At 38.2% G+C, this 144179-nt stretch overlaps 2 protein-coding genes across 3 annotated transcripts in view; one reads left to right on the top strand and one right to left on the bottom strand.

The window, feature by feature from the left end:
• LOC130928518 (uncharacterized) overlaps positions 1-21750 on the top strand; it is a 407312-nt gene extending 385562 nt beyond the window's left edge. The window contains exon 7 of the mRNA XM_057855193.1: positions 21478-21750. Within this exon, the coding sequence (XP_057711176.1) occupies positions 21478-21545 (68 nt within the window). The 3' untranslated portion in view covers positions 21546-21750. The remainder of the gene's footprint in view (positions 1-21477) is intronic.
• Positions 21751-27291: 5541 nt separating this feature from the next.
• LOC130928738 (dachshund homolog 2-like) lies at positions 27292-141832 on the bottom strand. Of its 2 annotated transcripts, none has more exons than XM_057855468.1 (12): positions 141138-141832; positions 83166-83275; positions 62316-62426; positions 61593-61760; positions 58920-59083; positions 58753-58858; positions 57239-57313; positions 52260-52351; positions 52001-52148; positions 49998-50144; positions 45702-45764; positions 27292-28331 (listed from the first exon to the last, which is right to left on the bottom strand). In XM_057855468.1, the coding sequence occupies exons 1-12, from the start codon at positions 141719-141721 to the stop codon at positions 28294-28296; spliced, it is 1806 nt and encodes a 601-aa protein (XP_057711451.1). In that variant the 5' UTR covers positions 141722-141832; the 3' UTR covers positions 27292-28293. The 2 variants fall into 2 exon arrangements, with proteins under 2 accessions (XP_057711451.1, XP_057711452.1); XM_057855469.1 differs by lacking the exon at positions 141138-141832 and adding an exon at positions 112882-113124 and having other exon boundaries at positions 27293-28331.
• Positions 141833-144179: the final 2347 nt, after the last annotated feature.

Below are 144179 nucleotides of genomic sequence, written 5' to 3'. Positions count from 1 at the left end.
CATAGTCGTTTTTGTAAAGAAAACAAAGTCTTACTATACATGGTCGTTTTTGTAAAGAAAAAAAAGCCTTACTATACATGGTCGTTTTTTTTATTAGAAAAAAGCCTTACTACACATGGTCGTTTTTGTAAAGAAAAAAAAGCCTTACTATACATTGTCGTTTTTGTAAAGAAAAAAAAAGCCTTACTATACATGGTCGTTTTTGTAAAGAAAAATAGCCTTACTATACATGGTCGTTTTTGTAAAGAAAAAAAAAGCCTTACTATACATGGTCGTTTTTTTTTTTTTTTAGAAAAAAGCCTTACTATACATGGTCGTTTTTGTAAAGAAAAATAGCCTTACTATACATGGTCGTTTTTGTAAAGAAAAAAAAGCCTTACTACACATGGTCGGTTTTGTAAAGAAAAAAAAGCCTTACTATACATTGTCGTTTTTGTAAAGAAAAAAAAGCCTTACTATACATGGTCGTTTTTTTTTTTAAGAAAAAAGCCATACTATACATGGTCGTTTTTTTTTTAAGAAAAAAGCCTTACTATACATGGTCGTTTTTGTAAAGAAAAAAAAAGCCTTACTATACATGGTTGTTTTTGTAAAGAAAAAAAGCCTTACTATACATGGTCGTTTTTGTAAAGAAAAAAAAAGCCTTAATATACATGGTCGTTTTTGGAATGAAAAAAAAGCCTTACTATACATGGTCGTTTTTGTAAAGAAAAAAAAGCCTTACTATACATGGTCGTTTTTGTAAAGAAAAAAAAGCCTTACTATACATGGTCGTTTTTGTAAAGATAAAAAAAGCCTTACTATACATGGTCGTTTTTGTAAAGAAAAATAGCCTTACTATACATGGTCGTTTTTGTAAAGAAAACAAAGTCTTACTATACATGGTCGTTTTTGTAAAGAAAAAAAAGCCTTACTATACATGGTCGTTTTTGTAAAGAAAAAAAAAAGCCTTACTATACATGGTCGTTTTTGTAAAGAAAAAAAGCCTTACTATACATGGTCGGTTTTTTTTTTTTTTTAAGAAAATCGTTTTTTTTTTTTTTTTTTTAAGAAAATAGCCTTACTATACATAGTCGTTTTTGTAAAGAAAACAAAGTCTTACTATACATGGTCGTTTTTGTAAAGAAAAAAAAGCCTTACTATACATGGTCGTTTTTTTTATTAGAAAAAAGCCTTACTACACATGGTCGTTTTTGTAAAGAAAAAAAAGCCTTACTATACATTGTCGTTTTTGTAAAGAAAAAAAAAGCCTTACTATACATGGTCGTTTTTGTAAAGAAAAATAGCCTTACTATACATGGTCGTTTTTGTAAAGAAAAAGTCTTACGATACATGGTCGTTTTTGTAAAGAAAAAAAAGCCTTACTATACATGGTCGTTTTTTTTTTTAAGAAAAAAGCCTTACTATACATGGTCGTTTTTGTAAAGAAAAAAAAGCCTTACTATACATGGTCGTTTTTGTAAAGAAAAATAGCCTTACTATACATGGTCGTTTTTGTAAGGAAAACAAAGTCTTACTATACATGGTCGTTTTTGTAAAGAAAAAAAAGCCTTATTATACATGGTCGTTTTTGTAAAGAAAAAAAAAGCCTTACTATACATGGTCGTTTTTGTAAAGAAAAAAAAAGCCTTACTATACATGGTCGTTTTTGTAAAGAAAAAAATGCCTTACTATACATGGTCGTTTTTGTAAATAAAAAAAAAGCCTTACTATTCATGGTCGTTTTTTTTTTTTTTTTTTAAGAAAAAAGCCTTACTATACATGGTCGTTTTTTTTTTTAAGAAAAAAGCCTTACTATACATGGTCGTTTTTGTAAAGAAAAAAAAAGCCTTACTATACATGGTCGTTTTTGTAAAGAAAAAAAAAGCCTTACTATACATGGTCGTTTTTGTAAAGAAAAAAGCCTTACTATACATGGTCGTTTTTGTAAATAAAAAAAAAAGCCTTACTATACATGGTCGTTTTTGTAAAGAAAAAAAAAGCCTTACTATACATGGTCGTTTTTGTAAAGAAAAAAAAAGCCTTACTATACATGGTCGTTTTTGTAAAGAAAAAAAAGCCTTACTATACATGGTCGTTTTTGTAAAGAAAAATAGCCTTACTATACATGGTCGTTTTTGTAAAGAAAACAAAGTCTTACTATACATGGTCGTTTTTGTAAAGAAAAAAAAGCCTTACTATACATGGTCGTTTTTGTAAAGAAAAAAAAGCCTTACTATACATGGTCGTTTTTGGAATGAAAAAAAAGCCTTACTATACATGGTCGTTTTTGTAAAGAAAAAAAAGCCTTACTATACATGGTCGTTTTTGTAAAGAAAAATAGCCTTACTATACATGGTCGTTTTTGTAAAGAAAAAGTCTTACGATACATGGTCGTTTTTGTAAAGAAAAAAAAAGCCTTACTATACATTGTCGTTTTTGTAAAGAAAAAAAAAGCCTTACTATACATGGTCGTTTTTGTAAAGAAAAAAAAAGCCTTACTATACATGGTCGTTTTTGTAAAGAAAAAAAAAGCCTTACTATACATGGTCGTTTTTTTTTTTTAAGAAAAAAGCCTTACTATACATGGTCGTTTTTGTAAAGAAAAAAAAGCCTTACTATTCATGGTCGTTTTTTTTTTTTTTTTTAAGAAAAAAGCCTTACTATACATGGTCGTTTTTGTAAAGAAAAAAAGCCTTACTATTCATGGTCGTTTTTTTTTTTTTTAAGAAAAAAGCCTTACTATACATGGTCGTTTTTGTAAAGAAAAAAAAGCCTTACTATACATGGTCGTTTTTGTAAAGAAAAAAAAAGCCTTACCATACATGGTCGTTTTTGTAAAGAAAAATAGCCTTACTATACATGGTCGTTTTTGTAAAGAAAACAAAGTCTTACTATACATGGTCGTTTTTGTAAAGAAAAAAAAGCCTTACTATACCTGGTCGTTTTTTTTATTAGAAAAAAGCCTTACTACACATGGTCGTTTTTGTAAAGAAAAAAAAGCCTTACTATACATTGTCGTTTTTGTAAAGAAAAAAAAAGCCTTACTATACATGGTCGTTTTTGTAAAGAAAAATAGCCTTACTATACATGGTCGTTTTTGTAAAGAAAAAAAAAAGCCTTACTATACATGGTCTTTTTGTAAAGAAAAAAAGCCTTACTATACATGGTCGGTTTTTTTTTTTTTTTAAGAAAATCGGTTTTTTTTTTTTTTTTTTAAGAAAATAGCCTTACTATACATAGTCGTTTTTGTAAAGAAAACAAAGTCTTACTATACATGGTCGTTTTTGTAAAGAAAAAAAAGCCTTACTATACATGGTCGTTTTTTTTATTAGAAAAAAGCCTTACTACACATGGTCGTTTTTGTAAAGAAAAAAAAGCCTTACTATACATTGTCGTTTTTGTAAAGAAAAAAAAAGCCTTACTATACATGGTCGTTTTTGTAAAGAAAAATAGCCTTACTATACATGGTCGTTTTTGTAAAGAAAAAGTCTTACGATACATGGTCGTTTTTGTAAAGAAAAAAAAGCCTTACTATACATGGTCGTTTTTTTTTTTAAGAAAAAAGCCTTACTATACATGGTCGTTTTTGTAAAGAAAAAAAAGCCTTACTATACATGGTCGTTTTTGTAAAGAAAAATAGCCTTACTATACATGGTCGTTTTTGTAAGGAAAACAAAGTCTTACTATACATGGTCGTTTTTGTAAAGAAAAAAAAGCCTTATTATACATGGTCGTTTTTGTAAAGAAAAAAAAGCCTTACTATACATGGTCGTTTTTGTAAAGAAAAAAAAAGCCTTACTATACATGGTCGTTTTTGTAAAGAAAAAAATGCCTTACTATACATGGTCGTTTTTGTAAATAAAAAAAAAGCCTTACTATTCATGGTCTTTTTTTTTTTTTTTTTTTAAGAAAAAAGCCTTACTATACATGGTCGTTTTTTTTTAAGAAAAAAGCCTTACTATACATGGTCGTTTTTGTAAAGAAAAAAAAAGCCTTACTATACATGGTCGTTTTTGTAAAGAAAAAAAAAGCCTTACTATACATGGTCGTTTTTGTAAAGAAAAAAGCCTTACTATACATGGTCGTTTTTGTAAATAAAAAAAAAAGCCTTACTATACATGGTATTTTTTGTAAAGAAAAAAAAAGCCTTACTATACATGGTCGTTTTTGTAAAGAAAAAAAAAGCCTTACTATACATGGTCGTTTTTGTAAAGAAAAAAAAGCCTTACTATACATGGTCGTTTTTGTAAAGAAAAATAGCCTTACTATACATGGTCGTTTTTGTAAAGAAAACAAAGTCTTACTATACATGGTCGTTTTTGTAAAGAAAAAAAAGCCTTACTATACATGGTCGTTTTTGTAAAGAAAAAAAAGCCTTACTATACATGGTCGTTTTTGGAATGAAAAAAAAGCCTTACTATACATGGTCGTTTTTGTAAAGAAAAAAAAGCCTTACTATACATGGTCGTTTTTGTAAAGAAAAATAGCCTTACTATACATGGTCGTTTTTGTAAAGAAAAAGTCTTACGATACATGGTCGTTTTTGTAAAGAAAAAAAAAGCCTTACTATACATTGTCGTTTTTGTAAAGAAAAAAAAAGCCTTACTATACATGGTCGTTTTTGTAAAGAAAAAAAAAGCCTTACTATACATGGTCGTTTTTGTAAAGAAAAAAAAAGCCTTACTATACATGGTCGTTTTTTTTTTTTAAGAAAAAAGCCTTACTATACATGGTCGTTTTTGTAAAGAAAAAAAAGCCTTACTATTCATGGTCGTTTTTTTTTTTTTTTTAAGAAAAAAGCCTTACTATACATGGTCGTTTTTGTAAAGAAAAAAAGCCTTACTATTCATGGTCGTTTTTTTTTTTTTAAGAAAAAAGCCTTACTATACATGGTCGTTTTTGTAAAGAAAAAAAAGCCTTACTATACATGGTCGTTTTTGTAAAGAAAAAAAAAGCCTTACCATACATGGTCGTTTTTGTAAAGAAAAATAGCCTTACTATACATGGTCGTTTTTGTAAAGAAAACAAAGTCTTACTATACATGGTCGTTTTTGTAAAGAAAAAAAAGCCTTACTATACCTGGTCGTTTTTTTTATTAGAAAAAAGCCTTACTACACATGGTCGTTTTTGTAAAGAAAAAAAAGCCTTACTATACATTGTCGTTTTTGTAAAGAAAAAAAAAGCCTTACTATACATGGTCGTTTTTGTAAAGAAAAATAGCCTTAGTATACATGGTCGTTTTTGTAAAGAAAAAAAAGCCTTACTATACATGGTCGTTTTTGGAATGAAAAAAAAGCCTTACTATACATGGTCGTTTTTGGAATGAAAAAAAAGCCTTACTATACATGGTCGTTTTTGTAAAGAAAAAAAAGCCTTACTATACTTGGTCGTTTTTGTAAAGAAAAAAAAAGCCTTACTATACATGGTCGTTTTTGTAAAGAAAAATAGCCTTACTATACATGGTCGTTTTTGTAAAGAAAACAAAGTCTTACTATACATGGTCGTTTTTGTAAAGAAAAAAAAGCCTTACTATACATGGTCGTTTTTTTTATTAGAAAAAAGCCTTACTACACATGGTCGTTTTTGTAAAGAAAAAAAGCCTTACTATACATTGTCGTTTTTGTAAAGAAAAAAAAAGCCTTACTATACATGGTCGTTTTTGTAAAGAAAAATAGCCTTACTATACATGGTCGTTTTTGTAAAGAAAAAAAAGCCTTACTATACATGGTCGTTTTTGGAATGAAAAAAAAGCCTTACTATACATGGTCGTTTTTGGAATGAAAAAAAAGCCTTACTATACATGGTCGTTTTTGTAAAGAAAAAAAAGCCTTACTATACATGGTCGTTTTTGTAAAGAAAAAAAAAGCCTTACTATACATGGTCGTTTTTGTAAAGAAAAAAAGCCTTACTATACATGGTCGTTTTTTTTTTTTTTTTTAAGAAAATCGTTTTTTTTTTTTTTTAAGAAAATAGCCTTACTATACATAGTCGTTTTTGTAAAGAAAACAAAGTCTTACTATACATGGTCGTTTTTGTAAAGAAAAAAAAGCCTTACTATACATGGTCGTTTTTTTTATTAGAAAAAAGCCTTACTACACATGGTCGTTTTTGTAAAGAAAAAAAAGCCTTACTATACATTGTCGTTTTTGTAAAGAAAAAAAAAGCCTTACTATACATGGTCGTTTTTGTAAAGAAAAAAGCCTTACTATACATGGTCGTTTTTGTAAATAAAAAAAAAAGCCTTACTATACATGGTATTTTTTGTAAAGAAAAAAAAAGCCTTACTATACATGGTCGTTTTTTTTTTTAAGAAAAAAGCCTTACTATACATGGTCGTTTTTGTAAAGAAAAAAAAAGCCTTACTATACATGGTCGTTTTTGTAAAGAAAAAAAAAGCCTTACTATACATGGTCGTTTTTGTAAAGAAAAAAGCCTTACTATACATGGTCGTTTTTGTAAATTAAAAAAAAAGCCTTACTATACATGGTATTTTTTGTAAAGAAAAAAAAAGCCTTACTATACATGGTCGTTTTTGTAAAGAAAAAAAAAGCCTTACTATACATGGTCGTTTTTGTAAAGAAAAAAAAGCCTTACTATACATGGTCGTTTTTGTAAAGAAAAATAGCCTTACTATACATGGTCGTTTTTGTAAAGAAAACAAAGTCTTACTATACATGGTCGTTTTTGTAAAGAAAAAAAAGCCTTACTATACATGGTCGTTTTTGTAAAGAAAAAAAAGCCTTACTATACATGGTCGTTTTTGGAATGAAAAAAAAGCCTTACTATACATGGTCGTTTTTGTAAAGAAAAAAAAGCCTTACTATACATGGTCGTTTTTGTAAAGAAAAATAGCCTTACTATACATGGTCGTTTTTGTAAAGAAAAAGTCTTACGATACATGGTCGTTTTTGTAAAGAAAAAAAAAGCCTTACTATACATTGTCGTTTTTGTAAAGAAAAAAAAAGCCTTACTATACATGGTCGTTTTTGTAAAGAAAAAAAAAGCCTTACTATACATGGTCGTTTTTGTAAAGAAAAAAAAAGCCTTACTATACATGGTCGTTTTTTTTTTTTAAGAAAAAAGCCTTACTATACATGGTCGTTTTTGTAAAGAAAAAAAAGCCTTACTATTCATGGTCGTTTTTTTTTTTTTTTAAAGAAAAAAGCCTTACTATACATGGTCGTTTTTGTAAAGAAAAAAAGCCTTACTATTCATGGTCGTTTTTTTTTTTTTAAGAAAAAAGCCTTACTATACATGGTCGTTTTTGTAAAGAAAAAAAAGCCTTACTATACATGGTCGTTTTTGTAAAGAAAAAAAAAGCCTTACCATACATGGTCGTTTTTGTAAAGAAAAATAGCCTTACTATACATGGTCGTTTTTGTAAAGAAAACAAAGTCTTACTATACATGGTCGTTTTTGTAAAGAAAAAAAAGCCTTACTATACCTGGTCGTTTTTTTTATTAGAAAAAAGCCTTACTACACATGGTCGTTTTTGTAAAGAAAAAAAAGCCTTACTATACATTGTCGTTTTTGTAAAGAAAAAAAAAGCCTTACTATACATGGTCGTTTTTGTAAAGAAAAATAGCCTTAGTATACATGGTCGTTTTTGTAAAGAAAAAAAAGCCTTACTATACATGGTCGTTTTTGGAATGAAAAAAAAGCCTTACTATACATGGTCGTTTTTGGAATGAAAAAAAAGCCTTACTATACATGGTCGTTTTTGTAAAGAAAAAAAAGCCTTACTAGGTCGTTTTTGTAAAGAAAAAAAAAGCCTTACTATACATGGTCGTTTTTGTAAAGAAAAATAGCCTTACTATACATGGTCGTTTTTGTAAAGAAAACAAAGTCTTACTATACATGGTCGTTTTTGTAAAGAAAAAAAAGCCTTACTATACATGGTCGTTTTTTTTATTAGAAAAAAGCCTTACTACACATGGTCGTTTTTGTAAAGAAAAAAAGCCTTACTATACATTGTCGTTTTTGTAAAGAAAAAAAAAGCCTTACTATACATGGTCGTTTTTGTAAAGAAAAATAGCCTTACTATACATGGTCGTTTTTGTAAAGAAAAAAAAGCCTTACTATACATGGTCGTTTTTGGAATGAAAAAAAAGCCTTACTATACATGGTCGTTTTTGGAATGAAAAAAAAGCCTTACTATACATGGTCGTTTTTGTAAAGAAAAAAAAGCCTTACTATACATGGTCGTTTTTGTAAAGAAAAAAAAAGCCTTACTATACATGGTCGTTTTTGTAAAGAAAAAAAGCCTTACTATACATGGTCGTTTTTTTTTTTTTTTTTAAGAAAATCGTTTTTTTTTTTTTTTAAGAAAATAGCCTTACTATACATAGTCGTTTTTGTAAAGAAAACAAAGTCTTACTATACATGGTCGTTTTTGTAAAGAAAAAAAAGCCTTACTATACATGGTCGTTTTTTTTATTAGAAAAAAGCCTTACTACACATGGTCGTTTTTGTAAAGAAAAAAAAGCCTTACTATACATTGTCGTTTTTGTAAAGAAAAAAAAAGCCTTACTATACATGGTCGTTTTTGTAAAGAAAAATAGCCTTACTATACATGGTCGTTTTTGTAAAGAAAAAAAAAGCCTTACTATACATGGTCGTTTTTTTTTTTTTTTAGAAAAAAGCCTTACTATACATGGTCGTTTTTGTAAAGAAAAATAGCCTTACTATACATGGTCGTTTTTGTAAAGAAAAAAAAGCCTTACTACACATGGTCGTTTTTGTAAAGAAAAAAAAGCCTTACTATACATTGTCGTTTTTGTAAAGAAAAAAAAGCCTTACTATACATGGTCGTTTTTTTTTTTAAGAAAAAAGCCATACTATACATGGTCGTTTTTTTTTTAAGAAAAAAGCCTTACTATACACGGTCGTTTTTGTAAAGAAAAAAAAAGCCTTACTATACATGGTTGTTTTTGTAAAGAAAAAAAAAGCCTTACTATACATGGTCGTTTTTGTAAAGAAAAAAAAAGCCTTAATATACATGGTCGTTTTTGGAATGAAAAAAAAGCCTTACTATACATGGTCGTTTTTGTAAAGAAAAAAAAGCCTTACTATACATGGTCGTTTTTGTAAAGAAAAAAAAGCCTTACTATACATGGTCGTTATTGTAAAGATAAAAAAAGCCTTACTATACATGGTCGTTTTTGTAAAGAAAAATAGCCTTACTATACATGGTCGTTTTTGTAAAGAAAACAAAGTCTTACTATACATGGTCGTTTTTGTAAAGAAAAAAAAGCCTTACTATACATGGTCGTTTTTGTAAAGAAAAAAAAAAGCCTTACTATACATGGTCGTTTTTGTAAAGAAAAAAAGCCTTACTATACATGGTCGTTTTTTTTTTTTTTTTAAGAAAATCGTTTTTTTTTTTTTTTTTTTAAGAAAATAGCCTTACTATACATAGTCGTTTTTGTAAAGAAAACAAAGTCTTACTATACATGGTCGTTTTTGTAAAGAAAAAAAAGCCTTACTATACATGTTCGTTTTTTTTATTAGAAAAAAGCCTTACTACACATGGTCGTTTTTGTAAAGAAAAAAAAGCCTTACTATACATTGTCGTTTTTGTAAAGAAAAAAAAAGCCTTACTATACATGGTCGTTTTTGTAAAGAAAAATAGCCTTACTATACATGGTCGTTTTTGTAAAGAAAAAGTCTTACGATACATGGTCGTTTTTGTAAAGAAAAAAAAGCCTTACTATACATGGTCGTTTTTTTTTTTAAGAAAAAAGCCTTACTATACATGGTCGTTTTTGTAAAGAAAAAAAAGCCTTACTATACATGGTCGTTTTTGTAAAGAAAAATAGCCTTACTATACATGGTCGTTTTTGTAAGGAAAACAAAGTCTTACTATACATGGTCGTTTTTGTAAAGAAAAAAAAGCCTTATTATACATGGTCGTTTTTGTAAAGAAAAAAAAAGCCTTACTATACATGGTCGTTTTTGTAAAGAAAAAAAAAGCCTTACTATACATGGTCGTTTTTGTAAAGAAAAAAATGCCTTACTATACATGGTCGTTTTTGTAAATAAAAAAAAAGCCTTACTATTCATGGTCGTTTTTTTTTTTTTTTTTTAAGAAAAAAGCCTTACTATACATGGTCGTTTTTTTTTTTAAGAAAAAAGCCTTACTATACATGGTCGTTTTTGTAAAGAAAAAAAAAGCCTTACTATACATGGTCGTTTTTGTAAAGAAAAAAAAAGCCTTACTATACATGGTCGTTTTTGTAAAGAAAAAAGCCTTACTATACATGGTCGTTTTTGTAAATAAAAAAAAAAGCCTTACTATACATGGTCGTTTTTGTAAAGAAAAAAAAAGCCTTACTATACATGGTCGTTTTTGTAAAGAAAAAAAAGCCTTACTATACATGGTCGTTTTTGTAAAGAAAAAAAAGCCTTACTATACATGGTCGTTTTTGTAAAGAAAAATAGCCTTACTATACATGGTCGTTTTTGTAAAGAAAACAAAGTCTTACTATACATGGTCGTTTTTGTAAAGAAAAAAAAGCCTTACTATACATGGTCGTTTTTGTAAAGAAAAAAAAGCCTTACTATACATGGTCGTTTTTGGAATGAAAAAAAAGCCTTACTATACATGGTCGTTTTTGTAAAGAAAAAAAAGCCTTACTATACATGGTCGTTTTTGTAAAGAAAAATAGCCTTACTATACATGGTCGTTTTTGTAAAGAAAAAGTCTTACGATACATGGTCGTTTTTGTAAAGAAAAAAAAAGCCTTACTATACATTGTCGTTTTTGTAAAGAAAAAAAAAGCCTTACTATACATGGTCGTTTTTGTAAAGAAAAATAGCCTTACTATACATGGTCGTTTTTGTAAAGAAAAAAAAAGCCTTACTATACATGGTCGTTTTTTTTTTTTTTTTAGAAAAAAGCCTTACTATACATGGTCGTTTTTGTAAAGAAAAATAGCCTTACTATACATGGTCGTTTTTGTAAAGAAAAAAAAGCCTTACTACACATGGTCGTTTTTGTAAAGAAAAAAAAGCCTTACTATACATTGTCGTTTTTGTAAAGAAAAAAAAGCCTTACTATACATGGTCGTTTTTGTAAAGAAAAATAGCCTTACTATACATGGTCGTTTTTGTAAAGAAAACAAAGTCTTACTATACATGGTCGTTTTTGTAAAGAAAAAAAAGCCTTACTATACATGGTCGTTTTTGTAAAGAAAAAAAAGCCTTACTATACATGGTCGTTTTTGGAATGAAAAAAAAACCTTACTATACATGGTCGTTTTTGTAAAGAAAAAAAAGCCTTACTATACATGGTCGTTTTTGTAAAGAAAAATAGCCTTACTATACATGGTCGTTTTTGTAAAGAAAAAGTCTTACGATACATGGTCGTTTTTGTAAAGAAAAAAAAAGCCTTACTATACATTGTCGTTTTTGTAAAGAAAAAAAAAGCCTTACTATACATGGTCGTTTTTGTAAAGAAAAAAAAAGCCTTACTATACATGGTCGTTTTTGTAAAGAAAAAAAAAGCCTTACTATACATGGTCGTTTTTTTTTTTTAAGAAAAAAGCCTTACTATACATGGTCGTTTTTGTAAAGAAAAAAAAGCCTTACTATACATGGTCGTTTTTTTTTTTAAGAAAAAAGCCATACTATACATGGTCGTTTTTTTTTTAAGAAAAAAGCCTTACTATACATGGTCGTTTTTGTAAAGAAAAAAAAAGCCTTACTATACATGGTTGTTTTTGTAAAGAAAAAAAAAGCCTTACTATACATGGTCGTTTTTGTAAAGAAAAAAAAAGCCTTAATATACATGGTCGTTTTTGGAATGAAAAAAAAGCCTTACTATACATGGTCGTTTTTGTAAAGAAAAAAAAGCCTTACTATACATGGTCGTTTTTGTAAAGAAAAAAAAGCCTTACTATACATGGTCGTTATTGTAAAGATAAAAAAAGCCTTACTATACATGGTCGTTTTTGTAAAGAAAAATAGCCTTACTATACATGGTCGTTTTTGTAAAGAAAACAAAGTCTTACTATACATGGTCGTTTTTGTAAAGAAAAAAAAGCCTTACTATACATGGTCGTTTTTGTAAAGAAAAAAAAAAGCCTTACTATACATGGTCGTTTTTGTAAAGAAAAAAAGCCTTACTATACATGGTCGTTTTTTTTTTTTTTTTAAGAAAATCGTTTTTTTTTTTTTTTTTTTAAGAAAATAGCCTTACTATACATAGTCGTTTTTGTAAAGAAAACAAAGTCTTACTATACATGGTCGTTTTTGTAAAGAAAAAAAAGCCTTACTATACATGGTCGTTTTTTTTATTAGAAAAAAGCCTTACTACACATGGTCGTTTTTGTAAAGAAAAAAAAGCCTTACTATACATTGTCGTTTTTGTAAAGAAAAAAAAAGCCTTACTATACATGGTCGTTTTTGTAAAGAAAAATAGCCTTACTATACATGGTCGTTTTTGTAAAGAAAAAGTCTTACGATACATGGTCGTTTTTGTAAAGAAAAAAAAGCCTTACTATACATGGTCGTTTTTTTTTTTAAGAAAAAAGCCTTACTATACATGGTCGTTTTTGTAAAGAAAAAAAAGCCTTACTATACATGGTCGTTTTTGTAAAGAAAAATAGCCTTACTATACATGGTCGTTTTTGTAAGGAAAACAAAGTCTTACTATACATGGTCGTTTTTGTAAAGAAAAAAAAGCCTTATTATACATGGTCGTTTTTGTAAAGAAAAAAAAAGCCTTACTATACATGGTCGTTTTTGTAAAGAAAAAAAAAGCCTTACTATACATGGTCGTTTTTGTAAAGAAAAAAATGCCTTACTATACATGGTCGTTTTTGTAAATAAAAAAAAAGCCTTACTATTCATGGTCGTTTTTTTTTTTTTTTTTTAAGAAAAAAGCCTTACTATACATGGTCGTTTTTTTTTTTAAGAAAAAAGCCTTACTATACATGGTCGTTTTTGTAAAGAAAAAAAAAGCCTTACTATACATGGTCGTTTTTGTAAAGAAAAAAAAAGCCTTACTATACATGGTCGTTTTTGTAAAGAAAAAAGCCTTACTATACATGGTCGTTTTTTTTATTAGAAAAAAGCCTTACTACACATGGTCGTTTTTGTAAAGAAAAAAAAGCCTTACTATACATTGTCGTTTTTGTAAAGAAAAAAAAAGCCTTACTATACATGGTCGTTTTTGTAAAGAAAAATAGCCTTACTATACATGGTCGTTTTTGTAAAGAAAAAGTCTTACGATACATGGTCGTTTTTGTAAAGAAAAAAAAGCCTTACTATACATGGTCGTTTTTTTTTTTTAAGAAAAAAGCCTTACTATACATGGTCGTTTTTGTAAAGAAAAAAAAGCCTTACTATACATGGTCGTTTTTGTAAGGAAAACAAAGTCTTACTATACATGGTCGTTTTTGTAAGAAAAAAAAGCCTTATTATACATGGTCGTTTTTGTAAAGAAAAAAAAAGCCTTACTATACATGGTCGTTTTTGTAAAGAAAAAAAAAGCCTTACTATACATGGTCGTTTTTGTAAAGAAAAAAGCCTTACTATACATGGTCGTTTTTGTAAATAAAAAAAAAAGCCTTACTATACATGGTCGTTTTTGTAAAGAAAAAAAAAGCCTTACTATACATGGTCGTTTTTGTAAAGAAAAAAAAAGCCTTACTATACATGGTCGTTTTTGTAAAGAAAAAAAAGCCTTACTATACATGGTCGTTTTTGTAAAGAAAAATAGCCTTACTATACATGGTCGTTTTTGTAAAGAAAACAAAGTCTTACTATACATGGTCGTTTTTGTAAAGAAAAAAAAGCCTTACTATACATGGTCGTTTTTGTAAAGAAAAAAAAGCCTTACTATACATGGTCGTTTTTGGAATGAAAAAAAAGCCTTACTATACATGGTCGTTTTTGTAAAGAAAAAAAAGCCTTACTATACATGGTCGTTTTTGTAAAGAAAAATAGCCTTACTATACATGGTCGTTTTTGTAAAGAAAAAGTCTTACGATACATGGTCGTTTTTGTAAAGAAAAAAAAAGCCTTACTATACATTGTCGTTTTTGTAAAGAAAAAAAAAGCCTTACTATACATGGTCGTTTTTGTAAAGAAAAAAAAAGCCTTACTATACATGGTCGTTTTTGTAAAGAAAAAAAAAGCCTTACTATACATGGTCGTTTTTTTTTTTTAAGAAAAAAGCCTTACTATACATGGTCGTTTTTGTAAAGAAAAAAAAGCCTTACTATTCATGGTCGTTTTTTTTTTTTTTTTAAGAAAAAAGCCTTACTATACATGGTCGTTTTTGTAAAGAAAAAAAGCCTTACTATTCATGGTCGTTTTTTTTTTTTTAAGAAAAAAGCCTTACTATACATGGTCGTTTTTGTAAAGAAAAAAAAGCCTTACTATACATGGTCGTTTTTGTAAAGAAAAAAAAAGCCTTACCATACATGGTCGTTTTTGTAAAGAAAAATAGCCTTACTATACATGGTCGTTTTTGTAAAGAAAACAAAGTCTTACTATACATGGTCGTTTTTGTAAAGAAAAAAAAGCCTTACTATACCTGGTCGTTTTTTTTATTAGAAAAAAGCCTTACTACACATGGTCGTTTTTGTAAAGAAAAAAAAGCCTTACTATACATTGTCGTTTTTGTAAAGAAAAAAAAAGCCTTACTATACATGGTCGTTTTTGTAAAGAAAACAAAGTCTTACTATACATGGTCGTTTTTGTAAAGAAAAAAAAGCCTTACTATACATGGTCGTTTTTTTTATTAGAAAAAAGCCTTACTACACATGGTCGTTTTTGTAAAGAAAAAAAAGCCTTACTATACATTGTCGTTTTTGTAAAGAAAAAAAAAGCCTTACTATACATGGTCGTTTTTGTAAAGAAAAATAGCCTTACTATACATGGTCGTTTTTGTAAAGAAAAAAAAAGCCTTACTATACATGGTCGTTTTTTTTTTTTTTAAGAAAAAAGCCTTACTATACATGGTCGTTTTTGTAAAGAAAAATAGCCTTACTATACATGGTCGTTTTTGTAAAGAAAAAAAAGCCTTACTACACATGGTCGTTTTTGTAAAGAAAAAAAAGCCTTACTATACATTGTCGTTTTTGTAAAGAAAAAAAAGCCTTACTATACATGGTCGTTTTTTTTTTTTTAAGAAAAAAGCCATACTATACATGGTCGTTTTTGTAAAGAAAAAAAAAGCCTTACTGTACATGGTTGTTTTTGTAATGAAAAAAAAAGCCTTACTATACATGGTCGTTTTTGTAAAGAAAAAAAAAGCCTTAATATACATGGTCGTTTTTGGAATGAAAAAAAAGCCTTACTATACATGGTCGTTTTTGTAAAGAAAAAAAAGCCTTACTATACATGGTCGTTTTTGTAAAGAAAAAAAAGCCTTACTATACATGGTCGTTTTTGTAAAGATAAAAAAAGCCTTACTATACATGGTCGTTTTTGTAAAGAAAAATAGCCTTACTATACATGGTCGTTTTTGTAAAGAAAACAAAGTCTTACTATACATGGTCGTTTTTGTAAAGAAAAAAAAGCCTTACTATACATGGTCGTTTTTGTAAAGAAAAATAGCCTTACTATACATGGTCGTTTTTGTAAAGAAAACAAAGTCTTACTATACATGGTCGTTTTTGTAAAGAAAAAAAAGCCTTACTATACATGGTCGGTTTTTTTTTTAAGAAAAAAGCCTTACTATACATGGTCGTTTTTGTAAAGAAAAAAAAGCCTTACTATACATGGTCGTTTTTGGAATGAAAAAAAAGCCTTACTATACATGGTCGTTTTTGTAAAGAAAAAAAAGCCTTACTATACATTGTCGTTTTTGTAAAGAAAAAAAAAGCCTTACTATACATGGTCGTTTTTGTAAAGAAAAATAGCCTTACTATACATGGTCGTTTTTGTAAAGAAAAAAAAGCCTTACTATACATGGTCGTTTTTGGAATGAAAAAAAAGCCTTACTATACATGGTCGTTTTTGGAATGAAAAAAAAGCCTTACTATACATGGTCGTTTTTGTAAAGAAAAAAAAGCCTTACTATACTTGGTCGTTTTTGTAAAGAAAAAAAAAGCCTTACTATACATGGTCGTTTTTGTAAAGAAAAATAGCCTTACTATACATGGTCGTTTTTGTAAAGAAAACAAAGTCTTACTATACATGGTCGTTTTTGTAAAGAAAAAAAAGCCTTACTATACATGGTCGTTTTTTTTATTAGAAAAAAGCCTTACTACACATGGTCGTTTTTGTAAAGAAAAAAAGCCTTACTATACATTGTCGTTTTTGTAAAGAAAAAAAAAGCCTTACTATACATGGTCGTTTTTGTAAAGAAAAATAGCCTTACTATACATGGTCGTTTTTGTAAAGAAAAAAAAGCCTTACTATACATGGTCGTTTTTGGAATGAAAAAAAAGCCTTACTATACATGGTCGTTTTTGGAATGAAAAAAAAGCCTTACTATACATGGTCGTTTTTGTAAAGAAAAAAAAGCCTTACTATACATGGTCGTTTTTGTAAAGAAAAAAAAGCCTTACTATACATGGTCGTTTTTGTAAAGAAAAAAAGCCTTACTATACATGGTCGGTTTTTTTTTTTTTTTTAAGAAAATCGTTTTTTTTTTTTTTTTAAGAAAATAGCCTTACTATACATAGTCGTTTTTGTAAAGAAAACAAAGTCTTACTATACATGGTCGTTTTTGTAAAGAAAAAAAAGCCTTACTATACATGGTCGTTTTTTTTATTAGAAAAAAGCCTTACTACACATGGTCGTTTTTGTAAAGAAAAAAAAGCCTTACTATACATTGTCTTTTTTGTAAAGAAAAAAAAAGCCTTACTATACATGGTCGTTTTTGTAAAGAAAAATAGCCTTACTATACATGGTCGTTTTTGTAAAGAAAAAAAAAGCCTTACTATACATGGTCGTTTTTTTTTTTTTTAAGAAAAAAGCCTTACTATACATGGTCGTTTTTGTAAAGAAAAATAGCCTTACTATACATGGTCGTTTTTGTAAAGAAAAAAAAGCCTTACTACACATGGTCGTTTTTGTAAAGAAAAAAAAGCCTTACTATACATTGTCGTTTTTGTAAAGAAAAAAAAGCCTTACTATACATGGTCGTTTTTTTTTTTAAGAAAAAAGCCATACTATACATGGTCGTTTTTTTTTTAAGAAAAAAGCCTTACTATACATGGTCGTTTTTGTAAAGAAAAAAAAAGCCTTACTATACATGGTTGTTTTTGTAAAGAAAAAAAAAGCCTTACTATACATGGTCGTTTTTGTAAAGAAAAAAAAAGCCTTAATATACATGGTCGTTTTTGGAATGAAAAAAAAGCCTTACTATACATGGTCGTTTTTGTAAAGAAAAAAAAGCCTTACTATACATGGTCGTTTTTGTAAAGAAAAAAAAGCCTTACTATACATGGTCGTTTTTGTAAAGATAAAAAAAGCCTTACTATACATGGTCGTTTTTGTAAAGAAAAATAGCCTTACTATACATGGTCGTTTTTGTAAAGAAAACAAAGTCTTACTATACATGGTCGTTTTTGTAAAGAAAAAAAAGCCTTACTATACATGGTCGTTTTTGTAAAGAAAAATAGCCTTACTATACATGGTCGTTTTTGTAAAGAAAACAAAGTCTTACTATACATGGTCGTTTTTGTAAAGAAAAAAAAGCCTTACTATACATGGTCGGTTTTTTTTTTAAGAAAAAAGCCTTACTATACATGGTCGTTTTTGTAAAGAAAAAAAAGCCTTACTATACATGGTCGTTTTTGGAATGAAAAAAAAGCCTTACTATACATGGTCGTTTTTGTAAAGAAAAAAAAGCCTTACTATACATGGTCGTTTTTGTAAAGAAAAAAAAGCCTTACTATACATGGTCGTTTTTGTAAAGAAAAAAAAAAGCCTTACTATACATGGTTGTTTTTGTAAAGAAAAAAAAAGCCTTACTATACATGGTCGTTTTTTTTATTAGAAAAAAGCCTTACTACACATGGTCGTTTTTGTAAAGAAAAAAAAGCCTTACTATACATGGTCGTTTTTGGAATGAAAAAAAAGCCTTACTATACATGGTCGTTTTTGGAATGAAAAAAAAGCCTTACTATACATGGTCGTTTTTGTAAAGAAAAAAAAGCCTTACTATACTTGGTCGTTTTTGTAAAGAAAAAAAAAGCCTTACTATACATGGTCGTTTTTGTAAAGAAAAATAGCCTTACTATACATGGTCGTTTTTGTAAAGAAAACAAAGTCTTACTATACATGGTCGTTTTTGTAAAGAAAAAAAAGCCTTACTATACATGGTCGGTTTTTTTTTATTAGAAAAAAGCCTTACTACACATGGTCGTTTTTGTAAAGAAAAAAAAGCCTTACTATACATTGTCGTTTTTGTAAAGAAAAAAAAAAGCCTTACTATACATGGTCGTTTTTGTAAAGAAAAATAGCCTTACTATACATGGTCGTTTTTGTAAAGAAAAAAAAGCCTTACTATACATGGTCGTTTTTGGAATGAAAAAAAAGCCTTACTATACATGGTCGTTTTTGGAATGAAAAAAAAGCCTTACTATACATGGTCGTTTTTGTAAAGAAAAAAAAAGCCTTACTATACATGGTCGTTTTTGTAAAGAAAAAAAGCCTTACTATACATGGTCGTTTTTTTTTTTTTTTTTAAGAAAATCGGTTTTTTTTTTTTTTTAAGAAAATAGCCTTACTATACATAGTCGTTTTTGTAAAGAAAAAAAAGCCTTACTATACATGGTCGTTTTTTTTATTAGAAAAAAGCCTTACTACACATGGTCGTTTTTGTAAAGAAAAAAAAAGCCTTACTATACATGGTCGTTTTTGTAAAGAAAAATAGCCTTACTATACATGGTCGTTTTTGTAAAGAAAAAGTCTTACGATACATGGTCGTTTTTGTAAAGAAAAAAAAGCCTTACTATACATGGTCGTTTTTTTTTTTTTTTAAGAAAAAAGCCTTACTATACATGGTCGTTTTTGTAAAGAAAAATAGCCTTACTACACATGGTCGTTTTTGTAAAGAAAAAAAAGCCTTACTATACATTGTCGTTTTTGTAAAGAAAAAAAAAGCCTTACTATACATGGTCGTTTTTTTTTTTTAAGAAAAAAGCCTTACTATACATGGTCGTTTTTTTTTTTTTAAGAAAAAAGCCTTACTATACATGGTCGTTTTTGTAAAGAAAAAAAAGCCTTACTATACATGGTCGTTTTTGTAAAGACAAAAAAGCCTTACTATACATTGTCGTTTTTGTAAAGAAAAAAAAGCCTTACTATACATGGTCGTTTTTTTTTTTTAAGAAAAAAGCCTTACTATACATGGTCGTTTTTTTTTTTTAAGAAAAAAGCCTTACTATACATGGTCGTTTTTGTAAAGAAAAAAAAAGCCTTAATATACATGGTCGTTTTTGGAATGAAAAAAAAGCCTTACTATACATGGTCGTTTTTGTAAAGAAAAAAAAGCCTTACTATACATGGTCGTTTTTGTAAAGAAAAAAAAAGCCTTACTATACATGGTCGTTTTTGTAAAGAAAAATAGCCTTACTATACATGGTCGTTTTTGTAAAGAAAACAAAGTCTTACTATACATGGTCGTTTTTGTAAAGAAAAAAAAGCCTTACTATACATGGTCGTTTTTGTAAAGAAAAATAGCCTTACTATACATGGTCGTTTTTGTAAAGAAAACAAAGTCTTACTATACATGGTCGTTTTTGTAAAGAAAAAAAAGCCTTACTATACATGGTCGGTTTTTTTTTTAAGAAAAAAGCCTTACTATACATGGTCGTTTTTGTAAAGAAAAAAAAGCCTTACTATACATGGTCGTTTTTGGAATGAAAAAAAAAAGCCTTACTATACATGGTCGTTTTTGTAAAGAAAAAAAAGCCTTACTATACATGGTCGTTTTTGTAAAGAAAAAAAAGCCTTACTATACATGGTCGTTTTTGTAAAGAAAAAAAAAGCCTTACTATACATGGTCGTTTTTGTAAAGAAAAAAAAAGCCTTACTATACATGGTCGTTTTTTTTTAAAGAAAAAAGCCTTACTATACATGGTCGTTTTTGTAAAGAAAAAAAAGCCTTACTATTCATGGTCGTTTTTTTTTTTTTTTTAAGAAAAAAGCCTTACTATACATGGTCGTTTTTGTAAAGAAAAAAAAGCCTTACTATACATGGTCGGTTTTTTTTTTTAAAGAAAAAAGCCTGACTATACATGGTCGTTTTTGTAAATAAAAAAAAAGCCTTACTATACATGGTCGTTTTTTTTTTTTAAGAAAAAAGCCTTACATAAAAACATCCAAAAAAAAAAATCATAAAAACAAAAGACATGCATACATACATGCATACTGTATATAGATACATACATATCTACATACATACATACATACACACATACTGTATATATACATACATACATACATACATACATACATACTGTATATATACATACATACATACATACATACATACATGCTTACATATATGCATAAAACCAAAAGACATGCATACATACATGCATACTGTATATAGCTACATTCATACATACATACATACATACATACATACATACATACATACATACTGTATACATACATACATGCATACTGTATATATACATTCATACATACGTACTGTATATATACATTCATACATACATACATACATACATACTGTATACATACATACATGCATACTGTATATATACATACATACATACATACATACATGCAAACAAAAAAACATACATACAGGCATTCATGCATGCTTGCATTCATGCATAAAAACAGAAGACATGCATACATACATGCATACTGTATATAGATACATACATACATACACACATACTGTATACATACATACATACATACATGCAAACAAAAAACAAACATACATACAATACAATACATACAATAAAAACAAAAGACATTCATTCATACATACATACATATATACATACTTACATACATGCAAACAAAAAACATACATACTGTACAGGCATTCATGCATGCTTGCATGCATAAAAACAAAACACATGCATACATACAGTACATAGATACATACACACATACATGCATACATGCATGCATACATTTAGACAAAAAACTTACATACATACACGCACACATACATATATACACACACGCATACATGCATGCATTCATATACGCATTCATGCATACATACGTACACGCATACATACACGTATACATACAGGCTACATACATACACATGCACACACACACACTGACGAGGTAGGCCTGGCCAGGAAGGAGCTCGGGACGTCAAGGTTTCCAACCAAACAACTTCTTTATTCAGAAAAAACAGCAAGCAACAGATAAGGCTGAAATGCGGCACAACAAGTAACAAAATAAACCACAATCTAAATGTCTCAAAAACAGCAACTTAGGTCTGTTCTCATCAATCAAAATATCTTCCAGGTCTTTTCTTCAATCTCCAATCTCCTCTTCTCTCTCCATCTGATCGCCTTTTATATACTCCTCCAGGCCGGCTGCAATCAAGTGGCTTCAGCAGCCACACCTGGACGACTTGTACGGCATGCTGGGAAGTGTAGTGTTTGGGCTGGCGGCTATTTTGACTGGATTCTTCATCTCTGGCCAAAGAATGTAATGGCCCCCGCATGATGTCACAATACATACATTGAGTGTTAAAAGTGATTGTGTTTATTGAATGACAAAAGCAAACTTGCTTTATTTTGTGTCCCCCTTGAAGTTTATCAATGTGAATTATCTTGCATTATTCATCTTGTGCTTTCATCAGTTAAAGTGACAAACTACACAGCGTCTTGATCACTTGTTCATTGATGTTGAGCTGTGGCTCAATAGACATGTTTAGTAAGTGTGAAGTCATGCGACTACATTTACTGGACATATTCTGTAATACTAGACATATTAAAGTGCTGCCGTGTAGTGGTGCGGTGCAGGTGACCCGGGTTCGATTGCCTCTCGCGGCTGCATTTATGACCATAAATGCCAGTATGGTAAAAGAGTTCATCAACGCACGCACAAGGGAGAAACGAACACGGTTCAAGCAGTGTCTTAAACCATTCGACCACTGACGTCTTTTCCATGCAATGTTTGTAGGTTGTATTCATCATCTACACCAGGGGTCCCCAAACTACGGCCCGCCTCCACATTTGGTCCGGCCCCCTGAACAATTTTTTTATTTTTCAATAGTGTTATTTATTTCCTGGCTTTTTCTGTGAAGAACCCAGAGAGGGTTATTTGTTTATTATCTATTTAATTAATAGTGTTATTAATTATATTATATTATACTTTGGGCTGTCAAACGATTACATTTTTTAATCGAGTTAATCACAGCTTAAAAATTAATTAATCGCAATTCAAACCATCTATAAAAAATGCCATATTTTTCTGTCAATTATTGTTGGAATGGAAAGATGGATATATACATTCAACATTCTGTACATAAGTACTGTTTTTGTTTATCATAACAATAAATCAACGAGATGGCATTAACATGATTAACATTCTGGTAAAGCAATCCATGGATAGAAAGACTTCTTATCCTTATTCTTAAAAGATAAATGTTAGTACAAGTTATAGAAATTTTATATTAAAACCCCTCTTAATGTTTTCGTTTTAATACATTTTGTAAAATTTTCAAACAAAAAATAAACTAGCAGCTCGTCATTGTTGATGTCAATAATTACACAATGCTCATGGTGCTGAAACCCATAAAATCAGTTGCACCCAAGCACCAGCAGAGGGTGACAAAACACCAAAAAACACAAGTAACAAATGGACATGACACTGTGCTGTCATTTTAATCTGTTTGAGCGGGGCATGTGCGTTAAATGCGTCAAATATTATAACGTGATTAATTTTAAAAAATTAATTACCACCTGTTAACCCGACAATTTTGACAGCCCTATATAATATAATATGATATATTATATTATATTATGATATATTTAGGGCTGTCAAACGATTAAAATTTTTAATCGAGTTAATTACAGCTTAAAATTTAATTAATCGCAATTAATCGCAATTCAAACCATCTATAAAATATGCCATATTTTTCTGTAAATTATATATATATATTCTGTAAAATAAATTGTTGGAATGGAAAGATAAGACACAAGATGGATATATACATTCAACATACGGTACATAAAAAGTGTAGTGGGCATTTCACTCTACTGTCATTTAAATCTGTCTATGCTGTCCTCACTCCGAAGCGTGTACTTTTTCCAAAGCTAGACAGCTAGTGAACGATGCCTTAATAATTAGACTTCTTCCTTTTTCATCTGATTTATTAATAAAATGGCCTCAAACCATTGTCCTATTTAGACCGTCGTAGAACTACAAAAAGCACACAAGCATTGCATTAGCAACAACGTTAGCCTAGCACGCTATACACGTTCACTAAACATAAACAAAAAGCGTGTCATACAAAAAATATAACATTTCGCTTACTAACATAATATGTACATTCTTTACAACAACCATACTTACGGACAAATCTTGTCCAAGGATCATATAAGCACAACATTATCAGCCCAAGACGTCGTGCAGCCATAATGAACTGGCAAGAAAACAATAAACCATGTCGCAAAGCGACCACAAGAGTTCGCTGTTGGACAGCACAAAAATCCTTGCTGTAGAACTTACCAAAAGGCAGAATACTTTCTGAGCGGGACATGTGCGTTAATTGCGTCAAATATTTTAACGTGATTAATTTAAAGAATTTATTACCGCGCGTTAACGCGATAATTTTGACAGCCCTAGTTATATTATATAATTATTTTTATTTTATGTCCTTTTGTTCAGTGACGAATTCAGAAAGAGTTATTTGATTATGGCTTTCTGAAAAACAATACGTTTTTACATTTAGGCACTCCTGCAATCGTCAACACTTTTTCTGTTAAAAACTGACCTGGCCCCTCATCAGAAAGGGAAAAAGTTATGTGGCCCTCACAGGAAAAAGTTTGGAGACCCCTGATCTCCACAGACACGGTCGGGGTCTGCAGGAATAATGCAATAATGTGAGAAATTTACCAAGCAGTTCATGTTCACAAGTATGGAGGTATATTTGTGTCTTTATTATACAATTAAAAAAAATTTTTTTTAAAGTTGCTTCAATCAAAAAAAAAAAGTCGCTTCAATCAAAATATATATTTTCAATTAAAAAAAAGTCACTTCAATAAAAAAAATGTGTTTGAATGCAAAACTACATTTGAAAACCTCCAAAACATTTAAACATTTTTTTATGATTGATTTTTCTTTTGAAAATATGCATTTTTTTGTTTTGAAGCAACTTAGTTTTTGATTAAATAATAAAGACACGAATGTCCTAGCCAAAATGTGGCCCAAATGCAAAACTACATTACTTCAATCAAAAAAGCTGTTTCAATTAAAAAAAAAGACTTCAATCTTTTGATATAAGCAACTTTTTTTTTAATGAATAATAAAGACAAAAATCTACCTCCATACCATGTTTGTTACCTCATCAACAAATCCACGACGAGTCGAAGTCGATACGTCCCCACAACCACTTGCAGCGAGTGCACCTGCAATTACGCGGTTCCGCCACACGATGGCGCACTTACCTCAATTTAACCGGATTTTATAAAAGCCTTTTTAACTGTTACAGACTGTATCCACACATATACACAGTACATATACTGGACTGTCTCAGAAAATTAGAATACACAATATTCTAATTTTTTGAGACAGTCCTGTGTATATATACAGGACTGTCTCAGGAAATTAGAATACACAATATTCTAATTTCCTGACTGTCTCAGGAAATGGTGCTATTGAACGTGTTAGAGAACACAAGGTATTAGGTATAATACTTGATGATTCATTAACATGGAATGCACATATAAGACAACTGAAAAATAAATTAGCTAGGAGCGTCTCCATTCTTTACAGAGCTCAAAATGTACTAGATCACAGGGCCCTTCAAATAATTTATAGTGCACTGTTTTTGCCCTATTTGACATACTGCGCCGAAATTTGGGGAAACGCCTACAAATCTCGATTACACCCTCTGTTGGTCATCCAAAAAAAAGCAATACGGATTATTCATAAGGCAAAATACACAGCACACACACACGAGTTATTCATCAAATCTTAGTTATTGAAGTTGTATGATTTAATACATTTCAAAACGGGACAGATGATGTCCAAAGCCTCAACTTATAGCCTTCCGTATAACTTGCAAAGTCGTTTCCAGGCTTTGTAACGACATGGGACTGGTCGATTGGCCACTGTCCTGCCAGAACCTGGACAACGCGCCTGCCTGGAAAACATTTTAACGTCTGGATATTGTGGAGGATAGCTGGGGTAGATGGCGGCTGCTGTGTCTGACCACACTTGAAGTGGAACGATATCGAGGATGTTTCCTTTAGTGCGCTGATGGCAGCTTCTGATTGTGCCAGGTGGGACAGTGATCGCTGGGACGGTCTGAAGGACCTAGCAACGCCAGTCCCCCAGGCCATGAGTCCACAACTGGAACGGCGATGCAACCTACTACGAAGCTGCGCAACCTTGAGATGAATGTTCGTCGGGAGTCAGCAAGGAACGAAAACTGCGATGAGGATTAAGTCGACAAAAGGAGGGTGGCGGACACGGCCTACCATCGGTCCTCAGCTATTCCCTATCTTCTGGATCGAATCAACTGAATAAACTAATTACTGAACTATGAAATAATCTACTGGATCTAATCAACATAACGATTGCACATTGCCACGATCGACAATGGACTATTGGGAAAATGAACAATCAGAGGGGATGGTTATTATAAAAATGACCAGGACACCCCCCCAAATATCCCCAAATGACCTGATATTACCAGGACACGCCCCCCAAATGGCCCCAAATGACCTGATATGACCAGGACACCCCCCCAAATGTCCCCAAATGACCTGATATTACCAGGACAGGCCCCCTAAATGTCCCTAAATGACCTGATATGACCAGGACACGCCCCCCAAATGTCCCCAAATGACCTGATATTACCAGGACACTCCCCTTAAATGTCCCCAATTGACCTGATATGACCAGGACACGCCCCCCAAATGTCCCCAAATGACCTGATATTACCAGGACACGCCCCCCAAATGTCCCCAATTGACCTGATATGACCAGGACACGCCCCCCAAATGTCCCCAATTGACCTGATATGACCAGGACACCCTCCCAAATATCCCCAAATGACCTGATATTACCAGGACACGCCCCCCAAATGTCCCCAAATGACCTGATATTACCAGGACATGCCCCCCAAATGTCCCCAATTGACCTGATATGACCAGGACAACCCCTCAAATATCCCCAAATGACCTGATATGACCAGGACACGCACCCCAAATGTTCCCAAATGACCTGATATTACCAGGACACGCCCCCCAAATGACCTGCTATGACCAGGACACGCCCCCCAAATGTCCCCAATTGACCTGATATGACCAGGACACCCCCCCAAATGACCTGATATTACCAGGACACGCCCCCAAATGTTCCCAAATGACCTGATATGACCAGGACACGCCCCCCAAATATCCCCAAATGACCTGATATTACCAGGACACGCCCCCCAAATGTCCCCAAATGACCTGATATTACCAGGACATGCCCCCCAAATGTCCCCAATTGACCTGATATGACCAGGACAACCCCCCAAATATCCCCAAATGACCTGATATGACCAGGACACGCACCCCAAATGTTCCCAAATGACCTGATATGACCAGGACACGCCCCCCAAATGACCTGCTATGACCAGGACACGCCCCCCAAATGTCCCCAAATGACCTGATATGACCAGGACACGCCCCCCAAATGGCCCCAAATGACCTGATATGACCAGGACACGCCCCCCAAATGTCTCCAATTGACCTGATATGACCAGGACACCCCCCCAAATAACCTGATATTACCAGGACACGCCCCCCAAATGTCCCCAAATCAACAGGAAGTCACCTTATATTGTCCCCAAAATGTCCCCAAACAGATCTGTATCTCCACACAGCACAGACGCAGAGTAATTTCTCCAGAAATTGCATTTTCTAGTTTTTAAATGCATTTATTGCTCCTGTGTTGAAAGTGCAATTCTGCATCGTTTGAAAAAAAAAAAAAAACTTGGGAATTTTATTTTCTATTAGCATTTTTGATTTACATCCCCTAAAATTGATTCTGCAGCGCATTAAACATTCCTAATTTGATTGCTCGAATATTCGAACTAATTGATTAATCAATTATTTAAATAGTCGATAGCTGCAACCCTAAACTTTCTTTTTTCCCCTTTAAGATTTTACGCTGCACGCAGTTCAAATGTGGTCAATTCCCTCTTCTGTTTCTTTTTCAGTCTCTCATTTAGCCCACTGCTACTCTAAAGCTGTTTGCTTCTCCTTCATTTTCTCCCGCGTAGCTACTCACATCCTTCACGCCGTCACCTCTTCATCCTTCCTCATTCCTTCCATCATCCCTCGTCCATCGCTCCTCATCCCCGGGATGCGCCGTCCATCGCTCAGCTCTCGAGGCTTCCATTATGGGGAAATGGAAAAAGTGACATCAACTATTTGGTAAAAGGGATGGAGACGAAGCGCGAGAGGAAGTAAGAGGAAAGACTTTGCAAACAAAAAAGAGCACCAAGTACGTCATTGTAATCATGTATATTTGCGCTCAGTCACACAAAACGAAAAAAGTTCCAACGAGCCAGTGTCACGTCTATCTACACACGTGAATCGTTCCTGTACATTTTCAGTTCACAAAGAACAGACAAGAGTTCACGCAAAAAGCGCGGCTGGCAAAGTTCCAAAGTGGAGCCGATTTGAAGAAGAAGAAAAAAAGTGCTACTCAACTCACTCATCATACAACTACTTCTTGGTCAGCTTGAGGATATAATAGTCTAAAAATCACTTTGTTGTCATAAAAAAAAGGTTTTTTTGTCTAAGATGTCCTTCAAAGTGATAGAAAACACTTTAGTTCAAGACGAGAAGGTGGAGGAGTAGTTGCAATTTGGGTAAAAAGATTCGTCATGAAACGAGACAGAAGCCCCCGCCTCATATTCCGGAAAATTCTTTTTTCACAGTGTCTCATTTCAGCGCCCATGAGTTGATTTCCTTCCAATTCGAGTGGGCCAGCCAATGAGGTGGACTCAAGTTCTGCCAAAGAGCCTTGACGTCCGTCCATTCCAGCATGCTTTGCGGAAGGGGGGAAAAATACCGGAAGGAAGTCACATGAATTTTTCTTCAAATTAATTTTTTTAATAATGCGATGGTGGGGGGCATCATCCCGTCTGAGGAGGACGAGGTAGTGGACTCCACACTGCTAGAACATGATGGTGGTCTTCAGGAAAGCTCGAGATTCTGATGAGAGAGAAAAAAAAACAATCCATAAAACCAGTGGCGGAACAAATGTGCAATGAGAATAAATGGGACCCCTCACCCTGTGTAAGCCTGTCACGATACGCAATGAGTCAATTAATCGCACGGTAAATAAAAATAAGGTCAGTAATTTTTAGGGTTGTTCCGATCATGTTTTTTTGCTCCCGATTCAATTCCAATCATTCCCGATAATTTTCCCCGATCATATACATTTTGGCAATGCATTAAGAAAAAAATGAATAAAACTCGGACGAATATATACATTCAACATACAGTACATAAGTACTGTATTTGTTTATTATGACAATAAATCCTCAAGATGGCATTTACATTATTAACATTCTTTCTTTGAGAGGGATACACGGATAGAAAGACTTGTAATTCTTAAAGGATAAATGTGACTTTGTAAATTGTGACTAAATATTGCCATCTAGTGTATCTGTTGAGCTTTCAGTAAATGATACTGTAGCCAGTTAACTGTTCTGCCCAAATGCATGATGGGCAGTGCAACCATGACTGTGCGTAGAGGCACCAATTGATATATCTTCTCTGCGTTGGGAAGTAACATAGGGTGTTAAAGAAAAGATCAACCACTACCGTTCTTCCCCATATTGCTTCCCACGATATGCGTTGGGAAGTAACATAGGGTGTTAAGGAAAAGATCAACCACTACCGTTCTTCCCCATATTGCTTCCCACGATATTTCTGTTTGTTGAGAGAGGGATTTTAAGGCTTTAGCCAATTAAAAAGAGGCTCCAAAGACTGCCAAAATTCTCTCTACTCATTTTACGCTGCCTGTTAGCTCTCTATATATGTAAAACGGCACCATTATAGATTGAACGCGACAATACGTGAGTGGGTCGTGCAGCGCATGCGTTAATTGCATTAAATATTTTAACGTGATTAATTTTTTAAAAAATTAATTACCGCCGTTACGCGATAAATTTGATAGCCCTACTTTAAGCCAAAACTAAAGACTCTGGATGAATGTAAGACATTTTGTCTGTAACGTTAAATACAATTAGAAAACGATTTAATTTAAATATATATATGGCGGAAAACACAGAAGAGACTGAAAAAGCAGTTTCTGCTCTTGCACTCCTCTTTAAAAGAAACTGCTGTATTTTAAGCCAAAACAACTGTTGTGTTTGATAGAACAATATGTCCATATGCTGCCACAGCAGATTCATGGCACATTAAGCTCCCGAACTATTTTTAATTTGCCCGTTTTACCCTGAAAACCCCCGTTTACAGACGTCGCACAACCGTTTTTGTTTCAACCCACCCATGAAAACAAGTTAGGTAATCATATTTATTATCCAAAATGTCTGTCATTTTTAGCTTAGAATCATTAATTGATGTCTAATATTTCGTTTAAAAAAAAAAAAAAAGACTTAAAAAAAATTATTCACTCGCATATTTTAAACTTACAAAAATTACGTCACATCGAAAAAATTGGTGTCTGTAAAAAAAGTCACGGATATCTTCCTCATAACTATCGCTTAATTGTATTTTTATTGTTACTATCGCATTTTCTCCGATATGTTAGATGATAAATAATCGATCCAAACCAAGAAAAATTGAAAAACAACATTTAAAAGGGTAAATATATGAAAAAGAACATCTCAACTACTCCTTGATGTCTGCGATTTCTGCATCGCAACCCTTGTTGTATTACCATGTTTCACACATAAAATCCCAAAAAAATCCAGCTTTGGCCATTCACAGCTGTGTCTTGACACTCAGTGATACATGCTACGTGGAGTTTTCAGATCAAAACAAGATAAGTACGCGATAATATCTCGTTAAGGTCATGGCGTCTGTAATTCTGCTCTCGCGTGTTCTCACCACCAGATAGGGTTTTGCTGTTTAAAAAATGTTTTTTTTAAAAAAATGCCCTCCTGTTCAAATTTTTTCTTCCCCAAGAAAATTGAGATTTTAAGCTTTCCAATGATGTATCACACGTGCATATTGGACAATTTTGAATTCTGGTCAAATTGGGGGTCTCAGAGCGGAACTTCAAGTCACCTGAGTGTTTTCCGCCATATATATATATATATGTATATTAAAAAAAGGCATGTCCGATATTTTTTTGCCGATTCCGATATAAATTCCTATATTCCTATATAAATTAGGAATCAGAGAAAAAATAGCTTTCACATGCCATTTTTTGAGTTTTTTCGAGTTTCAAATATATTTTTGCATTCAAACACATTTTTTTTGATTGAAGCGACTTTTTTTTTGGTTGAAAATATATATTTTGATTGAAGCAACTTTTTTTGGATTGAATAATAAAGACACAAATCTACCTCCATGTGGCTCCGCCCAGGGGATACAATTTTTGACTGGGGTAAGTACATTAGCATGACACCGGTGGGCGTACCAATTTCAGTGGATGACGATCTTGGCGAAAAGTATTGCCTAGGCAGCCTGATTAAGAATTCCTCTCAAGAATGATGGGAAACTAAAAATGACGTGATCGGACCCGAACGATCGACATCCCGATCGATCGGGACATCTTTAGTAATTTTCCTGGGTGCGATTTACTCGGCACACATGCGTGTTGATTGCATACGACACTCTAATTCCTTTCACATATGTTTACTGGTCATCAACACAGTGTAGAATTAAAGTTCAGACATACAAAATAAGCAAACACAGCTACATTAAACATTGTAAAATGTTAGCCATAGACTTCATAATTTACTTGACATGTCACTTCTCACTGATCCTGCGCAATGCCTGACGGTAAGGGGCAAACAACAGTTCTCGTGTTTGGAGGAGAAAGAATACTGAATTGCATCCGTAGAACACCATACCCACTGTGAAGCATGGGGGTGGAAACATCATGCTTTGGGGCTGTTTTTCTGCAAAGGGACCAATATGACTGATCTGTGTAAAGCAGTACTTCTCAAATAGTCGGCCGTGCGCCCCTGGTGTACTTGCACATCCACTCAGTGGGTGGCAGTGGCGCTCTCATTTTCAGAGTGCGCGCAGTATTTTTGAACTAAGGAAGAGCACTCAGCACACACAGAAAACAGATATAAAGAGCAGTGTGCCGCCGTTGTTTTCGAAAGCCGTTTTCCGACCGGACTCACTCACGCAGCGACCCACTGTCTTGTCCGGTTCTCACGTCGCCGCCCGAGAAGTGCCATTTTCGGCTTGGGATCGTCACGACGACCGCCCTCACCTACGGTTCTACCTCGGCCGCCGAGAATGCGCTTTTTTCGTGCCGTTTGCCTTTTAGCTTTGACTTTTAATACAGTGGGTGATGAGGAAAGACACTGTTTACTGTGTCTAAAAATAATTATAGCGGCCAGGCAGAAGCCAAATCAATTAAGACGCATCTTAAAGACATTAGACCCCAATCTCATTGATAAGCCGCTTGACTGTTTTTCAGCGAAAACGTGCCGAATATTGCCAACAACAGTCCTGCTTTGTCAGTGTTATATCAGTAAACCAGTGAGCATTGTTAGCATGCTCATTGCAAAATAACTCCACACCATTGCAAAGGAGGTAATACTGTGAGCAGCAAAAATAAAAACTGTCCCTCTGTCCAAGGACACTCTTTTTTTCTTTTATTCAGTTTGTCCTCATGAGTGAATGTTACTAATCAATTTTAATTTGTTATTATTTACTGAATTTATTACATTTTATTTTTCTGTATCAAATGGTCAAAAATGTACCTTGAGTGTATTTTTTACAGTTTGGATGTGACTTTTTTTTTTAATTCAGTCAAATTGATGCACGTCAAGTCTTCTCTGTTACAAACAAAACAATGTTAATAAAGCTATACTTTATTATAAGTTGATCTATGTTACTTTTTTTCTTTATTAGAAGAAAAGGACACAATGTTAGGCAGATGCGTATTTATAATAGTAATTTTATAGACAAATGATACTATTTACAGTGGCGGCAGAGAGTTTGGTGGGGGCGCGAAACATTTACGTCTTCCTTGGGGGGGCGTAACAGAAAATAATTGAGAAGCACTGGTGTAAACGAAAGAATGAATGGCGCCATGTATCGAGAGATTTTGAGTGAAAACCTCCTTCCATCAGCAAGGGCATTGAAGGCTGGGTCTTTCAGCATGACAATGATCCCAAACACACAGCCACGGCAACAAAGGAGTGGCTTCGTAAAAAGCATTTCAAGGTCCTGGAGTGGCCTAGCCAGTCTCCAGATCCAAACCCCATAGAAAATCTGTGGAGGGAGTTGAAAGTCCGTGTTGCCCAACGATAGCCCCAAAACATCACTGCTCTAGAGGAGATCAGCATGAAGGAATGGGCCAAAATACCAGCAACAGTGTGTGAAAAGCTTGTGAAGAGCGAAGACGAAAACGTTTGGCCTCTGTTATTGCTAACAAAGGGTACATAACAAAGTATTGAGATGAACTTTTGGTATTGACCAAATACTTATTTTACACCATGATTTGCAAATAAATTATTTAAAAATCAAACAATGTGATTTTGTTGTTTTTTTTTCCCACATTCTGTCTCTCATGGTTGAGGTTTACCCAAGTTGACAATTACAGGCCTCGCTAATATTTTCAAGTGGGAGAACTTGTACATTTAGTGGCTGACTAAATACTTATTTGCCCCACTGTAAGTATTTCATACATCACAAAAATCGAACTTAATATTTGGTACAGAAACCTTTGTTTGCTACTACAGATACTAAACGTTTCCTGTAGTCCTTGACAAGATTTGCACACACTGCAGCAGGGATTTTGGCCCACTCCTCCATGCAGATCTTCTCCAGAGCCTCCAGGTTTCGGGGCTGCTGCCGGGCAACACGGACTTTCAGCTCCCTCCATAGGTTTTCTATCGGGTTCAGATCTGGTGACTGGCTAGGTCACTCCAGTACCTTAAAATGCTTCTTACGGAGCCACTCTTTAGTTGCCTTGGCTGTGTGCTTTGGGTCGTTGTCATGCTAGAAGACCCAGCCACGACCTATCTTCAGGGCTCTCACTGAAGGAAGGAGGCTGTCAGCCAAGATCTGGCGATACATAGCCCCATTCATCCTTCCCTCAATACGGTGCAGTCGTCCTGTACCCTTGGCAGAGAAGCAGCCCCAAAAAATGATTTTTCCTCCTCCATGTTTCACAACGAGCCGAGTTTGGACCAAAAAGTTCAATTTTGGTCTCATCCATCCACACGACCTTCTCCCATTGCTCCTCTGGATCATCCAGATGGTCAGTGGCAAACTTCAGACGTGTCTGGACATGCACTGGCTTCAGCAGCGGGACCTTGCGTGCGCTGTAGGATTTTAATCCATGACGGCATAATGTGTTTCCGATGGTTTTCTTCGAGACTGTGGTTCCAGCTCTCTTCAGGTCATTGACCAGGTCCTGCCGTGTAGTTCTGGGCTGATCCCTCACCTTCCTCATGATCAGTGATGAGGTGAGATCTTGCATGGAGCCCCAGAATGAGGCAGATTGACCGTCAACTTGAACTTCTAGTATTTTCTAATAATCGCTCCAACAGTTGTTACCTTCTCACCAAGCTGCTTGCTTATTTTCCTGTAGCCCATCCCAGCCTTGTGCAGGTCTATTATTTTATCCCTGATGTCCTTACACAGCTCTTTGGTCTTGGTCATTGTGGAGAGGTTGGAGTTTGTTTGTTTGAGCATGTGAACAGGTGTCTTTTATACAGATAACAAGTTCAAACAGGTGCAGTTACTTCCGGTAATGAGTGGAGAACAGGGAGGGGTTCTTAAAAAAGAACTAAGAGCCGAAATATTTACTAGTTGGTAATGTATCAAATACTTATTTCATGCAGTTAAATATAAATTTATTATTTAAAAATTATACAATGTGATTTTCTGGATTGTTGTATTAGATTCCGTCCCTCACAGTTGTAGAGAACTCATGATACAAATTATAGACCTCTACATGGCTTGCAAAATCGGCAGTGTATCAAATGCTTGTTCTCCCCACTGTATATGTTAAAAATTGCTATTGATCCTGAAAATATAGGTGACGAAGTTTTGTTATATAAAAAAAATAATTAATCGGGTTTTTATAAGGGAACGACTTTGAATTTTTTGATGCCGCTGCTCATGGAGACTCATATATGGCTAAGATAGGTGCCTGTTTTGGTTTTAGGTCAGTAGCAGCTTTGGTTTTGAAAATATTTGAAGTTTTTGAAAATAGGACCCCGACAGATCAGCCCCGTTTCCCATGTAATGTCAAGTATTATGAAGTCTATGGTTAAAAATAGGGGGTTACACTACTTTGTGGTTTTACACCTGATGCGGCCGGTTCCGATCCCTATTAATAGCGGTAAGTGAGGGATGACAGTAATGGGAAAACAGTTGACACATTCAATACTTATTTTCTCCATTGTATATATATTATATTAGTATATATTATATATACTGTCTCTCTATATGGCAGAAAATATAAAACGGGTTACTGCATGTTGCTGCTGCCTCCTCTGCCTTAATGGCCGCGATCTCAGATCTCCTTTCTGCCTCACACGCGCACACACACACGTGCACGCCTCCTCTTTCCCCCTGCGGTGTCATTGTTTTCTGCCAACGTTGCAAACTGTTTATATTTTCTGCATAACGGCCGCCATAATGCCTTCCCGCTCGCTCCCTCTAGCAGATATGACATCCGTTAGCCAAAGAACTTCTTGACAATGCTAACGTGTTGTTTCCTACTCATCTGCTGCACTTTGCTATTTTTAACCCCCCCTCCGTCTGTTTGCCATGCAGCGCCCCTCCCATTCTTCACCTCTCGTCCTCTATCTGTTCCGCTCAGATTATTTTTATCCCGACGTCTTCTGTAAAAGGTGTTTGGACATGACGTAACAAATTTTGACCAAATCTCGTGAGTTTTACGCAGGGGCGTAATTTAAGGAGGCGCGACCGGGCTATAGCCTGACGTGCGCCTCCCAAAAATTCTGAAAAAGCATGTTTATTTCATAATACACGCGTTATTTTATGCTCCTGAATGAAATGGACCGCTTGGATGTGTGTGGAACACACACATCCGCTCTAAGAATGCAGGTAGTTCCCAGGGTTTCTAAAGTACTGTCGGAGCTAAAGCCTTTAGCCACCAAGCCCGTTTCATGGAATCAGCTTTCAGCTAATATCAAAGAAGCAGAAACAGTCTGCACATTAAAGATTAGATTAAAAACGTTCCTATTTGACAAAGCTTATGGTCAGGCTAGTTGAAGTCGGAGTAGACTCACAGTTTAGTCTAAACTGCACTAGAAGCGATAATGCTGGGAAAGTACAGCCACTGAGTTCTATCTCCTTTTTCTCACTCTACCTACCACTTGTCTTACTTTATTTCTATTTTCCAATGTTAATAGCTAGTTGTCTAGTCTCTTCATCACTAGTCACCCGGTGTCCCCTCTCCTTCAGCCTCCTGACTGTCCGGACCCCTGGCTGGATGGACGTCCTCGTTGCTACCCCTGTCTCATCTGGCTAGATGGACCTGTTCTTGTTCCTTTACTCCACTGCATCTTTACGGACTGTAACTTCGCCTGCTAATTCCCATTAGCAGTCCTGGGGCTTCCTGTCTATCCAGGAGTGGATCTCTCCTGACTGTGGTACTCCCCAAGGTTTCTCATTTTCTCCCAAAGACTCTGGAGTTTTTGGAGTTTTTCCTTGCCGACGTGTAGGGTCTAAGGATGGGGGATACCCAGGACTTGAACTTTATTCATTCATCTTTGTTGCTTCATTTGCTGTTTCTGATTGTGTATCATATTGCCTCTCCAAAGCCCTTTGAGACAACTTTGTTGTGATTCTGGGCTATACAAATAAAATTGAATTGAACTGAATTGGAAGCGATCGCTATATTTATTTAGTTTTTTGAATCTCACACCATGAAAATGAGTGACTTCCGGCAACAGTCTCGAGTTGAGAATGAGGGCGCGGTGATGTGTATGGTAGAAGGAGTCCTCTTCACTATACAGCCGTACTGTTGTATGAGAAGGACTAAGGATTCAGCTGATTTTGCGGATTAATACGTTTAGAGAAAATCTTGCTGCAAGAAGAATAGGCGTGTGCGCCTTTTTGAGGTTTCAAAAGGTTCCCATTCACCGGTGGATGTTGGCCAAAACAAGCCCTACTACTGTGGGACCATTGGACTTACCAGGAAGTAAGTAAACATCGTGTTTTGTCAAATACTGGGATCATTTTAATATGTGGCAGTAAAGCAGTAATTTCATAACATGCCAAATAGGGTCACAATTAAAGTAATTAAACATTGTCCAACAAATAAAGCATGAAAAAAAATTTTTATATGTTGTATATTTGACAAAATAATCGCGTTTCCGAAGTTCGAGCCTGAAAGGGGACGAACCCGGAAGTGATACGTCACACCGAGAACAGCGTTGGCAGCGCTCCATACGGCCGCCATACAAAGCCCTTCAAACAATGATTCAAACAGTGATATAAGCAATAGATCGAGCGCAAGGGAGGAGATCCAAGTTTTTGAAGAGTTGGAGGAAGAAGAGGAGCTTGGAATTTTATGTTGGACCTAACATGTATTAGCCAGACGCTAATCAGGATGCAAACAATGTGCCTAGACTACCTGACGTGGAATGGAGACAAGAACCATTGAGATTACAAGATTGGTAAAATATAGGCTATTATTTTCATGATTTGAAGATGCAGGCATTTGCACATAATTTTATGTTTTTGTCTATCTGATGACATTGTTTAAAAAAATAATAATCAGACTGCATGTTCATTTTGGCAGATCCTGCAGCTCTCGTGCATATAGAATAATAATATAAAAACGTTGGGGGGAAAGAAGGAAATGAGTCGTTGATGGCTTTCTCCACTTTATTGTGGCAACAATAAGAAAACAAAATAATAGCGGACTGCCGCCACATTCGACCGCGAAGTTTTGCTTCTCGCTCATCTCCGCCTCGCCTCGTACTACCAGCTACTACTACTTCCAGTCCCAGCGTCTCTTAAACGGATCGTGCATAGTGTCTTGTTATGAGCTTTTTGTTGACAAAGGTATCGAACACACGACGTGTTAACAACTTTGTTTCTTAACACATGGAGCTAACATTAGCTGGGGCTATCGGCAGGAAGTGGCGTCTAATGGCGTGAGGAAATGTAGTTTTTTCACACAAGCGAACAGATTACAAAGCACCACTTCAGTGTTGTCCCGAGACATTTCCCATGATTCACTGCGGGTGTTCAGCCGCAGTGAATCGTGCCAACGCCGCTGTCAACGCTCACATTTGACAGCATTCTGCCGCGGTCCTCCTTGCCAGCTGTTTGCTCGCCATTCACGCTCGTTTGCATTTGATCGCTAGTCTGATACACTCCCGCTTTTTCCGTGAGGTCTTTTGTGTTTATTCGTTATTGGATCGTTTTTGTTCACCACTGTAAATAAGAGCACTGAAGCAAGAAGGGGTAAGTTGCCATTTCTGTTCAACCCGTTTTCTCCTGTTTTTTTTAGCGTAAGAAGCTAGGTTAGTGGCTGTCTTTTCTTCGTTCTTTTTCATGATCAGGGTTTAGTTAGCGGGTGGGGTTCAAGTGTAGATTCCTTTTGTTTGTTGTTTTGAACTGGGCTTACCCTGAAGTCGCGCTTCATCTACATTTTGTACATATTCATTGCGAGTTTGATTGTTGTGTAAATTTTGTGCCACTTGTGAAATTGTGTGGCTCGTTTTATGTTACGCCCTTGGCGAGCCGTCCTTGGGACGTAACACTAGCGAACACAACAACAACTATGCCACGACTATTGCCACGAGTTAACTTTCGGCTAACGTCGCTAGCTTCTACTGTACATTCCACAACAGTTGGCAGCTCTGCTTTGACAAAGTCATCAATCATCTACCCAAAAATCACACTTACTTTTTGGCAAATCCTTGATCATAAGCAGACCGGTTAAGGAAGCAGGCATCTTCGAAGTGTTTGCAGCAGAGAACACTACTCGATGATGGCGTGAAATTCATTCGCTTCGTGCGAACGAAAGATGTCCATTTACGTGCCCTGCTATCCTTTGGCCACTCATACAACTTTTCGTTTGAGTGAGAACAAAACATCGCCACACAACGCCGTGGCATCTTACCGAGAAGCAATGCAACAAACAATACTGTTCTATGCCGGACTTCCCTCGCACTTCCCGGTGACGTAATTTCCAAAGATTTCCGAAGATTGCCGAAGAAAAGCATTTTCGTTGTGGGTTGCGAAGGTTTGCGTTAAAAAAAATAACGAAAATATGCTTATAAATGTTTTGCCATTGATATTATTCAAAAACATGGTTGGCCAACCTTACTTCACATTACAGCTTTAAATTTTGTGGCTGACATGCTCCTTGCCCCCTCTGCGGCTTGTCGCACATCCCCCCTGCCGGGAGAGAACTATACTCGGCGCCCAGTGTTCTGTCAAATTTTCCGACCGATCAGAAATTGCAACTTTGAGATAAAAAAAGCCGCGAATACAGCGATTACAAAGTAAACACGACAAACTTTCTTTAAAGGACTACTTACGTTTGATCATGGATAGGCATGTAAGAAGACTCCCCATGAACATTAGCTGCACGTTAGCTGCATAACAACCGCAGCCGCCCTCCTCCGTGGAACGAGCTGTAAATTGCCCTCCGCCGGGCGGTTTGCCGATTGGCAACAGTGGCGCCTCCAGAAATTTTTCATAGGGGTGGCCAGATGGGGCCCACTTAAAATCTTGGGGTGGCCAAAACTAAAGGCCATAATTTCAGGTTTTCATTATATTATTGCAGTAAAAAGGTCAGGGGAAAACTATCAGAAAGACTTAAGGACACGGCTACTGATATACTTTGGTGTATTGTGTAATATTTGATGTTACTAATGATTTCATGTGCATAGTCCATAACTGTCCAGTCAACATTTTGAGTTCCACAACAATTCTGTTTTATTGTGTTATGTATACAGTATATTAGGCATAAGGTGTACATTTCAAACGATTAAAATTTTTAATCGAGTTAATCACAGCTTAGAAATTAATTAATCGTAATTAATCGCAATTCAAACCATCTCTAAAATATGCTATATTTTTCTGTAAATTATTGTTGGAATGGAAAGATAAGACGGACATATACATTCAACATACTGTACATAAGTACTGTATTTGTTTATTATAACAATAAATCCACAAGATGGCATTAACATTATTAACATTCTTTCTGTGAAACAGATCCACGGATAGAAAGACTTGTAATCCTTAAAGGATAAATGAGAGTTTGTATATTGTAACTAAATATTGCCATGTAGTGTATTTATTGAGCTTTCAGTAAATGATACTGTAGCGACTTAACTGTTCTGCCCAAATGCATGATGGGAAGTGGTGCAACCATGACTGCGTGTGGTGGCTGCAAATGCTATATCTTCTCTGCGTTGGGTACACTACAGGGTGTTAAGAAGGAGATCAACTCCTGTCATTCTTCCCCACGTCGCTTCCCACAATATTTATAGTTGCTGTGGGAGAGATGACAAAGCTTTTGCCAATGAATGCTTGTATCTACTCCACTCACTTGACACTGCCTCTTATCTCAGTATATAAGTAAAATAGCGAAACTGTAGGCTGTTCGCGGCAATGCGTGAATGAGTCGTACCACAAGTGCGTCAATTGCGATAAATATTTTCACGTGATTAATTTTAAAAAATTAATTACCGCCCGTTAACGCGATAAATTTGACAGCCCTACATTTAACAAATCAAAATAAATGCATTCATTTGGGATGAAATCCATAACTGATGCTACAACAATCTAACGATATACTGGCAAGCGGGGTGGCCAGTGGGGTGGCCAACCAATTTATACCCCCTGGTGGCGCCACTGATCGGCGAAGACAATCGACAACCCAGTCGTCATGTCAAATGATCCGGGCTAGTTATGTGTGATTTTCCGCTTCGAGGACTTTGAAACATCACTCGGTTCGAGTTAGCATGTCGGCTAGCTGTCACGCCTCTGAGTTTGTTTACATTCTCCGAAGCCGGGGAAGCGAAATGACATAGGTGTCATAAAATATCGTTCGGGAGGTGCGACAGTAAAGGTGAAGTCGACAGTTTTGCCCATTTGGAGTAATTTTGCCATATCGTCCTGAATAAATGCATTTTTATTATTTCATATTCCATTTAGCACAAGACGGTTATTTGTCATGACCATGCCATTTAATTAGAAATTGGGGATAAATACATGGATAAAAAGAATATCCTGTAAAAAAATATTGGAGTAGAGAGACTGAAACAATGACATTTTGCGGCTCTCTTTGTCGCGTTTTCCTCGTTGTGAATAATTCCCCCTCAATGGCCTGAACAGTAAAACCGATGCTCCCATTCTCCCACTGACGTCATCCACCTGTTGGGGACGCTAGAGCCCAATAATGGTAGGCGTGGCTAACAGGCAGATTAAAAGACTAATTTCTCGCATCTGCGCTTTGCTAAATTGTTGTATATAGTCGAATCGTCTCAAAATATGATTCTAATTCACATAATAATCCTATTTAAGACTTTTTTTCTCGTGTCGTATGCACTTTAAGACTGATTGGTACACACAAAACATCATTTTCATTTTATTTTCATCAACAAGTGTAGTACATCCATCCGTTTTCTGATTCAGCTTGTTCAGTGGTCGGACAGACCACCTCCGCAAATGAGTTTAGACATGGCGCTTACCCCCAAGAGCGGGGGTTAGCAACCCACAGCTCTAGAGTCGCATGCGGCTCTTTAGCGCTGCCCTAGTGACTCCCTGGAGATTTTTCAAAAATGTTTGAAAATGGAAAAAGACGGGGGAGGGAAATATATTTTTAGTTGACACAAACATTCTTCTAATTCATTAATATTGTAGTGAAGTTGAACTTGAGGCAGCATCGTACAACAGAGAAGTCATGTGGTGCATTATCCTCTATAGGAGTCACTGCAGAGAAAATAAAAATTTAACTGTATTTTCCGCATTATAACGCGCATTGGAGTATAAAGTGCACCTTCAATGAATGGCCTATTTTAAATCTGTTTTCATGTATAGAGCACACTGCATTATAAGGCGCAGTAGTAGTAGTTGTACTAGTGGATGGCGTTGCGTTATGCATCCACAAGATGGAGCTGAGCTTAACAGAATGTTGTGGCATGATTAACGAATATTGAGCCATATACTGTATAAGGCACATTGGAGTATAAGGCGCACCTTCAATGAATGGCCTATTTTAAATCTGTTTTCATGTATAGAGCGCACCGCATTATAAAGCGTAGTAGGAGTAGTAGTTAGAGATGTTCCGATCGATCGGCATCCCGATCGATCGGGTCCGATCATGTCATTTTCAAAGTATCGGAATCAGCAAAAAAATATCGGCCATGCCTTTTTTAATATATATATATTTTTTTTTAATTAAATCGTTTTCTAATTGTATTTAACGTTACTGACAGGATATGTTACACTCATCCAGAGTCTTTAGTTTAGGCTTAAGGTAGGGTTATCAAATTTATCCCGGTAACGGCGGCAATTAATTTATTAAAAAATGTATAATGTTAAAATATTTACGCAATTAATGCATGCGCCGCTCGACCCACTCACGCATTGCCGCGCTGAATCTGTAATGGCGCTGTTTTACCTATACAGAGAGATAAAAGGCAACGTAAAATGAGAAGAGTGAATTATGGCAGTTTGAAGCCTTTTTTTAATTGGCTAAAGCCTTATAATCCCTCTCCCCACGATTAGAAATATCATGGGAAGCAATGTGGGGAAGCAAGGTAGCAACTGATCTTTGTCTTAACACCTTATTTTCTTTCCCAACGCAGAGAAGATATATCAATTGGTGATTGACACTATGCACAGTCATGGTTGCACTTCCCATCATGCATTTGGGCAGAAGTTAAATGGCTACAGTATCATTTACTGAAAGCTCAACAAATACACTAGATGGCAATACTTAGTCACAATATACAAAGTCACAAGTCTGTCTATCCTTGGATCCCTCTCACAGAAAAAATAATGTAAATGCCATCTTGAGGATTTATTGTCATAATAAACAAATACAGTACTTATGTACTGTATGTTGAATGTATATATTCGTCCGAGTTTTATTCATTTTTTTCTTAATGCATTGCCAAAATGTATATGATCGGGAAAAATGATCGGGAATGATTGGAATTGAATCGGGAGCAAAAAAAAAGCAATCGGATCGGGAAATATCGGGATCGGCAGATACACAAACTAAAACGATCGGGATCGGATCGGGAGCAAAAAAATATGATCGGAACAACCCTAGTAGTAGTAGTAGTAGTAAGAGTGGTTGCTGTTGCGTTACGCATCCACCAGATGGAGCAGAGCTAAACGAACTGTTGTGCCATGATTAATTAATATTGATCCATATATAAGGCACATTGGAGTATAAGGCGCACCTTCAATGAATGGCCTATTTTAAATTTGTTTTCATGTATTGGCACACTGCATTACAAGGCACAGTAGTAGTTGTAGTACTAGTGGATGGCGTTGCATTATGCATCCATAAGCTGGAGCTGAGCTTCACGGAATGTTGTGCCATGATTAACGAATATTGAGCCATACATAAGGCGCATTGGAGTATAAGGCGCACCTTCAATGAATGGATAGAGCACACTGCATTACAAGGCACAATAGTTGTTGTAGTGGTTGGTCTTGAGTTATGCATCCACAAGATGGAGCTGAACTAAATGGAATGTCATGCCATGATTAAGTAATAATAATCCATATATAAGAGACATCGGATTTTAAAGGCGCACTGTCGACTTTTGAGAAAATTGAAAACTTTCAGGTGCGCCTTATAGTGCGGAAAATACCGTAATTATGAAGGCCGTATTTGCAGCCAATTTAGCCATTCTGATAGCAGGCTAATATAGCTAATATAGATAGTTGTGGTCAAAAGTTTACATACACTTGTGAAGAACATAATGTCATGGCTCTCTTGAGTTTCCAGTTATTTCTACAACTCCGATTTTTCTCTGATAGAGTGATTGGAACAGATACTTCTTTGTCACAAAAAACATTCATGAAGTTTGGTTCTTTTATGACTTTATTATGGGTGAACAGAAAAAAGTGATCAAATCTGCTGGGTCAAAAATATACATACAGCAGCGCTAATATTTGGTAACATGTCCCTTGGCCATTTTCACTTCAATTAGGCGCTTTTGGTAGCCATCCACAAGCTTCTGGCAAGCTTCTGGTTGAATCTTTGACCACTCCTCTTGACAGAATTGGTTCAGTTCAGTTAAATTTGATGGATTTCTGACATGGACTTGTTTCTTCAGCATTGTCCACAAGTTTAAGTGGGAAGGCCATTCGAAAACCTTAATTCTAGCCTGATTTAGCCATTCCATTACCACTTAAATGTGTGTTTGGGGTCATTGACCCAACTGCGCCCAAGACCCAATCTTCGGGCTGATGACGTTAGGTTATCTTGAAGAATTTGAAGGTAATCCTCCTTCTTCATTATCCCATTTACTCTCTGTAAAGCACCAGTTCCATTGGCAGCAAAACAGCCCCACAGCATAATACTACCACCACCGTGCTTGACGGTAGGCATTGTGTACTTGGGGTTAAAGGCCTCACCTTTTCTCCTCCAAACATATTGCTAGGCATTGTGGCCAAACAGCTCAATTTTTGTTTCATCTGACCACAGAACTTTCCTCCAGAAGGTCTTATCTTTGTCCATGTGATCAGCAGCAAACTTCAGTCGAGCCTTAAGGTGCCGCTTTTGGAGCAAGGGCTTCCTTCTTGCACGGCAGCCTCTCAGTCCATGGAGATGCAAAACACGCTTGACTATGGACACTGACACCTGTGTTCCAGCAGCTTCTAATTCTTGGCAGATCTGCTTTTTGGTGATTCTCGGTTGAATCTTCACCCTCCTGACCAATTTTCTCTCAGCAGCAAGTGATAGCTTGCGTTTTCTTCCTGATCGTGGCAGTGACAAAACAGTGCCATGCACTTTATACTTACAAACAATTGTTTGCACTGTTGCTCTTGGGACATGCAGCTGCTTTGAAATGGCTCCAAGTGACTATCCTGACTTGTTCAAGTCAATGATTCGCTTTATAAGATCCATGTATGTATATTTTTGACCCAGCAGATTTGATCACTTTTTCTGTTAACCCATAATAAAGTCATAAAAGAACCAAACTTCATGAATGTTTTTTTTTGTGACAAAGAAGTATCTGTTCCAATCACTCTATCGGAGAAAAATCAGACATGTCAGCCATGACATGTTCTTCACAAGTGTATGTAAACTTTTGATGACAACTGTCCATACAGCATGATTTGCCTTCATTATATGGCTTTCAGACATCATTTTTTTGTTTGTTTTTTGCCCCAATTTTGGCTCTTTTAACATTTCAGGTTGCTGACCCCTACCCTAGAGGCCTGGGCCCGGGGGCAGTTGCACACCCAGCACCCATTTAAGCGCCGCTCCTGACATGAGATAGTGTTTTGAGTTACAAACATAGTTTTTTTTTTCCCCCGGGTGGCACGCTTCTGTCACGCAATTGCGGCTATGTAACAAAAGCAGCTCGCCCATTGGCTTGGAGCGCAGTTGCCGCGGACTTGCCTCATCATCGTCCGAAGGTAGCGTCTGCTCGCGCACGTGTCGCCCGAGTGAAAAATGGCGCTGACCTGCCTCGTTAAAGTCTATCAGCGGGTTGCCGTAAATGTCACCGGGTCTGGCAACAAGGTCACATTTGTCAACCCTCCCTCCCCTTGCCCTCCTTTGCCTCGTCTTCCTCCGCCCCGTTGCGGTCGACTCTTCATCAGTGCATTTTTAGTTGCAACCTTTCCCATAAAACCTCTTCTTCCTCCCCGCTTCTCTTCTGATTGTAATGCCACATCTTTCTTTGTATTCAGCACTTTTCTCTCCACTCGTTAATTAAGAGCGTGGAAGGTGAGAGGCGAGGGAAGTTTGCGTGTGTGTGTGTGCGTGTGTGTATTAAAATCACTGTAGATGCAAAACGCTTTTATGGCAGGAGGTGCGTGCGTGTGCGTGAGCAGCAGCAAAGGGGTCCTACTGGGCCAATCAACATTAATGAAATCAGGTGGGTCCGCAAGCGTGTGCATGTGCGTGTACATGTTGGCGTGCGCTCTCACAGGAGCGAGGATCTAAAAGGGGTCTTAAGAGGAGAGAGAGCTAATTAGAGTTCTCGCTCTCACCCAAGTGCGGATCAAACTCACTCGCACTGTAGCCGTTTTATACACATTCAGCGTTTCGGAAAAAGAAGCTTCTCAATGTCAGGCAGGACTGAGCACAGCTGGTGAAAGGACGACACACACATACACACACACCGGCGCCTAAATAGACTAATCCTGTTATGATATCAAATCACCGACAGTATAGCAAAAGATGCTTCTTGTAAACACTTCCTAAATGTGCATGCGTACCTTGCACAGCTCCAGAGTCTTCCTGGCTCCCGTTCAGTTCTTCCTGCTGGTCGGATCCAGTATCTATGTGAGACAGAAAGATGGAAAATATATTTACCGTTTTTACTAGGGTTGTTCCGATCATGTTTTTTGCTCCCAATCCGATCGTTTTAGTTTGAGTATCTGCCGATCCCGATATTTCCCGATCCGATTGCTTTTTTTTTTTTTTTGCTCCCGATTCAATTCCAATCATTCCCGATAAATTTTCCCAATCATATACATTTTGGCAATGCATTAAGAAAAAAAATGAATAAAACTCGGACGACTATACAACAACATTCAACATACAGTACATACAGTGCCTTGCAAAAGTATTCGGCCCCCTTGAACCTTTCGCCACGTTTCAGGCTTCAAACATAAAGATATAAAATTTTTATTTTTTGTCAAGAATCAACAACAAGTGGGACACAATCGTGAAGTGGAACAAAATTTATTGGATAGTTTAAACTTTTTTAACAAATAAAAAACTGAAAAGTGGGGCGTGCAATATTATTCGGCCCCCTTGCGTTAAAACTTTGTAGCGCCACCTTTTGCTCCAATTACAGCTGCAAGTTGCTTGGGGTGTGTTTCTATCAGTTTTGCACATCGAGAGACTGACATTCTTGCCCATTCTTCCTTGCAAAACAGCTCGAGCTCAGTGAGGTTGGATGGAGAGTGTTTGTGAACAGCAGTCTTCAGCTCTTTCCACAGATTCTCGATTGGATTCAGGTCTAGACTTTGACTTTGCCATTCTAACACCTGGATACGTTTATTTTTGAACCATTCCATTGTAGATTTGGCTTTATGTTTTGGATCATTGTCCTGTTGGAAGAGAAATCTCCGTCCCAGTCTCAGGTCTCGTGCAGATACCAATAGGTTTTCTTCCAGAATGTTCCTGTATTTGGCTGCATCCATCTTCCCGTCAATTTTAACCATCTTCCCTGTCCCTGCTGAAGAAAAGCAGGCCCAAACCATGATGCTGCCACCACCATGTTTGACAGAGGGGATGGTGTGTTCAGGGTGATGAGCTGTGTTGCTTTTACGCCAAACATATCGTTTTGCATTGTGGCCAAAAAGTTCCATTTTGGTTTCATCTAACCAGAGCACCTTCTTCCACATGTTTGGTGTGTCTCCTAGGTGGCTTGTGGCAAACTTTAAACGAGACTTTTTATGGATATCTTTGAGAAATGGCTTTCTTCTTGCCACTCTTCCATAAAGGCCAGATTTGTGCAGTGTACGACTGATTGTTGTCCTATGGACAGACTCTCCCACCTCAGCTGTAGATCTCTGCAGTTCATCCAGAGTGATCATGGGCCTCTTGGCTGCATCTCTGATCAGTTTTCTCCTTGTTTGAGAAGAAAGTTTGGAAGGACGGCCGGGTCTTGGTAGATTTGCAGTGGTCTGATGCTCCTTCCATTTCAATATGATGGCTTGCACAGTGCTCCTTGAGATGTTTAAAGCTTGGGAAATCTTTTTGTATCCAAATCCGGCTTTAAACTTCTCCACAACAGTATCTCGGACCTGCCTGGTGTGTTCCTTGGTTTTCATAATGCTCTCTGCACTTTAAACAGAGACTATCACAGAGCAGGTGCATTTATACGGAGACTTGATTACACACAGGTGGATTCTATATATCATCATCGGTCATTTAGGACAACATTGGATCATTCAGAGATCCTCACTGAACTTCTCGAGGGAGTTTGCTGCACTGAAAGTAAAGGGGCCGAATAATATTGCACGCCCCACTTTTCAGTTTTTTATTTGTTAAAAAAGTTTAAATTATCCAATAAATGTTGTTCCACTTCACGATTGTGTCCCACTTGTTGTTGATTCTTGACAAAAAAATTAAATTTCATATCTTTATGTTTGAAGCCTGAAATGTGGCGAAAGCTTGCAAGATTCAAGGGGGCCGAATACTTTTGCAAGGCACTGTAAGTCCTGTATTTGTTTATCATGACAATAAATCCTCAAGACGGCATTTACATTATTAACATTCTTTCTTTGAGAGGGATCCACGGAGAGAAAGACTTGTAATTCTTAAAGGATAAATCTGACTTTGTATATTGTGACTAAATATTGCCAACTAGTGTATTTGTTGAGCTTTTAGTAAATGATACTGTAGCCATTTAACTGTTCTGCCAAAATGCATGATGGGAAGTGCAACCATGACTGTGCGTAGTGGTACCAATTGATATATCTTCTCTGCGTTGGGAAATAACATAGCGTGTTAAGAAAAAAATCAATTACTACCTTTCTTCCCCACATTGCTTCCCACGATATTTCTAATCGTAGGGAGAGGGATTGTAAGGGTTTAGCCAATTAAAAAAAAGGCTCCAAAGGCTGCCAAAATTCACTCTACTCATTTTACGCTGCCTTTTAGCTCTATATATAGGTAAAACGGCGCCATGACAGACTGAACGCGACAATGTTGAGTGGCTCATGCAGCACATGCGTTAACTGCGTTAAATATTTTAACGTGATAAAAAAAATTTTTTTAATTAATTACTGCCGTTAACGGGATACATTTGATAACCCTACCTTAAGCCTAAACTAAAGACTCTGGATGAGTGTAACATATTATGTCTGTAACGTTAAATACAATTAGAAAACGATTTAATTAAAAAATACATATATATTTAAAAAAGGTTTTTTGCCGATTCCGATCCTTTGAATGAATATGACGTGATCGGGATGCCGATCGATCGGGACATCTCTAGTTTTTACACGATCAGGGTTTCCCCTACTAACAAAAGATTGTGGCGCACCGCCACACTAAAATAAAAGCCGCCATACCTTGCAAAAGAATTTTTTTTTTTTTTTTTTTTTTAAACACTGGAACTATCAGGGTTTTTTTTGGGCTACAAAGAAATACCAGAAAGGCGTCAAATGACCCCGATACCAAACTTGGCTTTGTCAAACAATAGACCACTCAAACAAGCAATCAAGCAGCCTAGGTGTGAAGGGGCGGGGGGGTCACTCTGGATAGCTGCAATTAGCATCTTGAATATTTGCAAATCCAAACTTGTTAACTCATGGGTTAGTGTAAAAATGATGAAAGGGCCGTGTGGCATGAAACAACTAGCATCCATAACTGTAGCTAAACCAGACTGTCTACATTTTAGAAAATTGAGTGTTAGAACATGTGGGACAAATCGCATCAAGCACCTTTACTTTGTCTTGACAAGTCCACCATTCAGTTGTCAAGGTTCACAGTTTATTCACACAATGACTAAAGAACTTTCCACAGCAGCTCAAACAGCTGTTTTGTCACAGCAAAAACAAGCTTCAGTATACATTACATACTAGGCCATGGGTGTCCAAACCTGTCCGCAAGGGCCGCTGTGGGTGTTGGTTTTTGTTCCTACCAATCGAGCACAGACAGTTTAACCAATTAGGTTTGTGCTCAAACAAGCAGCACCTGACTGCAATCAACTGATTACACTTGTGAGACACCAGATTGGTGAAAAGACGTCTTGTTGTGTAGGAATGAAATCCAGCACCCACTGCGGCCCTACGTGGAATAGTTTGGACACCACTGTACTAGGCAAACTGCAGCTTTTGGAAGATGCAAATAGGTTGTCTGCCCGATTGCCTGCCTGAGCTGTCCACTGTAACAACTGTAACACAATTACTGACATCGGCCATAAGCATTCATTAATGCCCATGATGGTGTCATGTCTTATGGCAGTCTTATGACGCCGCTGTCAAATAAAGTGTTACCTATTAACCCAATGAATCAACAAATAAACCGCACTAGACTATTAGCCGCAGGATTCAAAATGAGGGGAAAAATAAACAAACTAATCCGCAAAATCAGTTGAATCCGCCGTCCATCTGCATGCTATAAAGCAATGCTGTATTGTTAGATGCTGACCTGGGCGACATCACATTCGCATTTGTCCTAAACCAGAGACTGAAGCCGGAAGTCACTCATTTTCATGGCGCGGTATTCAAAAACTGAATATATAAAACGATCGCTTCCACACACATCCAAGCAAGCGGTCCATTTCATTCAGGAGCATAAAACACCACAAGAAATATCAAACAAACATGCTTTTTAGTGTCATATGCAGTTTAAGTTAGCATATGTACAGCTCTGCGCATCATCGTATTATTTTGTTTGACCCTCCCCTCGCTCAACCAAGTCCGTAACGGCCGCAAACCAAGCCCCCTAGAGGCCTGGGGTCAGGTGCCAGCGCACCTCTTGCACCCCACTAAGTTCCGTCCCTGGAGTGAACATTGCTTTGAGTGGGGAAAAAAACTTATGAATCACAATACCTGCGGCGTGCAGCAGCTCAGGCGAGGACGAAGGTGAGTGCTTCTGGATGTCCTCCCCCCTCTCCCGCCGCTTGGACTCGAACTCCAGCGCCTCCTGCAGCTTCCTCTTGGCCTTCTTCTCCTTCTTCAGACGTTTCTGGATGGACGCTGCGGGAGGAGAATTCAAGCCATTCAGCCATTAGCATACCTGTCAAGTTGTACGGTTTCGGCGTAATTTGTACTGATTTTTAAATGTGTACACCGTAGGTTCAAAATCTGTACGTTTTTCATGCATTACGTTTTTTTTTCTTTGTTCGGATTTTGTCACCGTTTCGGCAACGAGACAATGTGCGTTACTATGCGTTACTACGTTGGTTGAATGATGCGAGAAAAGTCAGAGACACAGAGAGAGAAGAGTGTTTGTTGTGACGCTGTAGCAAACGCTATGCTAGGCTAGATGGCTCCAATATTTCCTGACTGTAGCTGACAGCCTACAATCTCCGCCTAGGTATCACATGCATATAGAACGACATGCGAAATGACAGACTCGGCGGCGTTAGTAAACAGCCGCCATCTTAAAGCAGTAGACTTCTCAGAAAGGCTCTGTTGTAGTGAACCTTACAAGCGAACCTAAGTAACTTTTTATCTAAAATACTCCTAAATCGGTAAAATCTTGTCTTGAATCTATATGACATGACAGAGCCACAACCTTGTACGCCCTGAAATTAATAGAGCTGCTAGACTGGACGCTAAATTACTAAACCCAGATTATGTTATTGTACAGTTTTGATGTATGTTCCATGCCTGAATGTGCATCTTTGGTTGTATGGGGGACGGGAAACTGATAAGCATATGCTTCATCCCGTCCGCCTTTGTCTTCTTCTTCGGTTCCTTCGGGCAAATCATATCACATTTTGTAATTGTCAATGATTGTCAATGATACTGATGATGATGACAATAAAATTCCATTCCAATTCCAATATTTGAATGATAAAACAGTTTTAAAACTTTCCCATGTCGAAAGTAGACAGGAGGGAGGTAATGCAAAAGCGGGAGCAATTTTAACAAATTTCAAGGTTGAAGGTTTCAAAGGTTGATAAGTTTTTGTTTTTTATTTTGAAAAAATGAGAAAAAAACATGAAAGGCAACACCAATTACTTTACCAAGTAATTAATTACTCTAACATTCAGGTAACTGAGTTACTAACGCAATTACTTTTTGGGAGAAGTAATTTGTAGGTAATTAATTACTTTTTAAAAGTAAGATTAACAACACTGGTCATAAAGATGAAGTCTGCAGAATGAAAAGTGACCAAAGCGGAGATTTTATTCTGCCAATTTGTTGCCGAACACAATTTGCCCGCAACTATTGCTGATCACTTCTGAGAATTAGCAAAATAAATGTTCCCTGACTCAAAGATTGCATCGGTAAGTTAATTTTATCAATTAACTTTTAATTTATAATTGGACACACTAACGAACTACCTTTAAGTTAAACTGAATTGCGAACTGAAGTGCAGCCATCAAGACATGATAGAAATTGCCAAAAGTACTACGTACAATTATAACAAAAGTCACGGTTAAAGTTTAGTAATCATGATGTAGCTGAAGATATTGATTGTTCTTTGATTGCACCAGGTTATATGTGACAAGATTACCAATAAATTCATATTATTTTACAAAATGAGTTTTATTTTTGTTTCATATTGCACGCTATATACAACGATGTAAAATTAGTCATCAATTTGTAAGGGCATACATCACTATTTGTAAGGATGCCAACGCCCTCGGGTTGACAGGTATGAATCAGCTAACGCTCTTGATTTTCCATGGGTTTTAATTAAGGTCGGGTGACGAAACTCTATCAATCTGGTACCGCTACCGGAAAAAAAATGAAAATGAACATTTCGGTGCCGGGTCTTTACCAACCGAACGTAACTTGACTCTGTAAATCCACCAAATCAACCTTAAATGACTCATCAGGAGCCAAAAGGATAATTTTGAAAGATTAAACTCAAACGATACCTCTGCTCTGTAGTTCGGAGGTCAGCTGCCGCTCCAGACTCTCTCTCATCTCTCGTTCCCGGTAGAGCTCCATCTTCAGCTCCCTCTTCTCCGCCTGGATCTGCTTATCCTGCACGCGGGCATTGTCCACCGCCATCTTCAGGAGGCCCTGAAATAGACACACACGTAAAAAAAAAAAAAAATCCACCAATCGACAGCAAAATTGTCAATCAATCCATGTATCGAGTCACATGAAAAAAATGTGCGCGAGAGGTTTCACCTGTATGTTGGTAAGGAGCGTTTCCACAGATGACAGGCTGTCAGCGAAAAGGAACGGTGCAGGGAAGCCAGCAGGCAAGGCTTGTTCTTCTTCTGAGGACCAAGCAAACAACAAATAAAGTCAAACCCCAAAATCTTTTAGTTTATCCCCGGTTCATCATGGACGAGATCAATGCCATTGTTTATCAACTCTTCCTCCGAGTCCATGTCCCCTCTTTTTGGACTTGAACTCGCCTCCTACGGACTGGATGGTCTTTTCCTGGTGTTCCACACCTTCTTCTACCCCTCCCTTGTCGCTGTGATGCCATTTTTCCAATATAATTGTGATCAAAACTGATTATTCCAGCAGAAAGAGGACATGAAACATCGCCGATGCAAGATGGCTGCCACTGACGAGAACTTGGAATTGATTTTTCCAGTCGGGTAGGCAAAAGTCGTTTTGTTACGATGCAACGGTGCTGCCATCCGGTGTTAAATGAAAGACCTACTATTTGTCTATACACTGATTAAAAATGACGTCTTTATGACAAGTACAACAGACGTTATGGCCCACGGAATTCAAGAGGACACCGGTGTTCCGATTTGTACAGCGCGGAGTTGAAAGGTTTAAACAGTTGCCACGTTTACATGGAGCCAAATATTCCAATTACAATCGGAATATTTGTTCAAACCGAATAAATGTGTTCCATATAAACACCTCATTCGGAATGAACAGGCCCAAACCGAATGGAATTTCATTCCGATTCACAGGGGTGGAATATTCCTTTTCCCAAAGCGATTAGAAGTAAAATTATATCATGGAAACAGGGAAGCGGAATGGTGTCTGGTTGCGTTCTTTCTGCGCATGCTCCGTACTGACGTGGTGACGTCACTTGGTGACGTAAGTAACGTCACTTGCAACATGGCTTCCAAGCACACGCACAGCACACCCACACAACTTTTTAAATGAACGGCGTATCATTCTGAAGTTTTGTTTCCACTCGAAAAGTTAAAACAGCAGCTGATCTGACAATCGATCTCCATGTTTTGCAACGTGACGCTTTGTTTTGATTAATCTGCGCATGTCAGACAGCAGTTGTCAAACGTCCTTTCGGAATAAAGGCAGACACATGTAAACACTGGATCGGAATAGATGAAGTGACATGTAAACAGCCGATGTGAAATTTCCATTCGGAATGATTTGAATCGGTATGAATAAAAGTCAGCATGTAAACGTGGCTAATGACTCCTTAATAAAACGATATCTTGATTCTTGAAATGAGCGTATCGCTAACCTTTTAAGATGCAGAGTATCACGATATAGCACTTTTTCGATATTTTGTCACACCCCTACTGTTTACATTGACTTGATGCTTGGTTGCTAACACACCTCAGTAATGGCGGCCACCAAGAGAGGGCGACGTCCACAAATCTCTACTCGGATTACTCGTTTAGTTACAATGTGAGAGGGCTGCCATCTGGTGTTGAATGAAAGAGCTACTATTCGCTTATATACTGGTCAAAAATGACGTCTTGATGACAAGTGCAACAGACGTCACGGCCCAGAGAAATCCAAATTTGTACAGCACAGAGTGTAAACGGTTAAACACTGACACCTTTTTAAAAAGATATCTTGATTGTTGGCATGAGCGTATCTATAACCTTATAGGATGCAAACTATCACGATATATCACCTTTTTGTCACACCCTTTACTGTTTACGTTGACTTGACTCTGGGCTGCTACTGAGGTGTGTAAACACTCCAGTAATGGCAGCCACTGCTAGACGGCGACGTACACAAGTCTCTATTCGGATAATTCATTTAGTTACAATGCGACAGTGCTGCCATCTGGTGTTGAATGAAAGAGCTACTATTCGTCTAAAGACTGATTAAAAATGACGTCTTTATGACAAGTACAACAGACGTTATGGCCCACAGAAAACAAAGGGATGCTACCGTCCTCATTTGTACAACGCGGAGTGTATGGGTTTAATGTTGCCGATCAATTTGAATTCATTAAGTATTTATTGATTTGATTAAATTTTGTTTTTCAGTATCAAATGGTCAAAAAATGTACCTAAGGAAGGCAGCAGTTTAGTACATTTTCCTAAAAACACACGTCACTGTTTATTAAAGTGTAAAAGTTAATGATGCAGCAGTGGAGGGATCAATTACACGACATCCTTAGTATTCAGATCATCACATAAGGTACTAATTGGCAAGGATTAAAGAAACCCTTGATTTAAGTGTGTGTGCGTGTGCGAGCGGAATGCGAGTGCGTCACAGTGTCTGCGCAGCCTTTAATGCCTAACGCACTGACAACTGAGTTAACTCTACTGTGAAATTAACGCTGATGAAGATGCACTTGAGAGCGCTCGCACGCGCACACACCAGCCCGTGTGTTAATCTCCTATCTACCACTTCATCCATACTTTTGGCTTTTTGCTCTGAGACTGCAAGGGAAGATCAGCTCCACTCAAAATGTAAAAAAAAAATAATAAGTGATTAAATGTATAGTGTTGTGTGTATATGTCATTGACTAAATATGTGCTACAACGTGCTCAACTTTTGTTTAGAATTAGCTTTTTATCACTGGATATAATGTTAAAGAGCCCCTAAAGGGACATCAACAGGAATAAAATAAATTTTGGCAATCTGGTGTGCACCAGAAACAGTCTGGCAAACATTAGCATTATATGGCATTTAAGCTAATGGGCATCTGCTAAGCAAGTTAGCCAACTGTTTGCATTGTTGCAGTTGGCTAACTTGCATAGCAAAAGTCCGCTAGCTTAAATGCTATATAATGGTAATGTTCACAACAACTGGCTAACTTGCATCGGAAAAGTACGCAAGCTTAAATGCTACATAATGCTAATGTCTATAACAACTGGCTAACTTAAATAGCAAAAGTCCATTAGCTTAAATGCTGAATAATGCAAATGTTTACAACAATTGGATAACTTGCATAGCAAAAGTCCACTAGCTTAAATGCTAAATAATGCTAATGTTTACAACAACTGGCTAACTTGCATAGCAAAGGTCCACGAGCTTAAATGCTATATAATGCTAATATTCACAACAACTGGATAACTTGCGTCGCAAAACTAGGCTAGCTTAAATGCTAAATAATGCTAATGTTTACAACAATTGGCAAACGTGCATAGCAAACGTCCACTAGTGAAAATGCTAAATAATGCTAATGTTTACAACAATAGGCTAACTTGCATAGCAAAAGTCATCTATCTTAAATGCCATATAATGCTAATGTGTACAACAACTGGCTAACTTGCATCGCAAAAGTCCACTAGCTTAAATGCTAAATATTGCTAATGTTTACAACAATTGACTAACTTGCATAGCAAAAGTCCACTGACTTAAATGCTATAAAATGCTAATGCTCACAACAACCGGCTAAGTTGTATTGCAAAAGTCCTCTAGCTTAAATGCTTGAAATGCCAATGTTTACAACAATTGGCTAACTTAAATAGCAAACGTCCACTAGCTTAAATGCTAAATAACGCTACTGTTTACAACAATTTGCTAACTTGCATAGCAAAAGTCAGCTATCTTAAATGCTATACAATGCTAACGTCTACAACAACTGGCTAACTTGCATAGCAAAAGTCAGCTATCTTAAATGCTATATAATGCTAACGTCTACAACAACTGGCTAACTTGCATCGCCAAAGTCCACTAGCTTAAAAGCTAAATAATGCTAATGTTTACGACAATTGGCTAACTTAATTAGAAAACATCTACTAGCTTAAATGCTAAATAATAGTAATGTTTGCAACAATTGGCTAACTTGCATCGCAAAAGTCCACTGGCTTAAATGCTATGTAATGCTAATGCTCACAACAACCGGCAAAGTTGTATTGCAAAAGTCCTCTAGCTTAAATGCTAAATAATGCTACTGTTTACAACAATTTACTAACGTGCATAGCAAACGTCCACTAGCTTAAATGCTAAATAATGGTAATGTTTACAACAATTGGCTAACTTGCATAGCAAAAGTCCACAGGCTTATATGCAATATAATGCTAATGCTCACAAGAACCGACTAACTCACATCGCAAAAGTCAGCTCGCTTAAATGCTATATAATGCTAAGGTTTACAACAATTGGCTAACTTGCATCGCAAAAGTACGGTAGCTTAAATGCTAAATAATGCTAATGTTTACAATAATTGGCTAAATTGCATTGCAAAAGTCCACTAGCTTAAATGCTCTACAATGCTAATATTTACACCAATTGGCTAACTCGCATAGCAAAAGTCAGCTAACTTAAATGTTATATAATGCTAATGTTTACAACAATTGGCTAACTTGCATAGCAAAAGTCCACTAGCTGGGGGTGCGTGCCCCACTATTTGAGAAGTACTGCACTAGAGCGAAACAAGACGAGTCATTGATTGACAGCGAAATGAACGAATCAGTGATCTTGTCGTATTAACATTCATACATTTTCATTCTGTTGCTCTGAGTTGACTTTCATAGTCATCCTAGCGACACTTTCTTTGTTAAAAACGACTTTTTCTATTGTAGCTGCTTGTGTTTGGAGACTTGACTTCTGGCACCCTAGTTTCTTTCCCTACCAAGCAGCCCCTCCACTGTCACAAAGCACTCACCGGCGGAGACACTCTGACCTTCCAGCATCCACCACTGCTCTCCACAATATGCACTTCAACTTCTGACGATTTGGAAAAAGCGGGAATCTTTTTCAAAGATGGAAAATAATGGGAGAGGCCCCGCATGCTTTTAACGGACCACCTCTTGACCCCTTTTAGCCCTGCCCCCGTTCACTTAGCGTCTTTTCCCAAAACACGCACACGTACGAGCATCCAAGCTCTTCATTGGTCTGATTGATGGCTCGGAGACGGGTGATCAATAGAAGTGGCAGAACATCCTGACACTTCACTTTGCGCTTGTGCGCAAGTGTGTCAGTGTGCCGCTGCATGTGTTTGCGTCAGGATAGCATGTCTGTGTCGTAGCATGTCTAACCTTTGTCCTTTGTCATTTTCTTGATGGATGTCGCAGCGTTTGCCAGCGCATCATCTGTGTCCGCCGAAAGCAGGCCTGAAGAAAGAAAAGCCATCATTGTTGGTGTCTGCATTGTGAATGGTAAATACCTCTGTGATTATTAATTAATTGCATAAAAACTATGATTCCAAAACAAACAAAAAAAATGCAGGGCTGAGAACGAAACGTGGTATTTGCCATGTGGCAAAATGGATTTTGCCAGGTGGCATTTTTTTTTTGCCATCTGGCAAAACCGATTTTGCCATGTGGCAAAACGGATTTTGCCATGTGGCAGTCTTTTTGCCATGTGGCAGTTTTTTTTGCCATGTGACAAAATTGATTTAGACATGTGGCATTTTTTTTGCCATGTGGCAAAATGGATTTAGACATGTGGCATTTTTGTGCCATGTGGCATTTTTTTTACATGTGGCAAAATGGATTTTGCCATGTGGCAGTTTTTTTGCCATATGGAAAAATTGATTTAGACATGTGGCATTTTTGTGCCATATGGCATTTTTTGGCATGTGGCAAAATTGATTTTGACTTTAGGCTTCCTTTTTTGCCATGTGGCAAAATGTATTTTGACATGTGGCACATTTTTGGCCATGTGGCATCAGGGATTTTGCCATGTGGGATGTTTTTTGCCATGTGGCAAAATGGATTTTGCCATGTAGCATTTTTTTTGCCATGTGGCATTTTTTTTTACCATGTGGCAAAATTGATTTTGACATGTGGCATTTTTTGCCATGTGGCAAAATTGTTTGTGGTATTGCTTTTTTTTTTGTATGTGTCATTTTTTTTGGGTGGGGGGGGGGTATATAGCATTTTTGCAGCCCATACACGTATACAAAAATGCCATATACCCAAAAAAATGCCACATAAAAATACATTTTGCCACATGGCATTTGCATGTTTTTTTTCCATGTGGCAAAATTGATTTTGCTATGTGGTATTTTTTTGCCATGTGGCAAAATGGATTTTGCCATGTAGCATTTTTTTTTGCCATGTGGCATTTTTTTGCCATGTGGCAAAATTGTTTGTGGTATTGCTTTTTTTTTTGTATGTGGCATTTTTTTGGGGGGGGGGGTATGGCATTTTTGCAGCCCATGCACGTCCATGCTTGAAAAAAAATACATATATATATATATGTATAAAAATACTTTTTGCCACATGGCAAAAAATGCCACATGACAAAAAACTATTTTGCCACATGGCAAAAAATAATGCCATGTGGCAAAATCCATTTTGCCATATGGCAAAAAAATGCCACATGGCAAAACCAATTTTGCCACAGGGCAAAAAAAAATGCCACATGGCAAAAAAATGCCACATGGCAAAATCCATTTTGCCACCTGGCAAATAGCACTTTTGGTTCTCGCTGGCTCTCCCAAAAATATGATTTTGTGGTTTAATAAATGATTTTAATTTCTATTAGCATCTTCTGCATGATAGTAAATAGAATAACACACAATATTTTTGAAAAGCTGTCTACCAACCAAGTCTTTCTGGAGAACTGGAGGCGGAGCTACTGGGCTGTGACTGCAGAGGAGTGTTGGTCTCATCAACGGAGGGCGACAAGGAGGGACTATCACACACCCGCTCCTACAGTGACAAATACATTAGCAATACTCACACCGACACGGAAAACTTCATCATGTTTTACCTTGATCACCGGCGCCCGGTGTACATGTATCTGCTGAGCTGCGGCGGCCATGTTGGCGATGGTGCTGAGTTGGTTCATCTGCGACATCGCCATGGCAACAGAAGCGGGTGGCAACCCCATGGGCAGCAATGGGTGAGGCATCATCATAAAGGGCAAGTCCAGTCCTGGAAAAATAAGGAAATCAGATATGCATATCAACACAGTGCAATCCCTGTGTGGGTTTTCTTCGGGTACACCGGTTTCCGCCCACATCCCAAAAACATGCATGGTATCTGTCCGAACGCTCTAAATAGATATCTCGATTCTTGGCATGAGTGTATCGATAACCTTTTAGGACCACGATATATCACCACTTCGATATTTTGTCACACCCCTCATGACAAAGCTCCCAACAAATTCTACATATATACTCGGTCTTTGGACATTTTCACCAATGAACTCCAACTGTATTTACAAAGAAATCAATTAACGTCCAAAAGAGGTTCTTTCAGTTTATAAATATCTTTTCATGTGTCTAAGAGGCGATGACCCGGCGTTGAACTTGCCTTGTCCGTGTTAAATGTGTCGCTAATGCACGCTGACAAGGAATGGGCGGCCCGGGGTTAAAGACAGAAGGTGAAATAAAGGTGACATTTTTTGTTTGGTATCAACGGCCTGAGCGTCAACCCCCCCAAAAAACCTCTGACCTCAGGTCCCCTCCTCCGTTGTACGGCGTGAGCGAGAACACATCGTGGATGAAGCGAACCAATAACGCTGATTGCTGTTGTCCTGACGATTCGAGTGACACAATAATCAATGAGAGTGTTTGTCACGTCCCGCTATGTGCGTGCGTGTCAAACATATGACTTGCAATAAGAAACAATGGTCACTAGTGTGTGCGTGATGTTGATGAATTGAGTCATTTAGTTGAGTGTCTGCTGATTAATCCAGGCAGAGTGTTAATACAGGAGATGGGAACAGATTAAATGGCGTACATTAACAAATATTGCCAGCCTTTACACACACGCACATTCATACACTTCAGTGATACACACAAATATAGCAGACTGGACACAAAACCCAAACCCATCATGACACAACTGAAACTCAATATACAGTACATTTACATACATATGTACATTAAATGAATCATGATTTACATACACCCATACATATTTTTTAACTCATGCACAAAACTCATTCAAACGGACAAACACAGTCAGCGATAACAAAAAGTTGTATTTGACATATGGCAAAATGGCATTCGGCATATGGCTTTTATCTTGCATATGGCAAAATGGCTTTAAGCATATGGCATTTTTTCGATACATGGAAAAAATGGCTTTTGGCGTATGGCTTTTTTTTGCATAGGGGAAAATGGCTTTTGGCATATGGCATTTTTTTGACATATGGCAAAATGGCTTTTGGCATATGGCAGATTTAATTGGTCAATGGCAAATGGCTTGTGGCATATGCCATTTTTTCGGTAAATGGCCAAATGGCTTTTGGCATATGGCATTTTTTCGCTGCATGGAAAAATAGCTTTTGGCATATGGCATTTTTTTCGCTAAATGGAAAAATAGCTTTTGGCATATGGCATTTTTTTTGGTATGTGGCAAAATGGCTTTTGGCATATGGCTTTTTTCATATGGTAAAATGGCTTTTGGCATATGGCATTTTTTTTTAATGTGGCAAAATAGCTTTAGACATGGCATTTTTTCGGTACAAGACAAAACGGCTTTTAGCATATGTTTTTTTTTCATATGGCAAAATGGCTTTTGGTATATGGCATTTTTTTCATATGGCAAAATGGCTTTTGGCATATGGCATTTTTTCAGTAAATGGAAAAATGGCTTTTGGCATTTTTTTGGTATATGGCAAGATGGCTTTTGGCATATGGCAAAATAGCTTTTGGCATATGGCAGATTTATTTGATAAATGGCAAATGACATTGCATTTTTTCGGTATATGGAAAAATAGCTTTAGGCATATTGCATTTTTTCGGTATAAGGCAAAATGGCTTTTAGCATGTTTTTTTCATATGGCAAAATGGCTTTTGGCATATGGCATTTTTTCAGTAAATGGAAAAATGGCTTTTGGCATTTTTTTTGGTATATGGCAAAATGGCTTTTGGCATATGGCAAAATAGCTTTTGGCATATGGCAGATTTATTTGGTAAATGGCAAATGGCTTTTGGCATATAGCATTTTTTTGGTAAATGGAAAACTAGCTTTTGGCATATGGCATTTTTTCGGTATGTGGCAAAATGGCTTTTGCCATCTGGCAGATTTATTTGGTAAATGGCAAATGACTTTTGGCATATGGCATTTTTTTCGGAAAATGGAAAAATGGCTTTTGGCGTATGGCATTTCTTCAGTATGTGGCATAATGACAAATTATCCATTCATTTGGAATGGCAGAAAAACGTGTGGTTGCGATTTTTGACCATACACTTATCATTGTTTTTCTACCACTGAAAATGGATTGCAATTGCAATGTCAATGTGCTGTAAAAGCCATTTTGCCACATACCAAAAAAGAAACTATCACATGCCAAAAGCTTGAGATTTACGGGGCATTTAAGGGAACTTAAAGGGTTAATTCCGAATTATGCGAGTTATGTCACAGTAACAGGCATCGAAAGTTGGGGATGTAGCTTCCCCCAGCCAACAAGTAAAGGTGTGTGCGCACTCACTGTTAGCAAGCAGCTGCTGCTGCTGTTGTTGGAGTTGCTGTTGATTGACAGCTCCCAAAGCCGGACCCCGCCCGCCTCCTGCCGCCGGGTTGGCCCTGCCTCCTCCACCCTGGGCTCCGGCCGGGGGGCTGCTCAGTCGTTCCTTGTCCCAGGAGCATTCGCTTCCTCCTGGGCACATCAAGACAGCGTAAAATGGATCAACTTCTACAAAACTTGGCCTCCCTTCTTGCCTCATCCATCTTCATCTCCCGCCATTAGCTTGAATTAGCAGCCGTCTCTCTCTATTATTGCCCATCGAATTCCCTGTGCTGTGCACGTACACGGTCGTGTTTGTGCGCGTGTGAGAGAAAGAGAGACAGCTGGGCTTCGTCCCCTCTGCATTTACACCAGGAAGACCGAGTGTAAACAGATGGGCAGATGTTCTTTTTCTTTCTCTTCATACATACACCTTGCAGTCCTGCTTACATGTTTATTCTTGCAAAAAGCGCCACTCCTAGCAGGATTTTTACATTTACAATAAAAAATAAAACGGCTCGTCTTTCTTTTACCTTCTGCTTTTTGTTTTGTTTGAATAATTCACACAACAATATAATGGACTCTTTGTCGAACGCACATCAAGCGTGAACGCACGCACACTTGTGACATGTTGGACATTGAAAAGGATGGAAATACTGCGGTGTCTCGGAAGACATTTGAAGTAGAAGCTGTTTAGCTAAAAGTTACCCGCGTTAGAGTGCAGGTCGTCATTGTCCGACTCATTTCCGTTCTGCAGACTCATCATCATCTTCATCTTGTGTAGCTTCTGGAGTTCGGCCATGGCGGCCGCTGTCAAGCCTAAAACACACATACACAAACACACATTAGTCAAGATGCGCACCCTTCTGTTGCCTCCAGGTGGTGTGACTGGGGAGTGGCACCGTGACCAGTGTTGTTTTCGTCAACGATGACTATAATGAAAATATTTCATCGAGGAACAATTTTTTCATGATGATAACGAGCTAAATCCAGTGGGGTAAATAAGCATTTAGTCAACCACTAATTTACGAGGATTCCTGGGATATCTGGCATGAATCGCTATCATTGGGTCATGCCACCGCATCTCAATGGGGTTCAAGTCTGGACTTTGACTTGGCAACTCCATAACGTGTATTTTGTTCTTCTGAAACCATTCTGAAGTTGATTTACTTACAGTGCCTTGCAAAAGTATTCGGCCCCCTTGAATCTTGCAACCTTTCCCCACATTTCAGGCTTCAAACATAAAGATATGAAATTTCATTTTTTTGTCAAGAATCAACAACAAGTGGGACACAATCGTGAAGTGGAACAACATTCATTCATTCATTTATTGGATAATTAAAACTTTTTTAACAAATAAAAAACTGAAAAGTGGGGCGTGCAATATTATTCGGCCCCTTTACTTTCAGTGCAGCAAACTCACTCTAGAAGTTCAGTGAGGATCTCTGAATGATCCGATGATGATAAATAGAATCCACCTGTGTGTAATCAAGTCTCCGTATAAATGCACCTGCTCTGTGATAGTCTCAGGGTTCTGTTTAAAGTGCAGAGAGCATTATGAAAACCAAGGAACACATCAGGCAGGTCCGAGATACTGTTGTGGAGAAGTTTAAAGCCGGATTTGGATACAAAAAGATTTCCCAAGCTTTAAACATCTCAAGGAGCACTGTGCAAGCCATCATATTGAAATGGAAGGAGCATCAGACCATTGCAAATCTACCAAGACCCGGCCGTCCTTCCAAACTTTCTTCTCAAACAAGGAGAAAACTGATCAGAGATGCAGCCAAGAGGCCCATGATCACTCTGGATGAACTGCAGAGATCTACAGCTGAGGTGGGAGAGTCTGTCCATAGGACAACAATCAGTTGTACACTGCACAAATCTGGCCTTTATGGAAGAGTGGCAAGAAGAAAGCCATTTCTCAAAGATATCCATAAAAAGTCTCGTTTAAAGTTTGCCACAAGCCACCTGGGAGACACACCAAACATGTGGAAGAAGGTGCTCTGGTCAGATGAAACCAAAATTGAACTTTTTGGCCACAATGCAAAACGATATGTTTGGCGTAAAAGAAACACAGCTCATCACCCTGAACTCACCATCCCCACTGTCAAACATGGTGTTGGCAGCATCATGGTTTGGGCCTGCTTTTCTTCAGCAGGGACAGGGAAGATGGTTAAAATTGACGGGAAGATGGATGCAGCCAAATACAGGAACATTCTGGAAGAAAACCTGTTGGTATCTGCACAAGACCTGAGACTGGGACGGAGATTTATCTTCCAACAGGACAATGATCCAAAACATAAAGCCAAATATACAATGGAATGGTTCAAAAATAAACGTATCCAGGTGTTGGAATGGCCAAGTCAAAGTCCAGACCTGAATCCAATCGAGAATCTGTGGAAAGAGCTGAAGACTGCTGTTCACAAACACTCTCCATCCAACCTCACTGAGCTCGAGCTGTTTTGCAAGGAAGAATGGGCAAGAATGTCAGTCTCTCAATGTGCAAAACTGATAGGAACATACCCCAAGCGACTTGCAGCTGTAATTGGAGCAAAAGGTGGCGCTACAAAGTATTAACGCAAGGGGGCCGAATAATATTGCACGTCCCACTTTTCAGTTTTTTATTTGTTAAAAAAGTTTAAATTATCCAATAAATTTTGTTCCACTTCACGATTGTGTCCCACTTGTTGTTGATTCTTGACAAAAAATTAAAATTGTATATCTTTATGTTTGAAGCCTGAAATGTGGCGAAAGGTTGCAAGGTACTGTATATATTAGATTAGTCGACTAATCGTAAAAATAGTCGGCTGACTAATCGGGAGGAAATTAGTCGTTTGGGACAGCCCTAAAATCTAGGCAAAGTGGATTTTTAGACCAGGTTTTGGACTGGTTTGCTCCCAATTCACAGGCTTAATCCATTTCTTTTAAAACCTAGTCCACCATCTGATGGGAGGAGGAACTGGTTTGCTCAGTGGAAGGTTTACTCGCACTTGGTATGAGGGAATACAACAGACCAATGGGCAGCGTGGTCTCAAACTTTGACCTGTTTATTAAGCATGCTGTCAAAATGAAAATAATGTTTGAACCAGAATTTGCTAAATTATTAGCTTGCTAGCTTAGATATATTGTTTTTGAATTTTATATCTAATTCCGAAGGGTTCGGGGAATCCACATGTGAAACTTGTGGGGTTCAGTACCTTCAGCAAGGTTACGAACCACTGCTATAAATGTTTGGGTGGTTTTAATTAAAGCAGACACTGTATTTTCATCTGTGTGATTTTGACAAAGATCAGATAACATTAGATGGTGATTTTATGCAGAAATGTGAGGAATTCAAAAAGGTTCAGATACTTTTTCATACCTAATGTAAATAAGTTTTGATAAGATTGTATAAAGAAGTTTGCTTTTGTTGGGTAAAATTAAGATGAATCTGCATGCTTTCCTAAAGTATTAAGTTTCTGATGTGAAAATTGAGTGATTTATTAGCTTCTGTCAAAATTGTGCTAAATTAAAAAAATGAAGTTGTTATTTTGGGCAAAAACTTACATGTGTTAAATATTGCTACTCATCCTGACGAAAGGTGATTATCTCTGCATTTGGTGATTTTTGAGCATCTAGCGTAAAATTGGAGAATTTTATAGCAATTAATGGGGATTTTATTAGGGAGCAACTTTGAATTTTTCTATGTCGCTGCTCATGGAGACTCATATATGCCTAAGGGAGGTGTCTGTTTTGGTTTTTGGTCACTAGCGGCGTTGGTTTTGAAAAAAAATTGAAGTTGTTGAAAATAGGCCCCGTACGGATCGGCCCCGAGCTGAGCGAGTCTATGGTTTTCGACAACGAAAACTCAAAAAAGACAAACACATTTTAAAGGGACTAAAATAGGACTACGACTAATAATAAGTATTATCAAACGAAAACCAAAAGGGCTGCCAAAAACAACACTGACCGTGACAGAAATTGTGCGCACGTTGCCTTGGAAGTGGTTTTGTCCAAGTATTTCAGACGCCCCGAGGACACATTCACAGATAGGCGGCGAGACAAAGCACACACGCAAGCATGCCCAACTCGCGCGCACGCACATAATGCACATGCACGGTCTTTTGTACTGGCTAAGATCCCTGGCTCAGTGCGCTGACCTGGAACTGACTTCTATACACAATAACCAGCAGAGTGAGAGAGATGACCCCGTATGTGTGTATCTGAAGGAACGCATGCATGTTATTCTGTGTGTGTGTTGGTTTTTACACCAGCCACGGTTAAAGGCCTTGGAGGAATGCCCATTACGCACCACAGTAGAGTTGTCCGCAAGCTATCAAAAACCCAAAGTGGAGACTTGAGACTATATGCGGAGTTTGACTTTTGGGGCAGGGGGGGGCACAACATGTTGATGACCCCAAAACGCAGTGTCAGCAATGAAATTAACTTACAAGAATATTTAAAATAATAAGTTGACAATGAGCATTTTTTGTTTCCCATCATTCTTGAGAGGAATTCTTAATCAGGCTGCCTCGGCAATACTTTTCGCTAAGATTGTCATTCATTGAATTTGGTGCGCCCACCGGTGTCGTACCAATGTAGTTACCCCAGTCAAAAATTGTATCCCCTGGGCGGAGCCATATGAAGGTAGATTTGTGTCTTTATTATTCAATCCAAAAAAAGTTGCTTCAATCTAAATATATATTTTCAACCCCAAAAAAAACTCGCTTCAATAAAAAAAAAAATGTGTTTGAATGCAAAAATAAATTTGAAACTCAAATAACTCAATAAAATGCAGGTGAAAGCTATTTTTCTCTGATTTATTTATATATATATATATTAGGGCTGTCAAACGATTAAAATTTTTAGTCGAGTTAATCACAGCTTAAAAATTAATCGTAATTAATCGCAATTCAAACCATCTATAAAATATGGCATATTTTTCCGGGTATATACATTCAACATACTGTACATAAGTACTGTATTTGTTTATTATAACAATAAATCAACAAGATGGCATTAACATTATTAACATTCTGTTTAAGCGATCCATGGATAGAAAGACTTGTAGTTCTTAAAAGATAAATGTTAGTACAAGTTATAGAAATTTTATATTAAAACCCCTCTTAATGTTTTCGTTTTGTTAAAATTTATAAAATTTTCAAACAAAAAATAAACTAGTAGCTCGCTATTGTTGACGTCAATAATTATTGGCTCATGGATGGTGCCATAAAATCAGTCGCACCCAAGCGCCAGCAGAGGGCGACAAAAACAAAAAAACAAGCAACAAATGGACATGACACTGTCATTTTAATCTGTTTGAGCGGGGCATGTTCATTAATTGCGTGAAATATTTTAGCGTGATTAATTATATATTATATATATATAATAATATGTAATATATAATAATATATATTATAATTATATATTATATATATATATAATATAAATAAATATATATATATATATATACTTTTTTTTTGACTGAAGTCGTTTTTTTTTGTTTTTTTTTTGGATTGATTGATTGATTGATTGATTGATTGATTGATTGATTGATTGATTGATTGATTGATTGATTGATTGATTGATTGATTGATTGATTGATTGATTGATTGATTGATTGATTGATTGATTGGTGTTTTTGCCACACTTTGGCTAGGACATTTTTCTCTTTATTATTAAATTAAAAAAAAAAAAGTTGCCTCAAAAAAATATAGATTTTCAAAAAGAAAAATCACTTCAATCAAAAAAAAAAATTTCAATCGTAGAAAAAAAGTTTTTGAATGTGAAAAAATATTTTAGATTGAAAAATTTGCATTTGAACACTTTTTTTTTTTCATTGAAAAAGTTTTCTTTGGTTGAAGCAATCCTTTTTGTGTTTCGGCTATATTATGATTAGGACATTTGTGTTTAAATCATTCAATCCCCATAAAAAAAGCTGCTTCAATAAAAATATATATATTTTCAATCAAAGAAAAAAAATCATTTTAAAAAAGTATTTTTTTTCTCTAAATATATATACAGTGGGGAGAACAAGTATTTGATACACTGACAATGGGAAAACCCATTGGCAGTGTATCAAATACTTGTTCTCCCCACTGTATATATATTTCTTTTTTTTTTTTTTTTTTTAACTATATGCAAAGCAAATGACTGTCTAAGGTGCACGAAAAATCATTTCGACCCATTATAAAAATGTTTTTTGTTCATTTCATTCATTTTTGTTGCAGTTTTATTGCTTGACAACTTATATATATATATATATATATATATACATATATATATATAGGAAAGTCAATTACATGCAATGACACTTTTCGGCCACCAGGAGGGGCCTGACCCCCCTGGCCCCCCCTTAAAATCCGCTTATGCTTGAGACCTGAAATTTGAGGGGTGACAGATTGGAAGGACTGAATTAGGGCTGCGGTTATCGATTATTTTAGTAGTCAATCTGTCAACTAGTTATATCGAATAATCGAGTAATCGGATTAGGAACATTTAAAGTGCGTATGACACCAAAAAGCATGTCTATTTCATATTTCAAGGGGTTTTTTATGCTCCTGAATGAAATGGACTGCCTCAATGTGTGTGGAAGCGATCATTTTATAAGTTCAATTTTTGAATCCCATGCCATGAAAATGAGTGACTTCCGGCTCCAGTCTCGAGTTCAAGTGGATATTGGCCAAAACACTACTACTACTACTACTACTACTACTACTGTGGGACCATTGGACTTTCGAGGAAGTGAGTAAACATCTTGTTTTCTATTATGTCAAATACTGGGATCATGGCACATGTTTTAATACGGAGGTGGCTTGCATTTTGTGGCTGACATGCTCCTTGTCGCAAATCCCCCCGCCGGGAGAGCACTATACTCGGTTTATTGCCCTCTTCATGTGTTCTGTCAAATTTTCAACCCCATCAGGAATTACAACGTTGTGTTAAAAATGGCCGCGAATACAGAGATTACAAAGTAAACACTACAAACTTTTTTTAAATAAAGGACTATTTACTTATGTTTCATCATGGATGGGCATGTAGAAAACATCTAAGACACATTCTGTCTGTCATGTTAGCTGCACAACAACTGCACGCCGCTCTTTGTTTACGTCGTCGCCGTGTAGTAAAGCATTATTTTTCATTATATACGTGTTGACCATGTGGCAGCTACGAGTTCCTCTGACGTCGGCCGGCTTGTCCGGCGGTACTCTCCAACTGCCTCCCTGGTGAGCTCTCGTCTGTAGTAGCAGGGGAACGAGTTGTAACTTGCTCTCCGCGGGGCGGGTTGCCGATCGGCGAAGACTATCGACAACCCCGCCGCCGTGTGACAAGTTTTCTATAATTTTACGCTTCGAAAAGCGAAAATAAGACTTTAAGACGTCACTCGGTTCGGGTTAGCATTTCAGCTAGCTGTCACGCCTCTTGGTTTGTTTACATTCTCCGAAGCCGGGAGGCAGGGAAATGACAAAAGCCTAACTACGGCGGCATACCGTATTGACCCGAATATAAGACTGTTTTTTGCATTGAAATTGGACTGAAAAAGTGCGAGTCGTCTTATATTCGGGGTCTAGACATTATACCCATTCACGACGCTAGATGGCGCCAGATATCACTGAAGCGAATGCTGCACTTGAGCAGTAATGTTCTGTCATGACAGATCTCAGCTACTCCCAAGTTTAACCAGTTTGCATTATTTTATTGCAATGTTTTTCCTTATTCAGATTTGTTTCAAGACTACAGTTACAGTTAGACCTCACTTTGATGATTAATGCAGTTATTGCAATTTTGTTGTTTTATCACAATAGATTAATTTATTTACATTTTTAAAAAAACAGAAGCCGTTCATTTACGAATGTGATTGCACTTTAGTTTACATATTTAAATGTTCAGATATTAAGATTTGAATGAGGCAAAATAACATGCTTTTTCTCTCAAATATATTGTTATAATCATTTGTGTCAGATGTATTGTAGTTATTTTCTGTATAAAAATTAATTTGGTGTTCAAAAAGTCTTTTTTCAAACCTGAGTCTTGAAAAAGAGGGGGCCGTCTTATAATCAGGGCCGTCTTATATTCGGGCCAATACGGTATTAACTTATATTTCATCATGGATGGGCATGTAGAAAACATCTAAGACACATTCTGTCTGTCATGTTAGCTGCACAACAACTGCACGGCGCTCTTTGTTTACGTCGTCGCCGTGTAGTAAAGCATTATTTGTCATTATATTTGTGTTGACCATGTGGCAGCTACGCGTTCCTCCGACGTCGGTCGGTTTGTCCAGCGGTACTCTCAAGCTGCTTCCCCGGTGAGCTCTCCTGTCCGTAGTAGCAGGGGAACCAGCTGTAACTTGCTCTCCGCCAGGCGGGTTGCCGATCGGCGAAGACAATCGACAACCCCGCCGCAGTGTGACATGATCCAGGCTAGTTTTGTGTGATTTTTCGCTTCGAAAAGCGAAAATAAGACTTTTGAGACGCCACTCGGTTCGGGTTAGCATGTCGGCTAGCTGTCATGCCTCTTGGTTTGTTTACATTCTCCAAAGCCAGGGGGAATGGAAATGACAAAAGCCTGACTAACTACAGTGGCATAATATAGTGTTCGGGAGGTGTGACAGCAAAGGTGAAGTCGATAGCTATTTAAGACTTTTTTTTATCCTGTCGTACGCACTTTAATGCATTGGAGAATACGTTTCAGGAGATGAAAAACAAGGGCTTGCTACACTCCTGTTCATTTTGAGGCACTTTGGGGACATTCTTGAATCATTTCTTTCTTCAGTAAACCAAAATTAAGAGGAAAAAGTAAAAAAGTGGAACGTACAGGCACCCTTGCTAATATTGCACTTTCAAAAGAGCATTAACTGCGAATACAAAAATACCGAGTGTTTCAAACTATGCAGAATTACACTTTTATTCAAAACTAAATAAAATATCTGAGCTTAGCCTCAAATGGCATAAAAAAAAAAACGAAAATGAGGATCTAAAAAGGGCGTAGGATTGCATAGGGACAGTAGGGACATGACACTACCAACTTTTCAGGATGCTCAAATGTTCAGTTACAGTGGGGCAAACAAGTATTTAGTCAACGACCAATTGTGCAAGTTCTCCTACTTGAAAAGATTAGAGAGGCCTGTAATTGTCAACATGGGTAAACCTCAACCATGAGAGACAGAATGTGGGAAAAAACAGACAATCACATTGTTTGATTTTTAAAGAATTTATTTCCAAATTAGGGTGGAAAATAAGTATTTGGTCACCTCCAAACAAGCAAGATTTCTGGCTGTCAAAGAGGTCTAACTTCTTCTAACGAGGCTCCACCTGTATTAATAGCACCTGTTTTAACTCACTATCGGTATTAAAAGACACCTGTCCACAACCTTAGTCAGTCACACTCCAAACTCCACTATGGCCAAGACCAAAGAGCTGTTGAAGGACACCAGAGACAGAATTGTAGACCTGCACCAGGCTGGGAAGACTAATTCTGCAATAGGTAAAACGCTTGGTGTAAAGAAATCAACTGTGGGAGCAATTATTAGAAAATGGAAGACATACAAGACCACTGATAATCTCCCTCGATCTGGGGCTCCATGAAACATCTCACCCCATGGCGTCAAAATGATAAGGACGGTGAGCAAAAATCCCAGAACCACATGGAGGGACCTAGTGAATGACCTACAGAGAGCTGGGACCACAGTAACAAAGGCTACTATCAGCAACACAATGCGCCACCAGGGTCTCAAATCCTGCACTGCCAGACGTGTCCCCCTGCTGAAGCCAGTACACGTCCAGGCCCGTCTGCGGTTCGCTAGAGAGCATTCAGATGATCCAGAAGAGGACTGGGAGAATGGGTTATGGTCAGATGAAACCAAAATAGAACTTTTTGGTAGAAACACAAGTTCTCATGTTTGGAAGAGAAAGAATACTGAATTGCATCCGAAGAACACCATACCCACTGTGAAGCATTGGGGTGGAAACATCATGCTTTGGGGCTGTTTTTCTGCAAAGGGACCAGGACGACTGATCTGTGTAAAGGAAAGAATGAATGGGGCCATGTATCGAGATATTTTGAGTGAAAATCTCCTTCCATCAGCAAGGGCATTGAAGATGAGACGTGGCTGGGTCTTTCAGCATGACAATGATCCCAAACACACAGCCAGGGTGACAAAGGAGTGGCTTCGTAAGAAGCATTTCAAGGTCCTGGAGTGGCCTAGCCAGTCTCCAGATCTCAACCCCATAGAAAATCTGTGGAGGGATTTGAAAGTCCGTGTTGCCCAACGACAGCCCCAAAACATCACTGCTCTAGAGGAGATCTGCATGGAGGAATGGGCCAAAATACCAGCAACAGTGTGTGAAAACTTGTGAAGAGTTACAGAAAACGTTTGGCCTCCGTTATTGCCAACAAAGGGTACATAACAAAGTATTGAGATGAACTTTTGGTATTGACCAAATACTCATTTTCCACCATAATTTGCAAATAAATTCTTTAAAAATCAAACAATTTGATTTTCTGTTTTTTCCCCCCCACATTCTGTCTCTCATGGTTGAGGTTTACCCATGTTGACTATTACATGATTCAAACTCTTCTGCCAGGTGGAGCTCGGACGCAAGCAGAAGACAATCAATAAAAAGAGAAGGCCCCGATACTGTTCCCCATCATGACAATCAACCCTACGCACGCGCGGGCACGCTCGCGTAGATCGATGGCTTTCCGCTGTGTCCACGGTTACCGAGCATCAACCCCCGTCGCTAATGGTGACTGAGGAACCCTGGGATTAGCCCACGATTGATTGACGGACAGCCTAAAAGACACTTGTGTCGCCACAATCTGCATGTTGTGCTCGTGATTACGCTTCTTTTGCTCTTAATCAGATGATCAACTACAGATCTTTCCAAATGTGGCCTTGATTACTCGTAGTGCATCTTTTTGGACCTTTGATGGAAATTCAGACAGCTAATTGTTTTCTAGCTCGATTGGTCTTAGGGCCGTCCCAAACAATTATTTTTACGACTAGTCTAACAATGAACCTTTTGACTAATTTAGCGATTCAGACTTCTCTCATATCTCTATATTGTTCTCGTTAAGCAGTGAAGTGAAGGAATGTGAGCATGTCTGAGAAAAGACGCTTAGATGGTGTTGAGCAGAGTAGATAAATAGATGTCACGTGTTTCCATTTATTAATTCGTAAAGCAGCAGGACTAGCAACTTGTAGGCACAATTTGACCAAAGCTGAAACAACACTGTAATTCTAACTGCTACCCACTTCTTCGGGGGGAAAAAAATGAACCTGAATGATGCACGTTAATAAGAGGCACATAATAGCAACTTCACTAAAAGTTAGTCATATGGACTAATGATACTCCAACTTTTTTTCTTCTGTCGTCTTCAACCAGTAAGCCTGTGCGCATGTTCAGGTGTTCGTTCATAGCTGGGGTGCTGCCGTGGTAGGCATGCTCGATTTCTTGAAAATAACACCACACTTTTGGTCACTCTTGTTCCATACGCCAAGATAAAAGGTCTGTGCTGAGTAGGCCTGCACAATATATTATTTGAACATTATCATCGCAATTTGCGCGTGCGCAATAGTCACATCGCAGGACATGCTATAGTTATTTTGCTCGGTTGTTTGTTTTGAACACGCAAACTTTTGTTTTGCTTCATAAAAGACGGAAGTGTGCAGAGACATGGCCTCCTAGATCCCTATATATATTAGATCCTTTACCCTGGATTAAACGGTATTACATGAATACGGGTAGTTAAACTTGACATTTTAATGGTCCTTCGAGCCGGATGTCAATATACCCGGAGTTCCCAGAGGCTGACCCGTGGTCTCCCAGCGATTAGAAGTGGCCGCCGCCTCCAGCAGGCTGGCTTCATGCCAAACGGCTCCACATCAGATCATATCTCCACCGTCCGTCTGCTCATTGAGAAAGTCTATAAATTACGGAAAGATCTGCAGAAAATTCTTCTAGTATTAATATCACAATATATATCGCAAACCCCCAGATAGTCGCAATGTCATTTTTTCCCCAATATTGTGCAGCTGAGTGATCATCACACACTAAATGTAATGTTAGCATGAGGCTAATGCTAACAAAGTTAATCGATTAACTTGAGTAATTTGATTTAAAAAAACTTTCGAATTAAAATTTCCCGCTTCGAAAATTTGTTTAATTAAAGTGGCATTGTAATGGTTTGTTTTGAAAGTGTTTGCATTTAGTTTCATTGATTCGGATACACTGCCCTCTAGTTGCAACAGTGAATACGATATAATTCATTTCACATGGCTGAATCCAACTGCTCCCTGTTAAGACCAACATAAGCTAAGTTTTTGTTTGAGCTTATGTTTTTTATATGCATTTGTAATTTAATTTATAGGTATATTTAGCTGTTTTCTAAGGGAATATGTGTTCAAACCATTTGTTAAAGTCATTGTAAAAAAAAAAAAAAAAAAAAAAAAACTCGCATTTTATAGCACTTAAGCTAGCGGAGTAAAAATAAAGATTAAAAAAAAAGATTTGAATTAAAATTTTCTGCTTCGAAAAATCGTTTAATTAAAGTGGCATTGTAATGGTTTGTTTTGGAAATGTTTGCATTTAGTTTTATTGATTTGGGTGGATACACTGCCCTCTAGTGCCAACAGTGAATATTATATAAAACTCATTTCACATGGCTGAATCCAGCTGCTCCCTGTTAAGACCAACATAAACTAAGTTTTTGTTTGAGCTTGTTTTTTTTTCATGTATTTGTAATTTAATTTATAGGTATATTTAGCTGTTGTTTTAAGGGAATATGTGTTTAAACCATTTGTTAAAGTCATTGTAAAAAAAAAATTTTTTTAATAAGCTCGCATTTTATAGCACTTAAGCTAGCGGAGTAAAAAAAAAGATTAAAAAAAAGATATGAATTAAAATTTTCTGCTTTGAAAAAATGGTTTGTTTGAAAGAGTTTGAATTTAGTTTTATCGATTTGGGTCGATACACTGCCCTCTAGTGGCAACAGTGAATATTATATAACTCATTTCACATGGCTGAATCCAGCTGCTCCCTGTTAAGACCAACATAAGCTGCAACAAAAACTTAGCTTATGTTTTTTTATGCATTTGTAATTTAATTTATAGGTATATAACTGTGTTCTTGTGGGAATGTGTGTTTAAACCATTTGTTAGAGGCATTGTTTAAAAAAAAAAAAAAAAGCATTTTATAGCATTTAAGCTAGCGGACTAAAAAAAAAAAGATTAAAAAAACATTTGAATTCAAATTTTCTGCTTCGAAATTCGTTTAATTAAAGTGGCATTGTAAGGGTTTGTTTTGAAAGTGTTTGCATTTAGTTTTATTGATTTGGGTGGATACACTGCCCTTTAGGGGCAACAGTCAATATTATATAACTCATTTCACATGGCTGAATCCAGCTGCTCCCTGTTAAGACCAACATTAGCAGCAACAAAAACTTAGCTTGTGTTTTTTTTATGCATTTGTAATTTAATTTGTAGGTATATTTATCTGTTTTCTTGTGGAAATATATGTTTAAAACATTTGCTAAAGGCACTGTTAAAAAAAAAAAAAAAAAAAAAAAAAAAAAAACATTTATGCTAGCGGACCTCTGCAATGCAAGTTAGCCAGTTGTTCTTTTGTTGTACTTAGATCCTCATTTATTTATTTATTTTTTAATTCCGATTAAGGCTCAGATCAGATAATTTATTTTTTTTATGTTCCTTAATCGATTACTCGATTATTCGAACTAACTAGTTCATCGATTAATCGACAACTAAAATAATCGATAGCGGCAGCCCTAAAATGAAGGAAAAAAGTAGCTTCTCATAGTCCACAAATTACGGTAATACTAAAATTAAAAGGGGAAATTAAACAATGTGCATAAATGAACGCTACTTTAGCGTGAAGTCATGAACAGTACGAATATTAATCAATTAGGTAAATGCAAAACAACTCTCTAGCAAATGGGACATAGGTGTAGCGCGGGGGGTCATTCCGACATCAGAAAGGGTCTTTCGGACTTCACCAAAACAGCTCGCGTGAAAGTAGGCCCATTTGGCTCCTCAATATTTGATGCTTGGCGCACTCTGAGTGACACTTAGAAGAAAACAAACAGCAAAAGAGAGGAATTGCTCTTTGTGTTCTGGATTTAGAAACACCCTATTCTCTTTTTGTTTACGCTCCCATGAACGCCAGATCCGACAGATTTAATGCGGGCGTCCCAGCACTTAAACCGGCCATCTTTTACTTTTTCTCTCTTTTTGTAAGTCACTTTTGTGCTCTGAATGACTGAAACCTTTATGACTGAAAACATTATAGGACAAATAGGGGTGGGAACCTCTGGGTACCTCACCATGACGATTATCTCATGGGTCAAAAAATTATTCCACAGTATTTTACGATACAAGTAATAAGAGAAAAACAAGCTCTTGTCATCCTTCTGCTATGAATTGAATTGAGTTTACTACTAGTAGACATCCAATTATAGACTTCAAAACTCTATTAACCTGACACTTCATCATTCTTTGCGTCACGCCTTAGCATAGGGGGCTGAGCTTCATTTAGTAATAGTCATTCGAAGACAGCACACGCTCATGTCCAAGCTGGACTTAAGCTTGGATTTTTGAAGAAGTACGAAAGCTGTACCGCATACAAACAGGAAGGAATGTATCAGGAGTGATTTGTTCGAGGATTTAAGGTAGATATTATATTTTTCGTACCATGCATGCGTGATTGAAGCATTTATTCGCAGGAATTTTCTTTGTTTACCCATGGAACTGACTAGCCTCATGGTTGGCAATATTTACGTAAAATAAACGCTAACTGCACGGTTTCTTTGCTTTTAACCAAGAATTGAGACTGGTTTACGTCCATATCTATGAAGAATTCTGGGATTTAAGCATTTATTCACAAGAATTTTTGCCCTGAAAAGCTCTGTTTACGTCAGGGGCCGCTAGCCGCATTCGCTAAACGAGTAGCATTCTACTTCGAGATATTTACATAAAATAAACGCTAACTGCACGGTTTCTTTGCTTTTTTAATTAAGAATCGAGACTGTTTTACGTCCATATCTATGAAGAATTCCAGGATTTAAGCATTTATTCAAAGAATTTTTGCCTAAAAAGCTATGTTTACATCAGGCGGCCGCTAGCCTCGTTCGCTAACAGAGTAGCATTGTACGTCGACATTTTTACGTAAACGCTAACTGCACGGCTTCTTTGCTTTTAACCAAGAGTCGAGACTGTTTTATGTCCATATTTATGAAGAATTCGGGGACTCAAGCATTTATTCACAAGAATTTTCGCCCAAAAAGCTCTGTTTACGTCAGGCGGCCGCTAGCCTCATTCGCTAACATTTACTTCGACATATTTACGGAAAGTAAACGCTAACTGCATGTTTACTTTTCTTTTAACCAAGAATCAAGACTGTTTTACGTCCATATCTATGAAGAATTCGGGGATTCAAGCATTTATTCACAAGAATTTTCACCAGAAAAGCTCTTTTTATGTCAGACGGCCGCTAGCCTCAGTCGCTAACAGAGTAGCATTGTACTTTGACATATTTACGTAAAACAAACGCTAACTGCACTGTTAATTCACTTTTTTAATTAAGAAACAAGATGCTTTTACGTCCATATCCTTGAAAAATTCGGGGATTTAAACATTTATTCACAAACTATTTTCACCATAAAAGCTCTGTTTACGTCAGGCGGCCACTAGCCTCATTCGCTAACAGAGTAGCATTGTACTTACACATATTTACATAAACGCTAACTGCACGGTTTCTTTGCTTTTAACCAAGAATCAAGACTGTTTTACGTCCATATCTATGAAAAATTCGAGGATTTAAGCATTTATTCACAAGAAAGTTCACCAGAAAAGCCCTGTTAATGGCAGACGGCGGGCGCTAGCCTCATTCACTACAACTACATAACTAACTATACAACTGTATAATGACAATAAAGGGCTATTCTATTCTATAATAAGTTGTGATTGCATATAGAATTTATTAATAATCTATTTATAAATTATTTATAAATCATTCTGCATGTTTTTCTCAAGTATTAGGTTTCTGATTTGAAAATTGAGTGATTTATTAGCTGTTGAAAAAAAGTGAAGTTGCTATTTTGGGCAAAAACTTAATTGATATGTTATATATTGTTATTGATCATGAAAATATAGGTGATTATTTTTGCATTTGGTGATTTTTGTGTATCTAGTGTAAAATCTGAGACTTTTGTAGCCATTTTAAGTTTTGTTATGCTTACCGTACATAAGAAATAATAATTGGGATTTTATAAGAGAACGACTTAATTTTTTGATGCCGTTGCTCATGGTGACTCGTATATGGCGAAGGTAGGTGCCTGTTTTGGTTTTAGGTCGGTAGCAGCTTTGGTTTTGAGAATATTTGAATTTGAAGTTTTTGATAATAGGCCTCCCTACAAATCGGCCCTGTTTCCCATGTCATGCCCGTGTCATGTCAAGTAGCGCTGCAACGATTAATTGATTAACTCGAGTATTTGATTGGGAAAAAAGAAATTTAATTAAATTTTGCTGCTTTGAGTATTCGTTTAATTAAAGTAGGGTTATAATGGTTTATTTTGAAAGTGTTTGCATTTACTTTTATTGATTTGAGTGGATACACTGCCCTCTGGTCTGCCTCATTTCACATAGCTGAATCCAGCTGCTCCCTGTTAAGACCAACATTAGCTAAGCTAAGTTTGAGCTTTTTTTTTTTTTCTTTTTTCATTAATGCATTTGTAATTTAGTTTATCAGTATATTTAGCTGTTTTTTTTTTTTTTGTGGGAATATGTGTTAAGAGCGTTGTAAAAAAAAAAATGTTACCATTTTATAGCATTTAAGCTAGTGGACTTTTCCTATGTAAGTTAGCCAATTGTTCTTTTGTTGTACTTCAATCCTCATTTATTTATTTGTTTAATACCGTTTGAGGCTCAGCTCAGGTGATTTATTTTTTCGTGTTCCTTATCCAATTACTCGATTATTCGAACTAACTAGTTAATCGATTAATCAACTACTAAAATAATCGATAGCTGCAGCCCTAATGTCAAGTATTATTAAGTCTATGAATGGACATTGGTACATTTAAATTTAAATTTCAGACTTATAAAAGGACTAATCTGAGCAACCACTAGAGGGCGACATACATAAATTTCTACTCGGATTAGTCTAATGTTGTTGTTACTTCAGCAGACTGCAAGGCAATGCAGCCACACGCTGCCAACTACTGGACAAGAGTAGAAGTGCAGCCACTGAATTGTTTATTTCCACCAAAAACACATGCGTAAGACTCTATACAGAATCGATACGAGAACTGCGTGATGTAAAATCGCAAATTAATTTTTATTTTATTTTTTTAATTTTTTTAACACCCCGAATGGCAACCAATGAGTCGAATTTTGGGGCATTTCAGGCCATTTGCAGTTCATTTTCAGTCACTTCCTCTTGATTTACGGGTATTTCTGGGTCACTTCCAGTTGATTTTGGGCCATTTTTGGGTCACTTCCTGTTAATTTTGGGTTAAAGAACAGGAAGTGACCCCGAATATCGGAAAGACTGGCTGCGAATGCTCTGGTTTCGAATGAACGGACATTCATTCGCCGTCAATGGCCGCCATTGAGTTAACAGAGACACTATTCTAGATTTTGGAAGCAACTTGTTATTTTGTTTTTTGTTTTTTTTCAAAACGATATATTGATTCTTGCCAGAAGCATATCGAAAACCTTTTGGAATACAAAGTATCTCACCATTTCGATATTTTGGCACACCCCTATTGACAAAAACAGGTGCAACAATTAACAGAGAACTAAATACTAATCGATTATCAGATGAATTAACAGCTATTTAGTGCATGTCTTCATTATTTAAAGACATTGTTTGGCTTACAATTGTTCTCTCACTGTTAATATTCAACAACATCTCTCATCATATTGCAAGAAATAGCCACTGGTTAGGGTAAAGGTAAGCCGTTTCAATTGTTTTCCGGCAGGGTAAACTGAATTGATGTGTCAGAAGTTTGTTGTTTTTTCTTCAATTTAAACATCACGTGTCATCAACAAGCTCTGTCCCGTTTGTATGCACCAATTTATCCGTGTGCTAAGTCAGAACTGTTGTCAGCACGGAAGGGAGATTTGTGCATTCTAGGAAGTGAGGCCTGCTTGACACGCGTGTGCGTGTCACAGAGACAAGGGAAGGCATTGAACTGTTTAGTGCGCACATGAATTAACAAGTCAAATGAGGGCTACAAAGAGCACTCTCAAAAGGTTAGCACACGCACCTACTCTGACCATTGCAGCATCTGCGTCAAAGGAGACACTGACGATTAATTATTTTGCAATTTCTTGCTAGTTGCTATCCTCAACTAAGCTGCCCCCCAATAATTAGGTACACAATAAGTATTTTTGGAGCGGTACACTTAATTCAAAGTAAAATCTATTCAGTTCTCATTTCATTTGCGCAATAATGTGATATTCAAATCTGAGATTTTTTTTCATCCACTCCACATGGTAGAGGTTGAACTCCATACCATGTACTGTGTGAGACAATCACACAAGTTCTAAAACATCCCATGATCTAAAATCTTCAGGTTGAGACTATTTGCATCATTTCGCCTGCGTTGTTCAAAGATCTACTCTTCGTCACCGAGTGCAGCTAAACCGAGTTAAAAGCTAATTATAGCTAAGCATAAGGTGATAGTCACTCTAAAACACTAACTGTGGTTATTGATATGATAAATTTTAGATTTATTTACAGGAAGGATTTATTATATTACAGTGGTATGAAAAAGTATCTGAACTTTTTGGAATTAAAAAAAAAAAATCACAAATCACAAAATCACACAGATGAAAAAACTGTCTCCTTTAGCTAAAACCACCCAGACATTTATCGGTTTTCATATTTCAATGAAGATAGTATGCAAACAATGACACAAAAGGGAAAAATAAGTAAGTGAACCATCACATTTAATCATTTAATATTTTGTGCCCCCCCCACCTATTTTTTTTTCTCTTGTCGGAATTCAATGATTTTTTTTTTTGTATTTCTTTGGCTTAGTATGGTTATGTAATGGGTTATTGTATCATTATAACAATAGTCCATATCGATAACTTTGTGCTCAGAAAGAATTACCATTGTTCACACACTTCATAATATATTGACGCGACACATTCCCCACTCACTGCGTCACGCCTTCTCGAAGGGGGCCGTCCCTCACTCCGCTTCATTTATTAGCGGTCGGTCACATGTAGCGATCTAAGGCCGGATTTAGGTTGGAAAAAGTACGAAAACTGTACTGCATACAAACAGGAAGGATTGTCTCAGGAGTGGGAAAAGCGCTGTATAACACCATTTACCATTTGTTCTGACTAGCATCATAGTTCGCAATATATACGTAAAATAAATGCTAACTGCCCAGTTTTTTTTGCATTTAACCAAGAATCAAGACTGTTTTATGTCCATATCTATAAAGAATTCAGGGATTTAAGCATTTATTCATAAGATTTTTCAACGGAAAATGCTCTTTGTGATATGGCGGCCGCTAATTTGCTTACTGACTAGCATCATCGTTCGCAATATTTACGTACAATAAATGCTACCTGCATGTTTTTTTTTTTTAATTTTAACCTAGAATCAAGACTGTTTTACGTCCATATCAATGAAGAATTTAGGGATTTATGCATTTATTCACAAGAATTTTCAACACAAAAAGGTATTTGTTGTACTAAGGGGGCCGCCACAGTGACTTAAAGACTAGCAGCACATTTGACATAATTACATAAAATAAATGCTAACTGCCTGTTTTTTTTTTTTGGTTTTTTGCTTTTCACCAAGAATCGAGACTGTTTAACGTCCATATCTATTAGGAATTGAGGGATTTAAGCATTTATTTAGAATTTTCAACGGAAAACGCTCCTTGTTTACATATGGCGGGATGTCTGGCATGAATCGCTGTCTTTAGCTCATGCCACAGCATCTCAATGGGGTTCAAGTCTGGACTTTGACTTGGCCACTCCAGAACATGTATTTTGTTCTTCTGAAACCATTCTGAAGTTGATTTACTTTTGGATAATTGTCTTGTTGCAACATCCATCCTCTTTTTAGCTTTAAAAGCTTCGACAGACGGCCTCAGGTTTCCCTGCAAAACATCCTTTTGAATTCATTCTTCCATTAATAATTGCAAGTTGTCCAGGCCCCGAGGCAGCAAAACAGCCCCAAATCATGATGCTCCCTCCACCATGCTTCACGGTGGGGATGAGGTATTGATGTTGGTGAGCTGTTCCATTTTTCTTCCACACATGACGTTGTGTGTTACTCCCAAACAATTCAATTTTGGTCCCACAATGCAACAATGTTTTTTGAGACCGCAGTGGCTTCATCCGTGGAGTCCTCCCATGAACACTATTCTTGGCCATAGTTTTCATATAGATGATGTGTGCACACAAATATTGGACTGTGTCGGTGATTTCTGTAAGTCTGTAAGTAGGGTTCCTTTTTACCTCTATGAGTATTCTGCGCCGAACTCTTGGCGTCGTCTTTGGTGGAGGGCCACTCCTTGGGAGAGAAGCAACAGTGACAAACTCTCTCCATTTGTAGACAACTCCTCTGACTGTCGATTGATGAACATTCAGACTTTTAGAGATGGTTTTGTATCCTTTCCCAGCTTTATACCAATCAACAATCCTTGATCGCAGGTCTTCAGATAGCCCTTTTGACCAAGCGCCATTGACGTCCAATTTGTTTGAACTGGGAGGGTGGCAGCGAATGAACAAACGTTCATTCGCTGCCACCCTCCCAGTTCAAACGAATTGAACGTCTACTCGTGATAAACTATATTCAAGATAAAAAGAGCTTGTTCTTCGTAGATATCGTAGCGTCCATTGAAACGCCCTGACCCAAGAGCCTCTTTGCGCTCAGTTTTAGCAGCCCTGTGATAAATGTCCATCTGTGATTTGCCGACACCTCCCGCGCGCCCCGCTGTCGCCGCCGAACCCTCGAGGTCGTAAACAACGGCTCGTCTCCCCCGGCAACCGGGCATCTCGGTGGACGCGAGGCCTGCAGAAATGCGCGCGTACTAATGAGCGATCATAAGTGAGCAAATGTTTTCTCTGGGATCCGCTAATGTTCACCAAACACTCTGTGCACGCGCGCACGTACCTGGTGCGTGTTTGCGTGTGCGTCATTAGTATGCCACGGTGAGCCGTGTCCATATGTCACTAAACACAAGCATGTTTTATTAATCCTGCGGAGGACGGAATAAGCGACGGGGAACTTCGAAGGTAGAAAAGGGGGACGGCGAGGAAGGAGAGAGATGGACAGATGGAGGAGCGGGACCCTGGAGACGAGTCATTCATCACACCGGCGTGCCGCCTGCACTCGTTCACCTCCTATCTCTCTCTGTCAGGTCTTTCTCTTCCCTTCTCGGATCTCCTGTTACCGCCTCTTTAATCCCTCCATCTCTCCAACCACCCGCTTGTTACGAGCCTCCTCACATCTGCTCAGATTCGTTCCTCTCGCCATGCTGTCCTCCTCCTCGGTGCCAGGGATAGAGGAGGGAAGGCAGAATAGAGAGTCTTACCGGTGTGAGAGAGCAGGTTGGGGGACAGCAGGCCCGGGTGAAGCAGCCTCGGGCTTTCCTGGACGCCGGCGCCGGAAGAACACCGCTTGGGAGGGCGACCCGGGCGGGAGCTGTGGGCAGGAGACACAGAGAGGAGAAATCAGCACCCCCGCAAAAAAATCCCTCCAGTTCTGCTTTTGAAATCTCGCCTAGGTGCTACAGTGCTGGCCAAAAGTATTGGCACTAGGGTTGTTCCGATCATGTTTTTTTGCTCCCGATCCGATCCCGATCGTTTTAGTTTGAGTATCTGCCGATCCTGATATTTCCCGATCCAATTGCTTTTTTTAAAAATCCCGATTCAATTCCAATAATTCCTGGTAATTTTTCCCGATCATATACATTTTGGCAATACATGAAGAAAAAAATGAATAAAACTCGGACGAATATATACATTCAACATATACTGTATTTGTTTATTATGACAATAAATCCTCAAGATGGCATTTACATTATTAACATTCTTTCTGTGAGAGGGATCCACGGATAGAAAGACTTGTAAATCTTAAAGGATAAATGTGACTTTGTATATTGTGACTAAATATTGCCATCCAGTGTATTTGTTGAGCTTTCAGTAAATGATACTGTAGCCATTTAACTGTTCTGCCCAAATGCATGATGGGAAGTGCAACCATGACTGTGCGTAGTGGTACCAATTGATACTGTATATCTTCTCTGTGTTGGGAAATAACATAGGATGTTAAGAAAAAGATCAACTACTACCTTTCTTCCCTACATTGCTTCCCACGATATTTCTAATCGTTGGGAGAGGGATTGTAAGGCTTTAGCCAATTAAAACAAGGCTCCAAAGGCAGCCATAATTCACTCTACTCATTTTACGCTGCATTTTAGCTCTATATACTGTATGGGTAAAACGGCGCCATTGTAGATTGAACGCGACAATGCGTGAGTGGGTCGTTCAGTGCATGCGTTTATTGCGTTAAATATTGTAACGTGATGAATGTAAAAAATACTCATTCTCGCCGTTAACGCGATAAATTTGATAACCCTACCTTAAGTTTAAACTCTGGATGAGTGTAAGACATTTTGTCTGTAACGTTAAATACAATTAGAAAACAATTTAATTAAAATATATATATATATTAAAAAAAAGGCTTGTCCGATATTTTTTTGCCGATTCCGATACTTTCCGATACTTGATACGTGATCGGACCCGATCGATCGGCATCCCATACCCACTGTGGGTCCGGACATCTCTAATTGGCACCCTTTGAAAAATCATGTGATGCGTCTCCAATTTGTGTAATTAACGGCACCTGTTTCTTACCTGTAGCACGTAACAGGTGGTGGCAATAACTAAATCACACTCAGCCAGTTAAAATGGATTAAGGTTGACTCAACCTCTGTCCTGTGTAGGGTTGGGCATCGTTTGAAATTGAACGATTCCGGTTCCATGTTTCGATTCCAGTTCCGAACGATTCTCGATTCCGATTCTGATTCTTATAAGCAGGGTCGAAAAAACTATAGTTTAAGAATTTATTAGTTTATGTTAATGTCTTAACTTTAGGGCTGCAGCCATCGATTATTTTAGTAGTCGATTAATCGATGAACCTATTAGTCGAATAATCGAGTAATTGGATAAGGAACAAAAAAAATAAAAATAACATACCTGAGCTGAGCCTCTAACGGTAAAAAAAAAAAACTAAATAAATGAGGATCTATGTACAACAGTTGGCAAACTTACATAGCAAAAGTCCGCTAGCTTAAGTGCTATAAATGCTAACGTTTTTTTTTTTTGCAATGCTCTTAACAAATGGTTTAGGCCAGGGGTCCCCAAACTACGGCCCGTCCACATTAGGTCCGGCCCCCTGAACATTTTTTTATTTTTTTTCCAATCGTGTTATTTATTTCCTGGCTTTTTTCTGTGAAGAACCCAGAGAGGGTTATTTGGTTATTATCTATTTAATTAATAGTGTTATTATTATATTTTATTATATCATTTTTATTCTATTTACTTTTGTTCCGTGAAGAATCCAGAAAGGGTTATTTGATTGTGGCTTTCTGAAGAGCAATAAATTTTTACATTTAGGCACTCCTGCAATCGTCACACTTTTTCTGTTACAAACTGACCCGGCCGCTCATCAGAGAAGGGAAAACTTATGTGGCCCTCACAGGAAAAAGTTTGGGGACCCCTGATTTAGACAGATATTCCCACAAAAAATGGCTAAATATACCTATAAAGTAATTTATGAATGCATTAAAAAAAAAAAAAAACATTAGTTCAAACCAAAACTTAGCTTATGTTGTCTTAACAGGGAGCAGATGGATTCAGCCATGTGAAATGAGGTAGACTAGAGGGCTGTGTATCCACCCAAATCAATAAAACTAAATGCCAACACTTTCAAAACAAACCATTACAACACCACTTTAATTAAACAAATACTCGAAGCAGCAAAATTTAATTCGAATTTTTTGTTCTAATCGAATACTCTAGTTAATCGATTAATCCTTGCAGCACTACTTAACTTCTCAATTTTTTTTTATTATATGAATTTAAAATGTATTGTTAATATTTTATTATATATTATTTTTATTATTATTAATACAATTAATCTGACATATATGAATTATATGAAATTCTAACAGGGCTATTTTTAACTTGTATATACATATCAGTCTTTGAACTTGATTAAAATTTGATCTAGATGAGGCAAAATAATAAGGTTTCCTTATTTGTTCAAGCAGTTCAAGCTGTCCTCCAGTCTGAGGGTACAACAGTGTCAACCCGTACTATCCGTCGGCGTCTGAATGAAAAGGTACTCTATGGTAGGATACCCAGGAAGACCCCACTTCTGACCCAGAGACATAAGAAAGTCAGGATGGAGTTTGCCAAAACTTACCTGAGAAAGCCAAATACGTCATGGAAGACAAAAGTAGAGCTTTTTGGGAAAAGCCTTCAACATCTACCAAAAGAATCTACCAAAACACTTTTTTCCCCCTCCCCAACACCAGGGGGTGCTGCACCACCCTCAGCACCCCACTTCCGACGACACTGACTGGAAACAACATTCTGAGCGGACAAATCACAATCCTTTCAGGCTGTTAGATTGATCGATTTTGAACCGAAACAGACCATTCTGGTTAAAACAAGTTCAAATCAGTATGTTCGATTTTCTTTATATATCTAAGCCGCCGTAGTTTCCTCTGCATTTCCGCTTCCTCCCACAAGAGTGCGTCGTAAAAAACAACAACAACTATCTGCTACTTTTGCCCAGCCAACTTTGGACATAAATTGCACAACGCCATGATGATGGTTGTGTTGGTGAGAAGCTCAGTCATATGGGAGGGACTCAGGGTCGAGCAGTGTTGAGAGGAGCCAGCTGAGGTGGCTCAGGCATGTGGTTGAGAAGCCTCCTGGACGCCTCCCTGGAGAGATGTTCTGGGCATGTCCCACTGGTGGGAAGCCCCGGAGACGACCTACAACATGCAGTAGAGACTATGTCTCTTAGCTGACCTAGGAACGCCTTGGGATCCAACCAGAGGAGCTGGTTGAAGTGGCTGGGGAGAGGAAAGACTGGGATTCCTTGCTAAAGCTGCTGCCCCCGCAACCTGACCCCGGCTTAGGCAGTAGATGATGGATGAAAACACCATTTTAAAGCTTCGCACATAATTTACCTTTCTGTTTGAATCCTCCACCTAACCACACCCTCTTTACACCCGCAAACCAGGCCAGCTCCTGGACGCCTCCCTGGAGAGGTGATCCGGGCATGTCCCACTGGCAAGAGGCCCCAGGGACAAACCAGAAAACGTTGGAGAGACAAACCACACCCTCTTTATACTTGCATACCGGGCCACCTCCTGGACGCCTCCCTGAAGAGGTGTTCCGGACATGTCCCACTGGCAGGAGGCCCCGGGGACAAATCAGAACACGCTAAAGAGACTATGTCTCTCAGATGGCTTGGGAACACCTTGGGATTCCGCCAGAGGAACTGGTTGAAGTGGCTGGGGAGCAGGGGTCTGCGCTTCTCTGCGAAAGCTGCTGCCACAGCGACCCGACCCCAGATAAAGCGATAGGTAATGGATGAATGGATGGAAACACTCTCTTATACTTTGTACATCAACAGACCCTTCTGTTCAAAAACCACACCCTCTTTACACCTGCAAACCCAGCCACCTCCTGGAGGCCTCCCTGGAGAGGTGTTCCGGGCATGTCCCAATGGCAGGACGCCCCAAGGACGAACCAGAACATGCTGGAGAGAGTCTCACAGCTGGCTTGGGAACGCCTTGAGGTCCCGCCTGTGGAGCTGGTTGAAGTGGCTGGGGAGCGAGAAGTCTGGGCTTCCCTGCTAAAGCTGCTGCCAACGCAACCCGACCCTGGATTAAGCAATGGATGGATGGATGGATGGATGGATGGATGGATGGAAACACTATCTTAAAGCTGTGTACATCAACATTCCCTTCTATTTGAAAACCACACACTGCAAACCGGGCCACCTCCTGGACACCTCCCTTGAGGTTCCGGGCATGTCCCACTGGCTGGAGGTCCCGGGGATGAACCAGAACACACTGGAGAGACGAAGTCTCTCAGATGGCTTGGGAACGCCTTAGGATTCCACCGGAGGAGCTGGTTGAAGTGGCTGGGGAGCGGCTTCCCTGCTAAAGCTGCTGCCCCCACAACGCGACTCCGGTAGATAATGGATGAATGGATGGAAACACCATCTTAAAGCTTCGCACATCAACTTATCTTTCTGTTTGAACTTCCGCCCCGCCCAACCACACCCTGTTTACACCCGCAGCCCGGGCCACGAAGAGACCAAGACCCGTGTGCCGCTACACCCCCATAAGCCCCGCCCCTGCTCCAACATTTGGCCTCGCAAAGTCATTTACAGCGAGCAAAACATGGCCATCATAACGCAACTCCTCGGTGCTGAAGGAGAGTTTTGAGGCCGGGCCCGCTGGGATGAGCACAGTGGCGGGTGTTAAAAGATGTGGCGGGGAAAGGCGACACGCATTTTGAGTGTGAAGTAAAGCGGCAAAATGAACCTTACTTTTCATCTGAACTACGATTCACCTCCCGACGTCACACTAGATGACCGCACGAGCGTGCGTGCAGGTTTGTGTGTGTATAAAAGACACATGATATCGCTTTCTCATTACAGCTCTTTGTTCTGTGTGTATGTGTGTCCCGTAGGGTTGCCATATGTCGGGTATTAATCCTCGTCAATGGTCTTCCGCACTCAGCTTTCTAACAAAGAGCTTGCCACATGTACACACACACACAAACTGACCTACATTCAGTTGTTGTAGTTCACATCAACATTTAGTCTAATGCTTTTGAAGGCCTGAATTTTGACTAAATCCATATCATGACTTTCAATGATTTTTAATAAACCCATGCTGTAAATTCCCTAAAAATAACAGGAAGTGACCTGTAAATGCCCACAAAACATAGTCCGGTTTCAGCGCCATTGATGGCACTGGACGTCCAATCCAATCTAAATGAATTGAATGTCTAGCGCCGTCAATGGCAGCTAGTAAGCTAACGTAGACACTATTTTAAATAGAACATTTTGTAGTGACTTGTTGGTTCTTTTAGTTTTTTAAACAGTGACACCTTTTTATACCCATATATCGATCCTTGGTGGAATCATATCAATAAACTTTTGGGCTAGAAAATATATCACCTTATCAATTTATTGTCACTACCCCGAAACAAAGCAAAGCCTTATTTTCCTGACGGTGAGCCACCTTGAAGTAAGTCTTCTCCACCATCTCGTGTCCTCCCAAATGGCCGTTTCTATGGCAACGAAGCCTTGATCAATACCTCGTCATCGGCTTTGATGGCCGGTCAGGGTCAGTCACACACACACACACACGAGCAGGCATGGCGGTGAATAAGCACAGACTGGCTAACGCACTTGACGGATTGATTTAGTGGCCGACGAGCAGAGGTCACGCACGCAGTTTATCAAAGGCAGGTACGGTCAATACGTTGGGCCTAGTGAGAGGGCGCCCCTCTTTAGCGAGAGTCTTTTATTTATCCCGCCCCCCACACACACAAAACTGGGCCGGACAAAAGTATAGGCACCCTAAGCCTAATACTCGGTAGCACAACCTTTAGACAAAATAACTGCGAACAATCGCTTCCGGTATCCATTAGTGAGATTCTTACAATGCCCTGCTGGAATTTTAGACCATTCTTCTTTGACCAACTGCTCCAGGTCTCTGAGATTTGAAGGGTGCCTTCTCCAAACTGCCATTTTCAGATCTCTCCACAGGTCCTCTATGGGATTCAGGTCTGGACTCATTGCTGGCCACTTTAGAAGTCTCCAGTGCTTTCTCTCAAACCATGTTCTAGTGCTTTTTGACGTTTGTTTTAGGTCATTGTCCTGCTGAAAGACCCATGACCTCTGAGGGAGACCCAGCTTTTTCCACACTGGGCCCTACATTATGCTGCAAAATTTGTTGGTAGTCTTTAGACTTCAGAATACCAAGCACACGGCCAAGCAGTCCAGTGCCAGAGGTATGAAAGCAACCCCAAAGCATTAGGTAACCTCCGCCATGTTTGACTGTGGGGACCGTGTTCTTTTCTTTGAAGGCCTAGTTTTTTTCCCCCTGTAAACTCTGTTGATGCCTTTTCCCAAAAATCCATCTTTTGTCTCATCTGACCAGAGAACATTCTTCCAAAACCTTTTTGGCTTTCTCAGGTACGTTTTGGCAAACTCCAACCTGGCTTTTGTATGTCTCTGGGTCAAAAGTGGGGTCTTCCTGGGTAGTGTCCATTTTCATTCAGACACTGACGGATAGTACGGCTTGACACAGTTGTACCCTCGGACTGCCGGACAGCTTGAACTTCAGTGGATCTTAGTCGAGGTTCTTTATCCACCATCAGCACAATCATTGCTGGACACTTTAGAAGTCTACGGTGCTTTCTCCCAAACCATGTTCTAGTGCTTTTTGAAAAGTGTTTTGGGTCATTGTCTTGCTGGAAGACACATCACCTCTGAAGGAGACCCAGCTTTCTCACACTGGGCCCTACTTTATGCTGCAAAATTTGTTGGAAGTCTTCAGACTTCCTAATGCCATGCGCATGGCCAAGCAGTCCAGTGCCAGAGGCAGCAAAGCAACCTCAAAACATCAGAAAAGCTCCGCTATGTTTGACTGTGTTCTTTTCTTTGAAGGCCTGTTTTTTTTTTCCTGTAAACTCTATGTTGATGCCTTTTCCCAAAAGGTTCTAATTTTGTCTCATTTGACCAGAGAACATTCTTCCAAAACTAGTCAAAACTTTTCTTTTATCCCAGACAATAGTAGGTGATTTAATTACCTGACATGTTTCGGCGAACACTTACGCCTTCGTCAGAGGGTCACTGGTGTTGGTGTGACGCGTCTTTATCAGCTGATGGATGAAGGCGTGACTCACCTGTCAGATTAACAGGCGAGTCACACCCTCTGCTGACCATTCACTCTTTCAGGATCTCATACGCATTTTATATTTATGTCATGTCACTTTTGAGATTTTAACTTATCCTGCACTGTAAAGGGATTAGGGATGGGAACCGAAATCCGATACCAATTCCGAACCGGTTCCGAGTGTTTCGAGGCCTCGACATCACAGTGAAAAAGCCTTAACGATCCCTTTAACGATTCCTAAAGACGCATATTGAATCGTGACATGTCTTGTTGTCCAGACGCATCAAACTAGCATGGCGCCAAGAACCACTCGCTCCAAAGTTTGGCTACACTTCACCAGGAAAGAGTGAAAATGAAAGGTTACGATGGTTTAGCACGAGCTTTGGAGCCGTAAACATAACAATGACAGCACGTAGGTTCAAACGCTCGAAAGTGTGTCTTCACTTCACGAGGAAAAATTACAACAAAGCGACTTGCAGTCATTGCAAGGTGGAGATAACTTCATCGGGAGGGAATACGACTGCACTGTCCTCACCGAGACGCTAAGGCTCAGTCCTGGCTATACGGTTAGCTAAACTCCCAAATGACGATGCAGAATACATTGGTATAATTTGCTGACTTTATTCAACCATCACTTGAAGAGTGAAACTAAAAATAGAAAATGAAACAAATCAATTTCGTCCCCAATAACAAACAGGTTTGCATCAACGTAAATCAGCTATGATTAGCTACTAATACAATAATAACACAAACTGTTAGCATCCGTCTGCTAGCATTTGCACATCGTTCAAACCGCTACACAACTGGATTTAAGTGTCCGATCGCGAGTGGAAACACACAACGCGTCTGTAGATATTTTACAAACATTAACAAAGAACGGAGGCTCGTAGCAGTATTTCCCTCTCTCACTAACTCGCTCACTCGCTTGGATGCGGCATTTCTTCTTCACGTGAGCGTGTTCTTCTTCGCGTGAGGAAGCGCAAAGGCGCCCCCACATGAGCGTGAAAGCGCCATAAAAACTAAAAGGCATGAATTTCAGTATAATGGTAAATAATACACTTTAACTGTTAAAGCCGGATACGGCCGGCCCGCCTCCACATTTGGTCCGGCCCCCTAAACAATACCAGAGAGCGTTTTGATTTTTTTTTTCTCTCAATAGTGTTATTTATTTCCAAGCCATTTTCTGTGAAGAAATCAGAGATGGTTATTTGTTTATTAGCCATTTAATTAATAGTGTTATTATTATTTATTATTATTATTAGAGATGTCCCGATCCGATCCCCGATATGGGCAAAAAAATGCGTATCGGTATCGGATCGGCCGACACGGAAAAATTCCGATCCAGACTTCCGATCTAGTTTTTTTTTGAAAGACCGGTCCGGGTTTTCCAGTGCACCGACTTACATATTCCATTCCAGTTTTTGCTTCGGTTTCCCTAAAATCCGGTCTGCATTTTACACACACCTTCAACACACTACATTACCGTCTCCCAAATGACTGAGAGACTATCGGTAAAAATGTCAGCTGTGTGGGATTATTTCACTTTAAAGGACGACAAAGACGAAGAGGCAGAGTGCAACATATGCCACAATAAAGTCAAGCGTGGTGGTAAAGCTGTAAGAAGTGTTAATACAACCAAACTAATCAAGCATTTCTCGAAATACCACCACAAACAATACAAGGAGTATGAGGAGTATATAAGGAGTATAAGGAGAAAACCGAAGACAGAACGAAAGGTCATACGCAACGAACACTGGCAGAAACTTTTGCTATGCGTGGCAAACTGGACCTTGACAGTCCCAAAGCCCAGGGAAGAGTCATTGCCAAAGGAATCATTCTGGATTACGAGCCATTATCTCTCGTGAGTAAAGTGGGATTTAGACGCATCGGGCAGACTTTTTTCAAAAAATATATATTCATATATCTATACTAAAACGATGTGTGTATGGATGTATGTACTTTTCCAGCGTTATTTCGCTGTGTAAATGCATTTATAATGATAAAAATATGTAGAGTATTTAAATATTGAGAAAACTTGCGTTTTTTTTCTGCCAACTCCAGGAGATTAAATGTCAAATCTACTATCCACTAGAGCTGGGAATCTTTGGGCACCTAACGATTCGATTACGATTACGATTCAGAGGCTCAGATTCGATTATAAAACGATTATTGATGCACCCCACTCCTTTTTTTTTTTTTTTTTTTTTTTATTTGTTTTGTACATTAGTTCCAAAATTGTTCAAAAATCCTCTCAGGCTAAACCAAACTACTATTTCAGTATCAAGTTAACATATAGCAGTAAACAAATATACAAAAATAACAGTAAATAAAAAACTCCAGTCCCCATTCTATATCAGCAGCTTTAAACTACTTTCAATTAATTTAATGTTGTGAATCAACCGTTAAAGTTGTTAAAATTGCTCCTGTTATTCCATAATTTGTCTTTTGTCTACTTTCAACATGTTAAAGTTTTAAAACTATTTTAAAGATAGATTCAAGTCAATATTTTACCGATTTAGGAGTATTTTAGATAAAAAGTTAATTAGGTTCGCTTAGGAGGTTCGCAACAACAGCCTTGCAGGGAAGTGTACTGCTTTAAGATGGCAGCCGTTACTAACGCCCGCATCTAGTTTTTTGTAGATGTGCTGGTAACGATACCAAAGCTATATTGCATCTAGTCCTATATAAATGATATCTACCGTAACATAATGTGGCTTGTAGCAGCTTTTCGGCAGCAGTCAGGTATGTTGTTGTTTTTTTTTTTTTTATCTCGTGGCATGAGTTGAGCTAGAGCCGTGAGTTGAGCATTGGCGTTACCCGAGGGGCCGGTTAATGAGAAGCATGATGTTTTGCTACTCTCGCTCCGTCCCTAATTGCGTACTGAAGACCGCGCGGCGCGCTGAGTGTGTCGTACTTCTGCTTTACTTGGCATATTTCAATAATCGGAATTTGGATGTTTGTGAATCGTTCTCGAATCTTCCACGGCCGAATCGCGAATAATCTAAGAATCGGAAATTTTGCACACCTCTACTATCCACCTGTTAGAACACACATGCAAATCTAAAATATATAAATGTTTATTGAGTATCCATCTTACAGTCTTGTTTAACTGGGAGAATTTGTTACAAAAGACAGGCTATAATTGGTTATCATTATGCATATATGCACTGGCGTCACCAAACGTGAGCACACAAAACGTAACCACGCATCGCTCCTGAGTCCTCACAAATAAAGCATAAAATTTTGTTTTTTTTTTCGGGCTCGTGCCTACAAATAAAACATAAAATTTTGGGTTTTTTCGGGCTGGGCAAGCAAATCAAAGGGAGTGTGTAATAGTTAATAGTTTGAGGTTGTTTGTGTGTTTTGCTTTTTTAAGACAGTTTACAATATTATAAGCATGTTTTACTGTCTGAATATGTCATTTCTGTTTGTTATTTATGATGTTTTGTGTTTATCCTTTAATAAACAGGTCAGTTTCTTGTTATCAACCATTATGTGTTATTCCAACTCACCTAATTCAGCTGGCAAGTTGTTATCAAGACTACTAAAACCCTTTTCAACATGAGTCTGACAACTAAGTAAGGAGGCTAAATAACTCTAAACTTTAATACATGTTCAGAGAGGCCGGTATCGGCCAGTATCGGTATCGGATCGGAAGTGCAAAACAATATCGGTATCGGATCGGAAGTGTAAAAACCTGGATCGGGACATCCCTAATTATTATATTATTATTTTTATTTTATTTACTTTTGTTCCGTGAAGAATCGAGAAAGGGTTATTTTATTGTGGCTTTCAGAAAAACAATATTTTTTTTACATTTAGGCACTCCTGCAATCGTCACACTTTTTCTGTTAAAAACTGACTCCGGCCCCTCATCAGAGAAGAGAAAAGTATGTGGCCCTCACAGGAAAAAGTTTGGGGACCCCTGCTGTAAAACATATTGCCAAAGGCAGAACAACGACCTATATGCCAATATATACCAATATTTTTTATTTCTATTAGAAAAATGTTTCATTAAAATGTTACACATTCTTGTGCATTTGCCACTTATTGCCACAGTTAGCATTGAGGCTTTGGGCCTCTTTTGACCTCGTTGTGAGTTTGTAAGGTTGAGACTTCTGATTAAACAAACTCGATGCCAATAGAAAGGTTTGTTCTTTTTCCCCAAATTAGAATTGATAAGAGAATCGATAAAGAATCGAATCGTTAAGCAATATCGATAATGGAATCGGAATCGTAAAAATCATATCAATTCCCATCCCTAAAAGGGATGCTCCACATTTTCAATGTATAACTTTATAATGACAGTAAAAGTCTATTCTATTCTATAATAAGTTGTGATTGTATAAAGCCATTTTAAGTTTTGTTATATAAAAAAATAATCTGGATTTTATAAGGGAACGACATAATTTCTTTATGCCGCTGCTCATGGAGACTCAAATATGGCTAAGGTAGGTGCCTGTTTTGGTTTCAGGTCGGTAGCAGCTTTGGTTTTGAAAATATTCAAAGTTTTTGAAAATAGGCCCCCTACGGATCAGCCCTGTTTCCAGTGTCATGTCAAGTATTATGAAGTCTATGATTCATCCCCTGATGCACACACATCATAATCCCACAGAAAGAGATAGATGTTGACTTTCCGACGAGCTGCTCTGATTGGACAAATGACTCCATCGTCCGCGAGAGGAAGCGAGGCGGCCAATTCCAGTTATTGACTGATAAGTGAAGTAGAGCGAAAATAATTTGAGGAGGAAAGGAATACAAATACCACCTTCAGAGAAAGAAACAGGAAGTGGAATTGACTGATGACACACCTCACTCCCTGCCCTTCCCAGAACATTCACTCATCTATCTCTATCCTATCGAGGAACAGGTGTGCTTGGGGACACGAGGCAAAAACAGTCTTGCATATTTAACAAGCACCCATTAAATATTAAGCACCTCACACACAAGCGCTGACGAGACAACTTATACAGGTCGATGGGCTAACGTCGGTCCGCATGTCAGTACAAACGTGTGAGATGGCTTCAAGCGTCATTACCTTACTTCTACCTCGACACACGGTGCTCTCACGTGTTAGCGTTTAAGAGCCCAAACTGTAACAGACCCCTTCCTTTCATGTTCAAAGCGGAACAACAGGAAGTTTTCCCGTTGAGACGGAAGGCGACAGGCTCGCTAACAGAAAAGCAAGCGCTTTTCATCTTTCTTCTTTGAATTTATCACTAGTCCATGAAGTGGGCCGGTCTTTCAATGACTCCCTGGCCACTCCCTCTTCCCCTACTCCAAACAACCTGAGGTTTCAGTGTGGTTCATTTTCTGCCCCTCCGACTCCCCCTCTCTCTCTCACCTGTCCTCCCTCTTCCCCTGGCCCTTAAGTCAGTGTAATGTAAATGATGTGCCATCGATCGCCTCTGACAGTGCAAGGACGCTCACCTCGCTTCTCCTACTCTCGCTCTGTCATCTCTCCACTCACATCTTTTAACTCTCTCTCCTGTGAATATATGCCTCACTCGCCCACCGCCTGTCATCTTCGATCCCTACGTGTTCTTCCTCTTGCCATCACTTAAGTCCTCCCTCACTCCTCGGTGACGCCATCTTTTATCCTTCAGTCAGCAACAACCCTTAGCAAAAAGTATGGAATCACCACGATGAGACTGGATGAGTCTTTCTCCATAGAATGCTTTAACAGTTTTAGCTCTGTGGCATGATGCCATTGTCATCTTGGAAAATGACAAGCATATTTTCAATTTAAGGGATAAGAAAGCTGTCTAAAATTTCAATGTAAACTTGTTCATTTATTGAAGATTTATCTCCCCAGTGTGTTTGCCTCACATGCAGCCCCATATCATCAAGAACTGAGATCATTTTGATGTTTTCTTCAGGCAGTCATATTTGTAAATCTCACTGGAACGGCACCAAACCAACGTTCCAGCATCATCATCACCTTGTCCAATTCAGATTCTTGACTCTTGACATCCCTTCAATTGAAAATAAGTTTGTCATTTTCCAGGATGACAATGCATCATGCCACAGAGCTAAAACTGTTAAAGCATTCCTTGGAGAAAGACTCATCCAGTCAATGTCATGGCCTGCAAATAGCCCAGATCTCAACCCTCTAAAATTTCAATGTAAACTTGTGCATTTCTTAAAGATTTACCTCCTCAGTGCGTTTGCCTCACATGCAGCCCCATATCATCAAGAACTGAGAGAATTTTGATGTTTTCTTCAGGCAGTCATATTTGTAAATCTCACTGGAACAGCACCAAACCAAAGTTCCAACATCATCAACTTGTCCAATGCAGATTCTTGACATCCCTTCAACTGAAAATATGTTTGTCATTTTTCAGGATGACAATGCATCATGCCACAGAGCTAAAACTGTTAAAGCATTCCTTGGAGAAAGACTCATCCAGTCAATGTCATGGCCTGCAAATAGCCCAGATCTCAACCCACAAAAATTTCAATGTAAACTTGTGCATTTATTGAAGATTTACCTCCTCAGTGCGTTTGCCTCACATGAACCCCCATATCATCGAGAACTGAGATAATTTTGTTGTCTTCAGGCAGTCATATTTGTAAATCTCACTGGAACGGCACCAAACCACAGTTCCAGCATCATCACCTTGTCCAATGCAGATTCTTGACTCTTGACATCCCTTCAATTGAAAATATGTTTGTCATTTTCCAGGATGACAATGTATCATGCCACAGAGCTAAAATTGTTAAAGCATTCCTTGGGGAAAGACTCATCCAGTCAATGTCATGGCCTGCAAATAGCCCAGATCTCAACCCACAAAAATTTCAATGTAAACTTGTGCATTTATTGAAGATTTATCTCCCCAGTGCGTTTGCCTCACATGCAGCCCCATATCATCAAGAACTGAGAGAATTTTGATGTTTTCTTCAGGCATTCATATTTGTAAATCTCACTGGAACTGCACCAAACTAAAGTTCCAGCATCAACAACTTGTCCAATTCAGATTCTTGACATCCCTTCAACTGAAAATATGTTTGTCATTTTCCAGGATAACAATGCATCATGCCACAGAGCTAAAATTGTTAAAGCATTCCTTGGAGAAAGACTCATCCTGTCAATGCCATTGCCTGTAAATAACCCAGATCTCAACCTTCTAAAATTTCAATGTAAACTTGTGCATTTATTGAAGAGTTACCTCCTCAGTGCGTTTGCCTCACATGCAGCCCCATATCATCAAGAACTGAGAGAATAATGATGTTTTCTTCAGGCAGTTATATTTGTAAATCTCACTGGAACGGCACCAAACCAAAGTTCCAGCATCATCACCTTGTCCAATGCAGATTCTTGACTCTTGACATCTCTTCAATTGAAAATATGTTTGTCATTTTCCAGGATGACAATGCATCATGCCACAGAGCTAAAATTGTTAAAGCATTCCTTGGAGAAAGACTCATCCAGTCAATATCATGGCCTGCAAATAGCCCAGATCTCAACCCACTAAAATTTCAATGTAAACTTGTGCATTTATTGAAGATTTATCTCCCCAGTGCGTTTGCCTCACATGCAGCCCCATATCATCAAGAACTGAGATCATTTTGATGTTATTTTCAGGCAATCATATTTGTAAATCTCACTGGAACGGCACCAAACCAAAGTTCCAGCATCATCAACTTGTCCAATGCAGATTCTTGACTCTTGACATCATTTTAATTAAAAATATGTTTGTCATTTTCCAGGATGACAATGCATCATGCCACAGACCTAAAACTGTTAAAGCATTCCTTGGAGAACGACTCATCCAGTCAATATCATGGCCTGAAAATAGCCCAGATCTCAACCCTATTGAAAACCTGTTGTGGAAATTGAGAAAAAAAAATGGTCCACAGCAAGGTGCCGACCTGCAAGTATGATCTGGCAACTGCAATCAAAGAGAGCTGGCACCAAATTGATGAAGAATACTGTTTGTCACTCAAGTCCATGCCTCAGAGACCCCTGGAGGGGTTAACCAAGGCGAGAGATGAATGGAGGCTTCTCACACATTTGCTGCCTGGGAATTGTGGAGCAGGTGTGTGGGAGATTGGGCTTTTTTTTTTTTTTTTCAGCAAGTCCAATACATCGCTCATTGTACTATTTTAGAAGCGCCACTAAAATTAGCACATATCTACAACCCGTAGCAAAAAGTATGGAATCCCCAGTCTCGGACGAGCACTCACTCAGACATTTTATCATGTAGAACAAACTCAGGTAAAAAACTTGGAAAAAATAATAACTCTTTATCATCACCTTGTCAAGAGTCAAGAATCTGCATTGGACAAGGTGTCAAGAATCAAAAATCTGCATTGGACAAGGTGATGATGCTGGAACTTTTGTTTGGTGCTGTTCCAGTGAGATTTACAAAGATGACTGCCTGAAGAAGACAAATTCCCTCAGTCCTTGATGATCTGGGGCTGCATGTCAGGCAAAGGCACTGGGGAGATGGGTGTGGTTAAATCTTCAATAAATGCACAAGTTTACATTGAAATTTTAGACAGCTTTCTTATCCCTTTAATTGAAAATATGTTTGTCATTTTCCAAGATGACAATGCATCTTACCACAGAGCTAAAACTGTTAAAGAATTCCTTGTAGAAAGACTCATTAAGTCAATGCCATGGCCTGCAAATAGCCCAGATCTCAACCATATTGAAAACCTGTGGTGGAAATTGAAAAAAAAAAATGGTCCACAGCAAGGCTCCGACCTGCAAAGATGTTCTGGCAACTGCAATCAAAGAGAGTTGGCACCAAATTGATGAAGAATACTCATCAAGTCCATGCCTCAGAGACTGCAAGCTGTCATAAACGCCAGAGGTGGTGCTACTAAATACTAGAGATGTGTTTTGATTGTTATTTCTTTGTTTGTTTCTCATGATTCCATTTTTTTTCCCTCAGAATGGAGTGATTCCATATATATTTCCCTGCAATTGCTCTATAAAAGTAACATGTGTAACAGTGTTTCTGAATCCTAAAGAATTGCACTTTTGAACGAATTCATTATTTTTTAAAGCTTTTTATCTGAGTTTATTCTACATGATAAAATGTCTGAGTGAGTGCTCATCCGAGACTGGTGATTCCTTACTTTTTGCTAGGGGTTGAGGTAAGAATGAAGGCGTGGAGTTAAATGGAAGGGAAACTTGGCGTCTACAAACGTTACCACACACGCAGATTTTGGAAACGAGCCAATTTTGGCAAAGAATAGAAAGTGTAGATAGTTGTTAATAAAGATGTCATACAGCAACATGCTCGAAAACTCACCAAAATTTGCACATACATGGGGCTTGGTGTAAATTTTGATAATTTTGCAACGTTGCATAAAAAATTTAACAAAATAGCTCAGTGGTGCCCCCTTTATTTTCCAAACAGGCCTCTCCTATTAGTTTTTTTCAATGTAGAGCGATGAAATTTGGGGAGCCAATACCTTGTGCAAAACTGCTCCAAAAAGTCTCTTGCACCAATGTTCCAAACCCAAGAGGAAATGAGGTATTTTTGATTGAATGTGAATTTTTTTTTTCGATTTACAGGGTGCACATTTGAGACCTTGGCGCCTAGGGAGTTAGTTGGAGCCTCCTCAAAATTGGTGAAACTGTTCATGAGACATATGAGATCTTAAGTTATCAAAAAGGTGAGTTTTCATTCACGGGCCTGACCTGGGCGGGGTGCCAAAGTCGGCCATTTTTATGGCAACACGCTATATTAGGTAAATGACTAACAACTCCCTGATACAAGGTGGTCTTTTTCATAGCCGCCATATATGAAAGCTATCGCAGCCTGAACACGACTGCATTGAAATACTTATCCATTAGGCCTGGAACCCCCTAGTGGGAACAGGAAACAGACTTTTTTTTTTTAAGAGACAGGCTCCTCCTCCAAGGGATAGAAAACAATTGACCTCAAATCTGCATCAGGGGAGCCTAAAGACATGTGTTCAGGTGCCTGATGAAAAATATTAAGGTTTCGTTGAAGCTGACGACAGGAAACAAGAAAGTGAAAATGACCGTTGCCATTTTGTCTCGCCACAAATTTTGAACATTAATAAATTGGCAGATAGACAACATATCTGCACTAAACTTCCCGTGCTTGGTGAAAGTCGAACCCTGAAGGGTCCTGTAGGGGTCATTTGCATCAACCCTAAAGCGCCAACTAGTCGCAACAGAAAGTCACTCATTTTACTTATACATGTCCCGTTCTTTTCAGATTGGTCATTGTAGTTTCAAGACCTTTTGTAAAACTAGTTTTTAACGCCCAAGTCCACATGTTGCCATGACGACCCTTTGTTCGCCATTAATAATAGGAAGTATATTTTTTCCAGGGACTTAGGCAGCTAATTAGGGCTGCAGCTATCGAATATTCTAGTAGTCGATTAATCGATGGACTATTTAGTTCTAATAATCGAGTATACGGATAAGGAACATCAAAAATTAAAATACCTGAGCTGAGCCTCAAACGGTATATAGATATATATATATATTTTTTTTTTAATGAGGATCTATGTACAACAAAAGAACAATTGGCCAACCTACATAGAAAAAGGTCCACTAGCTTAAATGCTATAAAATGCTTTGTTTTTTTTACAATGCTCTTAACAAATGGTTCAGACACATATTCCCACAGAAAACGGCTAAATATACCAATAAACTAAATTATGAATGCATTAAAAAACATTAGTTCAAACAAAAACTTAGTTTATGTTGGTCTTAACAGGGAGCAGCTGTATTCAGCCATGTTAAATTAGTTATTTCATATTCACTGTTTCCACTAAAGGGCAGTGTATCCACTCAAATCAATCAAACTAAATGCAAACACTTTCAAAACAGACCATCACAACGCCACTACTTAAACGAACACTCGAAGCAGCAAAATAGATTAATGTAATCTAAGTACAACAAAAGAACAATTGTCTAACTTGCATAGCAAAGTCCGCTAGCTTAAATGCTATAAAATGCTAACTTTTTTTAGAGTGCTCTTAAAAAATCTTTCAAGCACATATTCCCGCAAAAAACAGCTAAATATACTTTGAAACCAAATTACGAAGGCATTAAAAAACATCAGCTTAAACAAAAACTTACCTTATGTCGGTCTTAACAGGGAGCAGTTGGATTCAGCCATGTGAAAAGAGGCAGACCAGAAGGCAGTGTATCGACCCTAATCAATAAAACTAAATACAAACGCTTTCAAAATAAACCATTACAACTCCACTTTAATTAAACGAATACTCGAAGCAACAAAATCTAATTCGAATATTTTTTTCTAATCGAATACTCGAGTTAATCAATTAATCGTTGCAGCACTACAGCTAATAGTGCCACAGAATTTGGTACACTTGGTCGAATTGGCCCAATTAGAAGATTAGTTTTGGTTTTTAATAAAGGCGTGGATGCACAGCTCAGTAGTGCCTCCTTTTTTGAAGTACTCTCTCCAATAGGGCTTTTTTGTCCTAGGTGTGTAAATGTATTTCTAATCCCCCAAAAGGAGGAAAGTTTTGAGCATGTTAGGTTCTCATGAGATGATTAGAGGGGGCAAATCCGTCACCACCCTGACCTCCATGCCGTCCGAGTTTGCTTGAGGTCCAAACTGCGAGGGCCCACTCAGTCCTGCTTGCAGGCCTAATTCTAATTGTTTCTCCTCCTTCCACTTTTTCTCGATGCCATTTTTTCATCCTCTATGACATTCCTGTCCGACTCGGAGGGTGTCATCCTCCTTTTTCTGCTGAGTCGGTGCTTCACACACACGCCACAGCTGTTGAGGGACAAGCAGGGGGTGACGGAGGGGGGCTTTATTGGATTGTCCGTGTCCTCTATTTGGATAAGGAGAAGGGAACGAGGGAGCAAGGAAAGAACAAAGGATGAGAAGAATCGGAGGACGGCGCAGCAACAGAGATTAAAAGTCCAATTATTGTGTCTTCAACTTGGAGAGTGCAAGTGTGTGTGTTTTAACATGTGCTTTTTGTCCGCACACACGCAGTGAGAAGGTAAGGCCTGGATCCTACAATAAGTCCAGTTTTATGACTCGTGTATAACACCAACAGCTGAATCAATATTAGTTTAGACTGGGTCACAGTGGACACACACGTCTCTCTCACAGTGAGCACACTTCACATCGCCGAGAATATATTATTGTTGTTGATTTACACACACTCAAACCGTTTTTTGGGAGTTGGAAACCTTGTTAAGAGGATAATCTGGTTGTTCATTCACATGTTCAAACCATATTAGGGATCCACACTAACTGGTAGCCAGGTCAGAGGCTAACGCTAGCTGCTAATGCTATAAAATTAACGTGATGGAGTCAGATAGCGGCTCTAACCTTGTCAAAATGGCTGAACTTAATGGATTGGGCACGGAATGCATCTAGCAATTAGTATGTCGAGTTATTTTGTATCTGTGTGTGATTTCTTTGATATCTTTTAAGAGGGTAAAGCATTCAGCATAAATTATAATGCAACAGTGAAGCCTATAATATGACCGTTTAACGACCACAGCTATTTTTCTGTATGTGCTTGCTTCATTCTGTGTCATTACTGCCATGATAAAATCTTTCATTGGCAAAAGAGCAATATAGCTTTAATGTAAAAATGCTTTGGGGGAAAAAACCTGAAACCTTGAAGTAAACACTTGTGTTGAGTAATTTTGTTACAGCAGCCATTAACAACAAGTTGTCCGCTTGAACTGTTTTGTTCAAACTGTGAGTCATTTGCGTTACAATGACTGTACTAGAACCTATTCAATGACCATTTTAGGCCAAAAAACTACACAAAAATCACTGAATTCCGACTAGAAAAATCTTAATAAGCATGAGTGCCCTCTAGTGGAGAAAACATATTTCTTACTAGAGCCGGGCGGTATACCGAAAAGTTACCATTACCGAAATTCTTCATGATGACCGACGTAATTCTGACCATGTCAGTAAATTCGGTAATTTAATAAAACAAGAAAATATAGTATTTTCATCCCGCTTTGACTCAGTGTTGTTCGGCAATGTTCATTCCCCTTTAAAAAAGCCGTCAGTGTGCTTACGTATGAAGTCACGTGGTTATCAAGAACTCAAACAAACAGAAGCACGGTAGGCTAACGCTAACGGCTATCGCTACAAGCAAACGTAATGGAGTCAGGCTTAAGGGAGCTTTACCAAACTTTCACCCGACATTAAGTCGACTCTTGGTGGTCTCCAAACGGGCTTTCACCCACTTTCCCTCCCTGGTTCTCACGATTTCAGGAGACGGTGCGTTCTACTGGTAGCCAGGCCAGAGGCTAACGCTAGCTGCTAATGCTATAAAATGAACGTGATGGAGTCAGATAGCGGCTCTAACCTTGTCAAAACGGCTGAACTTAATGGATTGGGCACAGACTGCATCTAGAAATAAGTATGTCGAGTTATTTTTTATCTGTGTGTGATTTCTTCGATATCTTTTGAGAGGGTAAAACATTCAGCATAAATTATGACGCAACAGTGAAGCCTATAATATGACCGTTTAACGAGCACAGCTATTTTTCTGTATGTGCTTGCTTCATTCGGTGTCATTACTGCCGTGATAAAAATCTTAAATGTTTCATTGGCAAAAAAGCAATATAGCTTTAATGTGTGTGTGGGGGGTGCATGTATGTGTGCATGTATTAAAAATGCTCTGGGGGGAAAAAAACTGAAACCTTGAAGCAAACACTTATGTTGAGTAATTATGTAACAGCAGCCCCCACTCCGCTTCAGTTAATCGCAGTCGGTCTTAGTTCTTCTCAAATACATGCAGCGACCCAACGCCAGATTTAGGTTGAACAAGTACGAAAGCTGTACCACATACAAACAGGAGGGATCATCTTAGGAGTGATTTGTTCGAGGATTCTGGGCAATTATATTTTTCGTACCATGCATGCATTTTGAAACGTTGTGAAAAAAATCAATGGGAGAAATTAGCTGCTACATAATTGGCGTTATACTTCGCAATATTTAGGTAAAATAAAGGCTAACTGCCCGTATTTTTTGCTTTTAACCAAAAATCGAGACTGTTTTACATCCAGCTCTATAAAGAATTCAGGGATTTTAGCATTTATTCACAAGAATTTCAACATAAAAAGTCTTTGTGGTGATAAGGCTGCGCCACATTGGCTTAAAGACTAGCAACACATTCGACATATTTACGTAAAATAAATGCTAACTGCCGGTTTTTTTTGGGGCTTTTAACCAAGAATCAAAGACTGTTAAATGTCCATATCTATAAAGAGTTCAGGGATTTAAGCATTTATTCAGAAGAATTTTCAACGCAAAAAGCTTTTTGTTATGCTAAGGGGGCCGCCACAATGGCTAACAGACTAGCATCAAATTCGACATATTTACGTAAAATAAATGCCAACTGCCGGGTTTTTTGCTTTTAACCAAGAATCGAGACCGTTTTACGTCCATATCTATAAAGAATTCAAGGATTTAAGCATTTATTTACAAGAATTTCAACATAAAAAGCTCTTTGTGGTTATAAGGAGGCCACCACATTGGCTAACAGACTAGCATAACATTCGACATATTTATGCAAAATGAATGTTAACTGCCTGTTTTTTTTTGCTCTTAACCAAGAATCGAGACTGTTTTACGTCCAGCTCCATAAAGAATTCAGGGATTTTAGCATTTATTCACAAGAATTTCAACATAAAAAGTCTTTGTGGTGGTGATAAGGCGGCGCCACATTGGCTTAAAAACTAGCAACACTTTCGACATATTTACTTAAAATAAATGTTAACTGCCCGTTTTTTTTTTTTTTTTTTTTTTTTTTTTGCTTTTAACCAAGAATCGAGACTGTTTTACATCCATATCTATAAAGAATTCAGGGATTTAAGCATTTATTCACAAGAATTTTCAATGCAAAAAGCTATTTGTTGTGCTAATGGGGCCGCCACACTGGCAAACAGACTAGCATCAAATTCGACATATCTACTTAAAATAAATGCTAACTGCCCAGTTTTTCGCTTTTAACTAAGACTCAAGACTGTTTTACGTCCATATCTACCTATAAAGAATTCAAGGATTTAAGCATTTATTTACAAGAATTTCGACATAAAAACCTCTTTGTGGTGATAAGGCAGCGCCACATTGGCTTAAAGACTAGCAACACATTCGACATATTTACTTAAAATAAATGCTAACTAGAGGTGGGAATCTTTGGGCACCTAACGATTCGATTAAGATTATGATTCAGAGGCTAAAATTCGATTATAAATCGATTATTGATGCACCACAACCCCCCCACCCCCTCACCCTTTTTTTTTTTTTTTAAATTCAAAAATCCTCTCAGACTAAACGGTAACAAACAGAAACAAACTACTATTTCAGTATCAAGGTAACCATTAAAAGTAGTAAATAAAATACTCAAGTCCCCATTCTGTATCGGCAGCTTTAAACTACATTCAATTAATTTAATGTTGTGAATCAACCGTTGAAGTTGTTAAAATTGCTCCAGTTATTCCATAATTTCCCTTCTGTCTACTTTCGACGTGAAAGTTTTTAAACTGTTTCATCATTTAAAGATAGATTCAAGTCAAGATTTTGCCGATTTGTTTTTTTTTTTTTTTTTTTTTAGATAGAAAGTAATTAGGTTCGCTACAACAGAGCCTTCTAGAGAAGTCTACTGCTTTAAGATGGCACCTGTTTACTATTGCGGGAAAGTCTGTCATTTTACATCTAGTTCTTGGTATATGATCTTACACGGCCGTCGTCTGTCATTTCACATCTAGTTCTAGATATACGTGATATCTACCATAGCCGTAAGTTTGTAGCAACTAGCAACTGGGCGTTGTTTGTAACTGCTGACGGCCGCAATCAGGTATTATTGTTTTTTTTTTATCTAGCGGTATGAGTTGAACATGATATTTACTCTTGGTCCGTTCCTTATTGCGTCCTGAAGACCGCGCTGACTGTTTTATTTACGCTTTAACTGGTATAATTCAATAATCGGAATTTGGATGTTTGTGACTCGTTCTCAAATCTTCCACGGCCGAATTGCGAATAATGTAAGAATCGGAAATTTCGCACACCTCGAATGCTAACTGCCCGTTTTTTTTTTTTGTTTTTTTTTCTGCTTTTAACCAAGAATCAAGACTGTTCTACGTGCATATCTACAAAGAATTCAGGGATTTAAGCATTTATTCACAAGAATTTTCAACGCAAAAAGCTTTGTTGTGCTAAGGTGGGCGCCACATTGGCTAACAGACTAGCATCATTTTCGCCATATTTACGTAAAATAAATGATAACTGCCCTTTTTTGTTTTTGCTTTTAACCAAGAATCGAGTCTTTTTTACGTCCATATCTATAAAGAATTCAGGGATTTAAGCATTTATTCACAATAATTTTCAACGGAAAAAGCTCTTTGTCTGTGTTTCCACTCGGTCAGCTTTGACGGAGATAGGACCCCTATGAATCAGCCCCGCGCCCCGTGTCCCGTCAATACATTGATATTTTGTCACACTCCTAATGCAACTTATACTCAGGTGTGACTTATAGTCCAAATAATACGGTACTTCTAAGAGAAGTTTAGCTCATTTTCATCCATACATTCATTTTCAAGTTCATGGTAGTAGTTGAAGAATGCGAAGTTTCCAGTCATTCAAATAGTTCAGGTACTACACCGGACGCGTCATCGGCGTCCCGTAGCGAACGCCCGTCTCGGGTGCCAACGTGTCAGCCAGTCGTCGGTCCCGGAAGGGGAAAGGTCGACGGGAACATTCCGCTCCAAAAGACAAATGTACTTCACTTCAGGTGACACCGCTTGTGTCGTCAAGAGCCCCTACACTAGCAGATGTGTCATTCCGTATTAAGGGACAAACGGTGAGCCCGAAATTTTAGGAAGACGACCGTCAAAATGTGTCAGCGCTCTCGGACCCTCCGTGCTGCTCGAAAGCTCACTAGCGATTCCAGAGTCAATTATGCAGCTGTTAACTTTCTGGACTCGTCATTCCTTTTTACCCCCTCAGAGAACCTGTTAGCGTAATGCTAATATACATTGAACGACATAATTCACGTGCTATACAAATTACATTGAACTGCAGTATTTATATTACTCTAAAAACAATGAATATTCACACAGAAATAGTTTGGAAATGAAGGAATCTGACCTTTTAGCCAGATTGCCGGGGTTACGCCAGCTGAACCGCCGGACCCGCACTGGCGCAGCTCCAACGACCCGGGCCGGAGAAACACCAACAACCCAGCCAAAAGCCCAAACTCCGCACATTCACCTTAGTCTTAACCCCTTGTACAGACTCCATTTTGAAAGCTGGAAGAAAGCTTTGAAACACAAGTTGACAATTTATTCAAGTCGGCAGCGATTAAACGGCAAGGCAAACAGTAAATAGGTCCCCGACAGAGAGGTAATTCTGGATCCAGGGTCAGCAAAACAAGGAGCACATCGGAATGTCCCCGAGAAGCGACAGTTGTTAGCTAAACGTTCAGTCTTTTTGAAGTCTGTGGTATGGTGGGCCCGACGAAGTGTGTGCCTGGGTGTTGTTTAGGATAATTCTTCTGTTGCAGATTTGGCCGGTCAAGTTCGTGCGTCAAAGTTCGTTGCCGGGTCATGGTTACTGAGGAAACTGAGGTGGGAGGTTCGGCGCGCCTCAGCGTCTGATAGGCGCCGAGCTATCAAACTGTTGTTTTTGTTATACGGCTGCAGCTATCGAATATTTTAGTATTCAATTAATCGATGGACTGGTTAGTTTGAATAATCGAGTAATCGGATAAGGAACATGAAAAATTAAAATACCTGAGCTGAGCCTGAAACGGTATAAATTTTTTATTTTTTTTTTTTAAATGAGGACCTATGTACAACAAAAGAACAATTGGCTAACTTACATAGGAAAAAGTCCACTAGCTTAAATGCTATAAAATGCAAACGTTTTTTACAATGCTCTTAACAAATGGTTCAGACACATATTCCCACAAAAAAAACGGCTAAATATACCTATAAACTCAATTCTGAATGCATTAAAAAACATTGGCTCAAACAAAAACTTAGTTTACGTTGGTCTTAACAGGGAGCGGTTGGATTCAGCCATGTGAAAAGAGGTAGACCAGAGGGCAGTGTATCCACCCTAATCAATAAAACTAGATGCCATCACTTTCAAAATAAACCATTCCAACGCCACTTTAATTAAACGAATACTCAAAGCAAACAAAATTTGATTCGAATCATCTTTTCTAATCGAATGCTCGAGTTAATCGATTAATCGTTGCAGCACTATTTTGTTATCATGTGTTGTGTTAGTACAGGACGTCCAGCCATTTGTTTTGGACTGTCCTGAAGAGCTGATTGTGGGATTTGATGTTGAAAACTATGGAGGACCAGTATGGAGGACCAGGAGTGCAAAAATTCAATAAATAAATACACAATTAAATAAATAATTAAAAGTGTCATGAAAATGCTACTATTTCAATATTTATTTATTTATTTCAATATTAATTTCAATTTTTATTTGTTTATTTCAATTTATATTCATTTATTTCAATTTTTATTTATTTCAATTTTTATTTATTTCTATTTATTTTTATTTATTTCAATTTTTATTTATTTATATTGAATTTTCGCACTCCTGGTCCTCCATAGAAAACGTGGGCTTGTAGATCTCTTGCCTATGACCTGGTAGTCAGCGTCAATCTTGCTCAGTCAGCTGCATGACGCACACATTGGGCTTCCGTGGTCAGAAGGCGTCATGTATCTCCTATGCCCTATGTCAAATATTTTCTGCTCGTTTTCTTTAAACTATGATATAAATGCTATTTATTTTATATTGGGTACGTTCGAATAATACAAACGGTTAAACAGTAAATACGAGAAAAGATACTATTCCCTGATTGATTATATTAAGTGTGTTAGAGTAATATAAACAATCAACCAGTAAATACGAGAAAAGATACTATTCTCTTCAAAGATAAGAATTTAGGCAGTGACACAAGCTATTTAGCTGTTAGCATGTAGCAGCGGGTACAGAAAATGCAGTGATCCAAACACAGCCCGATTAAATATGATCATTTTCCTCCCCAGCAGGGAAAAGCTGCTCTTAACAAGTGCGTGAGAAACCAAACACAAACATGTTTAATACGTTGTTCAACACGCCGTTGGCCGAGTACACAAAAATAAACAGGGATAATCGCGAGGACACACATTCCATCTCGCGTTGCATTAGGAAGGGAGGGGCAAGGGGCCCAAAAACTACAAACATGGCTGAGATTTGTCAAATCCCTTAAGAATGCAAACAACAACAGTGCACGCACAAAGAGAGGAATAACTCAGAGTAGACAGCGAAAGCTAAAGAAAGACAATCTGCGAAGGAGTGAATCATCTGCTAGAGGAAAAGAATAGAGCAAGACAAAGATGCTTGACGGGCGAGCCGAATGGTGGGGGAGTGATTAATGAACGACCAGGAGGAGGAAGACATTCAGTCCAGAAACGCTCTAATTCAAACTTTTTTCCCACAAATGTCCACGGGAGTGGGAGCCATTTGCGTCGCGAGCAGGTTGAGATGCGCTTCAAGTTAGCATCGACCATAAACTTCATAACCTATTGACATGACATGGGAAACGGGGTCGATTCGTAGGGGGCCTGTTTTCAAAAACTTCAAATATTTTCAAACCCAAAGCTATCGACCTAAAACCAAAACCTACCTTAGCCATATACGTGTCTCCATGAGCAGCGGCATCAAAAAATTCAAAGTCGTTACCTTATAAAATCCCGATTAATTATTTTCTATATAAGCATAGCACAACTTAAAATGGCTATAAAAGTCTGAGATTTTACACTAGATGCACAAAAATCCCCAAATGCAGAGATAATCACCTATATTTTCAGGATCAATAGCAATATTTAACATATCATATTAGTGCTGCAACGATTAATCGATTAACTCGAGTATTCGATTCGAAAAAAATATTCGAATGAAATTTTGTTGCTTCGAGTATTCGTTTAATTAAAGTGGTGATGTAATGGTTTATTTTGAAAGTGTTTGCATTTACTTTTATTGATTAGGGTGGATACACTGCCCTCTGGTCTGCCTTTTTTCACATGGCTAAATCCAACTGCTCCCTATTAAGACCAACGTAAGCTAGGTTTTTGTTTGAGCTAATGTTTTTTAATGCATTTATAATTTAATTTATAGGTATATTCAGTCGCTTTTTGTGGGAATATGTGTCTGAACTAGGGCTGTCAAACGATTAAAATTTTGACTCGAGTTAATTACAGCTTTAAAATTAATCGTAATAAATCGCAATTCAAACCATATATATATAATATATCATATTTTTCTGTAAATTATTGTTGGAATGGAAAGATAAGACACAAGACGGATATATACATTCAACATACGGTACATAAGTACTGTATTAGTTTATTATAACAATAAATCAACAAGATGGCATTAACATTATTAACATTCTCTTAAAGCGATCCATGGATAGAAAGACTTGTAGTTCTTAAAAGATAAATGTTAGTACAAGTTATAGAAATTGTATATTAAAACCCCTCTTAATGTTTTGTTTTATTAAAATTTGTAAAAAATGTTCAATCAAAAAATAAACTAATAGCTCGCCATTGTTGATGTCAATAATTACACCATGCTCACTCATGGTGCTAAAAGCCATAAAATCAGTTGGACCCAAGCGCCAGCAGAGGGCGCCAAACACCAAAAAACAAGTAACAAGCGGACATTACATTTTGCTGTCATTTTAATCTGTTTGAGCGGGGCATGTGCGTTAATTGCATCAAATATTTTAGTGTGATTAATTTTAAAAAAATAATTACCACCCGTTAACGCGATAATTTTGACAGCCCTAGTCTTAACCATTTGTTAAGAGCATTGTAAAAAAAAAAATTTGCATTTTAAGAATTTTATAGCATTTAAGCTAGCGGACTTTTTCTGTGCAAGTTAGCCAATTGTTTTGTTATACATAGAGCCTCATTTAAAAAAAAAAAAAAAGTTTGAGGCTCAGCTGGGGTATTTTAACTTTTTATGTTCCTTATCCCATTACTCGATTATTCGAACTAACTAGTCCATCAATTAATCAACTACTAAAATATTCGATAGCTGCAGCCCTATATCATATAAGTTTTTGACCAAAATAGAAACTTATTTTTTATTTACTGCAAGTTTTCAACAGCTAATAAATCACACAATTTAACATCAGAAACTTAATACTTGAGGAAAACATGCAGAATCAATCATAAATAATATGTAAATAGATAATTAATAAATTTTATATACAAACACAACTTATTGTAGAATAGATTATCCCTCTATTATCATTATACACTATATACTGTTAGCAAATGAGGCTAGCGGCCACCTGGCGTAAACAGAGCTTTTCTGGCAAAAATCCTTGTGAATAAATGCTTAAATCCCCGAATTCTTCGTAGATATGGACGTAAAACAGTCTCGATTTCTTTGTTAAAAGCAAAGAAACCAGACAGTTAGCGTTTATTTTACGTACATATATTGACAAAGTAACATGCTACTATGTTAGCGAATGAGGCTAGCGGCCGTCTGGCGTAAATTCTTGTGAATAAATGCTTAAATCCCCGAATTCTTCGTAGATATGGACGTAAAACAAGTCTCGATTCTTAGTGAAAAGCAAGAAACCGTACAGTTATTTTACGTATACTGACGAAGAACCATGCTACTATGTTAGCGAATGAGGCTAGCGGCCGCCTGGTGTAAAAGGAGCTTTTCTGGCAAAAATTCTTGTGAATAAATCCTTAAACCCCTGAATTCTTCATAGATATGGACGTAAAACAGTCTCGCTTCTTGGTTAAAAGCAAAGAAACAGCACAGTTAGCCTTTATTTTACGTATATTGATGAAGTAGCATGCTACTATGTTAGCGAATGAGATTAGCGCCAGTCTGGCGTACAAGGTGCTTTTCTGGCAAAAAAATTTGTGATTAAATGCTTAAACCCGAATTCTTCATAGATATGGGTGTAAAACAGTCTTGATTCTTGGTTAAAAGCACAGAAACCGTACAGTTAGCATTTATTTTATGTGTATTGACAAAATACCATGCTACTATGTTAGCGAATGAGGCTCGCAGCCGCCTGGCGTAAACAGAGCTTTTCTGGCGAAAATTATTGTGAATAAATGCTTAAATCCACAAATTCTTCATAGATATGGACATAAAACAATCTCGATCTTGGTTAAAAGCAAAGAAACCGTGCAGGTAGCATTTATTTCGCGTAAATGTTGCCAACTATGAGGCTAGTCAGTTCCATGTGTAAACAAAGAAGAAAATTCCTGCGAATAAATGCTTCAATCTCGCATGCATGGTACGAAAAATATCAAATCTACCTTGAATCCTCGAACAAATCCCTCCTGAGACAATCCTTGCTGTTTGTATGCGGTACAACTTTCGTAGTTAAATCCAATCGTAAGTAAATCCAAGCTTGAATCCGACATAAGCGTGTGCCATCTTGGGCAATTACTAAATGAAGCTCGGCCCCCTCTGATAAGGCGTTGCGCAAAGAATGACAAAGTGGAAGGTCAATAGATTTTTGAAGTCTATCCATCGACATAATTTTTTTTTTTTTTAAAAACTAAAACAAAGAGTTCTCGAGTCCAAAGCCAAGGAAATTGTGCAACCAAAGAAAATAGACCTGTCACACGGGAATTCCCAGGAAATCGAAGGAGCTGGAAAACTTGGTGTACCACAGGGCTCTTTAACAAGTCCCCTTCTGAATAACAGGAGTTATACTTCTATATTCAGCTAGCGCTCATTGATTTTGTTTATACAAGTAGACTAAAACTATGTGAATGTGAATACAACTTTCCCAAGTGGACAATGGAGCAGCTGGAGCATGAAATCACACATAAAGGAAGAAGAAGAAAAATGAATGAGCCAAAATGACACGGCGGTTTCTGACTGTGATGCGAGGGGGGGGTGAGACAGAGAGCTACCAAGCAAGTGGGGGATTTTTTTTTTCAAACCAGAAAGAAACAGACACCAATGTCATTGTTTTCATTGTCTAATTCCGAGTGCAGAGGAGGAGGCGAAAGGAGGGATTGGGGGAGGAGGCGGAAACATGAGACCTGAGAGGGGATTCACATTCTTGCCTTCAATTTAGACACTTGTGTGCTCGGGTATACTGACATTATTCCACTGTTTGTGTCACTGCCATAATAGAGCAGGTCCCATGGCCGAGTCCGCATTTATCCCCACACTGGAAACATCAACAAACTTTATTTCTGCTTATTTTTGGGAGCTGCGACTACACATTTATCTCTGGACGAAGAAGTTTCTCACACCCGCGCAAAAACAAACAATGACGGCAAGTGCCAATTTGGGGCGTGACATTATATGGAAAATGGGATATATCGCGATACTTTGTAGCCTAAAAGGTTAGCGATATGCTCCAACCAAGAATCGTTATAGCGTTTAAAAAAGGTGTTGCTGTTTAAAAAAAAAAACAAAAGGAACGAACAGGTTGCTAGCGAAATCTTCCATTCGAATAGCGTCTATGTTAACTGCCAATGGCACTGAAACTAAAGCATTCACAGCCAGTCTTGTGGGGATTTACAGGTCACTTTCTGTTCGTTTAAGGGCGTTGACAGGTCAAGTCCAGGTTCATTTTAGGGCAATTACAGGTTACATCCTTTTCAGGTTGAGTCAATGTGGGGACATTCTTGAATAGGGCATTTACAGGTTACATCCACTACAGGTTGAGTCAATTTACCAAAATCCCAAAATCAACAGGAACAGACCCGTCAATGCCCCAAAATCAAAAGGAAGTGACCCGTAAATGCCTCAAAATGAACAGACTATGGCCGTCAGTGGCAGCCAATGCCAGGCAGTGAGTTCATTTTGGAGCAGTTCAAGTCATTTGCTGTTGGTTTTCAGTCACTTCCTTTTCCTTTTGGGGCATTTACAGGTCACTTCCTGTTGATTTTGGGGCATTTACAGGTCAAGTCCTGTTCATTTTAGGGCATTTACAGGTTACATCCTGTTCGGTTTGAGTCACTTTGGGGACATTCTTGAATAGGGCATTTCCAGGTGACATCCTGTTCATTTTGAGTAACTTTGAGGACATTCTTCAGTCACTTCCTGTTTTGTCAGGAAGTAACCCGTAAATCCCCCTAAATCAACAGGAAGAGACCTGTAAATGCCCCAAAATAAACAGGAAGACACCCGTAAATACCCCAAAATCAACAGTCTATGGCCGTCAGTTGCAGCCAATGCCAGCCAATGAGTTAATTTCGGGGCATTTAACATCAGTTTCTGTTGATTTACAGGTCACTTCCTGTTGATTTTGGGGCATTTACAGGTCACTTCCTGTTGATTTTGGGGCATTTACAGGTCAAGTCCTGTTCATTTTAGGGCATTTACAGGTTACATCCTGTTCAGGTTGAGTCAATTTGGGGACATTCTTCAGTCACCTCCTATTCTGTGACCCAAAATCAACAGGAAGTGACCCATAAATGCCCCAAAATCAAAAGGAAGTGACCCGTAAATGCCCCAAAATGAACAGACTATGGCTGCAGTGGCAGCCAATGCCAGGCAATGAGTAAATTTTGGGGAATTTAACATCAGTTTCTGTTGATTTTCAGTCACTTCCCTGTTGATTTTGGGGCATTTACAGGTAGCTTCCTGTTCATTTTAGGGCATTTACAGGTTACATCCTGTTCAGGTTGAGTCAATTTGGGGACATTCTTCAGTCACCTCCTATTCTGTAACCCAAAATCAAAAGGAAGTGACCCGTAGATGCCCCAAAATGAACAGACTATGGCCATCAGTGGCAGCCAATGCCAGGCAATGAGTTGATTTAGGAGCGGTTCACGTCATTTGCTGTTTGTTTTCAGTCACTTCCTTTTCCTTTTGGGGCATTTACGGGTCACTTCCTGTTGATTTTGGGGTATTTACAGGTCAAGTCCTTTTCAGTTTATGGCATTTACAGGTTACATCCTGTTCAGTTTGAGTCAATTTGGGGACATTCTTGAATAGGGCATCTGGAGGTCACTTCCTGTTCATTTTGAGTCACTTTGGGACATTCTTCAGTCAGCCACTTTGGGGACATTCTTCAGTCACTTCCTGTTCTGTAACCCAAAATCAACAGGAAGTGACCCGTAAATGCCTCGAAATCAACAGTCTATGGCTGTCAGTGGCAGCCAATGCAAGGCAATGAGTTCATTTTGAGGAATTTAACATCAGTGCCAGTTGATTTTTTGGTCACTTCCTTTTCCTTTTGGGGCATTTACAGGTCACTTCCTGTTGATTTTGGGGCATTTACAGGTCAATTCCTGTTCATTTTAGGGCATTTACAGGTTACATCCTGTTCAGGTTGAGTCACTTTGGGGACATTCTTGAATAGGGCATTTACAGGTGACTTTTTGTTCATTTTGAGTCACTTTTGGGACATTCTACAGTTATTTCCTGTTCTGTAACCCAAAATCAACAGGAAGTTACCCGTAAATGCCCCAATATCAACAGGAAGTGACCTGTAAATACCCCAAAATCAACAGTCTATGGCCGTCTGTGGCAGCCAATGCCAGGCAATGAGTTCATTTTGTTGCATTTAACATCATTTCCTGTTGATTTTTTGGCCACAGCTTTTTTAGGGGCATGTATGGGTCACTTCCTGTTGATTTTGGGGCATTTACAGCTCAATTCCTGTTCATTTTAAGGCAGTTACAGGTTACATCCTGTTCAGGCAGAGTCACTTTGGGGACATTCTTGGATAGGGGCATTTACACGTGACTTCTTGTTCATTTTGAGTCACTTTGGGGAGATTCTTCAGTCACTTCTTGTTGTGTAACCCAAAATAAACCGGAAGTGACCCCTAAATGCCCCAAAATCAACATTGTATGGTCGTCAGTTGCAGCCAATGCCAGGCAGTGAGTTCATTTTGGGGCATTTAACATCATATCCTGTTGATTTTTTGGTCACTTCCTTTTTGGGGGCATTTATGAGTCACTTCCTGCTGATTTTAGGTTAAAGAACAGGAAATGGATCAAGAATGTCCCCAAATTGACTCCAAATCAAGAGGAACTAACCTGTAAATGCCTTAAAATGAACAGGAATTGACCTACAATTCAAAGCAGAAAGATGAAAATAGCTTGTTTTTCTGTACATTCGTTGCACCCTAGAACATCGTACAACGATTTCCTGATAACTGTTGTATCGCCATATCGTGAGATTATTGTCATGAGCAATGTATCGCAAATCACATGGTGAGGTACCCAGAGGTTCCCACCGCTCGTTGTCACAGCTCAAGTTCGACATTTCTAATAGCCAAATTCAATATCGGTGTTGTTTTCAACACAAACACGAACATTCTTGCTTACATAGACGCTCTCGCTGTCTTGTAAAGCGCAATAAAGCCAAACACACACACGCTCGGAGGACATATTATTGTGAGATTTACGGTGTGTCTATTTGTGTGTACGTGCGAGTGTTTATCTGCGTCTTTTATAGGAGTTGTAAATTTGGCTGCCGGCATTGTTTTTATCAGCATATTTGCAAGCTGTTTAGCCAACGGTGCAGATGTCACTATTACGACTGCGCACACACACGCTCAACAAAACACACGAGGGATTTGACACTGTGGTGTGTGCGTGCGCGTGCATGCATAATCCCGTATAGGTTCACCTGGCGGAGTGTTTTAATGTTTGTGCAGGTTTGACACACACAGGCAGAAGCGTGTAGGGTACTGCTTGAGAATAGTCATCCAAAAAAACAATGACTTACAACTTATGATGTCTTACGTACAATGTCAGATTTTTTTTTTTAAACTATGGTATATATTTTTATTATAATGTACTCAAGGCTGTCAACAGGGGCCCGAAGACAAGAGACCATTATAGGGCCCTCCACCCCACCCCTGCCACTGGCTTGTCACGACAACATACGCAGTATTTTTACCACTTTGAAAGCAATAACAGTGTAAATTTTCAAATTATTTAATTTGGGACAGTTAAATTTAACAGACCGCAATGTAATATGACACAAGACTAACAATTTCCATCGATTGTCCCATGTAGGCTACAATACAATACAACTGAGAGTGCTATGCCTGCCTGCTAAGCAACAAAACAGTATAACTAAACATCCTGTGCCTGCCCCTTCACATCCCTAGGGTTATCAAGCCCTCAAATAGTGATGCACCTAGATTTTTTGATGGCAAAGTCATTTATAACATCAGTGAAATCCAGACGCTCAATGGAGAGCATGGCTAGGTTGTTAAGTCTGCCCTGTGATATGTTGGCTAGAAGGTAGTTTTTTATTTTTTACATGTGGCCGGTGACAGACTTGAATCTGGCTTTGGTCACGGTTAGGGATGGGAATTGATAGGATTTTTACGATTCCGATTCCATTATCGGAATATATTGATTAACGATTCGATTCTTTATCGATTTTCTTATCGATTCTAATTTGGGATAAAGGAGAACAAACGTTTTGATTGGCATTGAGTTTGTTTAATCAGAAGTCACAACCTTAAAAACTCACAACAAGGTCAAAAGAGGCCCAAAGCCTCAATATTAACTGTGGCAATAAGTGGCAAATGCACAAGAATGTAACATTTTACTGAAACATTTTTGTAACAGAAATAAAAAATATTGGTATATATTGGCATATAGGTCGTTGGTCTGCCGTTAGCAATATGTGTTAAACTTGCAAACTTTTTCCAGTGAGGGCCGCATAACTTTTCCCTTCTCTGATGAGGGGCCGGGGTCAGTTTGTAACAGAAAAAGTGTGACGATTGCAGGAGTGCCTAAATGTAAAAAATTATTGTTTTTCAGAATGCCACAATCAAATAACCCTTTCTGGATATTTCACGGAACAAAAGTAAATAAAATAAAAATAATAATATAATAATAACTAATAAAAATAACACTATTAATCAAATCGATAATAACCAAATAACCCTCTCTGAGTTCGTCACAGAAAATGGCCAGAAAATAATTAACACTATGAAGAAAAAAAAAAAATTCAAAATGCTCTCTGGTATTGTTCAGGGGGCCGGACCAAATGTCGGGGCGGGCCATAGTTTGGGGATCCCCTGTTAAAGTAGTATTCGCCAGTATATTGAAATGCATGCCTTTTAGTTTTTATGGTGCTTTCACGCTCAAGTGGGGGCGCCCTTGCGCTTCCTCACGTGAAGAAGAACGTGCTCACGTGAAGAAGAAATGCCGCATCCAAGCGAGTGAGCAAGTTAGTGAGAGAGGGAAGCACTGCTGCGACCCTACGTTCTTTGTTAATGCTTGTAAAATATCTACAGAGGCAACGCCTGTATGTATCATCTTTTTTGTTGTTGTTGTGTGTTTCCACTCGCGATCGGACACTTAAATCCAGTTGTGTAGTGGTTTGAACGATGTGCTAATGCTAGCGAACGCATGCTAACTGCTTTGTTATTACTGAATTAGCCGCTAATCATCGCTGATTTACGTTGATGCAAACCTGTTTGTTATTGGGGACGAAATTGATTTGTTTCATTTCTATTTTTAGTTTCACTCTTCAAGTGATGGCTGAATAAAGTCAGCAAATTATACCAACGTCTTCTGTATCGTCATTTCGGAGTTTAGCTAGCTGTATAGCTGTCTCTGTGAGGACAGTGCAGTCTATTCCCTCCAGATGCAGATATCTCCACCTTCCCTCCCGATGCAGTTATCTCCACCTTGCAATGATTGTAAGTCGTTTTGTTGTAATTTTTCCTCGTGAAGTGAAGACACACTTTCGAGCGTTTGAACCTACGTGCTGTCATTGTTATGTTTACAGCTGCAATGCTCGTGCTAAACCATTCGTAACCTTTCATTTTCACCCTCTTTCCCGGTGAAGTGTAGCCAAACTTTGGAGCGGGTGGTTCTTGGCGCCATGCTAGTTTCATGTGTTTGGACAACAAGACAGTCACGACGCAATATGCGTCTTCAGGACTCGTTAAAGGGATCGTTAAGGCTTTTTCATTGTGATGTCAAGGCCTCGAAACACTAGGAACCGGTTCCGAATTGAAATCGGATTTCGATTCCCATCCCTAGTCCCGAACGTAAACGTTCAGTGTTAGCGGCTGTTGTTCACTTACCGAAATCAACATCCACAGCCAACTCTAACCCTAATTTTCTGGCACCCGATTTATGACGACTTGCCATGTTTAGAGTTTATAACAATGACAGATTTAGGTTTCCCGCTTCAGGGCACAAACGTAGTTTAGCTTTGAGTGCGCCAGAGCGGGGTCAAACCATTCTCTGCTAAGACAAAAGGGGTGGTGGGCGTTGTGCAAAAAAGGAAAAATATATACAGTATTTGAAATATTTAATATGTTAAAGTTTTTAAGTATAAAGTATATCGAGTAGAACATAATATTTAATCAGACAATCATTTAAATAAAAACGAAATATGTGAATTTAAAGTAAAATAAATTAAGGGCCATTCAGGGGCCCCTATGGTTGTGAGGCCCGGGACAACATACAGTGGGGCAACTTAGTATTTAGTCAATCACCCATTGTGCAAGTTCACCTACTTGAAAATATGAGAGAGGCCTGTAATTGTCAACATGGGTAAACTTCAACCATGAGAGACAGAATGTGAAAAAAAAAAACAGAAAATCACATTGTTTGATTTTTAAAGAATTTATTTCCAAATTAGAGTGGAAAATAAGTATTTGGTCACCTACAAACATGCAAGATTTCTGGCTGTCAAAGAAGTCTAACTTCTTCTAACGAGGTCTAACGAGATCTAACGAGGCTACACTCGTTACCTGTATTAATGGCACCTGTTTTAACTCATTATCGGTATAAAAGACACCTGTCCACAACCTCAGTCAGTCACACTCCAAACTCCACTATGGCCAAGACCAAAGAGCTGTCGAAGGACACCAGAGACAAAATTGCACCAGGCTGGGAAGACTGAATCTGCAATAGGTAAAACACTTTGTATAAAGAAATCAACTGTGGGAGCAATTCTTAGAAAATGGAAGACATACAAGACCACTGATAATCTGGGGCTCCATGCAAGATCTCACCCCGTGGCGTCAAAATGATAACAAGAACGGTGAGCAAAAATCCCAGATCCACACGGGGGGAACCTAGTGAATGACCTACAGAGAGCTGGGACCACAGTAACAAAGGCTTCTATCAGTAACACAATGTGCCACCAGGGACTCAAATCCTGCACTGCCAGACGTGTGCCCCTGCTGAAGCCAGTACACGTCCAGGCCCATCTGCGGTTCGCTAGAGAGCATTTGGATGATCCAGAAGAGGACTGGGAGAATGTGTTATGGTCAGATGAAACCCAAATAGAACTTTTTGGTAGAAGCACAGGTTATCGTGTTTGGAGGAGAAAGAATACTGAATTTCATCCGAAGAACACCATACCCACTGTGAAGCATGGGGGGGAAACATCATGTTTTGGGGCTGTTTTTCTGCAAAGAGACCAGGACGACTGATCTGTATAACGGAAAGAATGAATGGGGCCATGTATCGAGAGATTTTGAGTGAAAATCTCCTTCCATCAGCAAGGGCATTGAAGATGAGACGTGGCTAGGTCTTTCAGAATGACAATGATCCCAAACACACAGCCAGGGCAACAAAGGAGCGGCTTCCTAAGAAGCATTTCAAGGTCCTGGAGTGGCCTAGCCAGTCTCCAGATCTCAACCCCATAGAAAATCTGTGGAGGGAGTTGAAAGTCCGTGTTGCCCAAAGACAGCCCCCAAAAAAATCACTGCTCTAGAGGAGATCTGCATGGAGGAATGGGCCAAAATACCAGCAATAGTGTGTGAAAAGCTTGTGAAGAGTTACAGAAAACGTTTGGCCTCCGTTATTGCCAACAAAGGGTAGATGACAGAGTACTGAGATGAACTTTTGGTATTGACCAAATACTTATTTTCCACTATGATTTGCAAATAAAATTCTTTAAAAATCAAACAATCTGATTTTCTGTTTTTTTTTTTCCACATTCATCTGTCATGGTTGAGGTTTACCCATGCTGACAATTCCAGGCCTCTCTAATATTTTCAAGTGGGAGAACTTGCACAATTAGTGGTTGACTAAATACTTATTTGCACCACTGTACCTGGTTGCCCCCCCCCCCCCCCCCCCCCCCATCGACGGGCTTGAATGTACTAAAACCTTTTACATGACTTTAAAATTATCCCTATGAGAAAAATCAAGAGAAATTAAACATCTCCCGTCCGAAAAGTATGAGCGTCCTCTAGTGGAGACAAACAAATTTCCTATCATGAAGTTAAAACAACCGTCAGCCAGTGTTTCCAACTTGGCGACTTTCTGGCTAAATCTGGCGACTTTTTTTATTTTTGTCAAAAACGACTAACGACACATACTGTAGTGTGTACAAGGACAATGGAAACTTTGATAGGATATTCCAGTAGTTTTATTTGCAAGCGGAACCACGGACAACGACGACTGTAAGCCGTAGCAGACGCCAATAACACAACAACAGTTTAAGAGCACGCTCACGCCGCTAAAGTTCACGCTATCGCGAATGCTATGCTAACACTACGAGTTACATTTAGTGTGCGATGATCGCGATACAGGTAGTAACGTGTTAAGTTTACTATGTTACATTTACTTGGGTAACTTTTTGAGAAAGATGGACTTAGTTTTACTAAGAGATATTTTACTTTTACTTGAGTACATTTGTAAAAAAGAAACACTACTCTTACTCCGCTACTAAGGGATACGCTAGAGTCGTTACATTTTTCCCCTTTATTCTACATATTGACCTTATTTTTTGCCAGACAGTGGCTGTCTCAGTTTCACCAAAACGACATCGCAACAATGACCACATGACTCCATGATACCAATGGAGTATAATGTAACAATGTTTTTTCTCCACTAGAAGGCACTCATGTTCTTTGACGAGTGATGTTTCATCGTGTTGTTCGATGATTTTTGTGTCATCGTTTTGGCCTAATATTGTCATGTAATAGGTTATATTACAGTATCATAGACATCAAAATTACTTGACTGGACACAATTAGGATTCACTGCGCCCCGCTTGCCTGTAGGGGGCTGTGTGACTCAGCTTTATTTATTTGAAGTAGGAGTGAAAGGCGGATTTACATTTAAAACAAACGAAAGCTGGACCGCATACTAACAAGAAGGATTGTCTCAGGAGTGATTTGTTCGAGGATTCAAGGTAATTATTATAATTTTCGTACCATGCATGCATTTTGAATCATTGTGGAAAAAAACAATGGGAGAAATTAGTAGCCGCAGCGTTGGCATTATACCTCGCAATATTTTTGCAAAATAACTGCCAACTGCCCATTTTTTGTTCGCTTTCAACCAAGAATCGAGACTGTTTGACTTTCATATCTATAAAGAATTCAGGGATTTAAGCATTTATTCACAAGAATTTCAACGTAAATAGCTCTTTCCTGTGGACTTGTGGTAATATGGCGCCACAGTGAACTTAAAAGACGAGCCCACATTTGCAAAATTTACGTAAAATAAATGCTACCTGCACGGTTTCTTTTGCTTTTACCCAAGAATCAAGACCAGGGTCCCCCCAGGATTGATAAATCTAAATTCAAGACTTTTAAGATCTTTTTTAATGCCATTTCAACTGAAAATTAATACTTTTCTTGCACCCATTATTTAGATAATATTGAATTATATTTAAAAAATAAAGCACTGAACATCAAATTTAACCTCAATTACTAAGTTTGTTTGACAAAAGAATGCACATTTATTGAAGATACAATTAAAACACATTTAAATATAAGGTCTTTCAGAAATTTTTTTCCCAGGATGAAATGGATTTTACACTATTATTGTAAAGCAACTTCACAAATTACATTTGCAATACAACAAGTTTCCCTTTTAAGAGGACCTAGTCAAGGTGGTAGGTAGGTGATTGTCAAGTTGGCCATGTTAACTGTAAAGTGCTTGCAATTGGTAGTGAAAGTTTAAAAAACAGCCACTAAATGGCAGTAGTTTACCATTAATTACCACAAAATAAAAAAGCTACACATGACCATTTCCCTTGGTAATTCTTTTTTTCTAATCACATTACAAGAAGTATAAAAAACACATGTTAATCCTTTGTTAGCTATTGAAGACATTTCTTTTAATCAGATAGAGAAAATCCATTATCTTATTTAATCAAGAAAAACATTTAAATATACCTGGAGGTGTTTTACTATCACCTACATTATAATTTGCCTAACACCATGCCATGTTATTCAAATCAACGTTAGTACGTCACCCCGCACTCGTTCCAATAATAGACAGTGTCAACCGTGTTGTGTATCTGAGAGTGATGGTGAATCTACGACTCCGGTTTATCCATGCTAAGGCTAGTGCACCTGCCAATACCCCATTGAACATGGCTAACTCTTGAGTTAAAACTGCAAAATTCACATTCATTCGAAAGGCAAACCGTTATTGCATCTAACACATTTTAATTGGAGAAATTGGAAACTTACTTTGAAATGTTAAGCAGGTCCACTGCCTTCGCATGACCCATAAACTGCGATCTAAAGTATCTAGATGCGACTTGGTCGCCGATCCAATACCTCACATGCTGGTCCAACTGTTTGGACTTGGTTGTCTTGTTGAGGCTTTCGTCGAACATAACAACTAAGGCATCTGAGCAGTTCCTTGCGTTAGCACACAGTACTGTGCGAGTGCCTGCTGTTGTGATGTTGATGCTAATGATGCTAACGGCACGCACGCACGAGGTGCAGTGCATCGCAAAAATTCTACGCGTCATCTTGGGTTAAAAACATTTTTTTTTAAAACTTTGTCATGGATATAATTTAGGTTGCACTGAGATGTTCTTGAAAATTAAAACCACTGTGAAAAAAATTCCAGACTTACGACAGCTAATTTAATGCTTTTAATACCTTTAATAATGGAAAACTAAATTCAATGCTTTTTTAATACTTTTAATCACCCGCGGCACAAGAATTTCAATGTAAAAACCTCATTGTTTTGCTACTTCGGCCATGTTGGATTTTGTATCTCTACATTTTATTTTAGATATTTCTGCGTCCGTATTGAAAAACAATCAGTTTTTCTGTGTTTTATTTTATGTAATATTACAATCTAATAACTTTCAGTGAAACACCATGGTCCTACACCAACCCCTACGCCAACGGCAACAAGCAAATTTTCGTCTACTTTGACCCAGTGCACCTTTGGAAGAACATTTACAGCAGCTTCCACAACAACGGCTGTATGGTGCTGCCCAGGTGTCCTGGGGCTGAAGTAAGTGCCCAGCATTATCCACTTTATAAAAAAGATGAATCAAAAGACCTATCTTTCTAAAACAAACATGTTTTTAAGGAGCCTGAGAGGATGAGGACAGCCCGATTCTTGAGCCAGAAGGTGCTGGCCAGGTGGGAGAACTACAAGTCTGTCATGTCTGGCTCCAAGTTGACCCAGAACGTGCTGCCGCGCTCTTCGATCGAGGAGCAGAGCATCAGGCTCATCATGACGGTCGTCAACCCAAACACGGTTGCACGAGCAAGGAGGAACACAGGGACACACAGGACTGGAGACGGGCCGGGCAGTCCTCAAGCGGCCATTTCTTCCCAATGGCCCACATGGCATCTTTTGGAATGTCGCTGTGGGACTCCCTGATGTGCAGGAAGCACAAGAGCACCTGTTAGAGTTCCTGGCTGTCCTTCTTCAACTGTTTTGGTGCGAACTTCTCCAAGGATGTGACTTCAGAAGCGGGAAAAGGAGCAGAGTCGAGGAGGGCAGAAAGGAGATGGCGAGGATCAGAGACTTGTACAAGTCGAGGTGACCAGAAAATGCAAGGCATAGAAAAAGGCTATGTGATTGTTGAAAGACAAGGCTCACATCCTGGTAACACCATATTGATTATTTGCACTGCCTGAATTATAGGACTCTCTCATACGCATTCTATATTTATGTTTATTTAGATTTCATACTTGCACATCATTTTTGAGATTTTAACTTATCCTGCACTGTAAAGGGATGCTCCACAATTTCATTGTATAACTGTATAATGATAATAAATGGCTATTCTTTTCTATAATAAGTTGTGATTGTATATAGAATTTTATTAATAATCTATTTACATTTCATTCATAATTGATTCTGGATGTTTTCTGCAAGTATTAAGTTTCTGATGTTAAAATGAGTGATTTATTAGCTGTTGAAGCAGTAAATACAATTAAAAAATTAAGTTGCATTTTGGGCAAAAACGTACGTATATGTTAAATATTGCTATTGATCCTGAAAATATAGGTGATTATTTCTGTATTTGTTGATTTTTCTGCATCTAGTGTAAAATCTGAGAATTGTATAACCATTTTCAGTTTTGTTATACTTATATAGAAAATAATTAATCAGGATTTTATAAGGGAACGACTTTGAATTTTTTGATGGCGCTGCTCATGGAGACTCATATATGGCTTAGGTAGGTGCCTGTTTTGGTTTTAGGTCTGTAGCAGCTTTGAAGTTTTGAAAATATTTGAAGTTTTTGAAAATAGGCCCCCTACGGATCGGCTTGTTTCCCATTTCCTGTCAATTATTATGAAGTCTATGACAGTATAAGTATAACAGTTCATATAAATAAAGTTGTGCTGAGAAAAAAAATACCATAATTTAAAAAATGAATTAAATTTTTGGATGACTACTCTTACTTGAGTACTATTATTTAGAAGTAACACTACTCTAACTTGAGTCAAATTTTTGGCTACCTCTCACCACCTCAGTACAGTGATCACTCAGCACAGACCTTTAAAGGCTAAAGCAACGTTGGATATTTTCTATTGCCAAGAAAAGCAAACAAATCCTACCATGTGTTTCTAAACAAGCAAGCCTGGAGCCCAGCCTACCTTAAAGAACATCATTGTGTATATGTCTTTGGTAGTGAGTGAGTTAACCAACAGTTGTGAACAGTGTGTATCAGTGTTGTTATCATCTCATCAAAAGAAAACTGGCATTTGTCGTGATATGTTTTAGTTATGTTTTTAGCTCGTTATCGTCATGAAAAAATTGTCCGTCGACGAAATCTTTTCGTTATCGTCATCTTTGTCCATTTTTAAGGTGCTTTAAAGACGCCACGTGATTGAAAAGGCTGCAGTGATCAACTGGGGTGGACGTCGGATCGCCATTTTTTTGGGAGATACGTTTTGTTTCTCCGTGTTTACTTTGGCCTCTTTGAGCCGCTTATCTCTACTTTGTCCGAGTCAACACTTTTCTTTTTTTTTTTGGCTCTCCTGCCTCATCTTTGCACTCTTTCTTCATTTACTCGCATCGGCGCTGGCTTCTTTGAAGCCCTCCTTTAGCCCCCGTGGCCCCAGCCAATTACGCTCTGTTTGTCCACCAGTTTTCAATAAAAACGCCGCCCCCCTCCCCACCCCAGGCTGCTTCCGTCCACTCAAGCCGTCCTCTTCCTCCTCCTCTCTCCTTTTTCATTTTTAATTAACTTCTTTTGTAACTTGAAAGCGACCCCCCCCACACCCCCTCCTTCATACACACATGTTTAAGTGGAGGTTAAACAGGCTATTTACATTTCAGTTACAGGCAGATAACAAATTAATGATTAATGAGGCTGCGGATTACTAGCGCGGCGCTCATTTTATTTAAGGTGAATTTAGCATTTAGCCTTTTCTAAGACGTTTTACAGGCTCTCATTAAGATCAATGTTTTTTTCGTCAACAATCGTCTTCTCCTGGTGTTCCGCACCTTCTTCTACCCCTGCCTTGTCGTCGCGATGCCGTATTTCCAAAATAATTGTGATCAAAATTGATTATTCTAGCAGTGAGTAGGATATAAAACTTTGCGGATGCAAGCCGAAGTTCACTGACAACTTCGGCTTGGCAAAACTCGTTTAGTTACGATACGAGAGTGCTGCCATCTGGTGTTGATTGAAACACTACTCATCGTCTATACACTGGTCAAAAATGACGTCTTTATGACGAGTAAAACAGACCTTATGGTCCACAGAAATCAAGGGGGACGCCGGTGTCCCCGTTTGTACGGCGCAGAGTTTAAAGGGTTAAACACTGACTCCTTTTTAAAACGATATCTTGATTCTTGGAATGAGCATATCGCTAACCTTTTAGGATGCAGAGTATCACGATATTACACTTTTTTGATATTTTGTCACATCCTACTGTTTACATTGACGTGATGCTTGGCTACTACTGAGGTGTGTCAACACCTCAGTAATGGCGGCCACCAAGAGAGGACGACGTCTACAAATCTCTACTCGGATTACTCGTCTTGTTACAATACGAGAGTGCTGGCATCTGGTGTTGAATGAAAGAGCTACTATTCACCGATCCACTGGTCAAAAATGACATCTTTATGAAGAGTGCAACAGACGTTACAGCCCAGAGGAATCAAGGAGATGCCGGTGTCCCCATTTGTACAGCATGGAGTGTAAAGGGTTAAACACCGACACATCTTTAAAAAGGTATCTAGATTCTTGGCATGAGCCTATCTATAACCTTTTAGGATGCAAATTATCACGATATATCACCTTTTCGATATTTTGTCACACCCTTTACTGTTTACGTTGACTTGACGCTGGGCTGCTACTGAGGTGTGTAAATACTCCAGTAATGGCGGCCACTGCGAGAGGACGACGTACACAAATCTCTATTCGGATTACTCGTTTAGTTACAATGCGACAGTGCTGCCATCTGGTGTTGAATGAAAGAGCTACGATTAATTGATACACTGGTTTATGACGAGTACAAGCGATGTTATGGCCCAGCGAAATAAACGAGACGCTGGCGTCACGATTTTTACAGCGCAGAGTGTAAGGGGTTAAATATTGACACCTTTTTTTAAAACGATACCTTGATTCTTGGCATGAGCGTATTGATAATATTTTAGGATGAAAAGTAGCACAATATAGCAGCATTTCGATATTTTGTCACACCCCTAACTGTTTACGTTGACTTGACGCTGGGCTGCTACTGAGGTGTGCAAACACTCCAGTAATGGCGGCCACTGCAAATCTCTATTCGGATTACTCGTTTAGTTACAATGCGACAGTGCTGCCATCTGGTGTTGAATTAAAGAGCTACTATTTGCCTATACACTGGTCAAAAATGATGTCTTTATGACAAGTGCAACAGACGTTACGGCCCAGAGAAATCAAGGGGACGCCCTTGTCCCCATTTGTTCAGCGCGGAGTCTAAAGGGTTAAACATTGACACCTTTTTAAAAAGATATTTTGATTCTTGGTATGAGCGTATCGATAACCTTTGAGGATGGAAATTATCACAATATATCACCATTTAGATATTTTGTCACACCTCTTAAAGTGCGTATGACACCAAAAAGCATGTTTATTTCATATTTCACGCAGTGTTTTATGCTCCTGAATGAAATGGACCGCTTGGATGTGTGTGACGTCACTCGGGTCAGCATCTAACAATACAGCATTGCTTTATAGCAAACAGATGAACTGCGGATTCAGCTGATTTTATGGATCAATTTGTTTATTTTTTAAATCACGCTAGCTAAACGGATGCAGAAAATTGTTGCTGCACCAGGGAGAGGGATGTGAGCCTTTTTGGGGTTTCAAAAGGTTCCCATTCACCGTCGGATATTGCCCAAAACAAGCCCTACTACTGTGGGACCATTGGACTTACGAGGAAGTGAGTAAACATCGTGTTTTGTATAATGTCAAATACTGGGATCATTGTACACGTATTAATACGGAGGTGACTTGCATTTTGTGGCTGATTGTTTACCGAGAATGCCACTTGGCCGAAAACCGGCAGCTCGGTTGCACACCCCCCCTCTATACTCGCTTACTCCCCTCTTCGTGTGCCCGGTGTTCTGTCAAATTTTCAACCCCGTCAGAAATTGCAACTTTGTGTTAAAAATGGCCGCAAATACAGCGATTACCAAAATAAACACTACAAACTGTCTTCAAAAAAGGACTATTCCACTTACGTTTGATCATGGACGAACATGTAGAAAAGTTCTCATCGGACACATTCTGCCATGTTAGCTGCACAACAACTGCATGTTGTGTTTTCGCTGTGTAGTTACGCCATATTTGTGTTGACCATGTGGCAGCAACGCGCTCCTCCGACGTCGCCCAGTTTCTACGGCGGTAATTCTCCAGCTGCTTCCCAGGCAAACAACTGCAGCACGGGACAAGCTGTAACTTGATCAACGCCGGGCGGGTTGCCGATCGGCGAAGACAATCGACAACCCCGCCGCCATGTGATATGATCCCGGGTAGTTTTGTTTGATTTTTCGCTTGGAAAGCCGAGAATAGTCTTTGAAACATCACTCTGTTCGGGTTACCATGTCGGCTAGTTGTCATGCCTCCTGGTTTGTTTACGCTCTCCAAAGCCGGGGGCAGGGAAATGACAAAAGCCAGACTAACTCCGGTGGCATAAAATACAGTTTGGGAGGTGCAAGAAGTGGACAATTTTGACCATTATGGAGTAATTTTGCCATGTCGTTACTGAATAAATGCATTTTTAATATTTCATATACCATTTAGCACAAGACTGTTATTTGTCATGGCCATACCATTTATTTAGCAATTGGGGAAAAATACTTCGATAAAAAGAATATCCTGTAAAAATATTGGAGTAGAGAGACTGAAACAATGACATTTTGTGGCTCTTTTCGTCGCAATTTCCTTGTTCTGAATAATTCCCCCTCAGTGGGCTGAATACTAAATCAGATGAAACCATGACCCCGCCGACGTCATCTCCTGTTGGGGACGTTAGAGCCCTTTTATGGTAGGCGTGGCTAAATGGCGGATTAAAAGACTAATTTCTCCTCATCTGTGCTTTGCCAAATTGTTGTATATAGTCGAATAGTCTCAAAATATGATTCTAATTCACATAATAATGCTATTTAAGACTTTTTTTATCCTGTCGTATGCACTTTAACTGTTTACATTGACTTGACGCTGGGCTGCTACTGAGGTGTGTAAACACCCCATTAAATTACTACTCACGTCTGAATTTGTTTACTAATTATTTTTTACATTTTTGGGGAAGTCAAGCAGTCTTAGAGCAATCGCCTCTGGATGAGATTTTGAAATCTTTAATCACTGGAAATGAATTGGACAGTTCAAGCCTGGACGTTAATGGCATTTCGAAGCATTTTTACCCCTACCTGCTGCCCATCCCACTGATTTATGGGTGACACCAATAAGTCAAAAGACTGAGAAAGAAAGACACACACGCACACCCTCATAAACACACAGAATAAAGAAAAAAAAAAGCAGGAAGTTACAGGGCTGAAAGGAGGCGCCGTCATTGTTCACTGTGAGAAGAAAATTACAGTGAGCATGATGATTCTGTGACAAGCCATCACAACCACTTTTCTTGTGTTCAGGTAATAAACGTGCGTCTTCATCAAGACCACCACAGCCCATTTGTCTTCATGTTGTCGCCCGCCGTCTTCCACGCCGAACAAAAGAAACTAGGAAAATAAACGAGGAAGGCCGGACCGTCGCATTTAAACACGCGTATTTGTCCGTGAACGTCTCCGTCAGTGTAACCACTGTTATTATTCTAATCATGATGACATGTTTTTAATGGATTATTATACGTTTTGGTTAATAGCACACTGTCTGAGGGGCTTTTGACGGGCTCGCGCACACAAACGATAAATAACCCGAGCCGCGCAAAGTCGGGAAGTGGGAAAAAAAGAGGAATAAAGTTTGTCGGCGCACACACACACCTCTGTCATGTTTAATGACACGCTGTCTGCCAGAGAAGACACACACACACGCATGCGTCATTTTGTTGGGCTTTTTAATTGATTTCAGCTGCAATTATTTTGTAGCATCGTTGGATTGACGTGGGCTTGCTGACATCTTTTAAAAGTTTTCATTAATAACAAGCTGTCGCGTAAAAGCTCACGCCCGCGTCTTCAATTTCGAGCTTGGGTTATAACGGTTTGGAAAGGTGACCGGCAGATCGGTAAAGATTTGTGTTTAGCAGAAGAGAAGAAGCGTAAAGTGTTGATGCTGAAATGTTGTATCCGATTACGGTATTTGACCACAAATGTATCGATACTCAGTTTTGGTTTTTTTTGCATAGTAACAGAGGATATTTTTGTATTTTCTTTGTTAAATCATTGGCTGCAATTCATGGCGCAAGACATTTTAGGGCATTTACAGGTAACTTCCTGTTCATTTGAGTCATTTTGGGGACATTTTTTAGTTGTTTCAGTTTCAGTCAACCCAAAATACACAGGAAGTGACCCATGAATGCCCTAAAATGAACAGCCTATGGCCGTAAGTGGCAGCCAATGCCAGGAAATGAAATTATTTTGGGGCACAAAATTGCTGAAAACACACACAAAAAAAATTCACTTGTATTTTTGTCAAGCGACTTCCATCTAAAACAGGGGTCCCCAAACTTTTTCCTGTGAGGGCCACAAAACTCTTCCCTTCTCTGAAGAGGGGCCGGGGAAAAAGTGTGACAATTGCAGGAGTGCCTAAATGTAAAAATTTGTTTTTCAGAAAGCCACAAACAAATAACCCTTTCTGGATTCTTCACGGAACAAAAGTAAATAAAATAAAAATAATATAGTACAGTACAGTACAATATAATATAATAATAACTAGGGTTGTTCCGATCATGTTTTTTTGCTCCCGATCCGATCCCAATCGTTTTAGTTTGAGTATCTGCCGATCCCGATATTGCCCGATCCGATTGCTTTTTTTTTGCTCCCGATTCAATTCCAATCATTCCCGATAATTTTTCCCGATCATATACATTTTGGCAATGCATTAAGAAAAAAATGAATAAAACTGGGACGAATATATACATTCAACATTCAGTACATAAGTACTGTATTTGTTTATTATGACAATAAAACAGAAATGTCCAAAGTCCAGCCTGGGGGCCAAATGCGGCCCTTGGTCAAATTTCATCCGGCCCCCAGCCTCTGTCATAAAATCAAGAACGTCTGGCCCTCACACAGACTTAATAAATTGGTCAGCAGTACTGCTACCAGCTTATGAAGTAGCTTACATACTAAATGCTGCTCCTCATTTACCCATTAAAGGCAGCAGCACCCTATGCAACATTACCCCGTGTGACCCTTTACTCCCAATTTTCTAAAAGGGCGACAATCAACAACAACAAAAAAAGAAAGTTGACTGCGACGGTCAACGCTTCAAGTATAGGTGGAAATTGGACTATTTCTTCACTAAAATACTAGGGCTGTCAAACAAAAAATTTTTAATCGAGTTAATTACAGCTTAAAAATTAATTAATCGTAATTAATCGCAATTAATCGCAATTCAAACCATCTATAAAATATGCCATATTTTTCTGTAAATTATTGTTGGAATGGAAAGATAAAACACAAGATGGATATATACATTCAACATACGGTACATAAGGACTGTATATGTTTATTATAACAATAAATCAACAAGATGGCATTAACATTAACATCCATGGATAGAAAGACTTGTAGTTCTTAAAAGAAAAATGTTAGTACAAGTTATAGACATTTTATATTAAAAACCCTCTTAATGTTTTCGTTTTAATAAAATTTGTAAAATTTTCAATAAAAAATAAACTAGGAGCCCGCCATTGTTGATGTCAATAATTATTGACACAATGCTCATGGGTGCTGAAGCCTATAAAATCAGTCGCACCCAAGCGCCAGCAGAGGGCGGCAAAACTCCATAAAACACAATTAACAAGTGAGCATTTCACTGTACCATCATTTAAATCTGTCTGAGCGGGGCATCTGCGTTAATTGCGTCGAATATTTTAACATGATTAATTTAAAAAATTAATTAACGCCCGTTAACGCGATAATTTTGACAGCCCTATAAAATACGCAACAACTGTGTCTGCCTCATTTGCAAAGATACAGTCGCTGTTTTTAACGAGTTCAATGTGAGGCGATATTACCAAGCAAGACACGCTAACATGTACGACAAGATTACAGGGAAGATACATAGCGAGACATTGAGGCAACTTGAAGCTAGTTTAATTTTACAGCAGTAGTATTTCACAAGAGCCCGAGAGTCGAAAGAGAACGCCACAAAGACTAGTTGCAGGATTGTTGAAATTATTAATAAAAGAAATAATAATAAAGCAAATGTGACACACGGAATAGCTTGCTAAAATTAGCTTAAATATATTGTTCTACCTAAAGGACGTCAGTCAAGGTCGGTCCCCCCACATTTTTACCACAACAAATCTTGCCCCCCTTGCAAAACGTCTGGACACCCCTGCAATAAATCCTCAATATGGCATTTACATTATTAACATTCTTTCTGTGAGAGGGATCCACGGATAGCAAGACTTGTAATTCTTAAAAGATAAATGTGACTTTGTATATTATGACTAAATATTGCCATCTAGTGTATTTGTTGAGCTTTCAGTAAATGATATTGCAGCCATGCTCAAATGCATGATGGGAAGTGCAACCATGACTGTGCGTAGTGGCACTAGAGATGTCCCGATCAATCGGCATCCCGATCGATCGGGTCCGATCACGTCATTTTCAAAGTATCGGAATCGGCCAAAAAATATCGGCCATGCCTTTTTTTAATATATATATTTTTTAATTAAATCATTTTCTAATTGTAGTTAACATTACAGACATAATATGTTACACTCATCCAGAGTCTTTAGGCTTAAGGTAGGGTTATCAAATTTATCCCAATAACGGCGGTAATTAATTTTTTAAAAATGTATCACGTTAAAATATTTAATGCAATTAATGCATGCGCTGCACGACCCACTCACGCATTGTCGCGCTCAATCTGTAATGGCGCCATTTTCCCTATATAGAGAGATAAAAGGCAGCGTAAAATGAATAGAGTGAATTTTGGCAGCCTTTGGAGCCATTTTTTAATTGGCTAAAGCCTTACAATCCCTCTCCCTCCAATGAAAAATATCATGGGGAGCAATGTGGGGAAGCAAGGTAGCAATTGATCTTTTTCTTAACACCCTATTTTATTTCCCAACGCAGAGAAGATATATCAATTGATAGCACTACGCACAGTCATGGTTCCACTTCCCATCATGCATTTGGGCATGGCTGCAGTATCATTTACTGAAAGCTCAACAAATACACTAGATGGCAATATTTAGTCATAATATACAAAGTCACAAGTCTTTCTATCCGTGGATCCCTCTCACAGAAAGAATGTTAATAATGTAAATGACATCTTGAAGATTTATTGTCATAATAAACAAATACAGTACTTATGTACTGTATGTTGAATGTATATATTCGTCCGAGTTTTATTCATTTTTTTCTTAATGCATTGCCAAAATATATATGATCGGGAAAAATTACCGGGAATGATTGGAATTGAATCTGGAGCAAAAAAAAGCAATCGGATCGGGAAATATCGGGATCGGCAGATACTCAAACTAAAACGATTGGGATCGGATCGGGAGCAAAAAAACTAGCGTAGTGCTACCAATTGATATATCTTCTCTGCGTTGGGAAATAACATAGGGTGTTAAGAAAAAGATCAACTACTACCTTGCTTCCCCACAATGCTTCCCACGATATTTCTAATTGTTGAGAGAGGGATTGTAAGGCTTTAGCCAATTAAAATATGGCTCCAAAGACTGCCAAAATTCACTCTACTCATTTTACGCTATATATAGGTAAACCGGCGCCATTATAGATTGAATATGACAATGCGTGAGTAGGTCGTGCAGCGCGTGCGAAAAAAAAATTAATTACCGCCGTTAACGCGATAAATTTGATAGCCCTACTTTAAGAAAAAACTAAAGACTCTGGATGAGTGTAAGACATTTTGTCTGTAACATTTAATACAATTAGAAAACGATTTAATTAAAAAATATATATATATATTAAAAAAAGGCATGTCCGATATTTTTTTTGCCGATTCCGATACTTTGAAAATAACGTGATCGGACCCGATCGATCGGGACATCTTTAATAATAACACTATTAATAAAATACATAATAACCAAATAACCCTCTCTGGGTTCTTCACAGAAAAAGCCAGGAAATAAATAACACTAGGAAAAAAAAAAAAATTGTTCATGGGGCCGGACCAAATGTGGAGGTGGGCCGTATCCGGCCCGCGGGCCGTAGTTTGGGGACCCTTCGACTATTTTTTTTGACGGTCAAAATCGAAAATTTTAGTAATGCGATCACAGTAATACCAAACACTAACAGTCGGAAGTCCTATGATCACGCCGGCATGTTCAATGACGTGGCTTATGAAAACGCCGGAATAACTAACATAATCCGAAATAATTTCAGTTTTTGTTTGGCACCGATAGACCGCCGATGCTCGTTTTTATTTCATGGTAGGAAATAGGGCTGGGCGATATGGCCTAAAGTACGTATCACGGTAAATTGAGCAGATTTACCCCGATAACGATAAATTCGCCCAAGCGGACTGTTATATCATTTGAAAATCTGAATCAGTGCGTGAAATCCAAATTAACCGTTTTTCTCGTTGATTTGTTTACCTGATTTTAATTTAAAATATTTAAACAACTGTAAATGCTGTCTAAACATTAAGTATATAAAATTTTCTTGTAAACCATAAGAATTCAAGTATGAGCATCTACAGTATAACAGCTTGTATGACATGAACAATGTACAACATTGTAAAAATCAATACGACGACTGGGCAAACATGTCTATGTAACACAAATGACTTACAGTTTGAACAAAACACTTCAAACAGACAACTTATCATTAATGGCTGCTGTGACATAATTACTCAACACAAGTGTTTACTTCAAGGTTTCAGGTTTTTTTTCCCCAAAGCATTTTTTAATACATGTACACACACATGTACCCCCCACACAGACACACACACACACACACACATTAAAGCTATATTGCTCTTTTGCCAATGAAACATTTAAGATTTTTTCATGGCAGTAATGACAGAGAATGAAGCAAGCACATACTGAAAAATAGCTGTGGCCATTAAACGGTCATATTATAGGCTTCACTGTTGCATTACAATTTATCCTGAATGCTTTACCCTCACAAAACATATCAAATAAATCTCTCACACACACACACACACACACACACACACAGATACAAAATAACGCGACATACTCATTGCTAGATTCAGTCCGTGCGTAATCCACTCATTAAGTTCAGCCGTTTTGACAAAGTTAGAGCCGCTATCAGACTTCATCATGTTCGTTTTATAGCGTTAGCCGCTAGCCTTAGCCTGTGGCCTGGTTACCAGTAGAAAGTACCCTCTCCTGAAATTGTGAGAACCAGGAAGGAAAGCAGGTGAAAGCCCGTTTGGAGGCCACCAAGAGTCTACTTAATGTCGGGTGAAAGTTTGGTGAAGCTCCCTTAAGCCCGACTCCATAACGTTTGCTTGTAGCGATAGCCGCTAGTGTTAGCCTACCGGGTTTCTGTTTGTTTGAGTTCCTGATAACCACATGACTTCATACGTTAGCACACTGACTGCTTTCTTAAAGGGGAATGAACATAGCTGAACAACACAGAGTCAAAGCGGGATGAAAAGACTATTTTCTTTTTTTATTAAATTACCAAATACACCGACATGGTCAAAATCCCGTCGGTCATCGTGATAAATTTCAGTAATGGTAAATTTTCGGTATACCACCCGGCTCAAGTAAGAAATGTTTTCTCCACTAGAGGGCACTCATCCTTATTAAGATTTTTCTAGTCGGAACTCAGTGATATTTGTGTAGTTTTTTGGCCTAATATGGTCATGGAATAGATTCTAGTACAGTATGATGACTTCAAATAGATAAAAATCAGACATTATAAGCCGCTATTCACAATGTTACTCATGACTTGAGTATTCTTTTTACCGAATACTTTTAGTGTCGTACTTGACTCAATTTATTGTTTGACTGCTTTTACTTGCGTAGTATGACTTTGAAGTAACGCTACTTGGGTAAAGGTTTTAGCTACTCTACCCACCACTGGAAAAAGGATGAAAAGGTACGGAGAGATTACCTGGCGGACGAGAGGAAACGCATTGTGACGCTCCCTAATGCCATTTTCAAACCAATCTGCTAAGTGCACATAAGAGCGCACGTGCGTTCGCAAGCATCAAATAATCTTGTAGCTGACGACAACATTCTGCTACCTGCTCCTCCACCTGCATTGTCTTAAATCCAACGGATAGTTCTAGAAGGTGGTGCGATGCTGTATACAACCCCGAGCAAAAAGTACGGAATCACCAGTCTCGGACAGGCACTCGCTTAGACATTTTATCAGTAGAACAAACTCAGATAAAAAGCTTGAAAAATTAGTTAGAATTAAACATTTTAATCGTTTAACAGCCCTAGTTTTTAACCAAGAATCGAGACTGTTTTACATCCATATCTATAAAGAATTCAGGGATTTAAGCCTTTATTCACAAGAATTTTCACCTGAAAAGCTGTTTACATCAGGTGGCCACTAGTTACATTCACTAACAGACTAGCATTGTACTTCTACATATTTACGTAAAATAAATGCTAACTGCACGTTTAATTTTTTTGCTTTTAACCAAGAATCGAGACTGTTTTACGTCCATATATATATAGAATTTGGGGATTTAAGTAATTATACACAAGAATTTTCACCGATAATGCTCTGTTTACATTAGGTGGCCGCTAGCTACATTCACTAACAGACTAGCATTGCGCTTCAACATATTTCCGTAAAATGCTAACTGCACATTGTTTTTCATTTTAACCAAGAATCAACACTGTTTTACATCCATATGTATAAATAATTTGGGGATTTAAGCATTTATTCACATGAATTATCACCGGAAAAGCTCTGTTTACATCAGGCGGACGCTAGCTACATTCACTAACAGACTAGCATTAAACTTATTTACGTAAAATAAATGCGAAGTGCATTTTTTTTTTTTGCTTTTAACCAAGAATCGAGACTTGTTTTACGTCCATATCTATAAAGAATTCAGGGATTTAAAGCATTTATTCACAAGAATTTTCACCGGAAAAGCTTTTTACATATGGCGGCCGCCACACTGACTAACAGACTAGCGTTATTTACGTAAAACAAATGCTATCTGGACATTTTTTTTTTTGTTTTAACCAAGAATCGAGACTGTTTTACGTCCATATATATATATATAAAGAATTCTGGAATTTAAGAATTGATTCACGAGAATTTTCACCGGAAAAGCTCTGTTTACATAAGGCGGCCGCTAGCTACATTCACTAAAAGACTAGCATTGTACTTCAACCTATTCACGTAAAATAAATGGTAACTGCATGTTTTTTTTTTTTTGCTTTTAACCAAAAATCGAGACTGTTTTACACCCATATTTATAAAAAAAAAAATCTGGTATTTAAGCATTTATTCACAAGAATTATCACCGGAAAAGCCATGTTTACATTAGGCGGCCACTAGCTACATTCACTAACAGACGAGCATTGTACTTCCACATATTTACGTAAAATAAATGCTAACCGCACGTTTTTTTAATTGCTTTTAACCAATAATCGAGACCGTTTTACATCCATATCTATAAAGAATTAGGGGGTTTAAGCATTTATTCACAAGAATTTTCAACGGAAATGCTCTGTTTACATCAGGTGGCCGCTAGCTACATTCACTAACAGACTAGCATTAAACTTATTTAGGTAAAATAAATGCGAATTGCACGTTTTTTTTTTGTTTTGTTTTGTTTTCTGCTTTTAACCAAGAATCGAAACTTGTTTTACATCCATAGGTATAAAGAATTCAGGGATTTAAAGCATTTATTCACAAGAATTATCAGCGCAAAAGTTCTGTTTACATCAGGCGGCCGCCAGCTACATTCACTAACAGACTAGCATTGTACTTCTACATATTTACGTAAAATAAATGCTAACTGCACGTTTTATTTTTTTGCTTTTCACCAAGAATCGAGACTATTTTATGTCCATATCTATAAAGAATTCAGGGATTTAAGCATTTATATCGAAAAAGCTCTGTTTACATCAGGCGGCCACTAGCTACATTCACTAACAAACTAGCATTGTACTTTGACATATTTACATAAAATAAATGCTAACTGCACATTTATTTTTTTGCTTTTAACGAAGAATCGCGACTGTTTCGCATCTATATATATAAAAAATTTGGAAATTTAAGCATTTATTCACAAGAATTTTCACCGGAAAACCTCTATTTACATCAGGCGGCCGCTAGCTACATTCACTAACAGACTCGCATTTTACTTCGACATAATTACGTAAAATAAATAACTGCATGGTTTATTTTGCTTTTAACCAAGAATCGAGACTGTTTTACAGCCATATCTATAAAGAATTCTGAGATTTAAGCATTTATTCACAAGAATTTTCACCGGAGAAGCTCTGTTTACAACAGGCGGCCGCTAGCTACATTCACTCAAAGACTAGCATTGTACTTCAACATATTTCCGTAAAATAAATGCTAAAAGCAGTTTTTTTTAAATTGGCTTTTAACAAAGAATTGAGACTGTTTTACGTCCATATATATAAAGAATTCTGTAATTTAAGCATTAATTCACAATAATTTTCACAGAAAAGCTCTGTTTACATCAGGCAACCGCTAGCTACATTCACTGACGGACTAGCATTTGTAGTTCAACATATTTACATAAAATAAATCCTAACTGCACGTTTTTGTTTTTTGTTTTTTACTTTTAACCAAGAATCGAGACTGTTTTACGTCCATATCTATAAAGAATTTAGGGATTTAAGCATTTATTCACAAGAATTTTCAACGAAAAAAGCTCTGTCTGTGATTCCACTCTGTCAGCTATGACGGCCTCGCCAACAATGCAGGCAACCTATTTATCGGCCCCATGCCCCGTCAATACATTATGAAGTCTATGACAAATCATATAATGAGTGTCTCAAAACAAGCCAGAGAGACTGGAGAGGAGGCGCAGCACGTCACATGAGTGACACAACCAGACACTGCTACGATATAGGCTAACTACACATAAAATGTCAGTCATTGCGAACATGTGACAGAAAATACGGCGCGTTTTCGTCTCGTTTTAGTCTCGTCAGACGAAAACTGGCATTTTTTCGTTTTTAGACACGTTTTAAGGAAATATTTTCGTTTTAGTCATCGTCGACGATAGCAACACTGGCCTCAGCAACAGACCACTCACTACAGACATTGCGACCTCCATCCTGCGAATGTGTGCGATTTCTCCAACAGCCTGTCGTGATAAGAAGAGCCCAGAATAACACTTGACATCAGCAAGCTCTCTCCTGTCACTCACTATCCATTCATTCGCGAGCACACACACACAGCTCGCTCTTGGCTGAAGGACAAAGCAGTAGCTTTCAATTGGACTTGAGAAAATCTAATGTCAATTTTCGACTTTTTTCCAGTTTTGGTGGTGAGCGCTGAGAAGATGAAGCCCCCAATGGGAGTTGTTCTTTCTTTTAATTTCCCCCCTTTTTCCCAGCATGTGAAAAAAAGGGTGGGCGGTGGAGAGGGGTCACTGGAGGAATGTCAATATGATTTGAAAGCGGAGGGGAGTGTGTGTTCAGCAACAATGGCTCCCCAGCTGTGTTTTTGCATGTGCATTCACATGATTCATGATTACATCTGACATTTACCGCTGTGAATTTTTTTGCGGGTCGCCATGTGAATATTTAGAACATCTTTCCAACAAGTTGCATAGTTACTTTGAAGTTGCGCGCACTGACCTGGCACTGGTGCAGTCCTGGTAGAGGATCTCGAAGTCCTTCCTAGAGATGAGCTTGCAGCGGTTGACGCCGGGCTGGATGGCGCCGAGCCCACGCAGCACGCGAACCTGCTCCACAGTGCACACCACCGGGGTGATGTCCAGCCGCTTGAGCTTGGTGTAGACGGTGTGCAGACCGCCCACCAGGTGCTTCAGGAAGAGGTCGAACACCTGCGGCAGGCAGATGAGCTCCTGGCCGAGTACGCCGAAGCTGGCTACTTTGACACCGTGCACCTCCACCAGCTTGCACTCGCCGCACGGTCCGGAGGAGCTCGGAGGAGTGGAAGCGGGCGAGCCCAATACGCCGAGCCCGGACACTAGCGAGGCTGCGGCGCCGTTGCCCAAGCCGCTCAGAGGGGTTCCGCGCGCGGGCTGGAAGCCTCCGAGCAAGGCTCCGCCGCTGAGCCGCGGGGACAGCGAGTTGCTGTGCGGTGGACTGGCGGAAGAGTGGAGCGTCTCAGGAGGCGTGCGGTAGAGCGTGGCCGGAGTTGGGGCGCTCGCGCTCGAGCTCGCCGGGAGAAGTGAGGGGGAGCCGGGAAGCGACATGTTTAGAAGTAGGCTCTCCTGCTCTGTTTTTTGCCGGCTCGTTGACGTCGTCGCGGGTCCCCCCGCGTTCAGTGTCAGCCTTTCTAGCACTTGAATCTTCCGCGTCCGCCTTGCGAGTACTGCAAACAACTTGGACGTGAACGCGTACTCGGGTGCTGGCTCCGCCCCTGCCGCCGTCAGCGACATCAAGATGGACCAATGGGAGAAGAGGCCGCGCGTGGGAGGGGAGGAGCTGAACTACGGCCAACCCCTTTGCTTTCATCAATTTTGGGCGAGGGGCTCTCGAAGAAAGTTTGGACCAAGGTTTGCATAGGGATGGTACAGAGCCCCCCGGGTGCCAGGATAGAAAAAAATAAAAACTCATAGCTAATCTGTGGGTACAGTTTACTAATCTGTGGGTACAGTTTAGTAATCTGTGGGTACAGATGAGTAATTTGTGGGTACAGATTACCAGTGTTGTTAATCTTACTGAAAAAAAGTAATTAATTATAGTTACAAATTACTTCTCCCAAAAAGTAATTGCGTTAGTAATTCAATTACCTGAATGTAGGAGTAATTAGTTACTTGGCAAGGTAATTGGTGATAATTACTTTTTTTTTTTCCTCAAAAAAAAAAAAAAAAAAAAAAAAAAACATTGGCCACACGATGGGAAGTTTTTTTGTGAAGGTTTTTGGTACAATTGGCCCAAGCCCAATTCTTTACCTTAATTTACCCTTTACCCTGAATCAACTGTTAAAAGTTGTTAAAATTGCTCCCATTATTGCATTAGTTCCCTTCTCTCTACTTTCGACATATGAAAGTTTTAAAACTGTTTCATCATTTAAAGATAGATTCAAGTCAAGATTTTGCCGATTTAGAAGTATTTTAGATTAAAAGTTACTTAGGTTCGCTAGGAAGGTTCTCTACAACAGAGCCGTCCTAAAAAGTCTACTGCTTTAAGATGGCGGCTGTCTACTAACTCATTTAGTGCCATGTCTGTCATTTTGCATCTAGTTATATCTATGTACAGTACATGTGATATCTACCATGTCTACCATATCTACCATAACATGCGGGCGTAGTTGGTAGGCTATCGGCTACAACATGTATTATTGGAGCTACCTAGCATCGCGTTTGCTCGCCGTCACAACTTTCTTGCCTCCTCCCTACTCCTGCTCTGCTCTGTCGTCTCGGTGAGTCTGTCTCCCTCAGAATTTTCGACCAATAAAGTAACGCATAGTAACGCATGCCTTTCCGTCCTCAGTAACAGCAACGGCGTTGCCAAGATGAGAAAAGTAATTAATTAGATTACCCACTACTGAAAAAAATAACGCCGTTATTAACGCTGTTATATTGTAACGCCGTTATTAACAACACTGCAGATTACTAAACTGTACCCACAGATTACTAAACTGTACCCACAGTTTACTCATCTGTACCCACAGATTACTAAACTGTACCCACAGTTTAGCAATGACCCGGAAACAGTAGTCACCAATGTTTGGCGGGGACTCCGAGTCCACGCCGAGGGACCGACCGAGCAAGCATCTGCACCATTTGCCCTCGGCGAACAAAGGGGTTTTAAAAGGTAACTATTGCACGTTTTCTTTGGTAGCCGTCTTTCAGGTGTCATCAATCAATATGGCATGTTGTGATGCGACGTCACGGTCTAAAAATAGCATGCGTGTGGTACGCCATTAAGCACGCACGGACACGACAGCAGCACAGAAAATGTGCAAATACAACCCGCACACAGACTTAATAAATTGGTCAGCAGTACTGCAACCAGCAAATGAAGTAACTTACACACGAAATGCTGCTCCTCATTTACCCACTAAAAGGCAGCAGCACTTTAACCCTTTATTGCCAAATTTGATACACCTAAAATTTCAAGATTTTGAGACTAATTTAGTATTTTGACATTTCTTTTCGAAAAAAAAAATGATGGATGCAAGTCAGCACATGCATCTGCAGGTTCCTTGAGGAAAAAAAACACGATTTAGAATGGTTTATAGCTATTAGAGCGCTTATTACACATATTCATTTTGACTTTTCTTTTTACAAATTTGAAAAATAGGTTTTCGATCGATCAGGATGCCGATCGATCTGGTCCGATCACGTCATTTTCAAAGTATCGGAATTGTCAAAAAAAATATTAGCCATGCCTTTTTTAAATACATATATATTTTTTTTTTAATTAAATCATTTTCTAATTATATTTAACGTTACAGACATAATATGTTACACTCATCCAGAGTCTTTAGTTTAGGCTTAAGGTAGGGTTATCAAATTTATCCCGATAACGGCGGTAATTAATTTTTTAAAAAATGTATCACGTTAAAATATTTAACGCAATTAATGCATGCGCTGCACGACCAACTCACGCATTGTCGCGCTCAATCTGTAATGGCGCGGTTTTACCTATATAGAGAGATAAAAGGCAGCGTGAAATGAGTAGAGTGAATTTTGGCAGCCTCTG

The sequence above is a fragment of the Corythoichthys intestinalis genome, chromosome 13 (genome assembly GCF_030265065.1).
Source record: "Corythoichthys intestinalis isolate RoL2023-P3 chromosome 13, ASM3026506v1, whole genome shotgun sequence".
NCBI classification, from domain to species: domain Eukaryota; kingdom Metazoa; phylum Chordata; class Actinopteri; order Syngnathiformes; family Syngnathidae; genus Corythoichthys; species Corythoichthys intestinalis.
The sequence above is the reverse complement of the archived record's forward strand: the minus strand, read 5'-3'. Positions and strand labels throughout refer to the sequence as shown.

Coding starts and splice junctions, on each gene's coding strand:
- LOC130928738 (XM_057855468.1), bottom strand. CDS start 141,721: ATGTCGCTTCCCGGCTCCCCCTCACTTCTCCCGGCGAGCTCGAGCGCG. Junction 62,427..83,165: donor CAACCTGCTCTCTCACACCG/GTAAGACTCTCT, acceptor TGTGTGTTTTAG/GCTTGACAGCGGCCGCCATG. Junction 52,352..57,238: donor GAAAATGACAAAGGACAAAG/GTTAGACATGCT, acceptor CTTGGTCCTCAG/AAGAAGAACAAGCCTTGCCT.